The sequence below is a fragment of the Equus quagga genome, chromosome 6 (assembly GCF_021613505.1).
Source record: "Equus quagga isolate Etosha38 chromosome 6, UCLA_HA_Equagga_1.0, whole genome shotgun sequence".
NCBI classification, from domain to species: domain Eukaryota; kingdom Metazoa; phylum Chordata; class Mammalia; order Perissodactyla; family Equidae; genus Equus; species Equus quagga.
In genome coordinates, this window is record NC_060272.1 from 59,479,298 (window position 1) to 59,622,815 (window position 143,518).

At 40.5% G+C, this 143,518-nt stretch overlaps 2 protein-coding genes across 3 annotated transcripts; one reads left to right on the forward strand and one right to left on the reverse strand.

Annotated features, from left to right (window-relative positions):
- The first annotated feature begins 8,525 nt into the window (after positions 1 to 8,525).
- On the forward strand, positions 8,526 to 18,192 carry NUDT15 (nudix hydrolase 15). Of its 2 annotated transcripts, none has more exons than XM_046665045.1 (3): positions 8,526 to 8,683; positions 12,445 to 12,641; positions 17,312 to 18,192. In XM_046665045.1, the coding sequence occupies exons 1-3, from the start codon at positions 8,526 to 8,528 to the stop codon at positions 17,452 to 17,454; spliced, it is 498 nt and encodes a 165-aa protein (XP_046521001.1). In that variant the 3' UTR covers positions 17,455 to 18,192. The 2 variants fall into 2 exon arrangements, with proteins under 2 accessions (XP_046521001.1, XP_046521000.1); XM_046665044.1 differs by lacking the exon at positions 17,312 to 18,192 and adding an exon at positions 15,552 to 16,523.
- Positions 18,193 to 27,612: 9,420 nt separating this feature from the next.
- Positions 27,613 to 47,065, reverse strand: MED4 (mediator complex subunit 4). The gene is made up of 7 exons (XM_046665015.1): positions 46,920 to 47,065; positions 41,028 to 41,094; positions 35,929 to 36,099; positions 33,387 to 33,444; positions 31,789 to 31,875; positions 30,167 to 30,298; positions 27,613 to 28,314 (listed from the first exon to the last, which is right to left on the reverse strand). Exons 1-7 carry the CDS (start codon positions 47,042 to 47,044, stop codon positions 28,142 to 28,144), a joined length of 813 nt encoding a protein of 270 aa, XP_046520971.1. The 5' UTR covers positions 47,045 to 47,065; the 3' UTR covers positions 27,613 to 28,141.
- Positions 47,066 to 143,518: the final 96,453 nt, after the last annotated feature.

Genomic DNA, 143,518 nt, shown 5'->3' on the forward strand with positions numbered 1-143,518 from the left:
CTGGAGACATCCCAAGTGTCCACCAGATGGTGAATGGATACACAAATCGTGACATATCCACAAAATGGGACATATTTTGATCATGATGTTGAGTGAGAGTAAGATCAGGAAGCCTTTTCAGGGGACGTGCACCACAGCTGACTCTTGAGTGACACTCAAAGGAGCTAGAAGAGCATGTGATCTGAATAGAAACTAGTAGAGGTCTTGAGCAGATATATTAATGTCCATTTCTCATTCGTTAGCCCAGGCTTCATATATCTCAGCCCAACATTTTTTAATAACAGCTTCATTAAGATATAATTCACATATTATACAATGTATTTACTTTTAACAGTGCAATTTAATAGTGCTTAGTATATTCACAGAGTTGTGCAACAATCAATTTCAGAACATTTTCATGACCCCCAAAACCAGTCAGTACCCATTAGCAGTCACTCCCCAGTCCCCTGAAAGCTCCCCCAACCCTAGGTAACCAATACCTATTTTCTATTTCTAGGAACTTGCCTATTATGGACATTGCATACAAATGGAGTCATACAATACGTGGCTTTTTTGCATCTAGCTTCTTTCACTTAGCATAATGTTTTCAAGGGTCATCCAATGTTGTAAACACAGCCTAACATTTAATAGTTGCTACAAACTGGTTTCATAATTTTTTTTTTGACTGAAGGATGAGAATGTCATGTTGCAGAAAGGTGGATGCTTAGGGTGTGGCCTCTTGCTGGGGGACACCCTGGCCCTGGCTTGGGCCAGCAGATGCAGAAGCAGAGAGTGTAGGGCCCAGCAGATGGGTGCATGGTCCAGGCAGCTCAGATGCAGGTAAGCATACATGTCATGATGGCTTATGATGCCATCTGAGTGCACAAAGCCAGGGTCGGCATCCAGGAAGTGGGCCCGTGAATGGCCAGCCAATGCTACCTGTACCAATTGGCTCACCTGCTGGTTTTTCTCATTGGCCCCTTGGAAGCAAGTCCAACACCATGACCCAGACCTGGGGCTGCCGCTGGTTCATCAGTTGCACGATGGCCATGATGTCACCAGTCACCTGCTCTGCTGTGTGCCCATGGTTGTTGGCACTCACCCAGACCAACTGGTTTCATAATATTTTCTATTTCATTAATTAAATACATATATAGGTTAACATTTTGGGACAGTGAGATATTATTCTGTAATGGAATTGTACCTAATGTAATGTTATGCAACAAACCATCCCAAATCTTAGTGGTGTAAAACCACAACCATTTTATTATGCTAACAGTTTTGTGGGTCAGGCATTTGGACAAGGCACAGCAGGGACAATTCATCTCAATTTATAACGACTAAGGTGGCTCAAAAGGCTGGAGATCACTAGGATAGCTTCAAATAGGCCATATATCTGGAGCAGGCTCGGTGTTACAGGTGTGAGACCTATGCTGACTCGATAATAAAATGGCCCCATGGTTTAATTCTCTGTTGTCACCATCCTGAAGTTCTGAACGAGTTTTGAACAAAGGGCACCACATTTTCATTTACCACTGGGTCCCTCAAATGATGTAGTCAGTCCCCCAGTTCTGGTTGTCAGCCGGCTTCTGCAATTCTTAACTCCTGTCTGCTTGGGCTGAAATGTCAAAGATGGCTTCTTCACTCAGATATTGGTTGCCTGTGTTGGGATGGCTGGAAAAGCTGGGGATGGCCAAGCATCGTTCTCCCTCTCTCTAAGTGGCCTCTCTATGTGGCTAGCTTGGCTTCCTCACAACACAGCAGTTGAGGGGAAATCAGAGAGTTCACACGGTGCCCGACTTCCTCTAGAGTGAGTAGTCTAAGAGCCTGGGGAGAAAAAAACAAGGATTCTTATGACCTAACTGGGAAATCACAAAACTTCATTTCTATTACATTCTATTGCTAAACAAAGTTACTAAGGCCAGCCCAGATTGAAAGGAAGGGAAATTAATCTCCACTTCTCATTGGAGAGAGGAGTAAAGAATTTGGCTAACATTATCTTTAATATACAGCAGGCTAATATCTGTCTGATACATTCATTTTCAGGGGACAAAATTAGCATTTGTTATAGAAAGAATGCAAAGAGATAGGCCAATGTAATATACAGTTTTTAACATTCAAAATAGGATTATGAAGTAGGGCAATATGCTTGCAAGTCAGACCTTTATGTCTTCCTGAAGAATATGAAGGAGTCGGGCTAGAGCATAAATTATAGACTTTGAAGAATGGAGGGTGGCAAGCTTCCTCCTTCTGTCCCCCAGGGATAGTTGTAAATAGAGAGGAAAGAAGTGAGTGAAATGTCAGTTTCTCTTCTCTCTGATCTTCAGTCTGGAGGAGGAAGGTTCTGTAGACAAGTGAGGGCAATGTGGAAGGCACAGGAGGGTTCTTCGTCCTCCCCCAGCCTTGTCACACTTTCCACCGGAGGTTCTGAGAGGAGGTGCCTTCAAGAGTCCCCTGAACCAAACACACTTGGTAATGTGGTATGGTCAGGCAGAGGGGGGAGCGTAGCGACCCTTGGTTTCTGTGTGGACTCCAGATCTCTTGCCTGCCTGATCCTTGAGCATCATGTTGAGTCCATATGGATTCAAGGAAAATGTCTTCCAAAAGTGTTACAATATGGCACAAGCCACACACATCAACCTCATACATCTGGACATCTTAAGTAAAACTAAGGAGGAGAAAGCTGACTGAGAGGCCAGCTGTTTAAACCAAGACAGACTGAATGTGATTTAAAGTTCTGATTAAATTATTAGACTGGACTGTTTTGAGTCAGATTGAACATTTAATGAACTCTACATAGACTCATATCCTAACTAGTGACAAAGAGTTGGGGTGAAGGGGAGGAGGGGAGGGAGGGAGGGAAGGAGGGAAAAAAAGTCATTATTTTGGTACATCTGAATTGCAGTGTGAGTTATATTTGGGATTCTGCTACATTACGTACCATACCACATAAAACCACAAGGTGGGTTCTTGAGTCATATACAGTTTCAAATATCAAACACAGGGACAGGCTGGGAGGAAAGAGGAAAAAGAGACTGAGTTCAAGCCAGAGGCTTGGGTGTGGGATAAGAAGTAAGCACCTCCAATCGGCATGGAGCTGCCCAGAGCAGGTTGGGGTGAAGGAATGGATCCAGCTATAGTGATCTCTCTCTTCCAAATCAGCCTCCTGAGAAGGAGTTATGGGTGAAGGAAAGAGGAACTTGACAGCATTATCTTAACTCCATCATTCCATCTTATAACCTGACTGTATTAGTTAGATAATTTTTAGGAAAATAAAGAAGACCCTACTTGACAATTCATTCCTGGGAATATTCTCAGCTTTAGTGTTAATTGTGAAATAAGGTCAGATAACCTTCTGGCAAAAAGCTGACTCAATTATAATAAATAAATAGAAGAGATATGGAAATTAAATTAAACAGGCTGTCATTAAAATAAAGATGCATTGGAGCTGGACAAAACAGCCAGTTTGGAGGGAATTCCAACATCCCCCAGGCTGAGTGTGCAGTATTTCTGCGTGGATGGGAAGGAGGAGAAAGGTGGTTTCCTGATTAAGTCCTCGAATTGGGCAGAAGAGGGGCCCCGGTGCCCAGGTACCCTATTGCTCAGCTGGGAATCACTAAACTAGGAAGGAGATGTGGCAGTAAGAAGCTCTTTCAGGTTCTAAAGCTACAATAAGTACGGGTGCGCCCTGTTCAACTAGTTGGGAACCCTGCAGAAGGGAATTTTGATATGTGGATTCTCTAAATTAGAGTAAGTGACATCTAAATGGGTTGATTTACACTTGTCTTGTAGGATTCATAAACATCAGCTGGGTGCCTTTTTCCTTTCATAATCATTTGTATTTCATGTGATTTGTATTATCATGCCATCTCTTTACATATAGCATACTCAGGGGAAAATTGTTTTCTAGTTTGCTTAAATATATTGAAACTGTTTTGATACACTGATATGGAGGAGAAAAGCCTTTCATTCAAGTATTCATTTATAGGGCACTGAAGTGTAAGTCACTGTTCTGAGTATAGTGGACACTGAGATCAAAGACATCCTCCTGGACCTCAATGCTTCTCAGGCCAATGTTTTCCTCTTTTCCTGCCTCTATGCAAGGGTAGACACAAGACCATTCCAATTCTTCAAAGCAAGTTAAGACCAGGCTGTAACATATAATCAGACTTTATTAAAGGCTTCAGGATAGTAAAATGGAATTATAATTCAATAAAGGAAAACTTTAAACTGGCTACTAAATGTGACTGTCTCCTGAATGTCACAGGAGACAGTACTCTTACCTACCCACTCTTTTTAGCCCCTGACTTCCCACTACATCTTAGGAGGAGCTTACTCTCCTTAACAGGAATGCCTGAGACCAAGAACATCATCTCCAGAGCTCAGGCTCCCTGAATCCTCCCAGGCCCGGTGAGAGGAGGAACCGGCCTCCCCCTAGCTCCAGCTTCAGGTTAGCTTCCCAGGAAACATCATAATCTACAGAGAAACAACTCCACCCACAAGGGTGACAACTTCTGGTATTGTTAAGCAGGGCAATTTAGCTCTGCACTGTCTTGAACCTCTCCACTGCTGAACTGCATCTTGACTTCCTTTCTGCAAATCCACATGGCATTTTTCTTTTTTGGCTTTTTATTTTTAGTCATACTTACGGAGGTTTTATAGACATAGAGTAAAATTCACTCATTTTAATGTACAGTTCGATGAGTTTTGACAAACACATAGTCATGTTGCCACCACCACAATCAAGAGGCAGAGTAGTTTCCTCACCCCATCCCCCCGTCCTTTTGGAGTCACCCTCCTCACACACTCAGCCCCAGGCAAAGACTGAGCGGTTTTCTGAGTCCACAGTTTTGCCTGTTCCAGAATGCCATATAAATGGAATCATAGAGCACATAGCCTTTAATATCTGATTTCTGTCACTTGGCGTAATGCAGTTGAGAGTCACCCATGTTGTTGAGCGCATCAGAAGTTTGTCTTATTATTGCTGAGTAGTTTTCTACTGTATGAATGTACTACAGTTGATTTATCCACCCACCAGTTGAAGCATTTTTTTCCAGTTTTTGATGATTATGAACAAAGCCACTATAACATGTGCATACAGCTCTTTAAATGAACGTAAGTTTTCATCTGTCTTGGGTAAATATCTAAGAATAGGATTGCTGAGTTGCATAAGCGAACGCTTAACATTATACGCAACAATAAATTATTTTCCCGAGTGGTTGTACCATTTTGCATTCCTACCAACAATGTATGAGAATTCTAACTGGTCTAAATGGTCACCAGCACTACTTGCAATGCCAATTTTTGTGAGGTTTTTAAAATCTTATTCATTCTAATAGATGTATAGATGTACCCATGTGTGGTTTAAATTTTCATTTTCCTAATGACTCATCCTGTTGAGTGTCTTTCATGTGCTTATTTGCCATCCATATCTTTTTGGTGAAATGTCTCTTCAATTCTTTTGCCCATTTATTTATTGAGTTGTTTGCTTTATTACTGGATTTTGAGGATTCTTTGCATATTCTAGATCCAAGTCCTTTATCAGAAATGTGTTTTGCAAATATTTTCTCCCAAGTCTGTACTTTGTCTTTTCATTTTCTTAAATAGTTTCTGTCTTAGCCAGTTCTGGCTGCTGTACAAAATACCATAGACTGGGTGGCTTCAGCAACAGACGTTTATTGCTCACAGGTCTGGAGGCTGCAAGTCCAAATCAGGGCGCCGGCAGATTCGGTTCCTGGTGAGAGCCTCCTCCTGGCATGCAGAGGGCCGCCTTCTCACGACGTCCTCGCATGCTGGGGAGAGAGGCAGATCCCACTCTCTGGTTTCTTCTAATAAAGGCACTAATCCCACCATGAGGATCCCACATCATGACCTCCCTAAATCTAATTACCTCTTAAAGGCCCACCTTCAAACACACTGGGGGTTAGGGCTTAGACATGTGCGTTTTGGAGGGGATACCCTTCACTCCACAGCAGTATCTGTCAAAGAGAGTAAGTTCTTAATTTTGGTGAAGTCCAAATTATCAATTTCTCCTTTGTGGACCATACCTTTGGTGTCATATCTAAGAATCTATTCCTAACTCAAGATCACGAAGATTTTCTCTGTTTTCTTCTAGACAATTTATAATTTTAGGTGTTTTTATTTGGGTCTACAATCCATTTTGAGTTGTTATATATGGTGCTAGGTAGAGATCAAGCCTCTTTTTCATATATATATATATTATATATATGTATGTCAAATTGTTCCAGCACCATTTGTTTAAAAAACTCTCTTTTCTCCATTGAATTACCTTTGTAAATTTTCAAAAATTAATCACAAATGTGTAGGTCTATTTCTGGCTGCTCTAGCCTGTTTCAGTGATCTATGTGTATACGCTTTTAACAATATCACACTCTTTTGATTACAGTGGCTTTATCCTAAACCCTGAAATCAAGTGGTATGAATCCTCCAAATTTTCTTTTAAATTGTTTTGATTATTCTAGTCCTTTGCATTTCCAGATAAATTTTAGAATTAGCCTGTCAATTTCTACTTTAAAAAAAGGCTTCTGGTATTTTCATGGGGATTTCATTAAATTTATATAAATCAATTTGAAGAGAATTGACATCTTAACAATATGGAGTCTTCTGATCCATGATCATGGTATTTCTCTCCCTTTATTTAAATCTTCTTTAACTTCCCTCAGTAACATTTAATAGTTTTCAGTGTACAGATCTTACACATCTTTTGCTAATTTTATCCTTAAGTATTTTATATACCCTAAAATTCAATTTCTGATTGTTCATTACTAGTATATAACTGATTTTTTATATTGACCTTGAATCCTATGAACTTGCTAAACTCACTTATCTGTTCTAATAGCTTTTTCGTGGATTCGTTAGGATTGTCTGTGAATAAAGACTGTTACTTCTTCCTTTCCAATTTAACATTTATTGATTTTATTGGTTGCATTAGATAGAAGCTCCAGCAATACGATGACTAAAGGTGCTGAGAGTGGGTATCCTTGCTTCTCTCAAATTTTAGTCTTTCACCACTGTATTAGTTTGCTCGGGCTGCCATAACAAAGTGCCACAGACTAGGCAGCTTAAACAACAGAAATTTATTTCCTCACAATGCTGGTGTCTAGAAGTCTAGGATCAAGATTTCAGTGACTGGTTTTTTCTGAGGCCTCCCTTCTTGGCTTGCAGATGGCTGCCTTTTCCCAGTGTCTGCACATGGTCTTCCCTCTGTGTCTGTGTCCTAATGCCCCGTCTTTCAGGATATCACTCTAATGACCTCATTTTAACTTAATTACTTCTTTGTAGACCGTATCCTCAAATACAGTCACATTCTGAGGTGTTCAGGGTCAGGACTTGGACATATGAATTTTCTGAGGAGGGTGAGGGGTCACGATTCAGCCCATAACAATTAAACATGATGTCAGCTGTAGGTCTCTGTAGATGCCCCATGTCAGGCTGTTAAAATTCTTTTATTTCTACTGTGCTTAAACTTTTTTTTAATGGATGAGTGCTAAATTTTGCCGAATTTTATCTGCATCTATTAAGATGATTATCTGCTTCCTTTTCCATCTGTTAATATGATGAATTACACTGATTGTTTCAAATTTTAAGCCAATCCTGTACTTCTGGGACTAACACATTCAATCATGATACAGTATCCTTTTTATATGTTGCCAATTTTTACTTGGGAAAATATTACAGAATATCTTTGTGGTGCACAATGCACTGAAGTATTTGTTTGTGGGTGGAAGAGATGCTATAACAAAGCTTAATCAATCTTCATTTACTATAACATACACAACAAGCATATTACTTCCAAATATGTAGACAAGTAGACAGAAGAGTTCAAACAATTAAAAGTGATTGGAAGCAGGACTAGAGGGCACGGTTGTTCCTGTTGCAGTTTTTGTACCACCTGACTTTTTAAATTCGTTCGTTTTTAGTTTAATTCCAACTCTGATTCAGGTGGGATTTTCTGTTGGCGCGTGGTGTGCAAAACAACTGGAACAGTGTGTTTTTCCTCGGAATCGGTAACTAACTCCCACCAGAATTCATTGATCAGTCCTTATTCTTTCCCCATGACTTGTGAACACTTGTTATTTATTCTAGAATATTTCTACACTATCTGTCCTGGCCCTGGTACCACACCGATTTGAGCTACAGTGAGAATGAGTTTACAGTGGTGGAGAAGCTCATTCAAAGAAAAAAGAATAGGATGTGCAAAGGCAGAGAGGCTTATAAAAGCAAGTGGCTGGTAAATGCACGGCTGGGAGGAATCTGAGAGTAGATGATAACGACTGCTAGAAGCGCTACAGTAAGTGTCATTAGTTAAAAGAAACCCCATGACTCGCCCTCCTCCGGGAGGAAACATGACGCTTCCCAAGCTGAACCCCCAGGGGAGGCAGAGGCAGCACGCGCGGAGCTTCCTTCGAGACCAAGTGGCTCCCCCTTTGATTTCGGGCGCCCGCGCCGGCGCAGCCGGAGATTGGCGGGGGCCCGGGGCGGGGCGAACGCCACTTCCGGCTGCGGCCGCCGGGTCCTGGCGCGCGATGACGGCCAGCGCGGCAGCGCGGGGGCGGCGGCCTGGCGTCGGGGTGGGAGTGGTGGTGACTAGCAGCAGCCATCCTCGTTGTGTCCTCCTGGGCAAGAGGAAAGGGTCGTTTGGAGCCGGCACTTTCCAGCTTCCTGGGGGTCATTTGGAGTTCGGGTGAGCAGCCGCCCGGGGACAGCAGCGCACGCACGGACGGAGCTGCGCCGTGCATGCGTGCGTCCGGCCGTGCGTGCGCGGCGACGCTGCGTCGTTTCTTGCGCGCGCCTATGTTCTCCGCTCGGGCGCCTGCGCGGGGAGGGGCGCTGAGCTAGGTGAGGGTGGATGGTGGAAGTTCTCCGTTGTATGGGGCTGCTTTAGCTCGGGCCCGTCAGCTCTGCTCCTGCTTGGCCGCGGCTGGGCGTTGGTTTCTGAGATGTTTTTTACTTGGTATTTATGCATAAGAGATGTTAAGCGGGTGTTTATAATCCTCCAGCAGTCCAGTTTTGTCAGTTAAGACGTTTGCACGGTTTGCCTGTGGTTTAAACGTACACATAGGTTTGCTGTTTCCAGCTTGCGTGGGTGTGGTTGCACGTGAAACTCTTTAGGCCTCAGTTTCCCCATATTTAAAACGAGGAGGTTGGACGAAGTAGTGTGTAAGGTCCCTCTCTGCTTTGGCGTCTGTGATTTGGTGATGTATCAGACCGGCAGAGAAGGTTGCATGGTGGAGTCACTTGTACACAAGGGTGAAGAAAGCCTGGGGCTGTGCATTCTGAAGTGAGAAGGTTAAAGTCAACAGCAGATAAAGGGCATCTAGAGCGTTCAGACACTGCACATGTGTTTGCTTAAGTATAAAAAGTTTCAAACATACGTAAAAGTAGAGAAAATGGCCATTGAATCCTCGTGTACCCGTCGCTTAGCTTGTTCTCCGTTCTTTACTGCTCCTCTCCCCACAACAGACGTATATACACAGCTCTTGTTTTCTAGACTATTTGAAAGGAAAATTCAGATATCCTATTATACCACCCCTAAATAGTTAAGTATGTATCTTTAATAGGCATTAGAAAACATCCACAATACTATTTTCACACGTTAACAAAATTTTTTTTTTTTTTTTGCTGGGGACGATTTGTCCTGAGCTAACGTCTATTGCCAATCATACTATTTTTTTAATGTTAAATAATTTATTATGTATCATAGGATCTTCTAACTGAATAAAAATATATATTATAGAACTGCTTCCTGGATGATATAATTACACAAATTATTCTTCAAATCATTTGGATAATTTCCAAATAATTCATTGATTTTAGAGGGGTTCCCCCATGATTATTTGTTTCTTGTGACTGTTTCTAGGTGCATGATGCTCTGTTTCTTCCATAGTTTAACATAGGGAACAGCAACAACTTTGCCAACAAACTTCCTATTAAATTGGTAGTCATTAGGTTGCTTGTGAACTAATCACTATGGATTTTATCTTGACATAATCAATACTGGTTTGGGGGCTTTTTTTCAATCTTACTCTTTTTTTGCTTTAGGAAGATTGGCCCTGAGCTAACATCTGTGCCAGTCTTCCTCTATTTTGTATGTGGGTCGCTGCCACAGCATGGCTGATGAGTGGTGTAGGTCCTCACCTGGAATCCAAACTTGCCAACCCTAGGCACTGAACCTAACCGCTATGCCATGGGGCCAGCCCCCAAAATAATTCTTTAACAACATCTGACACTCAGTTTGTACTGTTTTCCCCAATTGTCTTGAAAATGTCTTTTTACTGTTTTTGAACCAATCGAGATCAAAGGAAGGGCACATATTGCCTGTGGTTGATAAATTTTTTCTAGTCTCGATCTAACAGTAACCCCCTCCTTTTTTTTCCCGTGCTGTGTTGAAGAATAGGGGTCATTTGAAGGCTATCTTATGTTTTGACTATATTCTTCTAATCCACCCATTTCTTATTAAGTGCTAGTTAGAAGTAGAGGCTTGATCCTAGTGCCTTTTAATCAGACTTTATAAAATATAGAATTCTTATGATCTTTTAGCACATGGAATTTTTTTAATGGTCTTCAGAATTTTAAAAGGCATCAATAAATTTATCATTTTTAGATAATTAAGATAAGCCATCAGTTAATAAACAATAAAATTTCTAGATTAAGAATCCAATTGCCCAGACCGGCTCACCATATTATACTTTTTTCAGTTATTGGTGGGCATTAGCCAAACTTATCACAAACTAAGCACTATTTAGAAAGTACAGTTACTAGAGCAATAGCTAGAGACAGCTGTCTTAACAATTAACACGAGAAAGTATTGGAGTTTTGACTCATATATAGAATAATAGCCAAAATTGAACTTGAATGAGCTTTTTCCTACGTGCTGGAGATTATGCTAAGCTCTTCACGGGTGTGCTTTCACTTTTTGTACCTGGTGTGCTGAGCAGGCTGCATTTGACGGGAAACAAAAGGAAATGGCTTTATAGGCTCCTTCCATTGTCTTCAAACAGGATTTGTCTTTCCCTTCTCTGTTGCCCTGTGACATTTCCTGCAAATTCTGTTGTTTCCCTGTCACGTGATTATAAAAATAAATCACATTTGGGTCATTATGATCCACTTCCAAGCATTTCCCTCTCGCCTGTAGTGGGGAAAGGAGGTGGGCCATTGAATTGCTCTTTCTCCACCTCCTCCTCTTCTCACTGTTTCTGCTCTCCTTCCTTCCCCAATGTGCTTTTCCATGACTAGTGCTGCTGTGACCCATCCATTGGTGCCCTCTGGGTGCGGGGTTCATCTGTGTGCTCTCTTTCTCAGAGTATGTTTGTCGGTTGTTTGGAAGACCTGCAAGGCTTTCTGCACTGCACAGTTCCCTTCCAAAGGTGGCTGACCTCCCTCCCCTAGCTCTTGCATTTAGCATAGCATCCTACTTTTTTTTTTCTGTAGGGTCCCCAGCAATCTCTTGTAGCATCTGCTTGGCCCAAAGGAAATTCACAATGGGAATATTGCTTTCACTGCTGCCCTTTTTCCTTGCACAGCCATCGTGGCTGCTCTAGCCAATCTCCTGTCTTCCAAATTCCCAAAGTGGGAATAAGCATCAGTCTCTGTATTCACATGCATCCCTAAACACCAAGCAACGCGTTTCAGACTTACCAAGAGCTCTCACCCTCCTACCAGCTCTGCTCTGATGCATCAGGGTAGACTTGTGAGTTTCCGCTCAGGGTGTCTTTAGCAGAAGAGTGACACATCAGTATCTCCTTCTTGGGGGTCACACCCCATCTCTATGACTAATTCCCTTGCAGGACTCCTTACTTGGTTTGGGGGCAGAGTTGGCCCCTCATCAGGAGGAAGGGAGTCATGTCTACTAGACTGAAAACTGACAACTTACCCTCCCCAACAAAGATCTCCTGTCTTTCTTATGAAGACTGGGGAGGGGAGGCTCAAAAGTCCACTTTGGCTTTCCTTAGCTGACCCTTGAGTTTAGATGGCATCTGTTTGCTCTCTTGCTATACTCTTTAGAATTCAGAGGCACTTATTGCCTATTGTCCTCAATTTTGAGGCTTAAACTAAACTTCTGAGACTACAGGAAAAGACATCATCCATTTCTTGATAGACTTGGAACTCAAACCTGGGTCGAGTTGACACCCAAGCCTGTGCTCTTAACTGATACGCTAAACTGCCTCCTGGTTGCAGTGTGCTCCCAGGCCTGTGAACTAGTGCAGAATTGGCCAAATGTTCATTTTTTTTGTTCAATCTGAAGTCCTTTTGGTCTTCAGATAACTAGGTACAGGATAAACAGAGTGTTGAAGACAGGGTTGTTGATTTATTGTTTTAAAACATGAGCCAATTACAGTTCTTTTTGCGTTATACTAGAAATTTCTAGCCAAGAAGTTCGTGGCAAAAAAAAAAGTTTACCTAAATAGAATTGAATATAATGAATGATGTGTTTCTGTTTTCCAGTGAAAGCTGGGAGGAATGTGCTCAAAGGGAAACCTGGGAAGAAGCAGCTCTTCATCTGAAAAATGTTCGCTTTGCCTCGGTTGTGAATTCTTTCGTTGAGGAAGAGAATTACCATTATGTCACTATACTAATGAAAGGAGAGGTGGATGTGACTCAGGATTCAGAACCAAAAAATGTAGAGCCTGAGAAAAATGAAAGTAAGGGAATTATATATAATATGCATTTTCTCTGAGGGGAGCATATCGTCTGAAGCAGTATTACATTATGTCACCACATGAAGAGGATTAGATTCTCTTCCTATAGAAATGTACATATACTTAAATCCTGGAGACAAAGGACACAGCAGAAAGAGAACTGGCTGTGGGGCCAGACCACCTGGCTTACGTCCTGGTGCTTCCACTTAGAGGTCTGTAACCCTGGGCAAGTTATTTACCATCTCTGGGCCTCTTTCCATCTGTGGTAATAGTAACCACCTCAGATGGGTTGATATAAGGATAATATGGGTTAACCCACATAAACAACCTAGTGAACACAGTAAGTACTCAGTGTAAATATTAGTTTTATTTTTAGTGTTTAATTTTGTTTCACACTTGGTTTTTAAAGAAAACATTTGATGAGCCTTCCTCAGTTTTCTCACCTGTACAAGAGAGGCAATAAATTCCTTTTTTAGAGAATGACTAATCTAACAAAACAATGACTGTTACCTTCCAGGTTGAATTGAGTGCTCCGAAAGCTTTAATGGCAGTAACTGCTATCATCTACTGCATGCTAAGCATTGTTTTAAGGGCTTTGCATGTATCATCTCTCTTCAAATTTCATAAAACTCCATGAGAAAAGGAACTAAAGAGAAAAATATCAAACTTGCTGAGTATATTATTTGCTATATGAGGGCTTATCCCAGTGATCTCGTGTGCTGGCCCTTCCCTCTCAACATTTAATTTCTCCTCCAATATGGAAGAGTCTTTTCATTTAACAAATACTTCTTGAGTACTGTGTGTCAGACACTGTTCCAGGCACTAAAGAATCAGTGGTGTATGGAACAAAGTCCCTGCCCTCCTGGACTTTACATTTTATTGGGGAGAAAGGCAACAAATTAGCAAATATTTTATGATAGCAATGGTAAGGAATAAGAATAAAAATAAGCTGTGTAAGGATAGTGGTACATGGGTGCTGTGGTCAGGGCAGGTTTCTGACAAGGGGACATATATGCAGAGGCCTGGAGGAAGTGATATTTCTAGAATGAATAAATCACATCTAGAGTGTTTTACAGATTGATTTGCTTGAATGAACAGAAGGGTGTGTTCCACCTGAAGGCCTGTTGAGTCATAAGAGATTTTTTATAAAATAAGTAACTACTTGGAAACATCTAAAATGAGCTAGTAAAATGTGAGCTGTTTTTACTCACAACACTCTGACACAAATGTGTGGGTTTTCTGCTCACACCAAATAGTTCTCCAACTCCCCAGACAGCAGCAGTGCCCTACAATCAGTTCAGTCCTGGAGTTAGCGTCAGATTCCAACACTTCAAGAGCTCAGTCCCACAAGACTGCCCCCACTTCAAACGCCAGTCTCAAGTCCTGGCCTCCTGTACTTCTGACCGCCAGGCTATCGGGGGTCCCCACAATCCCCTCCTCAGGTTCATCCATTTGCTAGAATGGCCCAGAGAACTCAGAAAAATACTATGTTACCAGTTTATTAGAAAGGATACAACTCAGGAGCAGCCAGTGGAAGAGATGCACAGGGCAAGGTATGGGGCAGGGTTATGGAGCTATCTCACTCTCTCCAGCCTGCCACCCTCCCAGCGCTTCGCTGTGTTCAACTCCAAAGTTCTCCGAACCCAGTTGTGTAGGGTTTTCATGGAGCTTCCTGTGTAATGGAGGTTCCCGTGATTGATTAAATCATTGTCCGCTGGCGATTAAGTCAATCTCCAGCCCCTCTCCCCTCCCCTAAGGTGGGGAGGTGGGGCTGAAAGTGCCAACCCTAAAAGTTCCAAGTTAGTGTTTCTGGTCACCCTGCCCCATCCTGAAGCTATCTAGGGGCCCCCCAGCCACCTGTTGTCATATTAGCATAAACTCAGGTGTGGTTAAAGAGGGCTTATTCTGGATAATAAAAGATGCTTCTCTCAGCCCTATCACTGGGGAAATTACCAAAGTTTTAGGAACTCTGCTGGGAAAGCAAGATAAAGACCAAATATATATGTCTTAGTTCACAATATCACAGAAAGAAACACCCAAAAATTATCCAAAGGCCTTCAGTTGTCCTAGGGTACAAATAAAATTATTCAGGCCTCAAGAAGTGGAAGGCAGAAGAGGTAGATAAGAACTGTGCCAGGTTCATTGGGGGAGTTTTCTACAAGTCTGTCCTGTCTCTCTCATCCCTAATTATCCAGAAAAAATGAGGACTAGGAGAGAGGAGAGCCCAGGACAATAACGATGGAAAAATCAATAGTTTTGACATTCCGAAGCTGGGGGGAGGAGCAGCTGATTGCTTGGCATTTTAATATTAAATTGAAGTTTAGATATGCATATTTCCATTTCAATACTTTTTGTAGGACTCAATTTACTTTTTTCTTTCCAAAGCAAAATATATTACATATAACTGAATTTTTTTTAATTTAGTTTTGAGATATAATTTATTCTGGTAATAAGCACAGATTGTTGTTATTTTAAAATAGAGCCCTAAACTTGAAAGGAATGAACACATCCTTATTTTTATCTTTTCTTCGGGCAAAAAAAATCTGAGGCTAGGTAAGACAAATATGATGAAATAGTTAAGTTTTTTGTACTTAGTCCCCTTCACAAGAAGCAAGGAATAGAGAAGGTGCTGAGGAGAAAAGAACAGAGTCACTGACTGGACCACGGGCTTTCACAGTCTCACTCGCCGAGCGGGCCCTTTGTTTCTTCAGAGCTCCTGCCCTGCCTAGTCTCTGGAGGGATTTGAGCTGGTGAACTCTGGCGCACATCACAACTTCTCATCTTGCTCTTCTGAGCTGCAGGCCTGTGTTTCTAGTTATCCCGTAATATTCACAAGGCACCTCACATTCAGCTCAGCAATTCAGCTTCAGACCGTACTTACTATTTTCCTTTACTGAACTTTGAATACATAAGGAGCAGAAATTTTGGCTTCTTCATCTTTGACTCGCCCCTGCCTGACACTGTGCCTGGCTCGTAATCAGTGTTCGGAAGATGTTGAAGGAAGGACGCTTCCAGGGAATGAATATACCAGCAAACCTCTTGCTGTGAGCTTCTCAAATGTGGTACCTACATTGGCCTGCTTTTCAATAACTTCTAAAAGGTCCTTATTCAGCTTTCTGAAGTTCTTCTAAAAGGTTATTACCCTACTTTATGAAGTTCTTTATTAGAGTTTTTGTTACTATATTATTGTATATATTGTTTTTACCTCCTGGAATATAGTAGTTTTGAGTAGTTTTTACATGCTTTGTGATTTTTTAATTCATTTATGTAACTTTTTTTGTTTGCCTACCTTCGCTCTGTTGACCCTCTGACGTTGCTAGTCATCTCACATCAAGCAGTGTGATTTTACAAAGCCCAAGGTTAAAGCCCCAAGTCAGATTTGATCAGAAACACTTGTTCCTCTCTATCTCTTAGAAACAGTGTAGCAGGAATTATTTTCACTTTTTTCCCAGTTGGAGCCCTTGCTGGTAACCACCTGCAGCCTGGCCAAGATGCAACGGCTCGGTGGGGCTTTGTTTTACTTATAGTATAGAGATGCCGTCTCTGTCCCATGTTCATCAGGTCCTGGATCTGGATAGCCTGCTTCAGTTTACTAGTTACTGCATCTTTCCTCCCACCATCTGATTATAATGAGGGGGATCATCCGGATGCTTCATATTCTAGGAGATGGGGGATAAACTTTACAGACAGCTCTTGAGATTCAGTTAATTCAGCATCTTGCAGCACACTGTTGGGCAATCTGTCTCTCTCTGTCTCTCTCTCTCTTTCTCACTCTCTCACTCTGTTAGCACATGGCAATAGTTGCTGATCACCCCTTCCTGAACTTGTTCCAATTTCATGGATTCTTTGTCCCCTGCCTTCCCAGAATGAAACTACATGCCTGTATTTTATAGGCAGAGAAATAATGGAAGAAACAGTCCTCACACATAGGTATTGATTATGTGTAATCATAAAGAAACATTTAGAACATGGAGTATATGTCTTAATATAGTATTTATATGTTCACCTGTCATGAGCATCTCAGCTTTCGTGTTGTTTACATTTAAATCATCCAAAAAAATACTATTGCCTAGAATATTTTTCTAGGATTTCATGTATTTTACAACTAATAGGCTGTTAAATCTTTCTTGTGTCAGTGGATTTTGTTTACATCACTTCCTCCATATTTGTCATTCTATCTAAAATATACCACAGCACAGAGAATATTTTTTATTCTCTGCACAGCTTCCATTACTTTTTTAAGAGATAGAGGTTAGCTTAGAAATTTTATAACCTACCTAGTTTTATAGGTGAGGAAACTGGTTTATTTTACTGTAGTGTAACCTGCTGTATATAAAGTTCTGTGTGTTTTGTTTAGCCAAATATTTAAATCAAAATTTAATGGTACTAAATCTGGGTTTTGCCACAAGGTTGCTGCTGTAAACTTGGCTTCATGTTCAAACAACAGCATGCGTTAAACCATCACTGTTCTCTTCTTAAGATCATTATTCTAAACGGTAATTCTGTTTATATAGCTGAGCTAATGCATAGCATCACTGTTGTGCTTTATTTTATTAACAGCAAATCATTTTTAAATTTATTTCATTTTTTTTAAGTATAGGTTAACTTGCCAAAATAAATATCCTTTGTTTCCTTTCAGCTAAATAAATGGACTTGGTGTCTTTCTGTTCTAGGTTGGGAGTGGGTTCCTTGGGAGGAATTTCCTCCCCTGGACCAACTTTTCTGGGCACTGCGTTGTTTAAAGGAACAAGGCTACGATCCATTTAAAGAAGACTTGAATCATCTGGTAGGATACAAAGGAAATCATCTCTGGTGAACAAGAAAATTCCCTGATTTCCCTAAAAAAAAAACAAAATAAGGTCTGGTTAGAGAATGAAAAATATTTACATTTCGGAACAACTCCACTTTATCTGAAAAGTTCCGTATGACTGCCAGTGTGTTTGCACTCTCTTAATATATCCACCACCTTTTCAGCTCGCACTTGTGAAAAATTTTCTGGGATTTTGTCATGAATTGTACTTCAGACTGAGAAAATGTGATAAATGGTGATACTGTGGTAATTCCGCTTTCTGTATTTCTCTGTGATATTGACTGCAGTTTGTCATTGGCAGCGTGCATGGAGTCGGGTGCAATAGACTGCCTTTGTGTTTCAGTTGAAACAAAGATCCTGACTGAAATGCTAACGCCTGTTGCCTGTTGCAGAATTTATCATGTTTGTTGGTTTTCCTCTTCTGTTTTATTTAAAACAAAAATTTTTCGGTAATATATTGTGACAGTCCTTGCAACTAGAGCGAACAGGACAGATCATTAGGGTATATTTTCCAGATTTCTGATCGAGAACCTAAACCAAGAAAAGTGAGACACACAGTCTCGGTTCTGTATCTCATCCTTAAGAGGCCATGTTGGGTTTCTTACCTAATCTCTATCAGATCCAGCTTCCTTATATGTAAAATGAGATTAGACTAGGGCACTGGTTCTCAAAGTGTGGTCTGAGGTTTTTTGTTATGGGTTTTTGTTATTTGTAAATGAATTAATAAAAGAGTTCTTGAAAGTTCTCAATTTTAATTCCTAGAGTCTGAAATGGAAACAGAGGAGTTGCCCTGGCTAAAGATGGGCACAAAGTCCAAGACTAGGAGGGAAGCTGAAAACTCCAAATGCCAGTTTACTAGTGGTGAGGAATAACGAGGAAGGCAAGTTATTGTATTGTAGGGAGAAATCACTACATAACATGTATGTGAAATGTACCTTAAAATGCGTTCTGTATTTTAAAAGATATATAATTATGTGGTTGTGCACATTTGAGAATACTTTTTTTTAGTTGTATTACTCTTATTTTTTTATTGAGGTACAACTCACGTATACTATTATATTAATTTCAGGTGTGCAACATAATGATTTGATATTTGTATATATTGCAAAATGACCGCCACAGTAAGTCTGCTTAACATCCATCACTTTTACAAGTATTCACAAAAGAATACTTTTAAGTTATGTTTTGTTGTTGAGAATAAAGTGTATCAAATCAGTAGAATTAGAAAAACTCAACTCACACAGTAAGAAGTTTCAATCAACAAGACATTGGGATGCAGAGAAAGAGGCTGTTTAGATAAGATATTCTTGCAACACCAAGAGAGGTAAGCCAGGAGCACAGCTGGAAGTCCAGCGAGTGGGAGCCATGGTCTGGCGAGGCCTGCCCTGGGGGAGCAGCTGGGGGGACTTTGGGAGGCACTTGATCAGAGGAAAATGTTGAAGATTATGAGGAAGGGCTTGAAACATCCACAGAAAGGGATGCCTGAAGGCTCCAAGTTTCAGAACTGCTGGGCACACACACGCCTGCCTTTTGTTTCTCCCTCTGCTGTGGGTGCCACCAGTGAACACAGACCAAGCGCTCTTGACTGCACATTGCTGCATGCGTCTGTCTTATCATCATTGCTACATAGAAGGAATCCTGGGCTGGGAGAGTTTTCATTTTCTTAATGGCTTTTGAATAGGCTGGGTTTATAAGTACTTATGGCAGCCCGCTGCCTTAAGAGTTGAATTCAAATGGAAGAGAAAGAATAGGTGGTCAACAGGCTCACTAATGAAGGATGCCACATTGGGCAAGGGGCAAGGAAATGGTCAGAATAGAGGAGTGTCGTAAGGTCCTGAGTGGTCATCCCCACACCCCAGCTACTACTGTGCATGGCTTTGCTTCCATGGGCCATCCCAGGTGAAGTGTGTGGGAGTCTGGCTGACTGACCCAAAGGTCTGGAAGTGTGGCAGCCAGGAGCCATAGTTTAAGAACTGGTGGTGAGAACCGTATAGAAACACGAGTAGCTTGGTAGCTAATTCTACCCACTAAGAGCTTGTCCTACTTGGCATCTAGCAAAACAGGCAAGCAATGAAGCCTATAAGTATTTATCAAGCAATCTGCTGTGCTAAATAAAAAAGGCTTTTTGAGTATCCTTAATGCCTAGCATAGCACATGGCATATTAGTAAGGGTCCATTAATATTTGAATCAATTTGAAAGATAAAATTAGGGAAATGAGATGATAGCAAATTAAAGTGATAGCATGTTTTTTAAAACGTTTTACATTTGACATATAGTATTTATATAGGATCTCAATAAATTATTACAAAATGAACACACCTAGGTAACCACCACCTAGATCAAGAAAGAACATTTTACAGCACTCGGAAAGTGCCCCCTCCCAAAGGTACACTATGACCACCATCTCATCATAGATGAGTTTATTTTGGAGTTAGCTACGTAGAAGAATCATACAGTATGCATTTTTGTGACTGGCATCTTTCAATTAACATCATTTTTGAGCTATTTATCCATGTTGTGTAGCTGTGGTTTATGAGTTTTCATTGTGTATAGTAGTCCATTGGTTAAATGTACCAAAATTTGTCTAGTCTAATGTTGATGGTCGTTTGGATTGTTTCCAGTGTGGAGTTATTCCAGATAAAGCTGCTGTGAGCTTGTGCACATGCTTTTTCTTTGCACGTGTGTCCTTATTTCTGTTGGATATAAACCTAGGAGTGAAAAGGCCGGGTCATAGAGTATATATATCTTTGCTAAGAAATTTAATGTGCTTAATTTACAAGGTGACTCTTCAGACTTTGCTGGGGGTATTATATAACATATGATATATAAATCTATTAAGTTTCTAGAGTATTAAAAAATATCCAAATCCTGAAATACGTTTATACCCAGGGGTTTGGGATGAGGGGTCGTAGAGCTATATATATAAATGCATAGTGAACATGTACACAGCAATTTGATTCCTTTGAGGTACATGTGAAATTTCTATTTGTTTTTCCAATTTATTGCCCTATCACTGCCCATAAGAAAGAATCTATCTATTCATTAGTCCTGTCTGTTTTTCTGCATGGCTTTATTTGTTGTTATGTTCTTTGTCTCTGTTGGTTTATAAGTGAAAAGCCATGGAGGGAAGAGGTGCTAAAATTCTTGGGTGGTGAATAGCAGTGACTCAGAAGGGTCCTTAAAAGCTTTAGGGCCCTGGTGCTCAAACTTGGTTCCTGTTCAGCTGGTAAGGAGCAGGTTCTTGAATCTGCCTCCCAGCAGCTACCCCAGTGATTCTGATACACACATAGCTTGTGGCCACACTTTGAGAAATGCCATTTTCAAGACAGTTTGAAGTGTAACTGATATGGCCATTGTACTTGGCACAAGTCTAACATCCTTAATATGGGGGATGCTTTTCCTAGAGGCAACTGTAGGCTACTGAAGCACGTTATTTTAGACTTTAGACACTTTGAATGGAATCCTATTGTAATAAATTTGACAAAATATCAACATTACTATTTACATTTCATCAAAATGAAACCCTATTGTTACACAGTAGAGAGAGGCACAGTACTGTCTTTGTGTACAGAAAGCCTACCCAGGTTAGGAAAAAAATGAGCAGAGGGGATTTTGAAAAAGCCCATTCTTATATTGATGCCTAAAGATGTTTTTGTACCAAACCTGCAGCTACTGTGTTTTTGATGACAGAGAAATGAGTAATGTTGGGTCAGTGACTTTATGGATAATTTGGTTGTGAGAAAATAAAGGCCCTTTGTCTGTGAACCATAATATTGGACCCATTTTCTTTTTTTCTTTCAGATAGCCTTTCTGTTCTCAAACTTGCACACAATGGCATCAAAGACAGGTCAGGCGAGCTCATTTTAATAAATGTACAGTGTAAGTGAGTCTCAGGCTTTTCCTTTCAGTACTCCAGGATCAAAGAACAAACTTTCCACTTTGGGAAAAACAGCAGTCCAAAAGCACGACATTTCTTGTTTTTGTTGAAAATGTATGCAAACTTTGGCTTACACTTCATGAGAGACCCATGTGTTTGACTATAACTTTTTTGTTGTAATATCTTGGATTAATCCTAATATCTTTAACCCTCCTATGTGTGTCTGTTTGTCTGAATACCCTCCGGTCCCTGCCACAACTCTAGGGAGCTGTTTTTTACCTTCTCTGGAGAAGGAAGGGTCTTGCAGTAAGTTTTGAATTTGGAACTCGGTTCCTTATGCTTTATTTCTTTATCCTTACCACTATCTGGATTTGTCTTATTCATTTGCTTATGTGCTTATTATCTGTCTCTCCCCTGCCCCTCTGCCTCAAAGTCCAGGAAGGCACGCTCTCCCTGTCTTATTCATTGCTGGATCCTCAGCACCTAGAAGGTGCTCAAACCTAGGAGAAAGGAAAGGAAAGAAAAGGACAGGAGAGAAGGGAGAAGGGGAGGGGAGAGAGCTATGGGGGGTCTAGACCACATTGGGAATGGCAAATATTCCTTCTCTCTGACTCCAGATCAGCCCAGGAAGCTTCCTCAATACAGCAACCAGCACCAGTCAATGGGAGATGATGTGTAATTGAAACCCATTTGTTACTGAACCAGGTTCATTTTTGCCCGCCTCCCAGAAAGCCAAACACTGAGACGATGAGATTGCAGCAGAGACAGAGTTTACTCACAAGGCAGCCATGCGAGGAAGTGAGAGCATGAGCCTCAAATTTGCTTCCCTGAAAATAGGGACTCAGGGATATTTATGGGGTAGGGGGCAAGGTGGTCTGAAATGTGGAGAGAGGTGATTGGAGGTGAGGAGAGATGAGGTAATTGATGATCTGCGCAAGTGTAGTCAGACTTCATTCCTCTTCATAGGACTCATGCTCACAAAATGGTGGTGTTACCATGATCTGAGGGTGGAGTTTTTAGCCTCTTGAGGTCAAAAGGTCACCTATCGGACATCTGTGTGGGCCCAGTTGATGAGTTGGTGGTCTCAACCTGCCTGAAGTGGACAAGGAGTTCTAATTCCTGAAGAACAGCTCACACACCCATTACCATGGTGACCCAGGTTCCAGAGAGATGTTATCTGTAGGACCCTAGTGGGAGTCAGATGGCATATCGCCTAAACAGCACAGTTAACAATGGGCGGGTTAAACAGCTAAAAGCTATACGCAGTAATTGCAAAAAGGAAAAACTTTAGTACCTAGATACTTAATCATCAATGGCTGTTTGCTGGTTTCACATTCCATATGACCTCTAATGCTAATATTCCTTGATTCTACCTATCAAAGGGAAGGCAGCTAAGACATTTAAAAGGGAAGTTTCAGCAAAAGATTTAGGGGACGGTATACCTTACGTAAGGAAAAGAAGTACCCACTTTGTGGCAACGAAATTCCTTTAAATTGCCGTAAATTCAATTGCTACAAAGAAAATAATTTTCCCATACAAACATTATGATTAGGGAAATACATCATGACCAAAGATTTGGTCTCATAAAAATTGCTGAAAAAACTGTTAAAATGGACATACAATAAAAATACTGGTTAATTGAAACATTGATTAACCAAGTTTAGTAAAATGGTCTTAAGTGTATTATATGTATTAGTTATACAAGGGACCTTAATATGCAAATGTATATACCAAATTCAATCTAAAATAAAAAACAAATATCTCACTAGGATAAACATTCATTAAACATTTAGTTAATAGAGTTTATACAGACTTTTGGCTAATGTTATAGGCTGAGTTGTGTCCCCCTGCGATATTGTGACTTATAAGAAATATGTATTTGGTCATTCAGATGACCAAAATATATTTCTCATATATGTTAGGTCTTTGTCCACAGTTCCTGGCTCACAGGTCCCAAAACCCTTGGAATTTCCTAAGAGTTGAAAGTGATAAACGTGTCTTTTGTTAGGTTAATGGGGTGGCTTTTGGGAAATCTCCTAAGGATGGGGGCTGGTTGCCAATGGAGCCAACCTTGTGTTTAGAGGGTTGGAACTTTCAGCCCCACCCCCAATCTCTGGGGAGGGGAGAAGTGTTCGAGGTTGAATCAATCACCAATAGCCAGTGATTTAACAATCAGCCTATGTAATGAAGCCTCTATGAAAACCCAAAAGGATGGGGTTCAGACAGCTTACGTGTTGGTCAACAAGTGGAGATTTGGGGAGAGTGGTGAGTCTGGAGAGGGCATGGAAGCTCCACACCCTTTTTCCATACCTTTCCCTATGTATCTCTTAGGATCTGGATGTTCCTGAGCTGTATCTTTTTATAATAGATTGGTAATCTAGTGAGTAAACAGTTTCCTGAGTTCTTTGAGCCCTTCTAGCAAATTAATTGAAACCATGGAGCGTGTTGTGGGAAGCTCTGATTTATAGCCAGTCAGTCAGAGGTACAGGTGACAACCTGGACGTGCGATTGACATCGTGAGTTGGAGAGGGGCATTGGAACCTCCAATCTATAGCTATTCGGTCAGAAGCACAGGTAATAACCTGGTCTTGTGATGGGCAGCTGATGTGGAAGGCGGTCTTGTGGGACTGAGCCCTTTACCTGTGGAATCTGATTCTGTCTCAGAGTGGATAGTGTTAGAATTGAGTTGAAGTCTTGGACACCCTTCTGGCATCCAAGAACTGCTTGTTGGTTGGGGTAACTACCATCCACATTGGAACTGGAACCAGTTTAACCCCAACAAAATTCATACGTTGAAGCCCTAAACCCTCAGTACCTCAGAGTGTGACTATAAAAGGCCTTTAAAGGGATAATTAAGTTAAAGTGAGGCCGTTAAGGTGAGCCCTATCCAAACTGACTGGTGTCCTTTTGAGAAGAGGAAATTTGGACACAGAGACATCAGGGCTGTGAGCAAAGAGAAAAGGCCATGTGAGGACACAGCGAGAAGGCAAGCCAAGACGACCTGCCAAACCTCCTGACACCTTGATCTTGGACATCTAGCCTCCATAAATATGTGAAAATAAATTTCTGTTGTTTGAGCCACAAGCGTATTATTTTGTTATGGTGGCCCCAGCAAACTAACAAATCTTACAGCTAAATCTCACAGCTTGAAGAACCGATGTTTGCTATCATGGGTTCCCACACATTCTTTCCATGCCGCCATCTTTGGATTGGAGCTTTGGCAACGTCAAAACCATCTTTAGTCCAAACTTTCCATTCCTTGGCATTTTAAAACAGGGTATAAGGGGACACTTTAATGTTGAAAAGAAAATAATTTTTTTTAACTCGAAAATTTTCAAACACACCAGAAGTAGAAAATAGTACAATGAACTTCCATATACCTACACCCAGATTCAACAAATACCAAGATTTTGCCTTATTTGCTTCAGCTATCTCTTTTCCAGCCCCTTCCTTTTCCTTGGCTGTAGTATCTATTTTTTTTTATTAGTCAGCCAATATTTTCTTATATTGACTGTGTAATACCTACTGTGGAATGACTTTATGTATATCAGCATACCATTAAAGTTAATTCACATTGATTAATACAAAAGTAAAGAAATTGAACTGAAATAAAATATTTATACTTTTAGAATTCCAAACTAGGATAGACCTTGCATGCCGTGTATTATTCAAGATACCAATCTAAAAAACAATTTTGTTCCTGGGAAATTGCAAAAGTTGGAAAACAAATGTTTTTCTACAGGGATCATGTTTCATTTAAATAATCAAAAAGTTGGAAAAATTGAAGTCAGTTCACTGAAAGGATTTGGAGATTACTAACAATTTAAAAATACAGCATGCAACAAAAAGAATAAATCATGTAGGAATAAACTTAACCAAAGAGGTGAAAGATCTGTACACTGAAAACTATAAAATATTGTTGAAATTGAAGACACAAAGAAATGGAAAGATATTCTGTGCTCTTGGATTGCAAGAATTAACATAGTTAAAATGTCCATACGTCCTAAAGCAATCTACAGATTCAGTGCAGTCCCTATCAAAGTTGCAACATTTTTCACAGAAATAGAACAAAGAATCCTAAAATTTATATGGAACAACAAAAGACCCTGAATAGCCAAAGTAATCCTGAGAGAAAAGAATAAAGCTGGAGGTATCACACTCCCTGATTTCAAAATATACTACAAAGCTATAGTAACCAAAGCAGCGTGGTACTGGCACAAAAACAGACACACAGATCAATGGAACACAATCAAGAGCCAAGAAATAAACCCACACATATATGGACAGCTAATTTTCAAGAAGGGAGCCAAGAACATACAATAGAGAAAGGAGAGTCTCTTCAAGAAATGCTATTGAGAAAACTGGACAGCCATATGCAACAGAATGAAACTGGACCACTATCTTACACCATACACAAAAATTAACTCAAAATAGATTAAAGACTTGAAGATAAGACCTGGAACCGTTAAGCTTCTAGAAGACAACATAGGCAGTATGCTCTTTGACATCAGTCTTAGCATATTTTCAAGTACCATGTCTGAGTGAGCAAGGGAGACAATAGAAAAAATAAACAAATGAGACTACACCAAACTAAAAAGCTTCTGCACAGCAAAGGAAACCATCAACAAGACAAAAAGACAACCTAACAACTGGGAGACTATATTTGCAAACCATGTATCTGATAAGGGGTTCATATCCAAAATATATAAAGAACTCACACATCTCAACAACAAAAAAACCAACAACCCAATTAAAAAATGGGCAAGAAATCTGAACAGACTTTTTTCCAAAGAAGATATACAGATGGGCAACAGGCACATGAAGAGTTGTTCAACATCACTATCAGGGAAATGCAGATAAAAACTACAATGAGATATCACCTCACGCCCATTAGAATGGCTATAATTAACAGGACAGAAAACAAGTGTTGGAGAGGATGCGGAGAGAAGGGAACCCTCGTACACGGCTGGTGGGAGTGCAAACTGGTGCAGCCACTGTGGAAAACAGTATGGAGGTTCCTCAAAAAATTAAAACTAGATCTACCACATGATCCAGCTATTCCACTGCTGGGTGTTTATCCAAAGAACCTGAAAACACAAATGCATAAAGATATATGCACCCCTATGGTCATCACAGCATTATTCACAATAGCCAAGACTTGGAAGCAACCTAGGTGCCCATCAAGGGACGAGTGGATAAAGATGTGGTACATGTACACAATGGACTACTACTCAGCCATAAGAAATGATGAAATCCGGACATTTGAGACAACCTGGATGGACCTTGAGGGTATTATGCTAAGTGAAATAAGTCAGAGGAAGAAAGTCAAATACCGTATGATCTCACTCCTAAATACAAGATAAAAATGACAAACACATAGAGATTGGATATTATCAGAGGGTAAGGGAGGAAGGTGAAAGGGGTGATTAGGCACACATGTGTGGTGACGGATTGTAATTACTCTTTGAGTGGTCAACAGGATGTAATCTACACAGAAATCAAAATACATAACAATGTACACCTGGAATTTAAATGTTATAAACCACTGTTACAGCAATTCAAAAAAAAAAAAGATGTTCAGATGATGACTCCTGACCGGGATCAGACACATTAAATCACATCCAAAAAAATACAGCAGCATCTCAGGAAATACACATTTTCTCCTTTTTTTTAACATATATATGTGGATTTTTTAAAAAGATGAATCTACACCAAAATGTTAATTAATATGATCTCTGGGTAGAATGCTACTAATTTTATTTTCTCCTTTGTGCTTTACTATATTTGCTAACATTCCACAATAGATGTTGTATTACTTTTGCAATCAGAAAAAAAAAATGTAAAAGGTACAACATTGTCTAAAACTGATAAATCAAAATGTAGCTGTATAAGCATATTATGTAAATGTGGAGGTTAACCACCAGAAGCTCAAAGTGGTTAAAAGTGATTCCTTCTGAGAACTGCAGGAAGAGGGATGGTGAAGGTAAGAGACAGTGTTTTCCATTCTAAAAGCTTTCATACAGTTTTCCTTAAGATCAGACACTACTATGGTAAGTTTTTTCAATTTTTTTAAAAAACTACTTCATTTTATTTCTCCTAAGAAGAATGGTAGCTTGGGTCTTTGAGAAACCTGCCAGTTGTGATTACTAATTCAGATGTGTGCATTACACCACGTTCATTCACACTCCAGAATTCTACTTAAGTACACGTAAAATGCAACTGGATTACAGAAATTTCCTGCCAACACTGAAGGTATATTTAAACAAAAAAATAAAGGCACAGAGAGTACAAACAAAAGTGACTTTATTTACAAAAATTACAATAATTACAAATAGTACAAATTGAGACAATTTCTCCTGTTTCTATGACAGAAGTTAACAGCCTTCACTTTCAAATGAGGGTTTTTATTATTTTGAGCTATGACGTACATTCAGTGAGCCGCTGCCTTTTTTTAATGCTTTTCTAAATAATTCCAGGAGGCCTATTAGTGATATGTACATGGTCATTTCCCTCCAATCTTACTTCCAGAACTACGTACAAATCCAACACAACTGGACAAGAACAGGGTGAGATGGCACCAAACTGAATAATCTTTTTTTCCAACAGTAAATTTTGATTTTTCTTTACATATTCACCTAGTGGTTTAGAACTGAAACTATGATTTTTGGCTTTAAAAAGAAAGTCCACTGTGATTTTAATGGGCTGCACAATTCCACTATAGCCAATATTACCTGGCTATTTTCAGAGGTTTGCCATCGTTTAAGAAACAGAATTCTACAGTACTCAATTCTGTATGCTTTTTATCTTATGTTTTTTTAATCAGAGTCACTGCTACTGCTCGAGGAGTCTGTTGACATAACCTCTACGTCATCTTCATTTTCTTTATTGTGCCCTGGAGGTTCCAACAGAAAGTCATTACTGTGATTGGGTGGTAGCATGTTCATCGACATCTCATTTGACTGCCATGGATACTGTGGAGCAAGGACATCTGGAGAAAGGAAAGAAGCACATATAAGAACTGTTCTACTAGTAATTCATTTACTTCTTAAGTACTCTTCCCTTCATGCAAATAATCTGAAGTAAATATTGTTTTAAGGCTAGAAATCAAAATACACATTTGGCCAAATTGAAGAAGATCAAATTTATTAAGGACAAGCATGATGTTTTAGTAACTAGAACCTGTGTTTCATTTTTTAAAAAACACACTTTCCTGTAAGTAACTATTCATATAGTCAGTTGATGCAATATTTCTTTTGCAAAACATAGTTACAAATCAGATGTTTCCTCTCTCTATATATATTATGTGTACATATAATATAACTAGGTCATATTACTCTGTATATTATAAACAGCTAATATATGGTATACTCAGTATTACAAGATTGAAGCCTCTTAAGCTTCAAATCCACCCTTCCTTGGACCCTGAAAACCTTCTCTTTGCCAGCAGCCATACTGTTAAGCTTTGTCAGTAGAGGGCACTGGAGGGACTCCACAGGGGGAACAGGCTTCTCTTCCTGGAGGCAGTGTTTTCCTTCTGACTGCTGTGGTGCCTGGCTGGTGTGCAGGATTTCAAGCGGTGCTCATCCCCTGGCAAGTTTCAGGGGCATCCCAGAGGGTGGTTTCCCAGTAAGTTGCACCATTACCCCAAAGGTGCCTTCCCAGCAAATCTCCCCGGGACCCTAGTGGATAATTTCCTGCTTGCCAGCTCTGGCCTGTCACACCTCATCTAACATCTCTCCCACACAATGGGCCACAGCTACTCCCTCTCCACCAAGGGCACCATGCTATGAACATCGGCCTTGGGATGGGGGTGGGGGGAGCCTCTTCTCAGGCGGTCCCTTCCCTGGGTACTCTGCCTTGGTCACAGATGCAGTAGCTGCTCCCCATATCTGTTATTACTGTATTTAAAAAAAACCAGTTCTCTTTAGTAGTTAGTATCTTGTTACTAGTTAATAATTCCTTCAGTTTTCCTTGTTCATATTGCTGGTGTGGTTTCTGCCTCCTGACTGGACCATGACTGGCATATGACAGGGCACAACCACAATGAGAAAAATGAGGAGATATCCAGGGAAACCAATACACAGCGAGTTCCCAGTTTGTACTTTAGACAGTTACAAAAATGATGCTTACAAAGTATTTTTAATAACACAGGAACATCCTTACAATAAAATGCTAAGGAAAAAATATTATCTAGAGCATGTTTTTAACAATGTAAAACAAATAGGGGAAAAAATGAAATAGGTAAAATATTGTGATTGCTCAAAAAAGGGTAATGTTTTTCCTTTTTTATGCCTTTTTTTTACTTTTTAAATGTTCTACCAAATCAAAACAAGTCACCTACAAAAGATAAAAGATGGGGAACATAAATAAATGTAAGAATGGCAAAAACCTACATGTAAATCTTGAGGGGGCTGGAGCTCAAAATTAACTGGGCTTCACAAGGCTGTTTTATTTAGTTATTAAAAAGCCCATAAACAGCTTTCTTATTTATTTTGTTAATCTGGGGGTTTTCCAGGAGTGTGTACTTCGTATTTTTTAAAAGTGATGTTTTTCTTATTCTGCTTATACACACTATGTTTCACAATTTTAAAAAAGTTATGTTGAGAGCTTAATAATAAGAGAGGCCTAATAATGCCCGAAAATGGCATGTTAACAAATGAGAGAGAGAAGTCAGTTTATTCTAATTTCATAACCTCCATCTAGAACAGTCTTTAAACTAGAGTAAGTAGGGAGCAGAGAACCTGGCTTATTTAAATTAGGTGGGTCTGGACCCTCAAAATTCCATCATCATGTCCAAAACAGCTTGGTCTACTGGAAAGCATCCTTCTAATGAACATTACCTGGCAATCTGCCTGCTGCAAGAGCGTCCCCTGGTAAATGACCATTCACACCATTAGTGGAAGGATTGTTCATTTGACCCAATAATCCACTTCTCATCTCTAAATCAGTTGGGTATGGTCTCCTTGGGTCCCCTAAAATATAAAGACTGCTTTTAATTCAATCATATACAAAATGAACATTAATACCTTCTCTGAAGTATTGATTTTCCTTGTTTCACTTTGAAAAACTCAAGCTACATTTTCACTTTTGGAATATGAAGGTCATCTTATCAACTGTTATTCAGAGCATAATATATTAAATTTTAAAATAGAGGCATTTGGGGCCAGCCCCGTGGCGGAGTGGTTAAGTTCACGTGCTCCGCTTCGGCGGCCCAGGGTTCGGATCCTGGGCGTGGACATGGCACCACTCATTCGGCCATGTTGAGGTGGCGTCCCACATGCCACAACTGGAAGGACCCACAACTAAAAAATATACAACTATGTACTGGGGGGATTGAGGGAGGAAAAAAAATACAGGCATCTTTATTTCTTCTCTGAATCTTCACAATAATACACTATTCTCTGTAAGAAAACAAATGAGAGAAGTCTGCCATTTTAGCAAACTTTCCAAATGACAAATTAAGAAAATTCTAACAATCTTGATTCTTCTAACTTACCTGTATTTTCTAGTAAGAAAATAACAATGATATATACTCTGAGGGAGAATACATACTCTGAGGGAGAAGAGATCATACATACTTTTTTATAAAACAGACAACACTAGAATGCTTATTGGAAAGATTGTCTAAATTAAAAGCTTTTTCTAACCAACCTCTTTGATCTTGTCATTTAAAGACCAATTCCTGTAACTCTCCAGTGGAGTTTTCAGGAGCCAATAATGTTCATTTCCAATCATGAAAGCATACTATTTAGTTTCGGGTTGATGAAAACTTGGCCAGGTCTGGACCAACTTTTTGGTAATATTTCTTACCAACTCCAGGTTACTTACTCCCAAAACTGTAGTTACCCTTAGTGTTTTCAGTATGATCAAAGACCACCATCAGGAGTCACTGAAGTTGAGATAACTGTCTCCCACTGCTCCCAGATTGCTGCTCTTGCTCAGGTCTCTGTCTTACAAATGCTTTACACACTATCAACATATGCTGCAGCTTGTTACTCTTTCTGTTGTTTAATTACTCCAGATCTTTCCAGTCCTGTGTGTTTGCCGCTGGGTGGTCAGTGCTTCATCTTTATCGCCTAACGATTGGGATTGTCTGTTTCCCAGGCTGGAACCCTTGGGGAAATCCTAATAGGGCTAAAAAGTTGACTTCTGGCCAGCCTGGGTTTTACAGGCATATAAATCTACAGCTTTAGAATCATCACATATTATCTTGTACTTTTAAAATTATTATTTTTTAAAAAGGAAAGAAACACAGTCTTTAGTGGCAGCAGCTTTGTAGAAAATCAAAGTGATAAAACCCATGGCCTATATTATTATTTATAGGACATTAAAGATATGAAATATGTAACAGATGTTTCTAAGGATAAATACATTCTCTATTTAAATCGTTTTTCCTATTTTTGTGTACAGTCACCTAAGAATTTTCAAAACCACATATATGTAAAAAGAGAAGTATTTTTACCTGGAACCCACGTCAGTGGGGCACACACAGCATTACTTGCGCTAATCCTATGTGCATACTTAATAATTTCTTCAGAGGAGATAGCACCTGAGAGTCAAGAGGAGAGTGTAACATTTTAGTCTAATAAACATTTAAGTTTATAAAGGCATACATCATACTTAAAATTATCTGAAATTAAGATAATCTGAGTTACCTGCCTTCCCTAATATACCCAATAATATGTATATGGTCAAACTTAAATCATATATATTTCCAAACCAAAGAACAAGACATTCAGAAAAATCAGCTGTCACAGTTAAGGTATCAAATTTGGGACACTAATGTGATAATGTTCAATAATCTCAGTTATTAACTACCATTAAATACTCTTCCTGAAAGCAACAGTGAACACAAATAGAACAGAACAGATTGTTTCATCTCCCAATGACATCAAGCTATTAAATCCGAGCAGTGGTTCACATGATACCATTCAACTGTTCACTCAATGTGACCCCAAGGCTATAAGTAGCCCTAAGGAGAAAGATGTCCACAATATATTCATTAGGTGAAAAAAAGTAAGCTGCTAAACAATATGTATAACATGACCTGGTTTTTATTTATTTATTTATTTATTTTTGAGGAAGATAAGCCCTGAGCTAACTACTGCCAGTCCTCCTCTTTTTTTGCTGAGGAAGACTGGCCCTGAGCTAACATCTGTGCCCATCTTCCTCTACTTTATACATGAGATGCCTACCACAGCATGGCGTGCCAAGCAGTGCCATGTCTGCACCTGGGATCTGAACTGGCGAAACCCGGGCCACCGAGAAGTGGAATGTGCGAACTTAACCGCTGTGCCACCAGGCCGGCCCCTGATTTTTATTTTAGAAGACATATACATATATGTATTTGTATTGTTCTTGTTATATATGTACTACAGAGCTAAAAAAAATCTGGAAGGACACCCACCAAACAAACATTAACAGTAGTTATCTGAAACAGGAAAAGAAGAGGAAAATTAGACAAGTCAGAGATGACTGAATGTAAACCATATCTACAAATCGTTAAAAGCAAGTAAACAAAGTTTTTGTTATAATTCTGAGTTTTAATATGCAAACTAAAAGGTCCAAAATGGAAGCCTTTTAAAGAGAGAAGCAGGACGGGCCAAGAAGGTGTGCCAGGCTTCTGCACCACTAAAGGGGCATATGTCCCAAAGCCACAGCTAGTTCTGACCTCACATTCTAGTCCCGTTCTAGCTGTTCAATGGACCTTCTCTTTGACTCTGTCCTATTTTTCAAGATCCAACTCAAATCCCACTTGCTTCCAGCCTATAGTTCTCTTCCCTTCTCCCAGCAATTTTATAAACTCACTGTCTTAATGGCACATTCGAGTACAAGTGCTGTAACTTGCTTCATATTATTACTTCTCATGACCTGAAGAAGGATGTGATACCTCCCTAACAATACCCAGCACAGTGCTAGAACACAGCAGGCACTTCACAATGAAAATGTGTTACAACCTTCCCAACAGCAGCAAATGGTTACCAATAACACTCTCACCAGTTTCTTGAAACCAAAACTTGGATTTTTCAGACAGTCACTCAGTATTCCCACAGTACTAACCTTTTCTTGCTTTTTCTATCGATTTGAGTTTTTCTTTTGCTTGGTAAACAGCTGTTGCCTAATTTAAACAACATTAAAAAAAAGAAATAGGGTTTATTCTTAACTATAACAAGCACAGATTTGGGCTTAATTCACAAAACCATTTATCCCATAGGAACAATATGCAAAATTTGGAAATCCCCACAATTTATTTATCATGTTCTGAAACACCCCTTGGGTGTCACTTACATCAGTCATAGTTAATCAAAGAAAGAAATATTATATTCATGAATCAGCCTCCATTCACAAATTAGTTAGAAACAAAGTATAAATTCAATTCTTTACTAAGACTTTTTCTTTATGTCTTCTATAATAAACATGCGGAAGAGATCCAGACCACGGACCACTCCCAAAGCATCCTATTCCTGCATCTAGTGAAGGATAAAATCTTTTTCTACTTTACAAGATAGATTCTGGGTTGACAGTCTTCTTCATTTATACATGACCATTACTCCATGCCCAGTGACTGTTCTAATGACTGCTATAACTGCCCCCATCCCCCTGCAAAGGAACACTGAAGGGGAAAATGAAGTTAACCCAGTATACGCAGCCTCAACTATAAAACAGTGGTTAAGAGTATGGAGCCAGAGAAATCTAGGTTTAAATTCCATCTATCTACTTTTTACCCTCCTTGGGCAAGGTAGTCCTTCATTTAAAATCTTGGCTTCTTCATCTGTGAAATGGAATAATGGTATTGACCTCATATGATTGTTAAGAAGATTGGGATAATACATGTAAAGTGCAGAACACAGGGGCCGGTGCACAAGTGCTCAATAAATGTTAGTTGCTATTATGTAAAACATAAATTTCAGTCTTTTTATAGTCCTGTGGTCACTGTTTTTAACTCAATGATTACATTTTTGGAAATCTAAAGAATAAAATCCAAAATGCAGAAGAAAAAAAGCTTTTGTGCAAGGATATTCATCAAAACATTATTTATAATAGAAAGCTGGAAAACTAAACAAAGATGATATAATTATATGAAAAACGCTTAAGTTTTAATAAATAGTAACAAAGTTAGTTAGTGTCCTGCTAATTACAACAAAGTAAAAAATGAATACATCTAAGACTGAAAGGAAATACACCAAAGCATAAATAGCGACAATCTTTGAGCAGTGGGACTAAAGACAATTTTTCCCTCTTCTTTCTACTTTTCTGTATTTTCTGAATATCTTTTGATAAGCAAGTATTATTTTATTAATAGAAAATATATTTTATTACATATTTTTGAAAAGCTTTTACTTGGGGTCATTTCTTCAGTCGGAGTGGTTAAGTTACCCTGAACCACTCAGGCTTCTAGTTAATGGAGCCCATGTGGACACATTTCTGAAGAGATTCATTAGGGATAAGGATGCCAGCAATGTCTGGTCCATATGACAATCAAACTCAGTTGTTTCTGCAATGCCACCATATAACAATTACATTAGTTACTGTTCAGTGAAATAACTGGGCAAATAATAGCCAATAAATTGCCTCTTTGAAACAGCAGCTAAGAACAAGAAAGGAATAACTAGAGTCCTTGCCATATATCACAATCTCACTTAGTTTAGGATGGAAGGCTGAACAAAATAATGTAAACTTTAATCAATTTATAAAATTGGTACATATTTGTATTGATTCAAAAATATTTTTTAAATTGAAGTAAAGATTTAGACTATTAATAACTGAAAACTTATATCAGGACAGGAAAAAGGTAAAACTTCCTATTTCTATTAATTCAATCCTGTGAAATCTTTAAATTAATAAAAATATGGTTCAAAAGTAAAGCAGACTGTTTGAAAACCATAACTAAAAAAGGGAAGGACAATGGCTTTTCATTTAACCAAAATGACAAGTTGTCCCTTTTAGATTTGGAAAGTTTTCTGCCACTTCAAAATAGACTGTCCCCAGTTTACAATGCTTTGACTTATGATTTTTCAACTTAACGATGGTGGGAAGGCAATATACACTCAGTAAAAACTGAACTTCGAAATCTGAATTTTGTTCTTTCCCGAGGCTAGCAATAGGTGGTGGTACAACCCTCTCTCGTGATGCTGAGCAGTGGAGGGAGCTGCGGCTCCCGGCCAGCCACAAGCTCATGAGGGTACACAGTCGATACGCTTACAACTGTTCTGCACCCATTCAACCATTCTGTTTTTCCTTTTCAGTACAGTATTCAATAAATTACATGAGATACTCCATACTTTATGATAAAATAGGCTTTGTGTTATGACTTTGCCCAAGTGTAGGCTAGTGTAAGTGTTCTGAGCATGTTTAAGGTAGGCGAGGCTAAGCTATGAGGTTTGGTAGGTTAGGTGCATTAAACACATTTTCAACTTAATATTTTCAACTTATGATGGGTTTACCAGGATGTAATCCCATCATTTTTTTCCAACTTCTGCTAGGTTTGTTGGTAGGTAACCCCATCATAAGTGGAGGAAGATCTGTACTGATAATAGATTTAATTTTCAGAAACAGATTAAACAATATTCTTTTTACCTTAAGAACCAGCCTGTTAACTTACCAGTATTTGTTCCGCTTCCTTTAGCTGTTTTTGTAGTTGCTGAATATCACTGTCTCTTTTCTCTACTTCTTTTTCTAAAACTTGCATTTCATGATGGATTTTTCCCTGATTAAGTGCCAATTTCATTAGTTCTTGAAATTCTCCATCTCTGTGAATTAACAACTCCAGGACCTGTCAGATAATAGTCGAATAAAGCAGATAATAACAGCATATTGAAAAACTACATTCCAATGAAACAAAGAATCCACATGCCAATTGGCTAAGCTACAAAATTTTAACACATTTAAAGTATTATTTCCAATCACTGTTAAGAATAAAAATAGCCTATGATTATTTTGGAAAACAGAATACTATCAAGATTTTCTACTTTTTCTACTTATAGGCTGTTCTTTCATACAAAACAAAACAAGACTTTCAGAACTAGCAATATGCCAAAATGTGCAGGTTCATTCATTTCCCAGGGAAGATAAAATTTTAAAGTTTATCTTTAAAAATATAATGTAATAGAGGTTCCCCCACAACTTGGTAATTGAGATGACTTTAGTTGGCACCAAGAACTTAAAAAAACTTTTACAAAACAATCCAATTTAAAAATGAGCAGAGGAAAGACATTTTTCCAAAGACATATAAATGGTCAAAGGTACATGAGAAAATGCTCAACACCACTAATCATCAGGGAAATGCAAATCAAAACCACAATTGGATACCACCTCACACCTGTTAGAATGGCTATCAAAAGGACAAGAGAGAACAATGTCAGTGAGGATGTGGAGAAAAGGTAACCCTTGTGCACTGTTGGTGGGAATATAAATTGGTGCAACCACCTCTGGAAGACAGTATGGAGGTTACTTTAAAAATTAAAAATAGAACTACCATATGATCCAGCAATTCCACTTCTGGGTATTTATCTGAAGGAAATAAAATCACTATCTCAAAGAGACATCTAGACCCCCATGTTCATTGCAGCGTTACTGCCAATAGCCAAGACATGGAAGCAACCTAAGTGTCCATCAATGGCTGAATGGGTAAAGAAAATATGTTTGACATACATATTACATACATGTACATATATAAGTATACATACATACATGCAATGGAATATTATTCAGCCATAAAAGAGAAGGAAATCTTGCCATTTGTGACAATATGGATGAACCCTGAGGGCATTATTCTAAGTGAAATAAGTCAGTCAGAGAAAGACAAATACTGCATGATCTCACTTATATGTGAAATCTAAAAAAGCCAAACTCATAGAAAAAGAGATCAAGTTGGTGGCTGCCAGAGGTGGAGGGTGAGAGGGCAAAATGGGTGAAAGTGACCGAAAGCTACAAACCCCTAGTTCTAAGACAAATAAGTTCTGAGGATGTAATGTACAGCATGGTGACTATAGTTAACCATGCTGTATTGCATATTTGAAAGTTGCTAAGAGAATAAATCTTAGCAACTTAAAAAAAGTCCTTAAAATATGTGCAGAGGAACTGAATAGACATTTTCCAATGACACACAAATTGTCAACAGGTACATCAAAAGGTGCTACTTTCCTTGCCATTATCTTAAAAGTTCTTAACACAAGAAAAAAAAATTTGTAACTTTGTGAGCTGATGGATGCTAACTAAACTTACTGTGGTAATCATTTCACAATATACACGTATATCAAATCATTATGTTGTACATCTTAAACTAATACAATGTTATGTGTCAATTATATCTCAATTAAACCAGAAAAAAATTAAAACAAAAAAAACCCTAAAGCACTACATAGCATGCAACGACATTTTATAACAAAATGCAGTTTTTTCAAAAGCCACAAAATTGTATGTAACCAACTATGATAGCAAATAAATGAATAAAATAAAACTATAATGTAAGGAAACTTGATAAATACAATTACAGTAAATGCTTCATTACGTGTCTCAGAACTGAACTGATCTAAGAAATACTATCTTTTATGATAAATATTTATACAAATGCTTAAAAAAACTTTTATACATTTGTGCTAATATGTTTTAGAAAAAATATAACTCACATTAAACCTGTGATTTCATGCACAATATTGCTTTAGGATGAAGATGGTTTAAAAAGGAGCAACTTCAAAAAATAGTAAATAAATTGGTGGTATGCAAATGTGGCAAAAACTGTGAAGGTTAAAAAGCATAAAATAGAAAGTCTGGGTTCAAATCTCTAGTCCTTCCTTACTAGGGATATAATAACAGCACCTTATCACATAAGGCTGTTGTGAGGATTTATGATATAATACACAGTAAGTACAGACAGGAAGAGCTCAATAAAGGCTGGTTGTTGTCACCACCTCACTGCACAATTAAGATGCAATCTTACCTAATACCCTTACTGGAATGTGCTAAGTAGGGAACACTACTTCAGAAAGAAAATGGTATCAAAATTCAAAATCAATTTTAAAACGATTAATAAAAATTTGTTAAAAAGTATAGACATGCCTCTTCAAGTTCCTTTGATCTTGAGTTCCTCTGATTTTTACACAACTTCTCCTGATTCAATAGACAAAAGACAGCTGCATCCTCCGTCCAGGTACTAAGAGTATTTGTTTTAAATAACAGAAAGCTTTTTCTGTAAAAGTATATTCTATTTAAAGGACCTGTAATTCCCATTCTTCTCAAGTCACAGGAGGAGAAGGTTACTTTTCCATTTTTATAAAAGCTATATTTAAAAAGTTATTAACCAAAGTGAGTAGAGTACACATTAGTGCCATGACAACTTTTTTTTTTAAAGATTGGCATGTGAGCTAACATCTGTTCCCAATCTTTTTTTTCCCTTTCTTCTTCTTCTCCCCATAGCCCCCCAGTACATAGCTGTATATTCTAGTTGTAGGTCCCCCTGGTTGTGCTATGTGGGACGCTGCCTCAAATGGCCTGATGAGTGGTGCCATGTCCGTGTCCAGGATCTGAACTGGTGAAACCCTGGGCCGCCGAAGTGGAGCGCGCGAACTTAACCACTGGGCCACGGGGCTGGCCCCTCCATGACAGCTTTTAAGAAGTTTACACAGTTTGACCTATTCTGTATAGTACCAGAGAGTAGTAACGATTCTTTTTAGGTTTTATTGTTGAGTAGAGAAAAAGTATTCAACTGCAGTCTCGGTTCTAGTTCCACTCATCCAGTAACCTCTAGCTCACTTATCCATCCTGGAGCTCAATCTCACAGGAGGTTACATGGAAGACCATTAAAGTCCCTTCTAACTCCAAAGTTCTACATACACGAAAATATGAATATTCAAACAAAATGGTGGCTAGAAAACTTTCAAATGGGCATATCCCACTAATATTTAAGTTTCCATGAAAATTATACAGAAATTCACACACTAAGTACAAGGTGTAAATCTAGTGGGGTGGCGACGATGATAACTAGCCTTTATCGAGCTCTTCCTGTGTGTACTTAACTGCATTATATCATAAATCCTCACAACAACCTTACGTGATAAAATACTGTTATGTTAAAGACAGAATTGCTAGTGCTGAAAAAGTATAAGAAAGGTTAGTGCTGATTACGCAGGTCTTAGTTATGGCCTGCTGAATAATCTGTGTGCCTGGCTCATAGCAAGCAGTTAGTAAGTGTCTAGGCAATAAAGTCAAACCTTGCATTTCACCTTTTGCTCATTTGTTAAACGTTCCTATTTAATTAGGTAGATATTTATTTATTTAGATTGGCCCTGAGCTAACATCTGTTGCCAATCTTTTTTTTTTCCCTTCTTCTCCCCAAAGCTCCCCAGTACATAGTTGTATATTCTCGTTGTGAGTGCCTCTGTTGTGCTATGTGGGACGCCGCCTCAGCGTGGCCTGATGAGCGGTGCCATGTCCACACCCAGGATCTGAACCGGGGAAACCCTGGGCCACCAAAGTGGAGTGCATGAACCCAACCACTTAGCCACGGGGCTGGCCCCCTACAGGTATTTATTAATAAAATATCTGAGGCTGGGATTCTTCTATTAACACATTTCTCTGTAGGCTCTTTCTTTTTCTAAAAACAAAATAAACAAAAAACAACCCTAATATCTCCAAAATTAGCATTTTTTTCAACTTGTAGCCTTATCTGATTCCCTCTCTCCTGAGCAGATTAATCCCTGAAGAAAACAAGTTCTTTGTCACTTCTCTATTGTGAGTTCATCAAATTTCTCTGCCCTCAAAACACATATTAGATAAACTTAGCTACAGACGGGGTGGAGGGAGAAGAGGTCTATTAAGACTGTCTCCTCTTCTGTCTCACATCTTTAAAAAGGTTAATCCTTCCCATCTGCTTTCTCTTCTAAAAAAATGTTTTTAATTGTGGTAAAAAAAAAACCCACATAATATAAAATTTACCCTCTTAACCTCTTTAAAAACTTTTTCAGAAAAAGAAAAATCTGTCCCCTGTAGAAAATCAGAAAGCACAGAAAGGCATAAAGAAAAGAAAAACAACTTGTAAACTCAAACCCACAAAACAACCTCTATTAACACTGTACGCTCTTTTATGTCCACTCATTTCTTTTTTTTTTAACTTTTTATTGAGATTATGATAGTTTACAACCTTGTGAGATTTCAGTTGTACATTACTGTTTGTCAGTCATGTTGTAGGTGCACCCCTTCATCCTTTGTGCCCACCCCCTACCCCCTCTTTCCCCTGGTAACCACTAATCTGTTCTCTTTGTCTACATGTTTAACTTCCACATATGAGTGGAGTCATAGAGAGATTGTCTTTCACTATCCGGCTTATTTCATGTCCACTCATTTTTAAGTTGAATTAGGGGAACCAAGCCCACAATAAAGGGCTAGTTTATGACAGCACTGACTTTTTTGATTCCAAATAATGTTCTAATCTCCATTTAACAAGACTTTGTTGGTTAATTCAAAAGACAAAAATAAATAAATGTGTAACTAGAACTATAAGAGAAAATAATAAAATACTGCTAAAATAAAAATACTGTATTATTATCTTATGTAAATGACGGAAAGAAAATATCAATTTAAAAGTTGCAATTAATAATTTAATAGGATTCGATCTTCCTGTTCTCACACAAAGTAAATACATAAGAGGAAAATTACAGAAATGATGGGGGTTTTTCGTTTTTAATTAAAAAAGAAACCAGTTACCTGGTTTTCCTCTCCAGCCTGTAACAACTTTTGGTTCCTTGAAATTGCCAGCATTTCTATAAGTTCTCTAGAAAAGAAAAACAAAAAATTAAAAGCCTTTGCAAAATAAATACAATTGAGGCTTTCTTAACTGATCTCTCACTGACTGGCCGGCTGGATTCAGGCACCCACAGCACGCCGAGGACTCACAGCTCCGGTCCCCAGCCCACCATGACCCTGGACTTCAGCTCTCACTGGCTGCACTGCACTCTCTCTAGGCCTCAGCTGTGCTTGTTATCAGACCCCCACTAGGGAAGTTTTACTTACTACTATAATTATAGAAATTAATATCCATTACATAAATACCAATGAAATATCATGAATAGAAAGAGGTGTTTCTGTAAAACCTAAGCTGAATAATTGGAAAGACTCAACAGACAACTGTGAAAAACCCAGGGAAAGTCATAAAAACCCAGCAAGAGTCTGCCCCCACTGCTTGAGCAGCATCTAAGTTTTCATTTTACTTTAAAGAAACCAAACTGTAGACAACGCATTATAGGTAGTTTACGCAAGAAAAACTCCTACATTTGGGGTCTGCAGGCCAAATAAAGCACATCTGCGGTTTTTGTAAATAAGGTTTTCTTGGAAGATAGCTTCGTCCCTTCATTTACATACTGTCTTTCCCCCCACAACAGCAGAGCTGAGTAGATGCAGCAGAGAACTTAGGGACTGCAAAAACTAAAAATAATTACCCTCTGGCCCTTTACAGAAAAAGTTCCCTGACCCCCATCTTATAGGAAAAGATTAGTGAAAATCTAAGTTTGTATGTCTTAAGGTAGAATAAAACAATTAAGGAATGGAAGAATGATTTTCTACTTTAATTGAATTTTTAAATTAACCAAACAGGTGTCAATTAAGAGGGATTCTTAGGCATAATAAAATTCTATCTTTCTAGAATGCTCATTTACTAGATATGCCAATTTTCCTATAAGAAAATTGGCATAAATATCAGGAAAAAAATGTATAGCAGGTAATAGGTATATATTAGTTTCCAACTTGTTGATAGATGGGACTTTCCAGAAATTATGCAGGAGGGGACGGCCCCACAATTAGCTACCTGACACTACTAGTTAGCCCCAGTGTTTGCACCTTCTCCCTGGCTGCCAGGCTATTTCTACCTTCATTTTTCCACCTTCCTCCCTGCTAGCTTCATACTATTTTTCTGGATGGCGCCAAGTGGACCCAACCTTCCTCACTACTACTTCCCCATACCATTATGTATGAATTAGCTAATTAATGAAAAAAGTGGATATGGGAATGGAAAGTCTTCATTCCCTCATTCATCAAGTATTTTCTGAGTGCCTATTATAAGTGAGGCACTTTCTAGATTCTGGGGCTGTAAAAATGAACAATGGCACTTAAATTCTAATAGAGGAGACAAGAATAACCAAGAAAATACATAAATAAAACCAGAGTGATAAGGGTTAGAAAGAAAATAAAGCAGAGTGTTATATTAGAGTGTCAGTGAGGCAATCAGGGAAGGCCTCTCTAAGGGAATATCTTTGAGGTAGGACATGAATTAAATGAGAGAAGCTAGCCAAGGGATCTGGGAAGAACACTCAGTAAAAAAATAGAGCTAGTTCAGGGGCCCAAGGATGGGTTTGAGGAAGTGTGGCCAGAAAGCAGCAGGCACTGGGGAGCAGGACACAAAGTGAGGACAAGGGGAGGGAAGGGAGGCCAGATGGCATAGGGCCTTGCAGGTCATGATAAAGGATTAGTATTTCATTCGAAGTGCAATGAGAAGCCTCTGGACCACTTTACACTGGGAAGTGACATGAGCTGGTTTATGTTCTTAAATAACTGCTGAGCGATCTGGAGGACAGACTGTTAGAGGGCTAGAAGGAGGATCAAGTCAGGTGGTTTCCACAGCGTTCCAGGCAAAAGATGACGCTGCTCTGACTAGCTCCTAGCCACTAGGATTGAGCCATGGAAATGGGAGAAACATGGAAAGATTTAGGATCTACTTTGGCAGTAGCGCTGACAGGACTTGCTGATGGATTAGACATTTTATGAAAATAGCATGTTATATCAACCTTTTTCAGTACCCCAGAGATGAGCTATAGACAGTTGAGAATCTCTGGTCTAAATAAAAGCTGGTTTCTGCGGGGAAGGGATGGTAGTGAGGGACTGGGAGTATGGTGGGAGATGTGAAATGAGCATTTTTCTGCCTTTCTTGCAAATCTGGGACTATAAATCCACAGGAAACCTTACAAAGGCTTGCCTTAGGCACCAGAGAACAGGGAGGGAGCAGTCTGTGAGACTCAGTGCTGTCCTGTAACAGTCTAGGACAGAGTGAAAACCCTGACAGAACCCCAGCGCCCACTCTCTGGTTACGGGTGTGGGAGAGAGAGCCCTGTCATGCCACAGAAGCAGCAGCTGTATTCCTGGCACAGCAAATTAGAGTCCATCTACATTCCCCCATAGAAATATAACTTACATAGGGGTTAATCCTATGTTATTAGTGGTACTACACTTCAGGTAAATGATAGGCAAACAGAATTAACAGGCTGGTGTGGAAGCCTCCAGACCCCTATCAACATCGCTTCTGTAGAACAATGAGTTCTGTAGAGTACAATCTATCTGTATGTTTCTATTTTTAAAATTCCTCCAAAGACTACCTCATTCTATCACATTTTACAAAGTAATAAATATACTGAAAGGCCATACACTCAGGTAACAGTAAAAAATACATCCCAAGTTGCAAACCCACTATTTTCTGAAGTCAAGAGATTACATTAGTGAGGAGTTTTTCTTTTCATTGTTCATACAAAATGCAAACAAGAGAAAAATTCCATTTAGAGGATAACACCAAACTTCACAGATCCCAGAACCAGTATATGTAGCCATGTTTGGGCACAAAAGGGGACTTTTGTGAAAGCCACTCACTGGAGCAGCCTCATTTTGTGGAAAAGTTCCAATGAGTCTTAAGTGACAAACCACAAAGTGACACCTCTTCCACTACCACCAACTATCCCCAGGATGGTAACAGAGATAAATTTCACTTACCTACTGTCGTATAGTCTTTAGAGATGAACAAATAAAATAAATAAAATGTGGCAGATAAGTCATGAGAAAACCAGAGAAAAAGAAAAATGAACTTCTAAGACAAGGGCTGTTACCACACGCTGCAGAGTACCTCAAGAAGGAAGCAGCCTATCACCAATTTGTCAACAGATTTAGTGAGGGGGACTACAAATTAATGAGAAATCAGTCTTTTTGGAACTCTCGGAGAAAGGGCAACAGAAAAACCATGCTTGTTTTAGAGGAAGTAAAAGAGAACTCAGTACCTCAACTGATCGCGTACAACTGGAAGGCTGAAGGAGAGAGTTTCAGAACCATTGAGGTTCTCGAGGAAAATTTAAATGATTCACCACTACTTTAGTAGGTAAATACATTTCATCAGACAGAAAATGCTATACTTGGTAATCAAGGAAAGAATCAAATATGGAGAGGCATAAATTGGTCAAATGTAGATACAAGAGAATTTCAATTTAGTTTCAAATTTAACATAACTGCTGAGATTACTTAATTATGCTATCTCAAGTGAACAGTACATGGATAGCAAGTGTATGTACTCCTACAGGTACCAACAGCATCAGGAAAACACAGCTCAGACACACAACCCAGGAGCCAAAAGATCCAGAGGCAAGATCTCAAGATGGATGTCTGCACTGTCTAACGTCAAAAGAAATTCTCAAAGACCATTACCCTGGATGAGTAGGCTCAGAAACACAACTCCTGAACTTGGTGATATGAAAGATATACTAGGGTTACTCAGCAAAAACAGACAAACCAAAAATGTTACAGCTTTGTTAACAGCTAACAAAGAATAAGAACTCACCGTGAACTAAATGAAACTTCAATTAGCCGTCCCAAAGAGTCATGTCACACAGAGCAGAGACACGAATAATTTAGCTGCAAAATTCATACCACGAACACTGTCTTGCTGGGGTCTTTTTACTAAAAAATCATGCTGGTATTCACTGGATAGGATTAATTAAAGATACAGACAAGTTCTCCACCACAAACTACAAAGCCAACAAAGACAAAGAAGGAAGCAAAGCACCACTTGCATTAACCTGCGTAAACATGTACACAGCGGCAACACACAAAGACAGGCGCCTTGTGCCTTTGAGTGTTGGCTGCTGGCTGGCTGAAAATTCCATGGGCCCTATTTATTGTCAGGCAGTATTTGAGACTAATACCATCTAAACAGTGGTTTACACACATAAAACTACTTAACTTCTGCTGTCCGTGCGTTTTTAGGTTTTTATTATGTCATTTACTATTGTGCTAACCTAGTAATCTGGTAAGTAATGCTTGCTATAGCAAGGACTAAATTCACAGCAAAGATAAATAAATGGTAATAAATTATTAGAAGGTCAGGGAATACAATATGTAACATTTATTCTAAAGCTGTCAAAGAATGTGGCTACAGAACAGGTAACATTTGAGCTGGATACTGCAGGATGAATGAATGATTCATCAAGTTGAAGGTGGCGTGGAAATGGCACTGAAGATGAGGAAGTACAGCTGGCTTTAGAATGAGGAGCATTCACACAGGCTGGCGGGAAGGGTCTGGGAGGGAGGAGGGGTGTGGCAGCAAATGAGGATAATAGGATGGATTAAGAGGAGATGCAGAAAGGCCTTATCGCACACTAAGCTAAAGAGTTTGGACTTAATTTCATTGAGTAATGGGAACCTACCAAATATTTTAAAGCAGAAAAGTGACACAAGATGCCTTTTAAAAAGATGGCTCTGGGGTTACCCCATGGCGTAGTGGTTACGTTCGGAGGGGTGGCCAGGGTTCACAGGTTAGGATCCCTGGCGAACATACACCACTGTCAACCATGCTGTGGCAGTGACCCACAAATAAAGTGGAGGAAGACTGGCACAAATGTTAGCTCAGGGCTAATCTTCCTCAGCAAAAGCAAAAAGAAAAAAGATAGCTCTGCTCTTGGACAATATGAAAGTATAAAGTGCAGAAGCATTAGTGCTAGTAAAACTGTTGAGGCTGCATTAATAAAAGTTATGAGAATGCAGATGGGAACGAGAGGTCAAATATGAGCAACATTTTAAAAGAAGCAAAGCAATTTTAACATGCAACTGAATGTGAAGGAGTTAAGGGAAGGCTCCAACTTGACAGACTGCCATGAAAGATGACAGAATAAGGAGAATGACATGTACCCCTGCCACACACGCCTCACTCCAGCCATCCCAAACTTGCAATTCCACCACCCAGTAGTGGTTGCTCATGTTTCCAGGCCCTTGCACATGCTGTTCCAACCACCTGCCGCCTAGGGAGTCTGATGAATTCATTCCTCCCGTGCAGTCCTTCCTCCAGGAAGCCCGCCCCAAGTACAACCGGGACAGGCGCCTGGTCCCCGGGCTCCCGGAGCCCGCAGGGCACGCCTCTGATAAAAACAGGCTCCGCGCCACAGCCACTGTTGACACCTCTGTCTCTCCCCCCTGCACCGGCTCCTCCAAGTCGGCAACCAGTCCCCCTCACTACCGACCGTCTCCCAGCGCTCGGCCTCCAGGGGGTGTTCCTTAAATGTCTGGGGAGTGTCGTGGACGAAAAGACTCACACCAGGCAACCTCTAAGATCCGCTCCGGTTCTGACAGTCTTGGAGTTCCGGCGTCACTGTCATTACTGAAATGTCCTCGAATGGGGAAAAACGCCATCTCGGAGTCCCGGAAGGTCGCAGACCCTCGGGCACTGTCTTTGGGACCGAACGCCACCGTCTCCCGAGCGCGGCCGTCCCCACCGGACCAGCGCCAACGCAGGGCCGGCGGTCCCAGGTCAGTCCTCCCGGCCCAGCCCCAGCCAGGCCCCTGGGCCGACAGCATTACCTCGACAAGACCTCCAGATCTTCCAGCGCGGACAGCAGCCGCTCTCGCGTGCTGTTCCCGCCCACCGCTGCCGAGCCGCCTCCCGGCCGCTCCTTCTCCTTCTCGCCACTCGAAGACGCCGCCATGCTTCCTACCGGCTGGCAGCCGGCGCCAGCGCAGCTGCGCGCTGGCGAGGAGAGGCGGGTTTGGGAGGCGGAAGGAGGGGCCACCGAGGCAGGGGAGGAGAGGCCGGGCCAGAGCGCCCCCCGTGCGCCTGGAGGTGCACTGCGGGAGCGGGCGCCATCTGCTGGCCCAGCGAGGGCTTCTCGGGTCCAAGCCTGAAGCCAGAGCCAAACCTGGGTCAGGTTCTCCCGCGCCTTCGGGTCTTCAAGCAGGAATGGGAGGCTTCTGCTCCACGGAATTTAAACATTTGAGGGAATTACATAATGACCTACCTCTCATGGCAGTTTCTTCGTGAAATGGGCTGGAGTCTTCTCAGTATTGACCTCTCTTTAGTCTGCATTCCCGTAACGCTATTCCCACCCTCCTGTTTGGCCTCTTCTAGAGGGTGTAAGCACCTTAGGACTGAAACCATGATCCATCTTTTGTTCTTCAGTTTTCCTTTATTGTGGTAAAATACACATAACATAAATTTACCTTGTTAACCACGTTTAAATATATAGTTCGGTGTCAGTACTTTTCTATTATTAAGCTACCATCACCATCCATCTTCATAACTCTTTTCATCTTGCAAAACTGAAACTGTACCATTAAACAACTCCCCATTCCCGCCTCCCCCAACCCTTGGCAACCACCATTCTACTTTCTGTCTGTATGAGTTTGACTACTTTAGGCACCTCATAAAAATGGAATCATACAGTATCTGTCTTTTTGTGACTGGCTTATTTCACTTAGCACAATTCCTCAAGGCTGACCCATGTTTTAGCATGTGTCAGAATTTTCTTCCTTTTTAAGGCTGAATAATATTGCATTGTATGTGTAGACCACATTTTGCTTATCCATTCATCTGTTGGTGGACCCTTGGGTCGCTTCCTCATTTTCATAATCCATCTTTATAATCCTATATCTCCCAATGAAATGTGTTGTCCAGTGCTCAACATGACTGCCGAATTGGATGAATCAATTTGGTATGTAAGTGGTAGTTAATGAAATTGATGTAGCACACATTCCAAATCAGAACTCAGTGTCAAAGCCAAAAATGCACCTTAGCCTACTTTTCCTGGGGAGAACAATATAGTAGGGGACTTTCCTTACGAGGAAAACCCAAAGTTACAGCAGTATTGGGAATGGCGGATTCTATGTTGGGCCAAGTTGGGCTATAAAAGATGAGTCGAAGAGATGTCACCTACAGACAACAGCTAGGAGTGGGGCAGAAGTACTTGTGGTCCCCTCATTCCAGCGTCCTGTGCCTCAGGTCCGTCCTTCTGCTGGGCACCTAGTATTGAGGATTCCGTCGGGAATGCATGCTGAATAAATTCATTCACAGCAACTGCTGCATAATCCAGAATGCTGATTTATTCACTTACAGTGAAAAATAATAGTGCCAAGCACAATTTTACTCATAGACAAACCTACACAAGAAGCCAAATTATCACCAGAATGTTGTTTGGTAAACCTGGATCAGAACAAACGAAGATAATAAAAAATTAATTAATGCAATCATGAGGATTTGTATCTCCATAATGTAGCGATATTTGTGTTATAGAGATTGGAATATTTGTGTTCACAGATCAGGGTACCTTCTCCCCTAGAGAGTGCAAAGACGCACAGAAACCTTTTATTTTCTAACCATCCCCCACTTCTGCTCCTGACCAACCCTTTCTATTAATACAGTCAATTCTCAGGCAACGGAATAAATTAGATGTAAGTTTTCTTAACTACAATTGCATTCTAAGCATGCCTCCCAGGAGCAATAGTCAATAATCTCTTATATTAAGTTTCCAAGGGACAAAACTCTTACACTCTGTGTGGGTTTTTTTCCCTCAGCTCTCACAGGTTCATCTTGGGATGTGATTCTGGTGGGGGGAGGGGGGAGATCATATTAGTGTAGCTTCCACACAAATATTCTGGCAGGATTCTAATCAATTTAAGACGACCAATTATCGGTCCTAGTTTACAGATGTTGAGGGTCAATGTGTGGGCACTATATGTGTGCTGCGAACTCCAGAACTCCTCAAATTTATTGCAAATCCATATGCACATCGAACGTTGTCTATAGACTGAGCATTATCCACAGATATACTCTTTTGCTAACTGTGCAGATCCAGGAGTGATAAACAAAATACGAACTATTTTATAATATATGTTAAAATTAAATTGGAATATTTTATATATATTTTATAGTTATTATAATAACTGAATTCATGGTAACTTTGAGTGTAAAGTATTTTCTCAATCTACAGATTCAAAAAGGATAAGTACCACCTTCTTGTGAAATTTTATGTATTTAACTTGCTAGGTACTGTTCTTTAAAAAAATGAAAACTCATTTAATTTTCGTAACAGTACCAGAAGTAAATACTGTTATTATGGCTACATTACAGATAATGAAGTTGGGAGGCAAAGAAGTTCAGAGACTTGCCTAAAGTTGTACAGCTGGTAAAGAGGCAAAGCTGGGATCTGAACCCAGAGTCTGGCTCCAAGGTCCGTGTTCTTAACCCCTGGTTATCTCGCCTTTCTTTTCAAAGAAAGAGGTGCCTTTGTGGACTGAAAAAGGGTTGGTTAGGGCTAGTCAAAAATACAAATAGTGTCAAATGCACAGTTTGGAATTCTGAGTAAAAAGCAACTATAAACCTTTGGGGTGGTGGTGTGGGCATCCCGCAAGAAACTCAGCCAGACCAGTCCCTAAGAGTCCGCAGACTAGGCGGCCACATACACCATGTGTGGTTTTTTAAAATTATTTTTTATTTTTGTCAAGCAATGTATATACATGGTTCAAAAGTCAAATAGTGCTCAAAAGCTAACAAAAACAAAAAAAGTTCTCAGTCACCACCTCCCCAACCCCCACATCCCGCCATATCCCTCTCCCTAGCAGCAGCCACTCTCAATATTTCTAACTGTTTCTTCTATGCGTTGCTTCCATGTTTTTAAATAATATGCATATACTCTATGTCTCTGTTCAACTTTTGAGAAATTTATTGCTTTCCTATTCTAATGAATGAGAATTTTCTCTCTCTTACATGTAGACTCCAATTTTATTTAAATCATTCCTCAGCGCTTACATTACTACACTATTATTTGCACATAACTATGTAATTATTATTCGTTTGAGATGCCTTACAGAGATCTCTGCAGAGATTTTTAAAAAACAGAATAGAGCCGAAAATTTCTAAACCATCAAAGTGCATTGCACTGCTTTGTGGAAACTGTTTTCAGTTACGTATTTATGTATGTGTGTACTGGGTCAAAGACAGCGTATGTTTTTTACTGTGGATCAAAAATGTTTGCAAGCATTGGAGAGTAAGGAGTAGAAAAACAACACGTGCTGCCTGAAGGGCCCTGAAGGGAGAGTCTGTATACCTTTTGCATTCCAGGGGCAGAAAATTACAGCAAACGTATACAAATAAAGTGGCCTGTTGACATGATTACCTGGGGTGAATAGCACAGAGGGAGGGTGTTATGGGCTAAACCATATACCCTCAAAATTCATATGTTGAAGCCCTAACCCCCAATACCTCCGTGTGTGACTGTATTTAGAGACAGGGCTTTTAAAGAAGTGATTAAGTTAAAATGAGGCCGTTAGACTCGACCTAATCAAATCTGACTGGTATTCTTATAAGAAGTGGAAATTTGAACACGCTGAGACGTGTGTATGCAGAGAAAAGACCATATGAGGACACAGTGAGAAGGTGGCCATCTGGAGGCCAAGGAGATAAACCTCAGAGGAAACCAAACCAACAGCTCGATCTTGAACTCTAGAACTGTGAGAAAACAAATACCTGTTGTTTAAGCCATCCAGTCTGTGGTATTCTGTTATGGCAGCCCCAGAAAACTAATACAGAGGGCTTGCAAGCCAATGCGTATTTGGAGATTTCTAAATACTGACTGGCATAGACCTTGGACTTCCCTGCCCCTGTCTTGACTTGTCTTACTCCCTTGGCAAGACCACACACTGGGCTAAATGCAGCTGTGCCTACTGCATGCCCGCACCGATGCAGCTGAAGTGGCTGGAGAAAAATACACAAGCTAGTCAACTGGTTGTACTTGAAATTCATGATGCCAAACCCCAAACTTCCAGTGGGCCCTTGACACTACTGGGCAATCAGAACAGGGACTGTGCATCCCTATTCAGACTTTCTCCACTGTTCTCAACATAATTTCACACCATTTCCTCGCTCTCCAAACCTCCAATAACTCCTTCTCCCCCTTCCCACTCTCAGCTTAAGACTTTGCTTTCTAATTCACTGAGAAAAGAGGAGAAGTCAGAAGAGAGGACTTCCATACACTGCTGGCACCGCGTCTGCCCACCTGTCGGCATTGCACCCACAGATCCACCAGCTACTGCACATGAACTGTGTCTGCTCCTGGACAGAATACATTCTCCCACCAGCTCTATTCCCTTCCAAGGGCATTGAACCAGCAGTTCACCCATCTCCCACTTTGTCAATTTTTCGTCCTCTACTTATCATCATATCTGCTGCTATTTCTCCTATTTTAAAATCTTCTCTCGACCCTAGTTTCCTCACTAGTGACTGCTCCACTTCTTTGCTCCCCTAAGCAGCAAAGCGCTTCCAAAGAATGGGATCTAAATATTTTGTTTCTAATTCCATTCCTTCCTCATGCTGATTTCAACTGGTTTTTCACCCTCACTTCCCCACCCAAGCTCAGCTTGCAAAGGTCATCGAAGGCCTCCACGCTCTAGATGCGACGGTCAGCGCTCACTATGTTTGCTCTCTCAGCAGCCCTAGAGACGTCAATCACCCCCTTCTCCTTGATAACTTTCTTCACTTGGTTTCTAGGATGCCAGATTCTCTTCCTTTATCTCTTTCCTCACTAGTCCGTCCTCTCAGTCTCTCTGGTTGCTTCCTCCTCTCAACCCTGATCTCTAAACAAGAGAGTGTTTTAGGGCCACTTCTTAGTCTTCATTTCTGTCTACACTCACTTTGGGTCATCTCACCAAGTTTAGGGGCTTTAAATACTATCTATAAACTGACTCCCAAATTTATGTTTCCTACCCAGACCTGTCCTCTGAATTCAAACTTGTAAACCAACTCCTGCTAGATACTTCTGCTTGAGTGTCTAAAAGATAGAAGTAAAACCAAATTCCTCATCGACACCTCCCACCCACCCACAGCACACTGCCTGCAGCCTCCCCCAACTCAGTTGACGGCAACTTCTTCATTTCCATTCTTGAAGCAAAAAATATGGGGTTATCCTTGACTTTTCTGCTTGTTTCTCATACACCACGTCCAACCCATCAGGAAATCAAGATAGTTCTGCCTTCAGACATGCCCAGAACTTGCCCACTCCTCACTTTTCCGCATCTAATTGCAGATTCACATCTCCATCATCTCTCACCTGCATTTACTGAAACTGCCTTCTAACTGTTTTCTCTGCTTCTCCCCTGACATCTGCAGAGTATTCCCAACACAGTGGTCAGTGATCCTCTTTAAAACTCAAGTTAGATCGTGTTATTCCTCTGCTCAAAGCACTGCAGAGGCTCCCCATTCCACTCAGAGTAAAAACCAAATCTCATGAGCTATGAGGCCTGACGTAATCTGGCCTGGCATGACTTCTCTGACCTTTCTTTCTTCACCTCCCTTGGTTCCCACCATTCTGGTCCTCAGGCACACCAGAACACTCCTGTCTTAAGGCCCTCGTTGCACTGCCCATTCTCCCTGCCTTCATCCATTGGCCCCTGACAGTCACATAGCTAACCTCTCACTTCCTGCACAAATCTCCCTTTCTCAAGGAGGCCCACCCCAGCCACCCTATTTACTGCTGCAACCTGACCCCCACTTTCCATCACCTTTACGCTGCTCTACTTTTTTCCATAGCACTTACCATTTTCTAACATTCCATATAATTTAGTTGATGTGTGTTTTGCTAATTGTCTCTCCCACTAGAATGTAAGCTCCATGAAGGCAGAATTTCTTGTCTCTTCTGCTTGATGATATGGCTTCATTGCCAGAACACTCTCTGACACAGAGTGGGCACCAGGAACTATGATTAGATTTGCTGTTGACTGAGGTGCTTAAATCACCAAAAACACTGAAGACAAACTGTACTTTATAGTTTTGCCTGTAAAAGGTAAAACTACATTATCAATATTTTCTGTCCATATTCTCCTTGAGGATTCTCAAAAGCAGCTCTAAATATCTATAACATCCTCAAATAAAAGTGGAATATTCTGCAGTGTGGTGGTGCATACTGTCCCGGGTACTTTGCAACTCAAGAAACACTAGTTCATCCAGGCCTCTTCTGTACTGAAGCTCTTTTCCCCAGCCAGTTCACAAAGTAAGTCTGAAGGCTCGTGTTCCACGTTAAACTCACCAAGGGTGGAGTGGAAAGTCAGACTCAGGCATTTCTCTCCCAGAAGTCAGGCAGTGAGAGAAGGCGAACAGGCTCACTACACTCATTAACTCTCTTCCCCAAGAAGCAAAATCCTTGAGACGTATCTCAAAGCATGGGCCTCAGAGACTCTAATCCCGGGTAAAAAATAACACTCAATTCAGGATCAAGCTCTGACGTCAAATGTCACACTGTTTATGGTTTCTGAAACCATGCCTCACCTCTCAAAAAGCTACTGAGGGGGAAAGGTAGGTTTCCAACAAGTGGCTGAGCTTTCAGGCAGCAACTTCAATTTTTAAATCAATTACAAAGCCTCAAAATGTGCCATTTTAACCACTTTTAATAAGCCAAGTTATCTCTGGTAAACACAGCTGGGGCTGCCCTCAGGAAGACAAGTTTCCTAGTCTGAACAACGCCCCTTATCTGCTTCACTCTCCTGCCCCAGTTACACTGTGACGCCTCCGTCAGAAGAAACCTATTCTCCTCATTTCAAAAACACAACACACACACACAAAACCTCCCACTGTCCAGAACTGCTCAATGTTAATTAAAGTGGAAAGTGTGGCATTTGTCTTTAACGCCCTACATTCTTGTGCCTTAAGAATGAAAAACAGTCTAGGTTAAACGTCTCATTCTCTTTAAATATCTGTGCTGTGGTTTCAATAGAAAGGTTTTCTAGAATTAACATACTTTCTAAAACTAACGTCTCATCTTCTCCCTGAAGTTCTCATGAAAAACTGACCACTTCTCAGTAACTCAAAAGAAAGGTGGGCATTATCATTGGCCTCCTCTGATAGGTTCATTTATTCTTTCTTTTTTTTTGGTTTAATCTACTCAACAGGCTTTTTAAAATTTTTTATTTTATTCTATTTTTTAAAGTTATTTTATTGGGGTCATATTGGTTTATAACATTGTGAAATTTCTGGTGTACATTATTATATATCAGTTTCTGTATAAACTGCACCTTGCTCACTCTCAATAGTCTAGTTTTTATGTGTCACCATACATATGTGCTCCTTTACCCCTTCACCCCCCCCCCCCCCCCCCCGCCATCCCCTTCCCTTCTGGTAACCACCAATCTGTTCTCCTTATCCATGTGTTTATCTTCCACATATGACTGGAATCATATGGTGTTTATCTTTCTCTGTTTGACTTATTTTGCTTAACATAATACCCTGAAGCTCCATCCATGTTTTTGCAAATGGGATGATTTTGTGTTTTTTACAGCTGAGTAGTATTCCATTGTGTGTGTGTATATATATATAAAAATCACATCTTCTTCATCCATTCATCAGTTGATGGACACTTGTGTTGCTTCCATGTCTTGGCTATTGTGAATAGTGCTGCAATGAACATAGGGGTGCATAAGTCTCTTTGAATTGTTGACTTCAAGTTCTTTGGATAAATACCCAGTAGTGGGTTAGCTGGATGGTATGGTATTTCTATTTTTAATGTTTTGAGAAATCTTCTTGCTGGTTTCCATTGTGGCTGTGCCAGTTTGTATTCCCACCAGCAGTGTACGAGGGTTCCCTTTCTCCACGTCCTCTCCAACATTTGTTATTTCTTGTCTTGTTAATTATAGCCATTCCGACAGGTGTAAGGTGATATCTCATTGTACTTTTGATTTGCATTTCCCTAAGTTGGTGATATTGAACATCTTTTCATATGCCTGTTGGCCATCTGTATATCTTCTTTGGAAAAATCTCTGTTCATATCCTCTGCCCTTTATTTATTTATTTATTTTTTTATTTTTTTTGGTGAGAAAGATTCGCTCTGAGCTAACATCTGTTGCCAATCTCCCTCTTTTTTTGCTTGAGGAAAATTAGTCCTTAGCTAATATCTGTGCCAATCTTCCTCTATTTTGTACATAGGTCACCACCACAGCATGGCTTGATGAGTGATGTAGGTCCTCACCTGGGATCTGAACCTGTGAACTTGGGCCACCAAAGTGGAGCATGCCGTGATTAACTACTATGCCACAGGGCTGGCCAGCTCTGCCCATTTTTTGATCAGGTTCTTTGTTTTTTTGTTGTTGAGTTGTTTGAGTTCTTCATATATTTTGGAAATTAATCTCTTGTCAGATATATGATTTACAAAAATTTTCTCCCAGTTGGTGGGTTGTTTTTTTTGTATTTCTCATAGCTTCCTTTGCCTTGCAGAAGCTTTTTAGTCTGATGTAGTTCCATTTGTTTATTTTTTCTTTTGTTTCTCTTTCCCGAGTAGACATGGTATTCAAAAAGATACTGCTGGGGCCAGCTCCATGACATAGTGGTTAAGTTCGGCATGCTCTGCTTCAGGAACCAGGTTTGCAGGTTCTGATCCCAGGCATGGATCTACACCACTCATCAGCCATTCTGTGGCAGTGACCCACATATAAAGTGGAGGAAAATTGGCACAGATATTGGTTCAGGCCTAGTCTTCCTCAGAAACAAACAAACAAACAAACAAACGGATACTGCTAAGACCAATGTCAGAGTGCACTGCCTATATTTTCTTCTAGGAGTTTTATGGTTTCAGGTCTTATATTCAATTCTTTAATCCATTCTGAGTATGGTGTAAGATAATGGTCTACCTTCATTCTTTTGCATATGGCTGTCCAGTTGTCCCTATACCATTTCTTGAAGACACTGTCCTTTCTCCTTTGTCAAAGATTAGCTGTCCATAGATGTGTGGTTTTATTTCTGGGCTTTCAATTCTTTTGTTTTTTAATTAATTAATTTGTTTGGTTTTTGAGGAAGATTAGCCCTGAGCTAACATCTGCTGCCAATCCTCCTCTTTTTGCTGAGGAAGACTGGCCCTGAGCTAACATCCATGCCCATCTTCCTCCACTTTATATGTGGGACACCTGCCACAGCATGGCTTGACAAGCGGTGTGTAGGTCCATACCTGGGATCTGAACCAGCGAACGCTGGGCCGCCAAAGCCGAATGTGCAAACTTAACTGCTGCACCACCGGGCTGGCCCTTGAGCTTTCAATTCTGTTCCACTGATCTCTGTGTCTGTTTTTCTGCCAGTACCATGCCGTTTTGATCACTATGGCTTTGTAGTATATTTTGAAGTCAGGGATTGTGATGCCTCCAGCTTTGTTCTTTTTTCTCAAGATTGCTTCAGCTATTCGGGTTCTTTTGTTGTTTCATACAAATTTTAGAATTCTTTGTCCTATTTCCACAAAGAAGGTCATCAAGATTCTGATCAGGATTGCACTGAATCTGTAGATTGCTTTGGATAATATGGACATTTTCACTACGCTTATTCTTCCAATCCATGAGCATGGAATGTCTTTCCATTTCTTTATATCTTCTTCAACTTCTTTCAACAATAGTTGATAATTCAACAATAATCATAGTTTTCAGTATAGGTCTATAGTTATAGTATAGGTTTTTCACCTCCTTGGTTAAATTTATTCCTAAATATTTTATTCTTTTTGTTGGGATTGTATTCTTGAGCTCTCTTTCTGCTAGTTCATTATTAATGTATAGAAATGCAACTGATTTTTGTAAGTTGATTTTGTACCCTGTAACTTTGCTGTAGTTCATGATTATTTCTAATAGTTTTCTTGTAGATTCTTTAGGGTTTTCTATATATAGAATCATGTCATTTGCAGACAGTGAGAGTTTTACTTCTTCTTTTCCAATTTGGATTCCTTTTAATTCTTTTTCTTGCCTAATTGCTCTGGCCAAAACCTCCAGTACCATGTTGAATACGAGTGGTGAAAGTGTGCACTTTTGTCTTGTTCCTGTTCTCAGAGGGATGGCTTTCAGTTTTTCACCATTAAGTATGGGGTTGGCTGTGGGTTTGTCATATATGGCTTTTAGTATATTGAGGCACTTTCCTTCTATACCCATTTTATTGAGAGTTTTTATCATAAATGGATGTTGGACCTTGTCAAATGCTTTCTCTGCATCCATTGACATGATCATGGGATTTTTTATTCCTTATTTTGCTAATGTGGTGTATCAGATTGATTGATTTGCAGATGTTGAACCATCTCTGGTATAAATCCCACTTTATCATGGTGTATGATCATTTTAATGAAATGCTATATTCGATTTGCTAATATTTTTTCAACAAACACTTATTAAGCTCTTTTTATGTAGCAGAGACCACACTAAATGCCAGGCCTATGGGGTGAACAAGACAACAGCAATCATGGAAGACTTCCTAGAGGAGGTGAAAGCAGAAACTCTTAAGAAGGTAGGAGTTGGCTGGACTAAGTGTTGGAGATGGAGCAGGAAGATTGGCAGGGATAGAAGCAGGAAGAACTAGAATAAGGAATTAATGTCAAAAGGACAATGATTAAAATATCTCACCAACTATTGGTGGACCTCCAAAAAGATATGTCCACATCCCAAAACCTGTAAATGTGACCTTATTTGGAGAAAGAGTTTTTGGAGAATTAACTAAGGATCTTGAGATGAGATGACTCTGGATTATCCAAGTGGGCCCTAAATCCAATGACAAATGTCTTTGTATGAGACACATAGAGGAGAGACACACTAAGAAGAGGAGAAGGCCACGTGAAGACAGAGACACAGATTGGAGTTATACAGCCACAAAGAATGCCTACAGTCACCAGAAGCTGGGAGAGCCAAAGAAGGATTCTTCCCTAGGGCCTTCAAGGGAGCTTGGCCAACACCTTGATTTTGGCCTTCTGGCCTCCAGAACTATGAGAGAATAAGTTGTTTTTAGCCACCCAGTCTGTGCTAATTTATTACAGCAGCCCTATGAAACTAATACAAGATGGAAGAAGTCTAGTCTGCAGAAGTAAAAATTCTAAATTCAATTCTAAAGAAATACAGGTTCACTTCTTCTCAGTACATAAAACAAATTGCTAAGTGTTTCTTAGGTAGCTGAATAGGTTAATAAACTAAATGCACTTATATTGACATAAATTTGTACATCATGAGCTAAAGCAATTAAAAACACTCTGAGCTCATAACTAGAAGCCCTGGTTATAGAATAAAAGTTGAAAGAGATTTCAGAGGTCAACTGGTCTATCCTGACCCCAGCCTATGATTAAGCTCTTTCTGGTAGAGGGAAGTTGGCCGCCTCACACATTAGCCAATTCCATTTATATTGAGCCCAAATGTGCCTGTAGCTAATTTTCACACATTGGGCCCAAACTCTATCATAAGCAAAACATTTAATCTGTCTTTCACAAAGCAGACTATCAAGTGCTTCTTTCTTTCTTTTTTTTTCTTTGTGCTCAATGTGAACTGTATTTATAGAATTCACAAGGAAAATAACAGTTATATTTTCAAACATACATTTCAAATCTCAGTCTTAGACTTCAAAATAAAACCTGAACAATTATTTTTTTGAAAAGGGCCTAAATGTTGTGCTGGATATTTATATATAGCTTTTTTTCCTGTTTTATTGTGATATATTTGACATATCACATTGTATATGTTCAAGGTGTATAAATATTTGATACATGTATATATTTTGAAATGATTACCACAGTAAATTTAGTTAACATCCATCACTCAAGTTTTACTTTTAACTATGATTTATTAAAATGTTCTTTCTTATTATAAAAGTAATTATAAAAAATACATAAAACAAAAAAAGAAACATATATTCATCTTTAAAAATCTAAAAAGTGCAAAGAAGAAAAGTAAATCACAAAAGACCATGAATAGCCAAAGCAATCTGGAGAAAAAGAAAAAGGCTGGAAGCATCACATTTCCCGATTTCAAACCATATTACAAAGCTGTAGTCACCAAAACAGTATGATGTTGGCATAAAAACAGATACATAGATGAATGGAACAGAATAGAGAGCCCAGAAACAAACCCACATCTTTAAGGTTAATTAATTTATGACAAAGGAGCCAAAAATAAACAATGGGGAAAGGACAATCTCTTCAATAAATGGTCTTGGGAAAACAGAACAGCCACATGCGTAAGAATGAAACTCGACCACTATCTTATACCATACACAAAAATTAACTCAAAATGGATTAAAGACTTGAATGTAAGACTTGAAACCATAAAATTCCTAGAAGGAAACATAAGTGGTAAGCTCCTTGACAATGGTCTTGGCAATTAGTTTTTGAATCTGACTCCAAAAGTAAAGCCAACAAGAGCAAAAATAACCAGGTGAGACTACATCGAACTAAAAAGCTTCTACATGGCAAAGGAAATCATCAACAAAACAAAAAGGCAACCTACTGAATGGGAGAAAATATTTGCAAATCATGTACTATCTGAGAAGGGGTCGATATCCAAAGTATGTAAAGAACTCATACAACTCAATAGCAAAAAACACAAAGAATCCAATTAAAAAATGGTGAAGGATCTGAATAGCCTTTTTTCCAAAGAAGACATACAGACAACCAACAGGTACATGAAAAGATGCTCAACATCACGAATCATCAAGGAAATACAAATCAAACTACAATGAGATATCACCTCACACCGGTTAGAATGGCTATTATCACAAAGACAAGAGATAACAAGTGTTGGTGAAGATGTGGAGAAAAGGGAACCCTTGTGTACTGTTGGTGGGAATGTGAACTGCTGTAGCCACTATGGAAAACAGTATGGAGACTCCTCAAAAAATTGAAAGTAGAACTACCATACAACCCAGCTATTCCACTGCTGGATATTTATCCAGAGAAAATGAAAACACTAATTTGAAAAGATGTATGCATCCTCATGTTCACTGCAGCATTATTTTCAATAGCCAAGATATAGAAACACCATGAAGTGTCCATCAGTGGACGAATGGATAAAGAAGATGTGGTATATATATACAATAGAATATTATTCAGCCATAAAAAAGAATGAAATCTTGCCATTTGAGAAAACATGAAAGGACCTCGGGGACAATATGAAATACATGGAATGAAAGGGCTTTAAGTGAAATAAGTCAAACAGAAAAAGACAAATACCATATGATCTCAGTTACATGTGGAACTAAAAAACAAGAACAACAAATCAAGCTCATGGCTACAGAGAACAGATTGGTGTTTGCCGGGGACAGGGGGTAGAAGAAATGGGTGAAGGTAGTCAAAAGGTACAAACTTCCAGAAATAAAGCAATTAAGTTGGGGATATAATGTACAGCCTGGTGACTATAGTTAATACTACTGTATTGCATATTTGAAAGTTGCTAAGAGAGTAGATCTTAAAAGTCCTCATCACAAGAAAATAAAATTTTTATGTAACTATGTATGGTGACAGATGTTAACTAGACCTATTGTGATGATCATCTTGCAATATATACAAATATTGAATCATTATGTTGTACAGCAGAAATTAGTATAATGTTATATGTCAATTACACCTCATAACCAAAAGCAAAAACAGCAAAAAGAAATATATGTTCATCTTTTAAAATCTAAAAAATATAAAGAAGAAAAGAAAATTATGTGTCATCCCACCGTTGAGATACACGTTGTTAACATTTTGCTATATTTCCTTCCCAACTTTTTTTTTTAAACCAACCATCCCTAGTTCCTTTAGTAGCCCCTCTTTTCAAAGGTTTTCCAGATCTTTCACCACTCTGATTGTCATCTATTTCTCTCTTTCTAGTTGGTCCTTCATAAAAAGTGACAACTCAAAGTGAAGATGATGTTCCAGATGCAATTTGTCTAGGGCTGAATAAAAGGGAACTTCTCTCGTGCTCTTGAGAATCACCATAGTAAAGTTAAAAGATCAGGGCCTTTGTACTATGATAGGCCTGGGTTCAAGTCCTGATCCCATTGATTTACGGTTTCTGCATTTCAGGGTCTCCATCTATAAAATGGGGATAGTCATACTTCTTTGAAAGTTTCTTGGAAGGCATAAAAGAATGTCTACAAAGTGCTTGCAATATTATATGTAAAATATTATAATAAATTATAATAACAGCTAATGTCTATTGAGCCAGGTGCTGCTTGATACTTTATAGATACATTTACTATTCCTGTTTACAAACAAAGACACTGGGGCCCAGGAAGTCTGGGTAACCTAGCCCAGCTCACACATCCTGGGAGGTCGCAGCACCCAGGTGGTCTGAATTCCGAGCCTGTGTTCTTCACTACACCATGTTGTACAACTAACATTATAATTGCCCTACTGCTGTTAAGCCATGCAATGACAAGGAAGAATCTTAAATGCATACTGCTAAGTGAAAAAAGCTAGTCTGAAAAAACTAAATGCTGTATGATTCCATTTTATATTACATTCTGAAAAAGGCAAAATTATAGAGAAGGAAAACAGATCTGTGATTGCCAGGGGCTCAGGAAGAAGGGACGCTTGAAAAGATGAAGTACAGAGGATTTTTTTTAGGCTGGTGAAACTATTCAGTATGATATTTTAACGGTAGATACATGACACAATGCATTTGTAAAAACTCATAGAACTTTACAGTACAATCAGTGAATCTTAATATAGGCAAATTTTAAAACTCATTTAGGAGGTTGGGAGATCCCAGGATGAAATGTAGAATGTGGCAAAAGAATCTAACTATATTATAAAACAACCTCACTGAAGGAAGTGAGTATAAAATGTGCTGACCTCAGTAATTTCCAACTGTAAGACTAAAGGCAAAATAAATGGTACATAAACACTATAGTCTAGTTGGTAAAGTTGTTTCTCAAGGGAGTACAGGTTAGCAATTCTGAAACCACTCTACACATGTATTGGAATTGAACAATGAAGTAAATAGATGGCAGATGTGGGAGTCGGGTTTCTCATTGTTGGAGTAGGAGGTTACAGAGAAGCAAGATGAGAAGGCTAGAATGATCCTTGTGGTAACAGATTAGAATTGGATACATCAGTATGAACCCATGTTTACTCAACAGAGATACAGATGGTTAAAATAGAAATATTTATGTGAGTGTGTGTATACACTAGTTAGTATACACACATATCTTTCCTTGGTCTGTCAGCTAAGAAGGCCTAGAAGCAATGGCCCCTGCCCTCTGATAGCAACAAGCACACTAGGGTCTAGATTGTGGTTTTTAGTTTCCAATACCATTCTTCATTAAAAGAAACTAGGGCTCCTTGGAGAAATGGCTGCATCTAGCACTGGGACAGGAAATATGTAAGATGAGCCTGAAGCCTCTTAGAGTGCCAGCAAGCAAGGAAGTGCTGAAAAAGAAAAGAGAAGAAAAACTTACAATGAGGTGGGTATGTTGAAGAGTCACGGGAGCCAACTGAAAGAGTCCCACGGTGAGAGCTGGGACAATCTGAGTAACAAGATAAGTAAGATAGTATTGGGTTATAGCCTAAAATATAAAATAAATATCCATTAGTCCATAATGATGTAAATAAATGATTGGATAAGTAAACAAATTGGGGAGAATAGACAAATCTCCCAAGCAGAATTCCAAGTAATTTATGCAGATATTCCACCCTCAAGGAGGTAGGGTGTAACTCCCCACTCCTTAAGTATATGCTGCTCATAGAAATTTGCTTTCAAAGAGTACAGTATGGAAAGGGGTAGGGGGAGTAACCTTACAGTGGAGAAACCTGACAAACACAACCTCAGCCAGGTGACCAAGGTCAACATCATCAGTGATAAGTCCTGTTGATAGCAAGAACCCTTGATAGAATGTGATAAGAATGGCACTTTACCTCTGTGATCTTCCTACAAACCCAAAACGTCATCAGACAAATCCCAACTGAGGGACATTCTACAAAATGGCTGACTCCTCAAAAATGTCAAGATCATCTAAGCCAAGAAAAGTCCGAGAAAATGTCACAGTCAAGAGGAGCCTGAGGAGGCATGACAACCAAATATAAGGTGGTATCCTTGATGGATTCTGGAACAGAAAAAGAATGCTAGGCAAAAACTAAGGAACTCTGAATAAAATATGGGCTTTAGTTAATAATAACATATCAAAATTTGTTTATTGATTGTGACAAATGTGCCTTACTGATATAAGATAATAATAGAGGAAACTGACGTGGAGTGGATCAGAATTCTCTCTACTATTTCCACAATTTTTTCTGTAAATCCAAAACAATTCTAAAATAAAAGTTTATTTTTAAAATTCTTGATGTTTTTCAGATGGAGAAGGCCATTTTATGAGAGGCTAATTTAATGCGACCCAGAAGCCACCATAAGACCATATATCCGGACTTCTGATGATCTGACCTCATTTAAGGATAGAGTTTAAGGTAGCTGGAAGAGAGAATGAATTGCAAACACTCTGAATGTCCTTTCCTGCTTTTCTTATCTGGTGTTTGCTGAATGAATTTCATGTAATTCTTTTTTTTTTTAAAGTTTGGCACCTGGACTACCATCTGTTGCCAATCTTTTTGTTTTTTTTCCTTCTTCTCTCCAAAGCCCCCCAGTACATAGTTGTAAATTCTAGTTGTAGGTCTTTCTGGTTCTGCTATGTGGGACGCTGCCTCAGCATGACTTGAGCAGTGCTAGGTCCACGCCCAGGATCCAAACAGACGAAATTCTGGGTCTCCGAAGCGGGAGGCAGTGAAATTAACCACTTGGCCACCAGGTGGCCCCAAAATTGATGTAATTCTAATCTGAAGCAAAGATATGTGATATTTCAGTTAGCCCCAATAGTCTTGACGCTTTCAAGAACCTCCTGGGATGCAGCAGACATCAATCAATAAATCAATGCTGCTGGGGTACGGCCAATTAACCAAATACAAATCCACCTAATTATCCCATCACGCAGTCACACTTTCTCATTTGATGCACAAGGAATCCATGATGGACTTTGTCAAATTGATGAACTTCAGATACAACGATTTTTTTATTCTTCTCCATATAACATCCCTAAACAGCAACAACAACAAGAAAAGTTTTGAGGACAAAGGAACATTTTTTTACACAGTATAATGTTCATTTTGCACAGAATAATATTCGTTTAAATTTGTCCTCAAGATGTCAGCTGTATCTTTTTAACTTCATATAACCAGTACTGACAACATAGTAAGTGTTCAGTATTTTATTGAAGTTGTTTGACTTACCTAACATCTTAATGTGAAGATCAGTTTTACATTCATTTTAATTTTCGCTTTCTCCCACATCAAAATATTTGTCTTGGCTATTTAGAGGGAGATTTCCCAGAAAAAGTTTCCTTTTTGGCTGTTAGTTTACTTCCTGTCTCTAAGTCTGCAGAGACAATCCAGAAAAGATTAGCTATAATCTTCACGCTGCCAGTTTGTTTTTCATTTCCTCGCGTTTCAAGTTCTGTTCATTTTCGTGCATTAGCCTCTCGTCTGATAGACAGATGCTTGACAAATGTTTACTGATTTGACTTAATTTAGAGAAACACCTTATGAGCTAAACAATATAGTTCAGTTGGCAAAATTGACCTCAGCTTGCCTTAGCTCTGAGTGCTTATCACAATCAGAAAGAACTGCATGACCCTGCATGCACATGAGTCACCGTATCCCCCAAAAGCACAGAGATAAACATCCAAGTGCCAGGAAATGAAGAACTGAATCCACCTCAAAACCACCAAAGTCCCAGCCCATTTAGCCTTCTTGATAGAACTACATCATCATTATTTCCCATTTTTCCCATTTACTTTCAAATACATCCAAACTCATGTTATCTGATTCTGATCCTGGATAGAAGATTTCTACCCTTAGAAGCACAAGGATGCGTTTACTGCTAAATGTTTGAGGGAGAGCAATGAGGTTAAAGGAGGTTTCTTGGCGCTCACCAGGGCAGAACACTGGCTTCTTTGTCTTCTCAGATTCTCTGGGGCTCAGCCATTGCCTCTTCTTGGATAACTCGGTGCTCTTCCACATGCTGGGCGGCGGCCAGGTCGGGTCCTCAAACCTCCCCACAAGTTATTCCCTTCGGGCAGCCCCAAGCCAGCTGTGAGCACAGTGACTCCCTGTCCTCAGCAGTCAGGCTTCCAGAAAGTGGCCTGCTCATTTTGTGAATCTAACACCTGATATAAAATTTCTCATTACAGACACGAAATTCTCTCTCCTAGGAGATCTGAAACTGCAAGCTGCTCTGTGTTAAAGATCTTTTCTTTTCATTGGAAAGCCCTTGCCAAATGTTGGCCACATTTCACTCCATCTGACCCATGTTTTTTTATCTCTTCTCAACCAGACAAATGCATAATGCCTCATTTGTTGGATGACCAGGCAATCCATTTCCAAGATCGACGTGTACACAATGCTCCTGCCGGGCCAATGTGCTGTGCAAAGTGCCCCAAAGGTATTTCTCAGGTTCTGGCAGGACTGCCCGAAGTTCCTCAACAAAAGCCTCAAAGGCGATTTAGAGTTAGATCATTCGATTTTAGCAGCATCAGTGGTTCTCTGAGTCTTCAGACACCAAACGCACAGTGCGTTTAACTCTGGATTTAGATGTGAAGTGGTGGAATTAAGGAAGACAAACGTCGCTTGGCAAGTGACCATTCTGGCAGATGCATATTTAAATCTCTTTGCAAAACTGTGCCTTTTTGGCTTGTTTGTGTCCTAAGGTGTTAGTCAGTCAACTTTACGTCCCCAGCACGAGTGAAGAGCCTGGCCTGTGTCTGTGCATCAAGGACAGCGAGGTGGGGAGAAGTCCAGGGATTGTAAAGCTCTAATTAGGTCTCTTCCTTATTCCAAATAATACTTGATATACATGCAGTCTCTGTTTGGAATGCACCCCAGGGACCTGGGTTGGCTCGGGATAGCCCCAGGCAACAGGGAAGAAAAAAGGCCTCTGAGGTCCAGACAGCCCTGGGCTGTCAGGATAAGGGGTCGAGGTCAGCAACCAATGGTGGTGGGGGGGGATGAGGGATCCTGGAGGAGTCTGCACAACAGGAACGGACAACAGCAGAGGCCTGTGTCAGGGATAGTTGTCATACATTTGGCTAGACTGTCTTCTTTTTGTACTTCTCTCAGAAAACAGTATAGCAGTAAAAAACTGAAGAGGGGTCAGAGAGAAAAAAGTCTTATGCCAACTCTGGGCACAGCCTTCCTGTTCATTCATTCATTCACCAAATTATTGAGCAACTATGATCTACTGTTCTACATTCTGATGATACAGCAGAGGATGAGCCAAACAAATTCCCTGCCCTCCTAGAGTTTACCTTCTGGTGGGAAGGTAGAGAGTTAACAGACAAGCATATCAGAACATTTTGGTTTAGATGTTATGGTTTAGATGGTTTAAATGTTATGAAGGAGTGGGAGCCATTTTACATAGGGTGGCCAGGGAAGGCCTCTCTGAGGAAAGTGATGTTTCAGCTAAGAAGTAAAGGATGAAAAGGAGGATCTTAGTGTGCGAGGATCTAGGGAATAGAGTTAGGGACCAGAACATGAGGCTAGAGCATGAAGAGTCTTCGAAGGGTGTTAAAATATCTGTACTTTATCATGAAGGCAATGGGAAATCTCTGAAGGGTATGGAAAATGGATTGGGAGTAGGGGAAGGTGGTGGTAGGAAAAGTCATCGTACTAATTCAGGTGAGAGATGATAGCAATTTGGCCAAAATAGTAGATGGAGCAAAGTTGACTGATTATAGCTACATTTTTCCACAGCCTAAAGAGATTACCTGAAGCCAACCCTCTCTCTCAGCAAATTAAGTCAAAATATGCAGAGAAAAGCTGAAAAGGCCATGATGGGCTGTGAAAGCCAAATTTACAAAGGCGTAAATCCCAAGAATATGTAGACACTATGAGGAAGAGGAAAGATATGCAGAGTGCAGGGAAAGAAAAGGGTATTAGGAAGAGAGTGTGCGCCCTGTGGGAGAGGGAGGGGAGCCAGTGGCAGTCTCTAGGGCCAGCCCAGTTCCTGGCAACTTTCTAGGTTCGGTTCCCACAAGGTTTACCTTCCTTGTGTGTTCTATGCCTGGATTCTGATGATCCCTGTCTCCCTTATTGCTCCACATAAGGGAGCCTCGCCCCCTCCACACACAAGCTAGCTTGATTGAGTTTTGTTTTTTGCAACTTAAAAAAATCTGGATAAAATAGTAATTATGTTATGCAAACTAATTCTTCAGGAAACTAATTAAAACAGAATGCAAATTGATGTAATTATAATGAGCAATACAACTTCTGAGTGATCATAGACGCCCAGGTCCATGGACCAACTTCTTTTCAATATGGTGAGCCCAACCACAAACAAAAAGTGGCTTGGAGAGCACAGATGCAGAACAAAACGTATTGAATGGCCACAACGTTTCATAGCCCCGGTTCTCTCCAACTCCTTCTCCAGGGGGTGGTGCTGAATCACCAGAAACCACTTCTGAGGCCAGAGAGTGCAGATGCAGGGGCAGTTACTCCAGGAAACATGAGGCAAAAAGAAACCAGGGAGAGAAGCTGACTCTTGGTCAAGAAGCACTCCAGCATATCCTGGAGAATTCAGGTCAAACAGCAAGGGGGGAGTGAAGGGTTGACAGAAACCCAAGATGATCAATCACATTGGACATCAGGAGGATGGGGCAGAATGGGATAAGGCCCAAAGAGAGGTGGCAGTTGGAAGTTCAGTTTGGTTTGTGTAGTACAAGAAAATTAAGCAAGCTATCATGTTCCAGGCTTTGTTCTGGGGGAAAAAAGATGAATATCTGGTCCATATTCTTAGGGACTTATGGTCCGGTGAGAGACACAGACATCTATGCGGATGACACACTGTGGTGAAGAGACAGGTAAAGACAGGTGCTTTGAGTTTACGAAGAGCGTTTAGATCAATCTGAGGCTTCACGATCCGACAGCTGAGCTCAGTGTAAAGGCGGAGCCATACTTACGCAGGGAAGCTCAGGAAGAGCAACATTTCGAGTGGATTTTGGAGGAGCTGAAGCCCCATGAGCAGGCCGTATTATTAGCATGTAAAGTGAGAGGTAGGAATGGCCTAGAAGAGGCTGGAGAGATAAAGAGAAGCCATATCAAAAGAGGCATTTTCATTTCCAAAATAAAAGTCTTGGAGTTTTAAAACTAAGTCACAGTAAAAGTTTTACTCAATAAAGAGTATATCCGAGTTGCAAAAATTTGTGCATCCAACATCATATCTTCCAAATAAAAAGTTATAAATATAAGAAAACTTTAACAGAACGTCATTCTAATATAGCTATTGATAAGTAGCTTTTTGAATTCCAAATATCACATTAAAAAATAATATATTGATGGATATAGTCAACAAACTCAATTTAATAGAAACATGTTAGGATGTGGACACTATAGATCGTGAATATAGACTTTTTGTAAACTAGAAACAGAAAACACACATTCTCTCCTATTTTGATTGAGCATCGACTAATGTTGATCATATGTTTAGCCACAAAGAAAATCTTAAGAAAATATCCTAAATAGAGATTTTATAAGATATATTCTCCAATTGGACTCAAGCTAGAAATCAGCAATAAAATTGGAATTGGTTTTATAAAAAGTCACTGAAAGATTTTTTAGTAAAAGGGTGACACAACCCTGCAGCAAATGGGTTGGAGATGAGTTTAGCGAGTCAGGAGGAGAGAAGCTAGTTAAGGAGATATTGCTCCAGTCCAGGAGATCTTGCCACAAGTCCAAGAAAACAATAATAATGTCTTGTGTGAACCAAGGCAGGAGTAGTGGGGAATGAAAGGAGTAGACAATTTCAGAAATATTTAGTAGAAAGAGTAACAAGAACTGGCTGACTGAATCTAGGAGAGAGAGAGAAATAGAGATGATGGGTGGTAGAGAAGAGTTAAATGATTAGATTAAGTGGTGGCTTGGTGGAGGCAGTGTCATTAAGTGAGGTGAGGAATAGACAAGAAGTGGCAGGTCTTAGGGGAAACGGGAAGTTCAACTTTGGGCTAATTGGACTCGAGCAACACAGCCTGTAGTCCAATTTATGGAGAGAAATAAAAGTGTATAAATTGCCATTACCAGCCAGATTCTCCTTCTTTGTAGAAGAAATTTAGAACTTAGGCCATGAAAGGTGAGAGAGCATCAGGGTTCCTCCTCTCTCTGGTGCCCAGTAGGGGCAAGAGTGCCTTATCAAAAGTATTTAGGGGCCGGCCCAGTGGCGCAGTGGTTAAGTTTCCACCTTCTGCTTTGGTGGCCCAGGTTTGCTTGCTGGTTTGGATGCCGGGTGCTGACTGATGCACCGCTTACCAAGCCATGCTGTGGCAGGTGTCCCACATAGAAAAAAAAGTAGAGGAAGATGGGCACGGATGTTAGCTCAGAGCCAATCTTCCTCAGCATAAAGAGGAGGATTGGCAGCAGATGTTAGCTCAGGGCTAATCTTCCTCAAAAAAAAAAGTATTTAATAGAACTCCCACCTCATACACCCAGGGTTGACCTGGGAACAATTAAGATAAGTTTAGGAGAATGCTTCAGATGGGACCATAAACATCCAATCCAGCTGGAAAGACAAGACTAGGGACAACAAGTGCCACAAATGTCTGCTAACGCAACAGTAAATCAGGAAATGGGACGGGACTGTGGTGAAACCAGGAGAACGGCCTTGCTTTTAATGAGTCATGGGGAGACTTGAAAGTCTTTTAGGTGCTGAGAGGGATCACAAACAATGGGCCACAGACAGGAATAAGCTTCCAGGGGTGGAAGGATCAGGACCCAGAGCGGTGTGCAGGGTGGAGGAGGGAGGGAGACGGGTCTGCAGCCTGCACAGGAGTTAATGCTCAATAAGGGAGACAAAGGGCCATGTGGCAAAGATGGTATCAGTAAGCCACAGTTACTTCATGGGCTCTTAGGTAAATTAAAGTCATTCAAATTAATTTTGGCCTGTGAATTTTCCTGAGAGCTTCTCTACACTTCTATGGATAATTGATATCCAAGTCTGATGAGATGCAGGAGAGACTTTTATCCAATAAAGACACAAAGAGAAAGCCTTGCGTTTTGCTTTCACATTTGAGGATTAAAGGACTCTGATTACTTGAGGGGGCTTAGTAAGTGTTGACAACAGTGATTTAGAAAAGCCTTAGGCGTCAAATGGTGATGCAGCACAAGCCTTGTCGGAGAGCGCATTTCACGTGCTCTGCAGGCACCGGGGACAGATGGCACAGATGAGAAAGAGGCAGACCCGCTTGGTCTCTGAGGGTTCTCAAGCAGACATCATGACCTCTTTCATCTGTGGTTTTCTAGTCTGTAAAATGGGAATTGCAATTTCTTCATTTATTCAACAAGCGTTTTATGTGTGTCTACTGTGCCCCAGGCACAGTTCCACCTGCCTTATAGAGTTATTTTGAGAATTACATGAAAGAACGTAAGTGAAAGTGCTTAGGATAGTGTCTAGAATCAATTAGGTGTGAATCGTATTCACTTTTCTATCCAAGAGGATTTTTTTTTTTTTCCTGGAACAAGATGGGCATTTGAGCCATTATTGGATCAGGCCAAGAATGGACCAAGATGCTCAGAGAGTTTGTTGCAAATGTTAGAGTGTTTGCAGAGGGAAAGAATTGACTGAATCAGGCGTTCAAGAATGAAAAGACCTTTAATTTAATGATACATTTTTAAAGCAGGAGGACGAAGGGCAAAATGTTGCCCTTGGGAAAGTGAACAGGCCTAAGTCAAGGTTATTCTGGGAAGTCTGCAGAGGGTGCAATGAAGCAGCAGCGGTGTTCCAAGTTAAGACCCTTTGGAAATACCAATGTCCTACTGGGTCTAGAACATTAAGAAAGAACTACAAGGTAGCTGGCTTCATCAACCTGTTCAGAGTTAAGATGCATGACAAAATAATCGTTCTTCTGAGACATCTTTAACTGTAAACACCGCAATGCACCCACCGAAGCCTGGAGAGGAAATTTGCAATTCAGAATAAATATTTTGAATTGACTGGATAAGGGCCCTGATAATTCAGATATTAGCATTTTCCAGTACTCCAAGCAATTCATTTTTAAAAGGAAAAGAAGAAAAGCTGACTCAAGCTGGAAAACATGTTTTCTCCCAGTATTACTTTTGATTCTGAAGTAAGTTGGTTCATTATCAAAGGGTGTGGCATTTTCCACTTCCCTTTTTATAAACTGAACCTTAGCCCAGACCCTGAAGAGCCTAATGCGATTGGTCAGAAGTCACAATGGAATGGGATATGCCTGATCCCCAAAGAACAAGGGGAAGATCAAGGCCGTTTACATGTGCCTCTCAGTGCTGGGAAAGGCAATAACATGACTTTTTACAGTGTGCGATAAGTATAATCGCTTATCTATTTTTCAGTCTTTTCCAATAGACTATAAGCTCCTCGAGGGCAGGGACTACGTACTATTAATCATTGTAACCCCAACTGCTTGAAAAGCCCCTTATAGGAGAGGCTTAGTAAATGCTTTATAGTAAGTGGATAGAATAGAGGGAGGGATGGATGGATGGATGGATCCTGGGTTCCTGGCCTTAAGGGAAAATGGCTATAACAAGTCAGGAAATGGTGTTCGAGTGAAGGGAGGACAAAATAAACTAATTGGCTTGTACCCAGAAAAGTCACTGAGAAGGAATATAATTTTAGAGTCTTTGGGAAGAAGAAAACTTGCATCGGTTTTTAACATAATTTCTCCTAATCCATCCTCCCAGGAGTCTTGTCTGTACCTCCAGTAGAGAAAGCTGCTATTGGATAGATAAGGCTACCTGTGGAGCCCAAGAACAAGTAAGAGCTCCAGACTTTCTGAGAAGGACATAAGGCCTGTCTACCTCATTCCTGTCTGTGGGGTAGTAACCCGGAGAGGCAAGGGCTCCATCTGCCTGAAGGAGAATGGGTTGTGGGTTTCTTGGGCCACCGAACAGTCATCGTGATGACAACCTCATAATGGTCTCTTCCTGGGGCCACCCCCATGGCCCAGTGGTTAAGTTCATGTGCTCCTCTTTGGTGGCCCAGGCTTTGCTGCTCCAGATCCTGGGCACGGCCCTCCATACTGCTCATCAAGCCACGCTGTGGCAGCATCTCACATAGAAGAACTAGAATGACCTACAACTAGGATATACAACTATGCACTGGGGCTTTGGGGAGAAAAAAGAAAAAAAAAAAGAGGAGGATTGGCAACAGATGTTAGCTCAAAGCCAGTCTTCCTCACCAAAAACAAAAAAAAGGCCACTTCCCATCATGCATGGACTATAGGGGAGTGAAAGGTAGAGGAGCTTTGGAAGTGGAGTCAGTGTGGACTTGTTTGCAGACTTTAGAGTGGCAGTGGTGAGTTCCAGGGGAGTGTATTCGGTAGCAAGAGATTTTGTCAGGTCAGCAGCCATAAGGCCCCCCACAGTCCAAATCCTTCACCCCCAGGGCATCTTAGACTGAGACTGACAACACAGAACAGTAAGAGAACAGCAAGCCATCAACCCCTCCAGTGAAAGCCGCTGCAGACCTGCAAGCAGCCAGGAGACAGCGGCCCCCAGGGACAGCTCACTGGTCTGTAGAGCAGCTGGGAACGGAAAGAGCTGGGCATGGAGGAGACTGCAGGCCCCCTCCCTGAGCAACGCTGACCCAAGGGCCTCTGAGAGGAGGTTGTGCCATGAGAGTGATCATCAGAAAACCTCTCTGCCATTCTACTGGCCTGTGGAACTTGGGAATATCAATAGGCTCTCAACTAACTGCATGGAAAACAGCCCTGGGGCTCACTTGTTTCAGGGTACCCCTGGTACATGATTTACACAGATGCCTGAAATTCCAGGCTTCTAATTCGTACATGGGCCAAGGTGAGTATGTTGGAGGGGAGGGGCCAAACATACTGTACAAAAGGAAAGCTTGATTTGTAGAAGATTATTCCACCACGGTTGCCTCTCTTAAGGAGGCAGCCGAACGTGGGGTTTAGGAGTGTGGACTTGGGAGCCACATGCTAGGGCTTCAATCCAGGCCTAGTTTCTTTCAACTCTGCCACCTTGAGCCAGTCTCTTTCCCTCCTAAGTCTCTGCTTCTTCCTCTGTACAAGGGCCTAATAAAAGCCTACGTCACAGAGTTGTTAAGGAGACTAATACAAGTAATCCAAGCAAATGCTGACACACATTAAATACTCAATAAATATTAGCACACATTTAAAATATGACTTGAATTATAAAATTTGAGTCATATCACATTTCTCCAAACATACACAAGATTCCTCCTTAATTGCCCATAGATAGTGGTTTGTTATAGAATAGCGATTAGAGAGGCTGAACTGGGACACAAATCAGAAACGTAGATTATGACACACTCTTTCTTTCTAAGATACTCAAAAATCACTATTGAGCCTCTGAAGTTTTTATGGAACATTGTTTGGAAACCATTGCATTATTGGACCAAAAATAAAAGCTCTATGTCCTAAACTGTTTATGATGGTGTCAAGTACTTTACATCTGGCCCACTCATGCTAGAATAACCATAGGTAACTTTTAAAGTTGACTCCATTGAGGGCATTCCTTCTAACATTTGGTGCCTATGCAAATAGGTATGATCCTGATCCTATTTGAAGGGTATATGATTGACACTGCCAAGGAAAATAGTTAGCAGGAGACACTAGGTTAGAGGAAATAAAAATCCATTATTTAGGGTTACCATGAATAGACACAGAAGCTTTGAAAACATATATAATAGAACGTTAGTAAGATACCGAGTAAAAAATTTAAGTGCCTGTGAATTTCATATAAAAATACAAAGTTTTAACAAAGGACACAAAAAGATAAAGTAATGAGCAGGTTAGAAAACAAAGACTAAGAAATAAGCAACCACCACAAATTTGCACAGAGCTGTAAGAAAAACTGGCCAGTGTTTCTATCGAGTCAGGTTGCTTACGTCATTTGAAACTACAACATGAACTATAACTCTACTTCTGTGAAAAGAAAAAAAAGGCTTTGAAGGGTAGATCGCCAGGCAAAGATGACTAGAACTTAAATCTGAGTATCACTGATTTTTAAGCTTTGTGTTTTTAAAATATTACCTCTGGGGGTGGAAGTTGAGGGAAACGCCCTGGGGAAAAGTAATCGCAGGGCTTTGGGAGTTTTTCCTTCACATCTATCCTCCCCTTGGGTCCCTTCTCCTCTCCATACCTCACCTTCGTCTCCCCCACGTAGCAAAGCATTAGGAGGTGAATTTCATGTATTTAATTATATGAAATAATTACATGAATTACCTGTTTTGCCTGGAAGCAAAAAGACGATGGACAAGGCTATAATCAACTGGTAATGCTACGACAGCAACTCATTAAGTCAGCCCAGCATACGTGCACAGAGATTTGCTGTTTCCAAATAAGGACTAATAAAGTTAATATCTTATATACTTAATAATATAGACTCTGTATTATTATGCTGGAAGACAATTAGGCTTAATTGGTAAGCCCTCGTGTACGTAGCCTGTCGCTTTCATATATGCAAATTATACCTTTATGGCTTAGATCTTCTCACTTTCGGTCCACACAACAGTACCATCGTGGCAAAGCAGGGTTGGGGTGAGGAGAACCTAGGCCAGAAAGAGCTGACAGAGCAGAGGACACATGAAAACAGGCCCTGCTTTCCTGGCATTTGGAGGTCTTGGTTTAGAGTGAAAGAAGAGAAAACACTAAAGGTTACTAATGGGAAAGTGGCTCATGTTGAGACAGAAAGGGACAGGATGGGGGTGGAGAAGAGATTTTAAAAATAGGAGGGGGTTCTGGTGAGGTAGGTTGACCTGTTTTTTGACGGAAGAGGAACCTTGAAAACACTTAAGCAGGTTCCTTTGGATATTTTCAAGGGTAATTGAAATTTTTCGTGTTCTCGTCTCCCACCTTCTGCCGCTCCCTCAAAACATTTTCAGTACCCAAAATTCCTTAGATGGGGACTAAAGTTTTTTATTCCACAATTAGAGACAAAGCTTAATAAGCAAACCGACTGGCAGAAGTAATGTGAAACTCTTTCTTGCTAAAATGTTAATGGCTGACACTGGATCCTTTGCTATTTTGATAGGAAGAGGAAGTAAGAGAAGGGGAGGGCCTGGCAGGAGAAGTCTTCCCAGGGAAGGAAAGGAAGCATATTAAAGGATAACAACAGAAACAAGTAATATTTATTGAGTACCCATGTGCCACATTCTGCTCTGAGTGCTTTATGTGAATTAACTCACTCAATCCCCACAGCATTTTGTCTGGGGTAGGCACTGTTACTAATCCCCACTTTACAGATGAGGAAACTGAGTCACAGAGAGGTTAGGTAACCGGTCCAGGGTCACAGGAGTAGGGCCAAGGTCTGAATTCTGGCATTTCTGGCCCTCGAGTCCATTCTTTTGACCATAGCCGAAAGAAAATTGCCTCAGAGAGAAGATGGCCCACAGAACTTCCCTGCATGGATGCTGTTGCCTGAAGCCAGGCTGCCTGCTTCCGAGGGCTCAACACAGGAATCAGTCCTGGGCAGAAGCGTCTTATCTTGCCGCGCGCTGTGTCTCTGCTACTTAAAGCGACACCAGTGCTGGAGAGGTTATTGCATTCAGTCCTGTGGAACATTTTATACCTTCTGGGTCCCATGTGTGTCCTGCTTTGCTGCCTGAACTAGCGATCCTGTTGCAGTTATTTAAGCTCTCTGTGCCTCTGAGTCCACATTTGGAAACTGGGTTGTTTCCACTTGTCAGCTCCCTGACTCAGAGGAATGCCGACGGCTAATGGGCTGATACGTGCAAAGTGCTTAGAGGACTAACTGAACTTTTAGAGAACAGCGTGACTTGGCAGTGGGATTTAAACCGACAGAAGCGGTAGAATATTCTCCCAGGAGCTTCTTTAGATGTTCATGGTTCAGCCGCTACGGCTGCCAGAATTCTTCTCTAGACTTTTAAACTGTGCAGCTCGAATGGAAGAAGCCTGTCTGGTAGACCTGGGAGAGGCCCACATAGTCTGGGATCCTTCAAATTAGGTAGAGATAAGAACTCCTAATTCTAAATAAGAATCTTCAAGCCAGGACTTTGAAAGCCATTGCTTATCAAATAAAGATAAAAAGACCTGGACCCACTCCAAGGAAACTTTTAATCTAATAACAAACACCATACCTTAGCATTCAATTCAAATGATAGTGATCTAATTGACACCACCAAGGGCAGAGCAGATTGCAAAGCTTTTAAAAATATAATGATTTACAAAGAGATGTGGGTAAGAAGTTGCCCAAGACAAAGAGAGTGAGGCAAGAAGGAGTCTCAGCTGCGGCTCTGATTAAGGGCGAACGTGCACAAAAAGAAGTATGAAGCGAGGTTTTTTTTTTTTAAAGAAAAATGTGTTTGATTAATCCACACTGTCTATTGGGACTTTCCTCCAGTTTTTTAAAGCATAGAAATATTAGTTACCACCCCATGTCTTCAAATAAAACAAATGAAAGCAGAAGGGTGATCACAATATTTTTAATAGATGCATTTATCAACTCGATGATTTTGCCTTCTATTCATGTCTTCTCAAGGATAGAAGCATATTTGGGGGCAGGCATGCGTCTCCAGACCTGAGAAAGGAAGCAATCATTATCAGCTAATAAATAAACATGACCAGTGGGAACCAAGTTGGAAGTTCAGGAGCAGAAATAGGGCAGATTAAAATAGTTTAGAGGGGCCAGCCTGAGGGCATAGTGGTTAAGTTCGCTGCTCTGCTTCAGTGGCCCAGGGTTCTGGGGTTCAGATCCTGGGTGCGGACCTACACACGGTTCATCAAGCCATGCTGTGGTGGCATCCCACATACAAAATAGAGGAAGATTGGCACAGATGTTAGCTCAAGGCCAATCTTCCTCACCAACAAAAAGGTTTACAAAAAGAGTTTGCGAGTGACGAAAGGAAATCATATGACATGAGCAGACAGTAGATGGTCATGACCACAAGATATGAAAGAACTACAAATCCAAAACAAGGAAAATGAGAGACAGTTTTTCAGAGTGCTATCACGATTCAAACTGTTTCAAATAAAAGCTATGACAAATTTCAGAAAAATTTAGATGTAAGAGATTGGGTTTTAAGATGCTAAGCCTCCTTTTTGGCAGCGTTTTCTCATATTTGCAGACTCTTCTCTGTAAGCACTCAAGGCCCTATCTGTTCCTCACCAAAGGGAAAATAGTGATGCCGACTGCCTGGTGTGACAGCAGGCAAGGCACGGTCTTCCCGGGAGTGTTTGCCGATGAGAGCTTCACCTCCACAAGGGCAGGAACTTTCAGTGGACAGCAGGTGGGAAAGGTTTGAGAACCTTCCCGATGCCCCTTCTCCAAACTCTCACCGAAGGCACTTTCTGCATTTGCGTCTGTCTTCCTTGGTCCCATTTACGAGGCTGGTTATCTATTTTACAAACACGTCTTCGCGTGGTCTTTGCCCGGATTGAAAAAGATTCCTTTCACTAAAGAACAATGGGATTTGTGTAAAGACAAGGTCATTTAGGTGAAACCGTGCTGTGATATTTTGCTGTGTCCAATCTACGTTAAGGTCGTTGAAGGCTGACTATCGAAAGCATCAGGGAGACCGGTAGTCATTCAATTGTCCCATTTCGCTGAGGAACGTTCATTGCCTTTGCTGTGAGAACTGGGGCGTAGGGGCTGGTGCTCCAAGTCTCTGTGCCACAGCTTGTTTACACAGACGTAAAGGATAGCTTCCTCGCCCACATTCTGCGGGCCACCCCACCCTGCACTGGACTCAATAGGAGGAAGGGTGGAGTAGGCACACAGAGTTTTGACAGTGCTCCAGGTCTTTGCACCCCAAATATTTACTGAGACAGGCAGGTAATTCTTTAGAGAGGCTCAGCCTAACCTACAAGAGCTGGCAGAGGGGCAGGAGAAGAAAGAAGTGCTCCTTCTGTTTGGTAAAGGTGTGCTCAGGGCGCCTATAATAAATGTGAAAGCAGCAATACAGAAATACAGGGTGGTCCCGGACCCTCTTCAAACTGACACCCCATTGCAAACTCAGCTTCAGGGCCACCGGCCTGTGCCGCTCCCACCCAGGCATTCCTGGGTCTACAGGCAGCTGCTTCCTGCTGGGAATAGTCTCTTCTCCTCCTCTCAGGTCTACCTTTGCTTCTTGAATTCCTCTCCAGCCCTCTCCACATCCCACTTCCTGTGTTAAGCCTCTCCCAGTTGTCCCAGCCCACAGTAATCACTTTGTTCTTTGGCCTCCTACACCACTCGCCTAGCACTTGGTAATTTCTGTGGCGTTTGTCTGTTTATCCGTTCAGCTCCCCACCCCCACCACAGGACTTTGCACATTAACAGTCAACCGTCACTCCCTGCCTATAAAGCATGGTCTATATATAAGAGAGTTGCTTAGGCACGTCGGCCTCAAGTTCACATTTGCGTAATTTTTAACCCCGAGTGAAACATTTTCCACAGTTAACGTTTTTGAAATGTAGCAAATACTTAACATGTAATCGTTTTCACATATTACAGATTTTATTAGGAGGTATAAGGAACAGCCCTGGGCAGATCTGGGGTAAAAGAAAGAACAATTAAGTGAGGAGACTGAGAGCAGTAAAGAATGGGTTCACACAGTCCTCAATACATACTGGTGTGACCAGCTGGGCCCGTTTACCTGGGACGTTGCTGGTTTTAGCACTGAAAGTCCTGTGTCCTGGGCAATCCTCAGGCTCAGGCAAACCAGCACAACTGGTCACCTACCAGGTGGCCAGTGAGTAGTTTTGACAAACAGCAAATGCAAGTTTTAAATAATGGACTGAGCCCTCTTTTTCTTCTCTCTCCTCAAATCCTGGTGCCACAAGCGTCTCCCAGGACACTTCACTCTCCAATGACAAGTGGAGGAGCAGGTACTAACGTCCTATCTCCAAGAAGGAGCCCTGGGTTCTTTGACTCTCTCCACTGCAGAAGCAATCTCAGGCCTGGGAGGACAAACGGTCAAGGGAAAAAGCTTTAAGCAGAGTTCTCACAAAACAGAAACTAAAAGGAATATTCAGGACAGGAAGCAGTGACCTTGATGGCATTATTCCCAAAGGGAAGGTCAAAGGCGGAGCTGGAGGAAGGCACATGTCCAGGGTCCCTGGGAAGTCCAGCCCACACTGAGGCCCGCTCAGTGCGTTGCCAGAGCATCTGTTTTGATAATGTTCCCATGCAGTCAACCCAACTGTGACAATTCGAGTGGACAGATTAACAAGAAAGCTAGACTCTGTGGCTCTGAACACATCTGAATGGTGTAGCGTGTAGCAGAATGTAGTCATACATTCTGAACACCAAAAATCGCCTCTACCACAGAGTCGATGCAATTTGAAAACCAAAATGGACCTGGAAGAAGGATAACAACACAATCATTAATAAGGGTACACACTGAAATCAATTTGAGCTCTGTAGTTTGTGTAATGGTGGGGATTTTTTCCCACAATAAAATGATAACAAAGTTAAGAATTTTAATCTGCGTAAGGTTTAACCGGGTAAACCAGACAATAAAAGCATAATTGGGAAATGAGAATGTTACTGCCTGTCTATCACTCAAGATTAGGATGGAGTTGATTTCTTTAAGTAAATATTTCTGTGACCAAAATGCTCCCATGTCCCCTGGTCCCAGTGCAGTTAAGGCAACTCGGCCAGGAGCTGAAATTGAGGGTACACGGTGCACGGATTCGATCTCACCACCAGAGGGTATTCTCTTCTCTTCCGGATTGCTGGCAAGTTTATGTAACCATAAACTAACCCTAAACCAGCCCCAGCTAAAAATGGGCCAGGTCAGATCACAGCAAAATGGATTCATTTAAAATACTTACACAAATTCCCTCTTGCCCTCCCATTTTAGAGTGCTCAGTTTCCTTCAGTTGAGAGAACCATGCTGGCTGCCAGCCAACCTACACAAACTGTAGAAAACAAATTACACCCCTACCGCCGGTCAAAACAAGAGACATTAGCCCAGGTGGCTATTTCTGATTATCCCCGGTGGAGCACAAATTTTCAGTAAGCGAGAACGCAGAGGGCTGGAAAGGGAGAGTAGAGGGGATTTGGGGGTAGAGATGCCTCCTGCTTAAATTTTGATCCAAACTGATTTACAACTGAAAAAGGTCCACGTCGCATTAGAGACCAGAAAGCCCAGGAAAGTTACCAGAGAGATTTTGACAACTTCCAAAGTCAGCCAGGGAGTCTGTCCCAGCCCATTCGGATACCAAGTTTAGAAAGCAAGGCCCTGGAAAGCTGCCCCAGGGAGATGCCCAAGGGAGTCAGTTTGAATCCGGCCAAATGCTAACTCTTGAAAAAGGAAGACTTTGTCCCCTCGGGCTCGCTCAGTGCCAGGAGCTCTGTCAGGGAGAAAGGCTGTGAAGTTGGGAAATATGGGATATTAGGTCATCTGCCTGAATGAAGGCAACACAAATCCACACTTCATCAACAAATAGTTTCCTTTTTTTAAAAAATGACCAAAAGTTATACTTGTTCCTTGCTAAAACTTCAAACAATACAGAGATTAAAGCAAAAAGTGAAAGACTTTCCTCCCACAGCCAGCCCACTCCCCTCAACCCCACTCCCCAGAAATACTCGCTGTTGATAATTTGCTCATTCAGGGCTTCCAATTTCCATGAATGATTAAAAAATTGATCAGGCTATCTGCCTAGCTCTCCATTTATTCATCCTATGCATCTCGCTATTGCTCATTCGGTTTGGTTTTGTTTTCATAAATAATGAGATCCTAAAATATAAATTCTTCTACTTGAGTTGTTCATTCAGTATATCATTGAATTTTTTCCAAGTCTAACTCATTCTTTTTAATAGTGACACAGCGTTCCATTGTACAGATATCCCATAATTTTATTTACCCCATGCCCTGTTGGTGGACATTCATGTTGTTTCCAGTTTCTTTTTCCGTTACAAAAATGTTATAATAAAATTCTTAAGTAAAAGAAATAGTTATTGAGCTAGCCCTAATGGCCTGATTGTTGAAATCCAGCACTCTCACCACTTGGGCAGCTTGTGTTAGTTTCCCAGTTGCAGAACCACACCACCCATCTATCAGTGGCCATGCTGTGGTGGCAGCTTATGTAGAAGAACTAGAAGGACTTACAAGTGGAATATACAATCAGGCACTGGGGCTTTGGGGAGAAAAAAAAAAAAAGAGGAAGATTGGCAACAGATGTTAGCTGAGGGCAAAATTTTCCCTACAAAAGAAGAAGAAATAATTATTAATGAATATGTTATGTTAGGGATCAGGCACTGTGCTAAGCCCTCTACAGGATATTAAGATGAATAAAATACATTTTTTGCCTACTTGGAGTTTACTCTCTAACGGGAGAGAACTATAAACATTTAACTGACGTAAGAAAAAAATGACTTAAATACTAAGTAGTTGGACAAATAACATATTCAAATAAACATCATGTTCCCTGTGCAGGGAGCAGAGAGAAAGGAGCTATCCAAGTCGGACAGTGGAGATTAGGGAAGGTTTCATGACTTGACTTCATCTACACAGAGACTTGCTTTAGTACGTCTGATGGAGGAAAGGTGAGGTGGAAGCTTGTGCTCTTAAAGTCATTCTGTTCACCATGCACCGGGGTAAAGGTCCCTACGATTTTTGCTCTCTGAATTTCCTTTAACAAATAGAATTTCAGAAAGGTCTGGGAATGCTCTGTCCTCCTTCTAAGCTTGTTCTGCTGGGGTTAGTCTACAACTTTGTCTGATAACCTGAAAACACACTACCAATATTCAACCTGGTACTGCTTTTTGCTCTATCCGAATATTTTCTGGATAAAGGCGTGATCTCCAGTTCAAGTACGTCATAGCTGTTGAATTATTCTTGTCACAACTGGTGTGACCGCCCAGAGAAAGACATTTTGTCAGTACGCTAAATCCAACAGTCTGTTTTTAAGAGAGAACATACGAAATAACTCGCCAGTGATAACAAATCTCTGTAAGTCAGAACCTTCCCAGTAATCATGTAAACATGCTGAAAGGAGGGTTTTTATTTTTAAGCAATCTTAATTAGCAGGTCTTTTTCTTATTAACGTCTTCAAAGTGCTTTGAGCTCCTCCCAGATGAAAGGTACTGGGTGAGTACAAATTATTATTATGCTCACAAAATACACAGACGAAATGCAGGAAACGTGCAAATGGTTTAACTCCATAGCCTGCAATGCCCTTGAGACACTTTGATCTGCCAATATAGCCATCAATTATTCTACATCCCTTACTCTCAAAATGCATGCATCAAAGCATTCTCATGCACACCCTTGTAAATCCAGCTGTTTATTCCAAAATAGTTCCTCTTAATTAACCCTTGTTTCCTTTCTCCTTTGTGGGTAGCTGCTGATTCAGCTTTTCTTCTGCTGAGGAGAAGTCGTAGGCAACCATGGCGTTGGAATGGAAAATAACTCCATTTTTTCTCTACAAAGATGGCCATGACATAAAAGATGTCTATTGATAAAGATTCTTTGATAACCTGGGAAAATGCATATGATACAATAAGTGAAAAAAGCATGCTACAAAAATTATAGAATATTATCGCAACTGTTAATACTAATAATTGCTAACATGAGTTGAATACAACCATGAAGGACACTGACCTGAATGCTTTACCTATGTCAGTCATATACTTTAATCTTCACTATGTGGTGAGTCCTCTCATCTCTTTTAAAGATAAAGACGCTGAGGCTCAGACAGGCTAAGTGATGGGGTTCTGTCTGGCACTGTCTGGCTCCAAGGCTCATTCGCTTAGAGAGGGTCATACTGCCTTTTAACAGTGATTGTCCCAAGGGGGAGAATTTGGGGATGATTTTTTTCTCCAACATTTTTATACTTACAGATTTTTAAGAAGAAACACAACTAACATACTAACTACGTGAAATAATCAAATGAAAATAAAGGGGTTAAGTTGCCCTTTCATTTCTGGGCATGGTGACTTGGGATATATATATAGCTAACATGTCATTAAGCTCAGCATTCTCTGGGTCTCTGCTTCCTTATCTTTAAAAGAAGAGAATCGAACTAACAGATCTCAGAGGCACCTTTCAGTTCTAATGTTACTTGAGTCCTTTCATTTCTGATTATGCTTCAGAGATGACACTTTTCGTGAACAGTAATTAAAGTCTAGTTCCCTAAATTTCCTCAAAAAGCTCTGTTAAGTGCCAAAGGAAGAACCATAGAGCTGAGTGTTAAAGGAACCCAGTTTGCAATTCATTTTTGAACATCAGAGAAGAATAAAGACTACTTTTGCTAATAATGAATATTGAATAAGGATTAATGAATGTAAAATTATTATATAATTATTAAATTATAATTGTGAATCAAGAACAAGCATATTTTTCTCATCTAATTCTGGAGTAAAAAGACAACAAGTTGCACTGGAAATCAGGACCAGGTCTTTTTCTGACCAGAGTTTAGTTTGGACATGTCTGGAATGCAGGAGTGAGAAGCCCTTTGAAACAACGCAGAGAGTGGGCGTTTCCAACTGAGAGGAGGATTTGATCTTTTCTTGGAAAATAAGTACCTATACTACAAAGGAAGCTTGCCCATGCCCTAGAAGGACGAGTTCCTCCACGGGAAGCATGTGGCACCAACCATGAAGAGAGGACAGAATCATCTGTAATGCTATAAATATTAAGATGTCTTGGAAGCATGAAGAATTTTTATTTCTGGCCACCGAGCATTACATTTATTTATTATTTCTGGTTCTGAGAGTAGCCTGGTCATTGTTTGGACCTTTTTCATGTCCAGCATTGCATTTTTCAACAGAGGGAAATGTAATGATTCAGCACATAGTAGATTTTCAATAAATATCAGCTCAATGAAGAAAACATATGAATAATTCAGCTTTGATTAGAATAGTTTTTTAAGGTAGGGCTTAGGTACAGTACCTTTTCCTTGATGAATATCTAGAATTCCATCTTCCACAGAACCTAAAATCTTCATATGAACCACCATTTTTTTAAAAACTTTCCATACCACGTGGATCAACAGTTCAAATATAACAAATAAAATCATGATAAAGTTAACAATATAATAATTTAAAATTTCAGTCTGGCAAAAACAACAAAAACATGCACACATAATAAGAAACAATGGGTAAAGGTGTTAAAAAGGTAGAAACTTCTAGTTATAAAATAACTCATGGGGATGTAATGTACAATATGATGACTATAGGTAATAATATTGCAATGCATATTTGAAAGTTGCTAAGAGAGTAGATCTTAAAAGTCCTCATCACAGGAAAACAAAATTTCTATAACTATGTATGGTAATGGATTTAACTAGACATTGTGGTGATCATTTCTCAATGTATACAAATATCAAATCATTATGTTTACACTTGAAGCTAATATAAGGCTATATGTCAATTGTACCTTAATAAAAAATAACAGAGACTAAGAGATTAAAAAATAAATTGAGATTAACAACAAACAGATAAGAAAAGGTTTGCAATTTGTATTGAGATAAAAAGCTAGTCTACCAATGTATAAAGAGTTCCTAGCAATCAGTAAGAAAAGGACCAACAGCCCAATAGAAAAAAGAGCAAAGAAAATGAACTGAGAATTCACAGAAAAAAAAAAAATATATGGCTCTTAAACCTAAGAAAAGATGCTCAACTTAACTCATAATTCAAGAAATGCCAGATACAACTATTTTAAGTCTTTCTGTCTTACCTATCAGATTGGCTAAAATCTACAAATTTGATAACACATTCTGCAGTCAAGACCTTGGGAAGGAAAGCCTTTGCACTGTGGGTTGAAGAGTAAACTGGTACAAACTCTGTGGAGGGCCATTTGGCAATATCTATCAAAATCACAGATACACATGGCCCAAGGCAGATTTACCAGGGAACTAATGAAGCATAAGCTTCAGGGCCCATCACTCACACAGGCCCCTTTTGAAGCCCTGGGAAGAGTGCCAACAATTTTTCAACATGTTATGTTCTTTTTCAAAATTTTGCAAAATAAGGTATTTTACTCACGATTGATTAAGACCACAGTTCTCTTTCCACTTAGGCTTCCTCTCCATCACACTTCCCCTTGTGAAGTGTGGCACTGGAGTGGCATCAGGAACTTTTGGGATCAGGGTGAAAGGAAGTTGACTTGGAGATACATTAATTTGGATTTAGTAATATATACTTACATGGTGTGCGGTCACTTACATTATAGCCAGGCTATTGCCATGTGTTCTGGTATAGGAATGGTTTCCACCACACACTTGACCAATCGCCTGCCATTCTGATTAGAAGTCGCAGGACCAGAAGTCACATTGAAACATGAACATGCTGAACATATGAACATATGAAATAAGAACATAGTCTTACGGTGCCTAATACCAGAATTGTGCAGGTGGTGGGAAAGAAACAAAGCTTGAAATATATGGAGCCAGAAGCCAATCTGTGGAAAATTGTTTTAATAATCAGCTATGTAAAATTACAAGCAGAATGTTTAGTTTTTAACAGATATCTGGTCAAAATGGACACCAAATCAGGATATACTTGATAATGTGGCAGTTATAAATGCACAATATATTTATAACTTTTTAATGGGAATCATGTAAAATAGAATTTATCAGAATTTCTGGATTGTAGGGCACAAAAGTTATAGCAGCACTGCAAATAGCAAGCATGTTTGTGTGAAACTGAATGCTTTATGCATTCCAAATGTCAAAAATAAAAAATAAGAATTTCAATCAATCAAGCTAAAGAAGAGCCTGAGTTATTGTTCTGCTTTCTTTCTTTAAAGTGATATTACAGGGGCTGGCCCTGTGGCTGGGTGGTTGGGTTCATGCGCTCTGCTTCGGCAGCCCAGGGTTTCGACGATTTGGATCCTGGGTGTGGACATGGCACCGCTCATCAGGCCATGCTGAGGCGGCGTCCCACATGCCACAACTAGAAGGACCCACAACTAAAATACACAACTATGTGCTGGGGGGCTTTGGGGAGAAAAAGGAAAAATAAAATCTTTAAAGTGATATTACAAAATTGTGGCCATATGAAGGGGTAATCAAAGTGTGTGAAGCCAAAAAAGATAAAGAAAAAAGCATTATAGAGATACTTCAGGTCATTAGTAAAAATATTTTTCAGAATATTCATGGTATTTTTTAGCTTTTTAAAATTAGTAATCTATTGTGATTTCCTTTCATATTCTATTACATATTCCTTTTCGTACCTACTTTGAATTGGATAATTTTGTATTCTTTTTCTTAATGAAAGCCCATAAAGTTACACTATTCAGGCTCCATACAACCTGAATCAAGCTTTGTAATTACCCAATGCCCTAGAAAATCTCAAATATGGGAATTGATCTTGGAGTTGTTCTTGCAGCTATGTGAAATGATGTGCGTACAAGGTTATTCAGTCCTAAATTGTAATAGGAAAAGGTTGAACTCAGTGGATTGAACAGATTATGGGTACACTCACACAATGGAATACTATACAGCTTTAAAAAGTGAGGACACAGTCTATGTTCTGAGTCAGAAAGGACTACAAGATATATTGTTCAGTGAATAAACCATGATATAAAACAATATGTACAGTAGACTACTTTATATTTTAAAAATAAGCAGGAAGAATAGGAATGTGTATTAATATTTGTTCATTTTTGCACAAGGGATTTTGAAAATGAATAAAAGTGATTGCAGGAGGGAGCACTGAACGGGGTGGAGGCAGAGGTGGGAATGAGATTGTTCACTGCATATCCTTACAGAAGAGATGTACATTCACTATTCAAAAACTAAATTGAAAAATACTGGCCTTCCTTTTGACAACACTCATGGGTGGGGAGTGGTGTTTCCAGACTCTTTTTGACACTTTTTTGAAATGATAATTTAGTTGCTCGTTAGCTATGGGCCTTATATACATAGTTATTCATTTCAGCATTATTTACATAGTCAGCCTTCAATCAAAAGAATTTTGAAAATAATCTGCGTGAACTTAACATAATAGTACAAAAAGATTGCATAACACCAATGAAAATATTTAATTATAGGAAAATTTAACAATTTCTGCACTTCAAAAGAAATAAAGGTAAACAATCTTGGGATTTATTATCTTTAATATTTCATTCTTACAGAACAAAAGGAAACTCTTAAAACTACTCAACAAATAATGAGCAATGAATATCAATTAGGTGGCCAAAAAGGAAAAAAATACTAAACTTAGGGAGCCAGCCTGGTGGTGCAGCAGTTAAGTTCGCACGTTCCGATTCTCGGTGGCCCAGGGTTTGCTCGTTCTGATCCCCCGTGCGGACACGGCACCACTTGGCAAAAAGCCATGCTGTGGTAGGCGTCCCACATATAAAGTAGAGGAAGATGGGTATGGATGTTAGCTCAGGGCCAGTCTTCCTCAGCAAAAAGGGGAGGATTGGCAGTAGTTAGCTCAGGGCTGATCTTCCTCAAAAAAAACAATACTAAACTTGGAAATCATCATTAGCTTCACCCTCTGCTATACCCTCAAATCCAATATATTGCAAGGTGCTGTCAATTTTACTTCCTAAGTATCTTTGCCATTGTCACTGTTATCATTCTAGTCCAAGCCATCGTTTTCTCTCATCAAGACTAGCCCCATACTCAGTAAGTAGCCTCCTTGCACTTTCTTGCTGTCCCTCATTGCATTCTCTACACACGGAGAGCGTATTTAAAAGACTAATCTAATTATATCCCAAATACGCACACTCTTAAGACCCTTCACTCACCTTCCATTGCTTATAAGATAAAGTTCAAAATCTTTTAGGGCTCCTTCTCATTTGGGAGGCTTTAAACACTGGCATACCCTCCGCCTATCATGCTTACCCCATCCCCACTCAACCCTCCACTCTTGTGACCTAGCCAACTCCTACTCACCCTTCAGATCTTGCCTAAAAGCTCACTTTCTCAGGGAGACCTCCCAGACCAGGCCAGGACCCCCATTACAAATTCGTGAAGCGCCCATGCAGATCCTTCATGGAGCTTAGTACAGGCATCATTCTAATTCACTATGTGAAAAGTGGGAGCGGGTAGAGACTGCCTCTCCCAGGGACTCCACCAGGGCAGGGGCTGTCCTGTGTACCTCCATATCCCCAGCACCCAGCACGATGTCTGACATTGGGATGACACTTAAATATTTGTTGAACAAATAAATGAACATTGCTAAAAATAAAGATATAGAACTTAGAACAATCAGATACCCATTTAGCTCATCAAACTTCAAAAATTAAAAAGGAAGGCAAGTGTCTACCTTTCATTAGCAGGTCCAGCACCCTTCTACCTTTTAAAAAAAAATAGTGGTAAAAAACATGTAACATAAAATTTACCATTGTAACCATTTTTAAGTGCATAGTCCAGTAGTCTTAAGTATACTCGGATTATTGTGCAACAATATTTTGAAATTTTTCAGCTTGCAACGCTGAAACTCTATGCCCATTAAACAACAGCTCCTCAGTTCTCCCTCCCCTCCTGGCCTCTGGCACCCAGCATTCTACTTTCTGTTTCTATGAATTTGACTACTTTAGATACTTCATATAGGTAGAATCATACGGTATTTGTCTTTCTGTGACTAATTTATTTCACTTAATGTAATGTCCTCAAGATTCATCCATGTTGTAGCATGTAACAGAATTTTCTTCCTTTTTAAGGCTGAATAATATTCCATTGTATGTATAAACCATATTTTGCTTACCCATTCCTCCATCAATCAATATTTGGATTGCTTCCACCTCTTGGCTATTGTGAATAATGTTGCTATGAATATAGGTGTGCAAATACCTCTTTGAGACCCTGATTTCAATTCTTTTGGATATACACTCAGAAGTGGGATTGCTGAATATCTTTTTTTTAGGTGAAATTTTTTTTTAGGTGAAATTCACATACTATCAAATTAACCATTTTCAGGTGAACAATTCAGTGGCATTTAGCATGTTCACAATGTGGTACAACCACCGTCTATCCAGCTGCAAAACATTTTCATCGCTCCAAAAATAGGTCCCTACACGTTAAGCAGTTATTCCCCATTTTCTCTTCCCCCAGCCTATAGGAACCAACAGTCTGCTGTCTGTCTCTACAGACTTACCGGTTCCAGATACTTCATATAAATGGAATCACACAATGTGTGGTCTTTGGTGATTGGCTTCTTTCACTTAATATAATATTTTCAAGTCTCAACCACATTGTATCAATACCTCAATTGAAACCAATTGCATCAATTTCAAGGTTTATCCAGGTTGTATCAATACTCCATTCCTTTCGGTGGTAGAATACTGTTCCACTAGAAGGATATGCCACCTTTTGATTAGCTCACTCATCTGTTGCTTGTTTGGGTTGTTTTCACCTTTTGGCTACTGTGAATGGTGTTGCTATGATCACCTACCTTTTTGACAGGCGTGTAAATTGGTACTCAACGGACTGAACACCAAGCCTGCTGCGCCCTCATCCAGAGATGGTATCCGGCAGGGACACTCCAGTATGGCACACTGGCTGGGACTGACTGGTTGGTGCTTCTGCCATTGGTGGTTAAACATTTTGACTAATTATGAGTAGATTACCATAAATTCAACATGGGGGGCCATGTTCTGCTCCCCATAAACCCACAAGGGATTGAGATAAAGATGGGCACTTAACCAAGAGCAGCCAAATATAATGTGTCCAAGTGACCGATGGCGTAGCCTGCAGTAAAAATTCAATCTAAATAGGCGTGATGACTATTAGCTGAGCTGATCAGATTGCTTCTGTGGGGAAAGTGAATCGAAAATATGAAAAGAAGTTGAGGAGTTGGTAATAGAAGCAGAAGATGAAACAGACCAGTTGTTTAATGGTGGATCTTTAGGGCACAGCTTCCTGGGCTGTGACTGCTGATGGATGACAAGCTGACAAGCTGGTCCCCAGAGCTCCCCTACATCCTGAATGACCTTCAGTTGCAGCCTATGTGGCTCAGCCAGTTCTTATTTACTGTGTGAAGTTACACGAGGCCTGGCTTCATGGCCTGGATGCCTACCCTGAATATTTCTACAACCGTCATTCCTACAAACTTCCCAATGACTGAGGTAACCTGAGTGAATCCTTGCAGCCAAAGAAGCTTAAGGAGAAAACCTCTGACAAGAAGTTAGTTTGTAGATATTGAGCTTTATAATCATTCATACTTTTTGATTCAGTAATTTCTCTCTGGAACCTCAGTCTAAAACAATAATCCCAATGTCAGGAAAGCTATATGCACAAAGAAGTTAATCTTGATTTTAGTTTAATGCAAGAAATTGGAAATATGTTTCCAAATATAGGAGAATAACAAAAAAAAAGTTACCTAAATTAGATTAAATATTTATTTATTCGGAATTATATATATGAAGAGTTTTATATTAACATTGGCATATTATTATATTATAATCTTAACTGGAAAAAAGCAAGAACTATATGTTCATGTGAAAAATATTCATAGAAAGAAACAGCAAAATATGAATACTGATTATCTTTGGGTGATTTTTTTCCCTATATTTAAAACTTTTTAATAAAGCATGTATGTGTTGTCTTTATAATGGAAAATTGCCTTAAAAAAATAAAAGCAGAATATAGCATGGCTTTTAGATGGAAATTAATCATCCTAAAGTGATACTTAGAAAAGAGGGAGGGACAAGGGCTTCAGTGTGAGTAGAAAACTAAAAGAGAAAGACCATGGAGCCTTGAAGGATTCAGGCTCCAGCATATTCCTGGAGGAAGCAGATGGGACTCTGACTTTCCAGAAGGTACAGGATATTGCTTTTTGTGGCAAGGACAAAGAACGGTTGGGGTAGCTGAGAACAACACCACCCTGACAAGTCTAAGCTCTTAATAGCCAAGAAGGTCCAAGACACAGCTTATTAGAAAAAGCTCCTGCCAGATGGCAGTTCCAAATGGCCAGACTTGTAATTTTTCCACACGGGGTCAGAAACATCTGCCCTTGATGCAGTGTTGTAGCAAGGCTACAAGAGTGGCAGGCTATGGGAACTATCTGAATATTTATTTTATATGAATGTTATTTACTTTTCAAACATGCTGCTAAGGAGTGTCCCTCAGCTGCTGAGCAAGCATTTATTGTTTACACAATGGCAGAATGCGCCAAAAGCTTAGCGTTGTGACCTATTTTAAAAATAAAATATCTTGAAATAATTTAAAAAGAAAAAAGGCCAGCCCCGGTGGCCTAGTGGTTACATTCAGCACGTTCCACTTCAGCAGATCCTGTTTAGTTCCCAGGCACGGACCCTGCACCACTCATCTGTCAGTGGCCATGGTGCAGCAACGGCTCACTTACAAAAAGAGGAAGATTGGCAACAGATTTTAGCTCAGGGAGAATCTTCCTCAGCAAAAAAGAAAAAATCAGCAGCAATGGTAGGAGGAAGAGATTGAGCAGTTAACTAATTAATTAAACACATATTTATTACATGTTTACTATGTCCAGGCACTATTGTGAGCTCTTAGGGGAAACATTCCCGCCCCCATGGTGTACACATTCTATGATGTGGGGTTGCAAGGTGAGGAGACGGGGATACAGTAAATAAAAGGAGTAAGTAAATTATAGATCATGTTAGACAGCTCTGGAGAAAATAAAACGGTGAAGAAGTTAAGGAGAGTCAGTTGTCAGCTTCTTAGAGTTCAAATAAGGTGATTAGAAAAGATGGCACAAGGATATTTGAGCAAAGATATGAAGTAGATGAGGATCAGAGCTCAAGAAAAGCATTTCAGGCAAAGGGAACAGCAGATGCAAAAGTTCTGGGGCAGGATGGTGTCTGGCCTGTTCAAAGAATGGCAAGGAGGTCAATGTGGCCAGAAGCAGAGTAAGCAAGGGGAGGGGATCAAGGGAGGGAGAGTTACGGGGGAGGGCCAGGTCACATATAGTCTTGAAGGCCATTGTAAGGAGAACAAAGAGGACAAATGCGTCAGGAGATGCTGATTCGCTGTGGAAGGTGATAAAGACGGATGTGGCAAAGATCACTCCAAGATCTCTAATCTCTAACCCAAGTGAGTGGAAGCAGGCAGTGTCATTAATGGAGACAGGGAACACAAGAGGAGGGGCAGATTTGTGCCAGGGAGGGCATGAGAGGAGAGAAAGGGGAGAATCATGAGTTTATTTGGAAGATTGCTCTTTTGAGGCGCCAGTGGGGCCCCAGAAGTTAGAGCTGGTATCTCAGGAAACAGGACGGGATGGAGATGCAATCGGTGGATTACCAGCAGAGAGAGGACAGCTCAAGTTACGGGAGTGAATGAGTGGGTGACCAATAATGCAAATAAATGGTTGTTGAATCAACCTAGTGAAACCACTCAGGGAGTGCGTTGGTTAGGTTCTCGTGCCATGCAAGGAACAGATACGTGACCTAGGATTTTGAGGTTATCCTGAAGCTGCACAGGAAGCTAGAAGACATTCTTAAATAGCAGTAGGACTCACGGAGTCTGAAAGCTCATCAGAATACAGCGCAGTTCTTGTGACCAGGCTGCATGTTCGTCACAGATGAACCCAGCCCAGACCTCTTTGTAGTCACTGAGCTACTCTCTGCCCCTGTTTCTACTGCTCCTGCTATAGTGTCTCTCTCTCGTGCTCCCTCTCTCACTCTTGCTCACTGTCCACACTCCTCAGGAGAAATGATCTAATTTATTTGGGTAGTTATCACCCATCATAGAGAAGCTTGGGCTGGAGCCCTTGAACCCAGGCAGCTCTTAGGCCAACCCATAGATGCTGCCTTTGGATCAGGTGCCCCTCCCTTGTCCAGGCAGGTGTGACCAAGCAACACATGATACCAGGCCTGGAAAGAAGGATTAGGGAATCATCAAATAGGGGTTGTGCCATGGCAGGTGCTCTGGGGCATTCCAGGGCTAACACAACTAGAAGTCTTCACCATCAAGAAGAACAGAAGAGAGTCTTAAGGAGACAGTGTTCACAAGGATCAAATGCAGCAGAGAGATGTAATAATTAATAGCAGCTATAATATTTTGAGAGCTTACTATGTATCAAATGCTACACTAAGTGCTTTACATAATTCTCCTCCTTAATTTTTCGAGTAGTCCTGTGACATATCCTAATGCCAGTCTAATGCCATTTTGAAGAAAGTGAGGCCCAGACAAATTAAATAACTTACCCATTACATCTGGTGAGTAGTGAAGCTGAAATTCAAAGCAAAGTCTGTCAATATCCAGAGACCAGTTTATTGATTTATTCTCCAACATTATTTATTGATTGTGTATTTTGCACCATGCAAACTCGTGGAGCTTACATTCATGAGAGGAAGACAGGCACAAATAAGTAAACAAAAAAAATATAATTTCAAATAGCAATAACGGCCACATGAAATAAAACAATATGTTAGGAAAAAACAAAACAATATGTTAGACTATGAACTGATTGAAGATGGATGGGGTCACTGTTCTAGAAAAGATGGGCAGAGGAAGCCTCCCTGAGGAGGTGACCTTTGCGGTAAGACTTGAGTGATGAGATGGAACCAGCCATACAAAGATCTGGGGAAATACTCCAGGAAGAAAGGATAGCAAGTGCAAGAGCCAGGCAGGCATGACTCCGGGGTTCAAAGAAAAAGAATGAGGCAGGAGTTGGGGAGAGAAGAAGAACTGCTTAGAAAAGTAGGCAGGAGTCAAATCAAGTAGGTCTTAAGGAAGTCTGGATTCTATTCTAATCACAAAAGACATCACTGGAGAGTTTTAATTGAGGAGGTGATACGACATGGTTTAAGTTTTTAAAAGAAAGGTTTGGTACTGTGTGCAAAATAGAAAGAGGGAAGAATCTAGAGCAGAAGTCTAGGTAAGGGGTGGGGTAGCATTGGAGAGAACGAGGAGTGAGTGGATGGGGAGCTGTCATCATTTGTTGATTCATTAGCAGGGGGGATGAAGAAAAGAGGAGTCAAGAATTGCTCATTTTGATAAGAGCGATAATAGTGTTATAAATACGTACAAAATACCTTTATGTTTTAGAGATACAAACTGAAGAATTTCAGAGTTAAATGTCACAATAACTGTACTTTACTTTAAAATACATCAGCATAAACAAATAGGTGAAACAAGCATGGTAGATGATGGACGTATCCATATTCATTAGACTATTTGCTTTACTCTTCGGTATGTTTGAGTTTTCATAACAAAAGTTTTTAAAGAAATGACTTTAGGTTTTTAGTCTGGGCAATGAGAGGAAGCCATCTGCTGAAACAGAAACAGTGTGGTAGGAGCAGGTTGGAGGGTGGGGAGAATCAAGAGGTTTGTCCAAGTTTAATTTGAAATGCCCATTATACATCCAAGTGGAGATATTATGGGCATTGAGATGTGTAAGTCTACAGCTCAGGGAAAGTTCATGGCTAGTGTGGCAGAGACTGCTAGATCCCTACCTGATAGCCACTCTCTTCTTCTTCCTTAGTAAGAGAACCCTGATATTTAGCTAGGTATAGTGCTATCTGAAATAAAGACTACTTTTCCCAGCCTTCCTTGCTGCTGGGTGTGGCTTTATGACTAAGTGCTGGACAATGAGATGTAAGTGAAAGTTTTGCGAAGAAACTGGACAGGTTACTTAAAGGGAATTGATTCCACTGGGAACTGAACCCTTTCGTCCTCCCTTTTTTCTTGTATCTGCAGTCTGGAATGTGGATGATATGGCTGGCACTCCAGCAGCTATCTTGAAAAAATGAGATGCCCTTGAGGATGGAAGCCAAGGACTAGAATAACAAAGCAGATAAAGAGAAGTTCCCTGGGTCTCTGATAACTATCAAGCCACCATACAAGTCCTAGTCAGCTTTCCTTCAAATTTCTCATATATTGAGGTAAAAAAAAAAAAACTTTTATTTTATTTAAGCCACTATTATTTGGGGTTGTTCTGATACACTCAACCTAAACTAATCTTAGTGACTATAACTAGAGATGTAGATTTGAGAACCAATATCATATAGATGGTATTTAAAACAATGGGTTCAGTGAGCTTACTAAGTAGAGATTGTAGAGAGGAGAAAGCCTGCGATTAAGCCCTGGAATCAACCAAGATTTAGAAGTCAGCCATAGAAGATGGGACCAGAAAAGAAGACTGAAAGGGAAGAGTAAAATAAATGGAAAATCAGGAGAGTGTGACGCGAACAGAGGCCTAACGCAGAAATTATTTTTGGAAGGAAAGAGGAGTGAACTATATCAAATACTACTGGGAAGTGAAGATGAAGACAGAGAATTGATCATTAGATTTAACAAAATAAAAGTCATGAATGACCTAGGTAAGAGTCATTTCAGTGGAGTGATGAAGACAAGCCCTACCGGGGCAAATGGAAGAGAACTGGAGGTAAAAAAGGAGAAAGCAAATACAGATATCTGTTTTGAGATGCTTTACTATGAAGAGGAGCAGAGAAGAGGTAATGGGGTCAAAGGAGAGTTTACGATGAGCAATACTAAGACAGGTTTGCAGACTGATGGGAGTGGTCCAATAACAGGGAGAAACTGATAACGCAGGAAAAGGTGAATAATCGCAGAAATAAAATGCTTGAAAAGGAAGACTAGATAGAGACCAAAGTCTACCAGGAGGGTTGCCTCTGACAGACACCGACCTATGGGAGAGCAGTTCCCAGGAAAAATGATGGAGGCAAAATCCAATTATGTGAGGTTCAGGAGCAAATACAGGGTTAAAAATGACACAAGTAAAATGACATTAGTGTTTGCCTTTGGGTAATATAGGATTTGGGATTATTTTTTTTCTGGTCTTCTTCATGCATTTCTGTGACTTGCAAATTTTCTAGAAGGAGTTCTTACTGCTATCATAATTAGAAAAAAACTTGAAAAAAGTGAAAGACAAGTGCAGTCAGCGAGTGCATTCATTTTCATCTGTCTTGGAACTAGGCCCACCCTTCGGAATAGAGGAAATATAGCAAGAGCAGCTAGACGCAGATGTGACCCTGCAGGAAGGCCTTGTTCATGATGAAACCATTTCTTCTTTTTTAATCCCTAGTCCCCTCTTTATTGGGAGCTACCAACCCAATGTGCTCCAGATAAAGGAGGAAGTCTAATCTAGCAGGCAGAACACAATGGCTACAGTCATTGTAGTGTTTCAGGATTGTGACTGCCCCAGGCAGATTCCTGGTGCTCACTGGGGGGACAGAGGCTAGGAATAGGACATCCCAAGCAGGTGAGGCTTGGAAGTCTAGGTAGATAGGCAGTGAGCAATAGAAATGTCTTCCTGCAGGCAGCCACGCAACTCAAGTTCAAGAGCAGAACTGGTGGAGCCGGAGGTGGGCTTGGAAGATCAAAGCTAAGCCCCAGTAGGGCCCATCATGGAACTACATTTAACAGAGGCCTGACATTCACGAAGGGGCTCTGAGCTGGTCATTGCCAAGTGAAGTTTCATACACATTACAGAGATGCACCAAGAGGATTGAAGGAAGACAGCTCTCATCATACAGCGTGAACATGCCTCCCATCACCACGCCATTCATCTGTCACGCACTATGAATTATGATATTTATAATCCCGCAATTACCTTATGAGCAGCACAATTACATTGCATTGGTTTTTTGTTTGTTTTAAAAGCACTGAATTTTTCAATGGACATATTTAAAATACACTAAATTTAAAGCGAACCCTGTTTTAGTATTTCTTTATTTTTTTAATGAATAGACTACTTTTTAGAACAGTTCTAGATTTACAGAAAAATTGAACAGATAGTCCAGTTCTTATATCCTTCCCTCCCCCACTCCTACACACAGTTTCTCTCATTATTAACACTTTGTGTTAGTGAGGTGTATTTGCACAATTTTGTTATAATTGATGAACTAGCACTGATACATGATTATTAACTGAAGTCCATAACTTACATTAAGATTCACTCTTTGTACATATCCTGGGTCTTGACAAATGCATAGGCCACACCTCCACAATTACAGTATCATACAGACTAGTTTTGTTGCTCTAAAACTCCCCTGTGTTTTACCTATTCAGCCCTCAACCCTCTCCCTGGACCCTTGGCAACCACTGATCTTTTTACTGTCTCCATAGTTTTGCCCTTCCCAGGACGTCATACAGTTGGAATCACACAGCGTGTAGCCTTTTCAGATTGGCTTCTTTCACTTAGTAATAGGCATTTAAGTTTCCTCCATGTCTTTCTGTGGCTTGATGGCTCCTTTCTTTTTACTGCTGAGTAATATTCCCTTGTCTGGATGTCCCACAGTTTATCTATCCATTCATCTAATGGAGGGTACCTTGGTTGCTTCCAAGTTTTGGCAATTAAAAACAAAACTGTTGCAAACATCCATGGGCAGGTTTTTGTGTGAACACAAGTTTTCAATCCATGTAGGTGAAATCAAGGAGTGCAAATGCTGGATCATATGGTAAGAGTATGTTTAATTTTGTAAGAAACCACCAAAGTGTCTTGCAAAGTGGCTGTACCAGCCTACATCCCCACCAGCAACGAAGGGGAGCTTCTGTGGCTCCACATCCTCTCCAGCATTTGGTGTTGCCAGTGTTTTGGATCTTAGCTATTCTAATAGGTGCGTAGTGGTATATCTTGTTTCAATTTGGGATTTCCTAATGACATATGATGTTAAGCATCTTTTCATACGAGTGTTTGCCATGTATATCTTCTTTGATGAGGTGTCTGTTCAAATCTTTTGCCCGTTTTTTGAGTTGTTTGTTTTCTTATTTTGAGTTTTAAGAGTTTTTTGTATATTTTGGACACAAGTCCTCTATCACACGTGTGTTTTGCAAATATTTTGTCTTGGTCTGTGTCTTGCTTTTTCATTCTTTTAGCATTTATTTAATATACTAAAAGCCTCAAAAATTGCAAGTGACTCAGGCCTTTCTTCACTTCCGAGGAAGCAGAGATGAGGTTGGTTATCCAGATAAGAATTTCTGGACCTGTGTGGCCATGAGATGTGTGGGACTCTTAGCCTCTCAGACTAGCAGTCACTGGGGAGCAAGTTAAGAAAAAAGAGATAATAATATCATATGACAAACACTGGGCATTTTACATACATTATTTCACAGCTATCTTATGAAGTAGATCAGGTCATTTATATGGGAAGAAATCTATCGAGTCTACCAAGAATCAAACAAGTTAAGCAAACCGTCCAGGGTCTCATGTCTATTACATGGTGGCTTTGGGACTCAAATAACCACATGACACCACAGGACCAGATGGAAGGCTAACCTATCTCAGGGTAGGTCTCACGAGGGACGGACCACAGAGTAAACCACTGCATCCAGAGGTGCTGAAGCTGAGGCTCACTCTGGGCCAGTGTTGAGATCTAAGGGGCTCCCATCTGAGGGGGAGAACTGCTCACATAAGATGGATCCAGAGGGTCTGTTTGGTTTGAAGCAGGATCTCAATGAGCAGCTGGGGATATAGGAAGCAGGGTCTGATCCTTGAGGGAGAAGAAATGCAGAAATGAATAGAGAATTAAGGCTCCAGACAAGTACACTGGGGCCCAGTACAAGGCTGCAAACAGAGCTGGGAGACTGGAGCCAAAGGAAGACAGCCCAGGCACAAGCTATGCACAGCAATATCGTGGGCATTCTAGAGATCCTAGAGGGAAGGGGATGAGGGTTGTCGGGCCATCACAGGGTCATGGAACAAGGCCACTTTGTACCACGGGTTGATGGGTCTGAGCCTGTCTTCTCAGGGACAAGCTCAGGGTCTGTATATGGCTAAGGTTTCAAGTTAAACATCCTCAGAGCCTACCTTTGAGGGAGCGTTAAGGAAACACCAAGGAAGGCAGAAACCCCAAGTGATGCTCAAGCTCTAGGCTAGCATTTGGGGAGGAAAGCTGAGAGCTCAGTTATCAGAAGAGAGCACCGCAGGCTGTCCGATGCCTGTTCTCAGTGCTGAGCAGATCCTGAAACTCCTGTGACCTCAGGACTCATCCCAGGGCTGAGCCTAAAGGCGGGGCCACGTGGGCCCCACTGCAGAAATGAGGGCGTGGCCAAGACAGCACACCTGTGCGAGGCTGGTGGCTGGGACACTGTGGGAAGAAGACTCGGGCAACAGACTCTACAGACCAATCAAATTCTACAAACCGAAAGCCCAGCTCCTTCAGGATTCGGGTCCTGAAAGCAACACATAAACCGAAGTTTTGTAAATTGATACTTAAAGGGACCTAAGGGGATTTTTTGTTTAAAAGGAATAATACGGTGAATTCTTTTTATAATGTGAATTATGACCCCCTAATTATTATTATTATTATTATTGAAAATCTGTGTATTGAAAATCCGGTTTCGATCCATTGGATTTTCTTAAATAGCGCACCCTTTTAATCTGATTTCTTTCTATTAGAGAGTAATATATACATATACATAACTGATATTTCTGAAAAAGCAATAGATGTTACTAGTACTTCTTGATTCTAGCAAGGTTTAAATTTTAATCCCTACAATATATTCGTTAAACTAAAAACTATGGTCTAAACCAGTAGCTCCCAAACCTGACTGCACACAGAATTAAACTGAGAGTTTTAGAGAACACAGATTTCAGGCCCCGCCTCTTGAGTTTCCGATTCAATGGAAAACACAGGAAGGCACCAGGCACTCCCCAATGGGAGTTTATGGCTTAGAATCCTTTGTGCAGCCACAGAGATTGAGAGCAGATTAACCCATAGCTGATTTTATTGCTACTGTCCCAGGCTCTCCCTCCCCCAGTGCCAATGAGAAAGAGATTTCCAGCTTACATTAAACATAGTGATTCCACAATGTGGGGCTACTGGTCTAATGAGATGGTCTCCAGAGCCAAGGAGTGGGCAACTGCTCTGCAGCCGGATGTGCGGGCAGACCCTGGTCACAGCAGGTCCTTTGGCTCCCAGTGTAGACCTGTAGGTACGAGGCAGAGTGTGTCACTGTGCCCAAGGGGCTGTGAATTTTACCTGTAATTTTAGCAGGGGAGTTTGTATCCACTCATTTCATACCTAAAAATGATTAGAAGAAAACGGAACACGCTCCTGTGGTTAGCAGAATAACGTTCCCCCACCCCTAATGATGTCCGTGTCCTGTTTCCCGAAACTGTGGATATGTTAGGTTGTGTGGGAAAAACAAGTGGTTGCTAATCAGCTGACTTGGAGATGGGGAGATTATCTGGATTATCTGGGTGGGTCCAGTGTAATCACAAGGGCCCTTAAAAATAGAAAAGGGAGGGAGGAGAGAGAGCCTAAGAGATAACAGCGTGAGAAGGACTCCACATTGCTAGAGAAATGAAGCCACAAGCCAATGAATGTGAGTGTCCTCTAGAAGCTGGAAAAAGCAAGAAACTGAGATAGAAAGAGCACAGCTCTGCTGACACCTTGATTTTAGCTCGGTGAGACCCGAGTCAGACCTCTAACCTCTAGAACTGGACAACAATAAATGTGTGTTGTTTTAAGCCACTAAATTTGTGGTAATTTTTTTACAGCAGGAATAGGAAATTAATATAACACCCATGACCAAGTTCTCAAAATTTTTTTTCCTTTAAAATGCAAGAAAAAAAAAACTAGAACTTAAAATCTGACAGCCTGTCACTTCTCCTTTTTATTATTGCAAGGCCCTGCAAGCCATCTCTAATATTTTACTGTTTTTCTCTTGGAAGATTCTGTATCTAAGATAACCAGGCTTATTTATTGGGCCAAGTTTTGAACATAGTATGATGAGATTGTTGTAAGATCCAGGATCCATATTTTTAAAACCTCCCTTGGTGTCTCCAGGTTTGAAAATCACTGGTCTAAAATTTAAATTCTAGACCACATAATTACGAGTGGCTGCATGCCTGGAGAATGAGCACAGTGGATTATTATTAACCTAGGAGGACATAACAAATGTGGGGTCCACAGAGACTGGGTCTGGTGATGTAACATTTCATCAGCGACCTGAATAATGGAATGGTGAGCATGCTCATTAGCTACGAATGTGGTACCACAATGGAAAACAGGCGGAGGAGGGCATTTTAATTAACTAATGAGGGTTGTTAGGATGGGGAGAATATTGATTCAAAGGACAGGTGACAGCAGGGTGAGGAAGTGCCGGAGGAGTTGCTGGGAACTGAATGAAGTTCAGTGACGGTGAGGGCAAACGCAGAATAATGCATGTTCTGTAGAAGGGAAGGAAACAGCACAATAACAGGCGGGGCGGGGGAAGACTGCAAAATCAGAGAAAGATCCTGAGGTAAGTCTGATCACGGAGTTGGGCGGGCGCTGGGGGGTGGTGCAGGAAGGCCACTTGGCCTGGGCCTCACATTCACATGGGCCCTGAAATTTAGAATTCTGGCATCATTTTGGCATCTGATAAAGGTGTTCATTTGTTCGTGTAAACCTGTAAAGCTCACCACGGTTTTGTAATCCCATTTTTGCAACTTTTCCTTTTTTAATGCACTGGGAGCCTCAAAAACGGAACGTGGCCTGGATGTCTCAGTTCGAGAGTCCTGACTGGAGATCACGGTGGAACACAAGATTTAATGGGTACTGCAGTTGGTGAAGCAAGCATCACTGTGCAGCCACAGGGTGTTTGTGGGAGGATTCACAACGAGCAGCGAGGGCCTCTAGCAAGCAAGGCTGGGGGAATTCGAATCCAGGGAGGAAAGGAGATTTACTTTGTTCCTGAAGAAACTATTAATAGGTACTTTGTTGTTTTCTGCCCCCCCCCCCCCCCCCGAGTTACACAAGCACAGAATCCAAGATGTCGGGTAGTCCTATGAGGCTTGCCACGAAAAACAGCAGCCCCCCAGGCCCTCCTCACCGTTTTCCACACTCTTACCTCTTTCGGATGATTCTTTTGGTATTTACCTCCAGGTCTCTAAATTAAGGCGCTTCAAATACTATTCCTTGTTTTTCAGAGTCAACCGTTATCTGGTTTGTCCCCACAATAGAAGGCAATGATTTGGTGTCCTTCCGCCGGGTGCTCCCACCAGACCTCATTCTTCTGCATCCCCATTTCTTCCAAGCCAGTTGTGTTGTAATCTTGGTCAGGTGAATATTCATTGTTTGCGTTGTTGAGACTGTAAAACACCCTTCACAGCTAGACTAGAGTAAATTATAACTCCTCCTTTCCTGCACACCTCTTTGTTGTCCTTGGAGCTAATAACTGTCTTGGTTTTCATTTGCTCCATTTTCTGTGTATTTGTATCTGCCATTTGTCTACATCTGCTCCCGAGACATTCAGAATCTTTGGATGTTCTAAGCATCTCCCAATCTCTCCCAAAGCCTTCCAACGTGCTGCAACCTGGACCTGAGGCACAGCTCTCGTCTTGGGACCTCCCTTCACTGTCATCCCAGTGATTGTCTTGCCTCCCTCCTGGGTGAACTCTGGTCCCCTTTTTCTTGATTTGCTCCATGTTTTGACGCATATTCTGGAGACTTCCTGAGGCAGGGGAATGAAATGTAAAGTTTTGAGATCTTGCATGTGTGAAAATGTTCTTAATCTACCCTGACACTTGAAATAACAGCAATCGTTTGGGCAGGGTATAGAATTCTAAATTAGAAATAATTTTCCTTGAGAAATTTGAAGGCCGTCACCATCTGGCCTCCAGGGTTGCTGTGGAGAAGTCTGAAACCATTCGGACTCATCATCCTTCATGTAAGACCTCGTTTCCCAGCCTCTTTGTAAGCTTGCAGTATCTTCTCTTTGTCCTCTTTGTTCTGAGATTTCATGCTGGCCTGCCTTGGGGTGGGTGTATTTTCAATCCTTGTGCCTGCATTTGGTGGTCCTTTTATTCCAGAAACACATGCTCCTCTGTTGTGGGAAATATTTTGGAATTATGTCTTTAATGACTTCCTGTCCTCTGGTTTCTCTGTTTTTCCTCTTTGAAAATCCTATTTTCATATATTAGATCTCCTGTTCTGGGCTCCTCATCGTTCTTATCTTTCCTTTCGTTTGTCCATTTTGCTCTAATTTCAGGGAGATTTACTCTTCTTTATTCTCTAACCCTTTTATTGAATTTTCACTTTTATTGTCATATTTCTAATTTCCAAGAGGTCTGATTTGTCCTCTGAATGCTGCTTTTTCTAGTTTGATGGTTATGTATCTCAGCCCCGAGAATATTAATCAGAGGGTTTTGGACATTTTCTTGAACGTGCATGGTCTCTCTTTCCTCCAATTCCTTTTTTCTGTTCATTTTGTTCTCTGTACTTCATGTGAGAGGTTTCCCTCAATGGCTAGTACTCCTTGATCGTCTGCTCCTCTTTAAGAATGGGGGTTGAGAAGCTGAGTGGAAGGTCTGCATCCATAGGGGCTTGTTGACCAGAGACTGCACTAGGTATTCTGGCTGGGCTGTGTGGTTGGAGGGCCCCCACATTAGTACCTTTAAGTTTGTCCTCTTTGGGAGACCAAATTCTCCAGAGAGGACTCTTTCAGGCTCATGCCTGGAGGATAGAATTCTGGCTACAGGCATCGTGGGAGCCCAGTGGGGAAAGAGCTGTGGTCTCCATTTATTCGCTTAACCCCTCTGTTTTCGGTACGTCACCCACTTCTCAACTCTGCACCATGTCCTCCAGTCTAGACACCTTCTGTTCTAGTCGCTCTGCAGTGGGGGGGGGGGGGGGGGGTGGGCACAGGCCGGGCTGTGTGGAGTGCGGAGTAGGTCTGGGAGTCTAACCGATTCCTAAATAGGCTTGGAACCGCTCCTTCTGGTTTTAGCGTGTCCACCTCTTTGCCACAGGTATCTGGTGCTGCCAATTCCAGAGCCTTTAGGGATTCTGCTCAATTTCTCAAATTTCCCCAGTGCTGGCCTAGGATTCAATGTTCCCATGTCTGCTGCATCATTGGTCACATTTCTTATTTTCCAGCTGTTAAAATTTTGTTGCTATGGGGAGTTAAAAAAAAAACTTTTTGTTGCTATTTTTCCTTCCCTTTAAAAAAATTCACTTACAGGGCCAGCCCTGTGGCTAAGTTCACACGCTCCGCTTTGGAAGCCCAGGGTTTTGCCAGTTCAGATCCTGGGTGGAGACCTAGCACCACTCATCAGGCCATGCTGAGGCGGCGTCCCACACAGCACAAGCAGAGGCACTCACAACTGCAATATACACCTATTTACTGGGGGGCTTTGGGAAAAAGAAGGAAAAATTTTAAAAAAATAATAATGATTTTAAAAGTTATCTTCCTTGTTAAAAAAATTCATTTACCATCATTTTAGTGAGATTTCAGGAAAAGAGAAAAGAAGAGATGTGTGCATGCTGAATCCTCTCTGTTTACCCGGAAGGTTTACTTCTCACATTTACCTTTTTCTATTATTTCATTTTTTTAATCCATGTTTGCTTACTAGTTATTATTCATTGTTTTCCTTTCCAAGTTACGACAATTTAGTTGCTTTTTTCAAAGCAGCTGTAAGAGGATAGCGCATAGGAACAATGAAATAATCATCAGCCTTTTTAAGGCTTTGCGAGCTTCCCCAGTGCTGATCTGTGTAGTAGGGGCATGTACATGCATGTGTATTTGCCAAGAGACAGCCGCAGCCTACCTGGGGGAGATCATATACCCACAAATGATGACGCAAGACCGGGAAATAGCAATACCCCTCCAAGAAGGAGATAAAGTTGGTCAAAATGAGTCATGGTCAGGAGTGTGAAATTTCCCCAGTCGTTACTTCTGCCTGGAGAAGAATTTCCAAGTTGCTTAAATACTTGACTTATCCCGCTCATGAAGAATTCTCTGAAGCAGCCGTCTCCAAATTGTTTGATTGACCTTCTTATAAGAAAAACGTTTTTAACACACTCTCAAATAGGTAAATTTATTTACTTGCAAATTATACATGTCTTACTCTATCAATATTATCCATGGTATTAATACACATACAAGTAGAGATTTTTAAAGGATGCAATAGAAAATAAATAGAATTAGAAGTTCTAATATTTTCCTTCAGCACCCCAGCAAATCACCTTGCACATCACAGAACTCTCAAGCAGGCTGAGTATCAGAGCACCTGCGAAGGTTTTTCAAAGTCCTGCTCCAGGCCTACCTGGCATATGAATCAGAACTTCTGAGGGTGGGACCCTGGCAAGGGCATTTTGAAAAAGTTTCCCCACTGAGTCCCATGTGCACCTCTGGTTAAGAAATACAACTCCAAAGATTTCAAAATTAGAGCCCTTGAAAAAGAATAAATAGTAGTCAAATGGCTACCCAAGTGCAAAAAGCAGGCTAATGATACTGGGAGATTCTGAGCTTGATTAAATATCTGGAATGTCACGTACCTCAAAAAATTCTGTCTCCTTCCCACAACTCCATATTTTTCTTCCTCTATATCTGTCCTTTCTCTTTACTTCTTAGGATAACTTTAACTTTTCTGTTATAACAAATAGGTATTCAATGTAGAAAATATAGATAAGCAAAAAGAAGAAAATAAAAGCTCATCTATAATTCTACCATTCCAAGAAAACACTTAAAGTTTTTATTTATAGCCTTCCAGATATTTATGGCAACACATGCTTAAAATGGGATCATAGGGGCCAGCCCGGTGGCGCAGGGGTTAAGTGCACACATTCCGCTTCAGCGGCCGAGGGTTGGCTAGTTCGGATCCCGCGTGCGGACAAGGCACCACTTGGCAAGCCATGCTGTGGCAGGCATCCCACATAGAAAGTAGAGGAAGATAGGCATGGATGTGAGCTCAGGGCCAGTCTTCCTCAGCAAAAAGAGGAGGATTGGCAGCAGATGTTAGCTCAGGACTAATCTTCCTCAAAAAGTAAGGGGGGGAGGATCATACTGTACATGCTCTTTTAAACATTTTCACTCGGTAATTTTTTTTTTTCCAGGACAACAAGAATGAAAGCTCCAACAGAGCAGTGGACAGTGGTGGGACAGCTGATCCGCGTGCACAGAGCAGGTAGTCAGAAGCCCCCTGAGTGCAGCTGAACAGCTGGGTCCTCCAACTAATATTCTCTCCCTTCCCCTTCTGATCCTTCCTTATTTTGCGTCTCTTGTTCTGATTGCTTTCTACATGCCCTTTCTCTTTTCTTTTACTTTCTCCCCTCATCTCTCTTCACTAAAGCAACCGAGCAAGGCTTTCAGGACAAGGGTTAATATCTGACAGAATGAAACTTCCCGATAATTTGACAAGGGATGCCTAACCAGGAAGCTGAAGAGACAGCTGCACCCTTCTCTGCAAAGAGGATCTTCTGAGCAAGCCCAGGCAAGAGCCCTCTGTTCTTGATGACTATCTGTTATTTCCACTTGGGAGCCCAAATTAAAGTTGCTTATTTGCCTTAGAAGCAAAGTTCAGCCAGAGGCAGCCTGGGGTGCCCAGGTTGTCCGAGAAGAGCCATTTGAGGGAAATTGCATTTCTGGAATTGAAACCAAGGGAGGTGGAACTGCAGTCGACACAAGGCAAGGACTGAGAAGGAGGCAGGGATGACAATCCAGAACAAACCAGCCACAGCACTGCCACTTGGAGAATAATCAGTTTCCCCAGTGGTGTTATAAAACCGGTTGCAAAAAACCAGTTCCTCTTGCTTTAGGTGGCAAGGATCTTCCGAGTGCTGGTTACCCTCTCACAGCTTTTCAACCTGCTGCCAAAGAAATTTCCATCTGTAGTTATTAATCCACTGGTATTGAGGAAAGTTCCTGAACTTTGAAAGCTTGTTTGGGCTGGTATGAAAGAAAATAAGCACTTTCCACCACAGCAGAGCCAAACTGTGCTTTCTAGAGGCTGTGGAAAATTGTTTTCATTAAACGCAAATCATTGCCCCCCAAACCAATGTTCTTGGGGATGAAATTGTCTTTGGCTCCATTAACTCTGAGAGGCTACATTAGCCAGTTCTCTAACGGCACTCTGCTATGGAAGGTTCTAGAAAATGAATAGAAAGTGAATCACTTTCCACTCGCACCCCCAGTACCAACCCCCCACCCCAGCAGCAGCTTACCCCTTATCAGTTGGAAAGGGGGTGGGGTGGGGGATGTAGCATGACTGTGCTTATACTATGAAGATGCTGGGGTGGGGTTGGGGGGACAGCAATTAAATGCTGCAACTGGGGTGTTAGTCACAGTGGGTGGGACTCTCCCTGTCATCCTGCAGAAGCAGAGCCAGAGAAGCTGATGATAGCTGAAGAGAGGGAGGGCCCCCCAAGCAACCTCTCTCTTTTCCCAGCAACAGCTGCTTCATAAGCAGCACTTAGCATATGTACAAGGTCGTAAAAGAGGTGAGAAACAGGGAAACAGTATTTTGACACAAACTTGTCCAGAGAAGATCTCTTATAGGAAGAACATCTCTGGCCTATAGCAGAATTGAAACTAAAAAAAAAAAATTTTTTTTTTTCTTCTTTGAGAAAGACTGGAAAATTCTTTGCTTCCTCCAGGGAAACAAATCTTTACTTGAGGTGGCACCTGAAATTTCACCATTAATGATACAGTCCTTTGTGTATTGCAGGCAACCTGGCATCTAAGAGACCTATATAAAAATGCAGATACGTCATATAAGGCCAGCCAGCGATTCTCACTGAAATCAGAATCCTTCAGAAGACCTTTGCATGCAGACTGCTGGCGTACACACACATACTCCATCCCCTGAGCCCTACTGCAACCTCGACCTTTAGTCACTAGGTGGGTCTCCAGTTCTCTGATGTGTTAGTCATCACAGGCTGATATAGCAAAATACCATGGACTGGGTGACTTAAACAACTAACATTTAATTCTATAGTTCTGAAGGGTGGAAGTCCAAGATCCAGGTGCCAGGAGCTTCGGCTTCTGGTGAGAGCCCTTTCTGGCTTTCAAATGACCACCTTCTTGCTGTATCCTCATACAACCTTTCCTTGGTGCATGCACGGGAAGAGAGCAGCATCTCTCAGCCTTCCTCCTCCTGTAAAGACACTTTTCCCATCAAGAAGGTCCCATCCTCACGACCTCATCTACACCTAATTACATCCCAAAGGCCCCATGTCCAAATACCATCACACTGGGGTTAGGGCTGCAACATACGAATTTGAGGAGGGGACACAAACCTTCAGACCATAACATCTGGCTTCTGACAGGACCTTGGCGTAGTTAACTTTAGATCTTACTTTCGCAGGTTAGAAATTGATTTCCACTGTGGATGATGATTTGATTGCCTCAATCAGAACTGACCCTCTATCGTTAAGGAAGAAATCAATGGAAAATTGGAAATAGTTTTTTTTTTTAATTTTGACACTTCAAAGGGGAGTATATAGAAGAGTCAACACTGTCACTTTCCTCCCCTGAATCCGCGGCCCCCTCCAGTATCCTGTCTCTTTCTTTTCTCCCTACTTTCTCTATTGGTACATTCCCTTTCTTCTCCTCCTCTTTAAGAAGGAAACATATTAGGAATGTGGGTTGTGTTTGTGTTACCCTTACTTAATCATTTCGTACTTTCTTTACATAACATGGGCTTAATATTTTACTTCGGGATGTGGTTATTTCAGTGTGTTGACCTTCTTTACTTGATGCATCAGTGGCTGTGATGGGAAAAAAGGTCCTTACACCTGTCTCATGACCTTAAGAGTGGAGGAATCATTCATCAGGTGCTGAGGCCACAGGACCACTTAGAAAGTGTGAGAGGGGAGTAGGGGGTGAGCTGGGAGTTTGAAAAAACAAGACCAAGGACAAGATTTCCCTACCTCCCAGATTTGCAAAGAACAAACTTCTGTTATGCTAAAGTCAGTCCTAGTCAATAATCCACTGTGAGGAAGCAGCAACCAAAGATCCCACGGGTTGCTCTGACTTGTACCTTACCTAAGATTTCTCTTGAGTGGGTATGTACATGGAGCCCAGAGACACTCCATAGGGTTGGGACAACACAACGTGCCTCTCCTACCTGTTGGCCTCCTTTTCCCCATCTCATTACATATAGGGGAAATCAGATTGAAATTAACACCGAGGACCCCACAAAAGTTAAAGCAGAAACTATAGGGTCGTGTAGGCAGAGTATGTGGACAGAAGAAGGCAGAAAGCCATTCCAGTTTGTCCTGGTGTTTAGGAGTACCTTGGATGATTAAGTTACTTTATTTTCAAGGCTTCACTGGCCAAGCCCTCTTCTCCTCTATGTGGGGGTGCTGCCATGAACTATCCAATACGCTGCCTGTCGCACCCCTCCCAGCTCCACTCAGCAGCTCAGCCCTCTATTCTGTGGAGAAGGTGCAGTGCAGAATGAGAGAACTGCCTGGCCACTCAGCTGCCTAGACCAACAAGGCTGTTGTGTGCTGGTCCCAGACCATTTCCGGAGACCAACATATGACAGAGCCACAACCTCCGGCCCCTCTGTCAGCTATCTGCAGTTCCTCCTTTTTCTTTTCTTCTCCTAACCTCATAAACAACGATCGTTGAAGGTCCCACTATCTACAGATTCTGAGCCAAGATTGGCTTTGGTTAAGAGGAAATTCTCCGTTTTCTACAACAGTGGACAAAGGGTTTTATTTTATGAGTAGGAACTTTGCTTTCTCTAATATGGATTATTTAATGTATTTTTACTGTTCCTGCTTTTGTTCTCTATAATTATAGTTCACAGCAAAATTGATGTTACCCAAGAAATAGACAAGGAACTTCTTGGTAAAGGAAGTAACCGAGGAGTTGAAAGCAGAGGCCCAAAAAGTAGTTCAGTTCTGCATTCGATTCCTTCCCTCATTTGTATGACCTCCCCCTCTAGAAAAAAAGAACAATAGGAACAACAAAATCAACAAATTGTGTAACTCTGTTTCCCAACTTTCCTAAGAACATTCATGTTCCCTGTGCCACCCTTATGACACACACAATTCTTCACGGGAAACGTAAGCAAACATAGAAATCTGTTGTTACAAGCAGGTAGCTGTAGGCATCTGCTGTCACCTCCCAAAGACAGGAAGAGCCCTCCTTTTTTTTGTTTTTTGTTTTTTTTGCTCAGGAAGATTCACCCTGAGCTAACACGCATTATCAATCTTCCTCTTTTTTTGCTTGAGGAAGATTAGCCCTGAGCTCACATCTGTGCCAATCCTCCTCTATTGTTTTATATGTGTGACACCTACACAGCATCGTTGGTAACTGGAGTAGGTCTGTGCCCAGGATCTGAACCCATGAACCCAGGCTGCTGAAGCAGATCATGTGGAACTTTAACCATTTGTCCACGGGGCCAGGCCCAGGAAGAGCTCTCTTTTGTCTAAATGGCAGGTCCTAACCCTTCCCACTTTCTCCTCAGTAAGTTAATGTCTAAAGGTGGTATTTGGAAACAGTGGAGGAAAAGATGGATGATCCAATACATGATATTGAGGCACCCATATAACCATGTGGAAAAAAATGCATATGAAGCAAAGATTTAAACGTAAAAATGAAAACATAAAAGTACTAGGGGAGGGCTGGCCCAATGGCGAAGCAGCTATGTTCGCACGTTCCGCTTTGGCGGCCCGGGGTTCACTGGTTTGGATCCTGGTTGCAGACATGGCACCACTTGGCAAGCCATGCTGTGGCAGGCATCCCACATATAAAGCAGAGGAAGATGGGCACAGATGTTAGCTCAGGGCCAGCCTTCCTCAGCAAAAAGAGGAGGATTGACAGCAGATGTTAGCTCACGGCTAATCTTCCTTGAAAAAAAAAAAAGGTTTTTAAACGTGCTAGGGGAAAAGAATAGGTTAAAATTTTTAATAGATTTTTAAAGTAGTTTTTGGAGTGAGGAAGTACTACGTAAAACCAAGAAGTCATAAAAGATACAACTGTGTAAAACTGGCAGATTCATCTATACAAAAAATTTTCATAAATGCATGGGAAAAACACCAAAAACAAAGCCAAAAGACAAATGACAAATGGGAGAAAGTGTTTGCACACTTACCACAAAAGAATCATTTCCTTCAGACAAAAAGATCTCATAAAATTTAATAAGAAAAATACCAAAAACCCAATAGAAGAAATAGAAACAGATTACAAGCAGACAGTTTACAAAAAAAGATATGGAAATGGCTCGAAGTCATATAAAAAGATGTTCAGCCTCTCTCAAAATAAAAGGAAAGGAAATTGAAATTACACTGACATATCGTTTTTTTCCTATCAGACAAAGAGCAAAAAGTTTGATAACATACTTTCTGGGCAGGGCTATGAGGAAACAAGCTTGCTACCCATTGCTAATGAGAGTATAAATTGGTACAATCTCAACAGAAGAGAATCTAACATCATTCAACACCATTTGACCTTTGACTAGCAATTCTACTTGTAGGAATTGATCCTACAGATATATCCACACATATGCAAAACGAAGTATGTTCAAGGTCATTCACAACAGCTGTCTACGTGTAAATGGATTACCAAGCAGCGGTAAAAGGTAATAAGGAAGTTCTGTATGTACTGGTATGGAACCAACTCTAAGACGTTTTATTGAATGAAGAAAAGCAGTTTCAGAGTGGTGTGTGTATGTGCGCACGTTTAAAAATATTCTAAGAATTTATTTAAGAATTTCCAGAAAGTACACCAAAAACTCCATTAATATTGGTTTTGGAAGGCAATTAGACAGCTGGGGGACAGAAGTGGGAGGGAGACTTTTTTTAAAGATTGGCATCTGGGCTAACAACTGTTGCACATTTTTTTTTCCTGCTTTATCTCCCCAAATCCCCGCTGTACATAGTTGTATATCTTAGTTGCCAGTCCCTCTAGTTGTGGGATGTGGAACACCACCTCAATGTGGCCTGACAAGCGGTGCCATGTCCGTGCCCAGGATCCAAACCCTGGGCCGCCAAAGAGGAGCAAGCGAACTTAACCACTTGGCCATGGAGCCGGCCCCGACTTTTTGCTAGATATTCTTTTGTCCCTTCTGAATTTTGAACCAGGTAAATTTGTTACCTTCTCAAAAATAAAATAAAATATTATAATGAAAATAAATAAAGAAGAGATAATCCATGAGCTTGAATGAACTTCAACAAAGGTGAATAGGATAGTGAATTTTGTGTTATGTGAATTTCATCTCAACTTAAAAAAAAATGAGCATGATCCCAACAGAGAAATAAAGACCAAGCCTGTTCTTCCTCCAGCCTTCCTCCGTCCTGAGGCATACTACCCCCATGTGCTGTAAAGGGTTAACAACTAACTCCCCAGAAAAAAATCCTGATTTGTAGCATTTGCCAATTTCTGTGGTATAAATAGACCCACCACTGAATATAGAATTAGATCAAGTTTGCTCTTGTGAGCCAGCACAATCCAGCTCCAGTACACCCTGCGCATCTACCCAGTAGATGAAACCAGAACCTCAGGAAACAACCTTGATTCCTAGACCTTTCCTGTCCCCTCTCCTTACTACCCAATTGTATCTTCAGTAACCATTCCACTCCTCCCCCATTGAGTAGAAGCCTCATAGTTTAGGAATGGATTCTATCCCCAGTGGGTGGGTCCTAATTGTCCAACCGACAAACACGTTGCTACCCATTGGTGTGCAAAGATATTTATCCCTTGGGACAGCCAGATGGACCCTGGGTGGTCTGGAGCCCAAGCTGCTTGCTTTGAGCCATTCCACTCTGCCAGCCATACAAGCATTATTTGCCAAAAAGGTTAGGAGGCCCTGGCCTAAGCCAATCATAGCCAACCATTCCCCTCACTGCTGACTGACTCAAGACGTCAAAACTAAGTAAGCCTATTAGTGCACGGCATTCCTCAGTCCAAACATGGATTCGTGACCCAATTCAGGTCAATGATTGCGCCAGGAGGGTTGCTGGTGGTATCTAAAAAATCTCCGACTCTTCAGAGAGTGACAGGAAGAGATGCTCTCTCTCTTCCTCATGCAGATGAGGCCTAGAACTACTGCAGCCATCTTGTCAAGCAGCCAGAGCACGGAGCCGTCAAAGGAGGGAGGGCCACGCAGACAGCCAGAGCCAAAGCACCGCCCCCTATTTCTGGTTTTCCTGCACTGTAAACAATAAATTCATCATTTAAGACGCTTTGATTTGGATTTTCTGTTTCTTCTACTGAATGCATCTTAAGCAACATATTTTTAACCCTCTTGTGCTGGTTTATTTTGTGTCAACATGGCTAGGCTATCATACCCAGTTAGTCAACCAGACACAAGTCTCTGTGTTGCCATGAAGGTATTTTGTAGATGCGATCAACATCTACTTAAACTGACTACTAGGAAAGGAGATCATCTCTGATAATCTAGGTGGGTTTCATCTAATCAGTTGCAAAGCCTTAAGCGCAAAACTGAAGTTTCCTTGAGGGAGAAGAAATTCCACCTGTGAACAGAAGAGTCAGCCCTTGCCCAAGAGTTTCCACCGTGCTCTTCCTGATGGCCTGCCCTACAGATTTCAGACTTGCCTAGACAGCACTACAGTCTCATTAGCCAACCTCTTGTGATAAATACCTCACCCTCTCTCCCATGTATATGTAAAATCTCCTGGTTCTGTTTCTCTGGCAGAACTTTGAATGATACACTTATTCTCCTTTATAGTACTTACCTCAATTTGGGATTATATACTTTGCATTTATTTAAATGTTTGTCAATAGTCCTAGTTAGGCTGTAGGCTTAATGCACGTAGGTAAGTAGTTTCTAAAGGAGAATAGCTGGTCAAAGGTTTGCACATTTGGAAGATGAAAAATATTGTTAAATTACCTTCTCTAGAGGTTGTACCAATTTATACTCTTACTAGCCTATAGACTTTATGTCTTTGTATTACTATGTGTTTTCAGTACATAGTAGGTGCTCAGTAAAGATGAACAGATGGAATTCTAGGAGGAGAAACATGAATTAAGGCAGAAAGACACAAAGGTATGCTAGATCAGGGAGTCCAGTCAGAACAACATATCTATCTGGCTGTCCAAACTTAATGCCATTCAACTTTTGAATCACATAAGTGGCTCTTTTTGTTCTGTTTCCATGCTGACCCAAACTTTTCTGATAGTTTGGGTTCCTCTATGGCCTGTCTACAGGGAATGGTCTCTGGTCAGGCCCACCTGGCCAGCCAGCTCTCCCAAAACCAGCATCCCACTCAAATACCTGTGTTCTTTTTCACTCTGGGGGTTAGGCAAGACAGTCTGACCCAGATGGGGGAGGAAAGAGCAATCACATTTGTGTCTAATTTACAGCTCTAATTAAGGGGAGAAAAGAAAAAGAGCATGAAAAGAAATTGTCCAGGAGTTGGAAAAGTGTTAAAGCACTCACATATCTATGGGCATGGCACCCTGTGAGTCAGCCTGTGCAGCTAAGCTGATCTCACACCAGCTCTGCTGGGAAGACAGTGCAAGCGCTTGTCCTGCATGTTCCCGAAAAGACTTAAGGCAGGCATTAATGGCCATACTCCTTGACTAGTGATAAAACCAAAGTGGTAAAAGGAAGAGGTTTGTCCAGGATCACACAAATTTTATCTAGAAGTCCAGAGACCAAACCTTGGCTTTCTCAGTCTGAGTACAAAGCTCTTGCCAAAGAACCAAACTGAAGACGAGACAGGAAGGGCATTTGCTCCAGACAGATTGCCAAGTCCAAAAGGCTTGAGGATGGTCTTCGATTAGATGGGAGTTCTGCAATCTGTAACTCAGTTTTTATGCTTTTGTAATTTCCTTATTTCAGTTTCTTGACTTCCTTTAGATTTTTTATTTATAATAGAGAGTGTACCAAACTGTAAAAGAAGAAAACTTTATTTTTAAGGTGATATCTTTTCTTTATTTCATTACTTTTTAAACTGATATACAATTGACATATATTAGTTTCAGGTGTTTGACAGAATGATTCAATATTTGTATAAAAAGAGAGGAAAACTTTAGATTTCAGTCATAATAGAATAGCTTATATTGAACCAATTGTCCCACTGAAAACAACTGTTAGCAGTTGGACAAAATACAGAAGCATTCGAGGGCACTGGAGAGTAACCACTGCAAATGACCCTAAGAGAAGCGAGGCACATCACGGTGAGCTCCATACTCACCCTGGCCCAATTCAAAGGGCAGAGAGTAGAGTAAGTGGCAGTTAATCCATTACTCTACTGGGCCAAGGAGACAGATCGGAGTTCAAAGCTGCCAAAGTGGCTGGGACTTGGGTGGTAAAATCCTGGAGAGGAGGGAATTGCAGAGAAGTGAAGCCAGAAGGCTACATGCGATCTCCCCTTGCGTGTTTGCCAGCTCCCAAGCTGAGCAAGCATGGCAGAAACTGCAAGACAGCCAACAGGAAGCAGCAGCTGGGAGGCTAAAGTGCTGTGCAAAGGTTTCGCAAAGCGTGATACTGAAGAGTTAGTGGTTGGAGCGCAAGGCCCACCAAGGTGGAGTAACAACCCCGAAACTTCCAACTGAGACCCTAGAAAGACCACAGCCTGGTTACGAAAGCAAAACCAAAACAGACCCACCTCAACAAAGTCTGAAACCAGCCCTTGAGAGGATCGAGGCGATTAGCCTGCACTGTCTGCCTCCTTTTCAGAAGGAACATAAAGTAGTGCAGACCCTCTAAAAACTAATAGCTAGTGAGCTAAAATAGGAGAAAAAGGGAATAATAAAAATACTTGATTCTTCCCCCCCAAAAAAACAAAAAGGGAGAAATAAAGGAATAAAGAATAGAAATAAAAACAAATAACAGTAGATAGAAACATAAACATTTTAATAATCACATTAAATGTTGATAGATTATTACTCCAATTAAAAGGCCAAATTTGTTTTTGGATAAAAAAGCAAAATCCACATGCTGTTTATAAAAGACTCAACTTAAATATAAGGACACAAAATTTTAAGGAAAAAAGAATGGAAAAAATATGTCACACAAATGCTAACCAAAAGAAAGCTGATGTAGCTATATTAATAAGAGACAATATGGACTATAGGGGAGGAATATTTCTAGAGGTAAAAAGTCACATGTCATAATGGGGAAATGGTCAGTTATCAGTAAGATAAAACAGTCTAAATTTATATATACCAAAGAATTTATAATGTAAAAATAATTTGTAAAAAATGCAGCATAGTTTTGATATATATTAAGCAAAGTTGACAGAACCAAAAGGAGAAATAAACAAATCCACAATCATTATTGGAGATTTTAAACCTCTTTCAATAGCTAATAGAACAAGCAGAGAAAAAAATCATAAGGCTATAGAAGCTTTAAACAGCACAGGTAACCAGATTGACCTAACCAACATGTATAGAACATTACACTTAATAACTGCAGCATACATGTTGTTTTCAAGAGCACATGAACACTTATCAAAATGGACCATGTGCTAGACCATAAAGTGTCAAAAAATTTCAAAGGATTGTAATCGTACAAAGTGTGCTCTCTGACTGCAGTGGAATCAAACTGGAAATCAATAACAGGAAGCTAACTAGAAACCCCCAAACGTTTGGAAATCCCAGTGAAACTAGAAAATATTTTAAACCAAATAATAATGAAAATATGACATATCAAAACATTTGGGGGCCAGCCCTGGTGGCCTAGTGGTTAAGTTCAGCATGCTCCACTTTGGCAGCCTGGGTTCAGTTCCCGGGCATGGACCTGCATCACTCTGTTAGTGGGCATGCTGTGTTGGTGGCCCACATACTAAAAAAAATAGACGAAGATTGGTACAGATGTTAGCACAGGGCAAATCTTCCTCAGTAAAGAAAAAAAAATTGGCATACAGATAAGGCAGAGCTAGAAGGGAAATTTATAGCTTTAAATGTATATATTTGAGAAGATGAAAGCAAAAATCCCCATGATCTAAGCTTCTATCTTAAGAAGCTAGAAAAAGAATAGCAAATTAAATACAAAAGAATTAGAAGGGGGGCAATAATAAAGATGAGAGTAGAACTCTTTGAAATAGGAAACAAATACGCAATAAAGAAAGTCTACAACTTCTGGGGCCAGCCCAGTGGCACAGCGGTTAAGTGTGCACATTCTGCTTCAGCAGCCCGAGTTCGCCGATTCGGATGCTGGGTGCGGACATGGCACTGCGTGGCAAGCCATGCTGTGGTAGGCATCCCACATCTAAAGTAGAGGAAAATGGGGACGGATGTTAGCTCAGGGCCAGTCTTCCTCAGGAAAAAAAAAAAAAGAGGAGGATTGGCAGATGTTAGCTCAGGGCTAATCTTCCACACAAAAAAAAGAAAGTCTACAACTTCTAAAAGGGACTTGAGGTACCTACCTTTGTTTCTCGTTAAATGTTTGTTTTAGTTCTTCCTCTCAATCTGTTTACTTTTTATTTCCTTTTCTTATTTTATTGCACCAGCTAGGACTTTCAGGATGTTGTTGAATAGGAGTGATGAGAGAGCACATCTTTGCCCTTTTCCCAATCTTAAGGGAAAATATAGGGTTTCTCACAATTAAGTAGAATGTTAGATGTAGGTTTATCAAGTTGATAAAATTCTTCTCTATTTCTAGTTTCCTGAGAGTTTTTTTTTTATCATGAATAGGTGTTGGATTTTGTCAAATGCTTTTTCTGCATCAATTAATATGATTTTTCTTCTTTCATCTATTGATGTGGTATATTACACTGACTGATTTTCAAATGTTGAACCAGCCTTGCATATCTGGAATAAATTCAACTTGGTCACCATGTATAATCCTTTTTATACATTGTTGGATTTGATTTGCTAATATTTTGTTGAGGATTTTTGCAGCTACGTTCATGAGAAATATTGGTCTGTGGTTTTCTTCCTCAAAATGTCTTTATCTGGTTTTGTTATTAGGTATTAGGGTAAAGCTGGCCTCATAGAACAAGTTAGGAAGTACAGGTTTGTTTTTAAAAGTTTCCTTGAGAGACAGATGGTGGTGATTGTTCTACAACATTATGAATCTATTTAATACCACTGAGCTGTAGGCTTAAAAATGGTAAGGATGAGGGTGGGCCCAGTGGCTAGTGGTTAGGCTCATGCACACTGCTTTGGTGATTCCAAGTTCACTGGTTCAGATCCCAGGCACGGACCCATGCACCACTTCTCAAGCCATGCTATGGCAGGCATCCCACATATAAAATGGAGGAAGATGGGCACAGATGTTAGCTCAGGGCCAATCTTCCTCAGCAAAAAGAGGATTAGTGGCAGATGTTAGCTCAGGGCTAATCTTCCTCAAAAAAAAAAAAAGTTAGGATGGTAAATTTTATGTTATGTATATTTTACAACAATAAAAAAAGTTTGTTTATGTTTCCTTGAACTTTGGCTATATTAAGAGGCGATCTATGTGAGACCGGACGGGCCTTTGTTGAGAGATCCAGGAAGCTCTGGAAGAAATGGAGCTGAAAGCCAGGCAAAGACCTGGGAGCCAAGAATTGTAGGGAGTGGCTATAGTTGTTTGCTCCCCTGCTAGGTTAAAATCTACTTGGGAAGGTTATAGACACATTTATGAATATTAAATTAATAATGGAAGATAGTACATTGACCAAAAAACACTTTAGAGACAGTATGCTGTGTAGGATTTGAGAAAGGGAGGTCTGGAAGTCTTTTTCTTCTTCTAAACTAAGTGTACTCTTTCTTTAACTCTTCTCCCAGCTGGATGGCTAAGCATGAGGGGCGAGGGTATGTGAAACACTGCCACAATTACATGCAAAGATTCAGCATTTTACACTCAGGGAAAAGGTAAACACACCACATTAAAACCCTATTAGTTTAAGTTCCTATAATTCAAAGGCACATTATTCTATCCAAGGTTGACAAAGCATACTTTTGTAATGTGGACACAGAGACCGCTAATCAAGTTAATGGTGTAGGCAAAATTGTGTTGGAGGGAGAAACAGAGGAAGGAATGACTTGGACTTACTTAAAAAGAACAAACACTTCAAGCTTGCTAACCATTATGGTAAAGCCTCATTAAGTTGAACTTTACTAGTTCGGCATTTATGCCAAAATTCAGTGCTAGTGCTGAATTTTACCTTCACTAAATATAATCTTTCTTCAAGATAAAAGGCATTTTAAAGGCTTTCCTTCTCTGATTTCTCAAAATGCCATTAAACATAGATCAGTTAAATTTTTACAGAATATTCTTATTTCACAGAATATCGTCTATTTTAAGACACTATCAATTACAGTTCACCATTAAAACACTATTTTAATACATAAACTGTTTTTAAGACCCATTCTAATTTTAGAAATAGTAAACCTGAAAAATATCCTTCTTAGAATTAAAGAAATTTCATAGCCCATTCTTCCTTCCTGAGCCTCAGACCCTTATAAGCCAACTGCCTGCTGGACACAACCCCCTCTATTTCAATCCCCCTGAAATTCAATCTATCCTCCCATCAACCCCACCCCCCCCCACCCAAATCTGCTCCCATTTCTATTTCCATTATCAAACCAATCACCAAGTTCCGTTTGTTGTACCTCCTAGGCGTGCTTTGACCCCATCCACTTCCTTTTATCCCCACTGCTCCCATCCTTGCTCACACTGCCAGCCTCTCTGTCCTGGAAGACTGCAACCTCCCAACTGATTCCTTCTTCAAATCTTCTTAATGCTTTCCCAAGACCCTTAGAATAAAATACCAAATCTTTACTGTGGGATCCGAGGCCCTTTGCAATGAGAACCCGTGCTTTGTTCTCCAGCATCGCCTCGCTCCACTTGCTTCCTTGTTCTACAAACTCCAGCCACACTGACCTCCTTGAGTTCCTCAAGCATTCATGGAAGGCTCCAAACCACTACTGATCCCCCACTCTTCCCTTTTGTCTAGCTTATATACATATCCTTCAGGCCTCAGCTAAAATGTCCCTTCCTCAAGGAGGCCTTCCCTGACCCCCAGCTCCCCCCACCCCTATTAGACTAGGTCCCTCTGTTCTGTGCTCCCACAGCACAGTGTTCCTTCATTTTCATAACACACATCATGCTAGTAATCATTTGTCCAAATCCGTCCTCCCCAATAGAGTACAAGCTGTGTTCCTGCACTGAGTTTAATGACGGGCACACAGTAAACTCTCCTTAGAATTTTGCTACATGTATTAAAGAATAATATCATTAAAGAATATATGTTATTAAAGAATAAACATTCACATCTATGCTACCTAAGAGCATGGTATCTGGAATCAGACTGCTGGGTTCATATCCCAACTTCCCCAGCTATTAGCAAAGGGACAAGTTACTTAACATTTTTATGTCTCAACTCTTGCTTTATAAATGGGTCCAACAATGCTATTTACTTCTCACAACCTGGGGCAGCTGTGAGGACTGAATAAATTAGTGTGTAAAGCACTTAGGACAAGTCTGGCACATAGTAAACACTCAGTAAACATTAGTCATTATTATGATCTCATTTATGTAGCCCAACAATCCTAGAAGAAATATAGTCAGTAAACTGGTGGGTACATAAGAGTCTCCAGAATTTGAGGAAAAGGTCACTGTCTTGAGATGCAACTACCACAATTCAACATAAAAAAGCATAAAGTCAGCCCTCAACTGGAGTAGTCCTTCCGTCACAATGGATTGGATATAAGCTGCTGCAGATAAAGCGTTGGGAGCCCTCCAAATGAATCAAGGTAGCAGGATGCATCTCCAGGCCCAGACTCCAAGATTAAACGAGATAATGCACATTAAGTGCACTTAGAAAATCATAAAGCATGATATAAATGTTTGTGGTTGTGATTACTGTTATTAGTAGTGGAGTAATTCTATTACCCAATCAACGGTATTGTAATCTGATGGTCTGAAGCAACACAATTGCTTGTAATCACAAGGGCAGAGGAACTGAAGAAGTGACAAGGAAGAAGTTGGTCCAGCACAATCCAATCAAGAGGGATGCTCATGTGAGACAAGAGAGATTTTAAAATTCATGGAACAAAGTTTCTCCCGACACCTTGCAAATACCTTGGTTCTGCTTGTCCATGCTTATCAGGCAAGTGCTTTTCCTTGATCAGTTTTGCAGGTACCAGGAAAAGAAACACCTTGGATACAAATCACTATAAAGTTCATTCATTCAGTCATCAAATACGTGTTGAGCCCCTAGTATATGGCAGGTACCATAGAGTGATAAGTTAGTAGTAAGTAGTTCCTACCCTCACATTAAAGTCCAGAGGGGAGACAGACAAACAAGTAACCACACAAATAAAAACATGACTGCATCTTGTGCTAAGTGCTCTATTAGACTAGAGGGTGAAGAAAGGCTTTTCTGATACTTTAACTGGAGCTAGGAGTTAACCAGACAATGGAATGAAGGGAAAGCTGTCAGGCAGAAGGTAGTAAAAAGCTTGGGGTGCTTGAGAGTCTGAAAGGCCAATACAGATTGGAAGGGATCAAGGGAAAGAAGGACCACATGAAATGAGCCTGGAGAAGTAGCAGGGACCAGTTCAAAAGGGCCTTAGAGGCCACTCGGAGGCAGTTTGGATTTATTTTGAGTAGAAACTATAGAGATAAGATTGGACATGATGAGCTTTGTGCTTTAAAAAGATCCTTCTGATTGCTATGTAAAGAATGGATTCGAGGGGGCATTAAAGTGGAAATGGAGAGACCAGGTAGGAGAATTTTGCAATAGTCCAGTCAAGGGATTATGGTAACTTGGACTAGAGTGGTGGCAGTAGACAGAGAGGACAGGCTTGTGATGTGTTTAGGACATAGGATTGCTAGGATTTGGTGATAGATTGGATGCAGGGGAGGAGTTTAAAGGAGCAGTTCCAGGATTCCAGCTTGAGCAATTGGGTTGAAGAGTTCCCGTCCATTCAGGAAAACGAACGAAGGTGAAGGAGGAATAGATTCAACGTGGCTCTGGGTGGGAATGTAGATGTTTCAGAATGAAGAAGAGATCAGTTGGAATATGCTATCTTTGAGAAGCATGTGAGATCTCCCAGAGGAAATGTCAAGCGGCCATTTCGATAAATGGCAATGAAGCTTAGTAGAGAGGTCTGGACTTTCCCGGACATTTGGGGTCACTGGTGTATATAAAGAATTTGAAGCCTCAGGATTAAGGAGGTCACCTAGGTAGAAAATGCAGAAAAGAAGCAAAGAGAACTACCAGTTTCAGGCTTCAGATTCCCACAACCTATCAACTCTGGATGGGTTAACAAGATGGAGTTTCTGAATCCGAACAACTTGATAACTGTTTTTTCATCCACAGTGACTCCAGGATGGTAGCCTGCCAAAACAAGCAGCAGCCCACTCCATCTATGACAACTCTATTCTAAAGCACAACAGATATTATTTTTCCCATTTTACAGAGGAAAAAGTGAAGACTATGAAAGTTTAAGCCGTTTGGTTAAACTCGCAGAATCAGTGAGTGACGGACAGGACTCAGACTAAATTCAGGGCATGTAATTGCCTTTAAGAACTCTTTCCACCCTTCAAGCACAGATCCCTACAGTCAGCACAAACTTCTGAAAGTAAGTTTGTGAGCCTGGCAAGAAGACCATAGAACAAAGAGAGCTATTAGGCAAAATTAAATTATAACCCTGTGGGAAGAAAAGATCGTCATGAACTCAGGAAGTTAATAAAGGGTCTATGCGTGTGTGGACTGTGAAGGACAAAAAAGGATTAGGGTAGGTGAAAGGGAGAAGAAGGAAGCTCTCAGATTTAAGGACATCATGAACCAAGATGCAGAGCAAACCAGAGCTACAAAAGAGCTGATGGCCAAAGGGTTTCATTTCACACGTCAACTCTAATAGATCGGTGGTGGCTCAGTGCACGGGGATTACCAAGACTTTCAAGGGCAGGGGATAAGGATGTGGGGGTGGAGCATTACAGTTACCTTTCCCAGACCAGAGGATCTGTGTGGGTGACTGGGGAAAAACTTATTTGGATAGCTAAACAGATTATTTCAGTCTGGAAAGCCAGGCTACAGTAGTTGAATTCAGTTTAACAGTCCACAAAGAGCCTTTATAGATTATTGAAGAGGGAGGAAATATCATGAAATCTTCAGGAAAATTAATATGTTGTTGATGGTGTGCTACATAAGGTAAAGAAGGAAACGACTCGAATCCCAGAGGAAAACTAGGACACCGTTAGCTTGATGTAAGTCAGTGGCTTTTCAAATCTTCCTTAGCAGGGAATTCTTTCTAAAAATTAAATCTTATACAAAATCCCAACATAAAAAGCAGAAAAAAGATTAGGATAATTTATTTTACAGCTTTAAACATATAACATATGCTTATAATAATGTCAACCAAAAAATAAAGGAAGTTGATTAAATAAACACAAAAGTTTTTACTCTGGGATGAGGAAGGAGAGTTGCATCTTGCATTACCTTTAGCATCCGAACATCTAATTTATTTCTGATTTTTGTTTTGGTCTTACAGCAGCAAGAGAATCTTAATACACATTGGTTCACACAGATAAGTACTTGTATATGGTAATCTTTGTTTTGTATTTTACAATTTGCATGCAGTCACAGGGTACTCGTCAATTAAACTAATCCAGATAGTGATGTTGTAGGATTTTTTTTCCTTAACAGAAATATGAATAGCAAGAAACCTCCGAAGCAAATAAGCACGTAGCCCTCTATAGTGTGAGATGATCGCGATGGGCCAAGATATAGGCTATTTGCTACTGTGCAATCACTGTAGTATGAGAAGAGCAAGTTCACGAAAGAAACTCTTCAGTCTGGCCAGGCTGACTCAAGTGGCTTTGAAGACCGATCGAGTGCAGTGCGCCTGTGCATGGCAGTGGATGAGTTGGCAGTTGTATGTAAGCAGATGTGCACAGTCCAGAAGTGCAAAAAGAGCAGTGTACAGTTCCAGCTTTCCCAATATCGAAGACATTAGGCTTTGAATTTGTGTTTGAATCTGCTGGTGTCACAATTCTTTATTTTACTTGGATTACCCCCAAAAAGAGAAACTAGGTGGCGAGGAGGAGAGGAAGAGGTGCTAGGTCTGAGATTTTTTTCTAGCTATAGAAGAGTTTTTGTAATGGGCTTGGATTAACACAGATCATTTACAAACCACATGAGCGAATTCCGTTTTTTAACACAAATATATACCATATTACATGCCCCATGGTTGAAGGAACTTTGTATTTAACAGGGAATTTTAAAAGTGCTAATAATTCCCTTCCTTAGATCAAAGGCTATTGTAAGTCATTTATAGTCCAGAAATTTCAGGACCATAAGGAGCAAAGACACTATTGGGTATAAGGTGTCATTTACCTTGAACCATATTTAGAGCATGTCTTCCAATATTATCGGGGTTTGCTTGTTTGTTTTTATCTGTTGGACAGGAAAGGAATCTTCTAGAGTAGGAAAAACTCTTTACAGGTACTGGGATATCAACTTGATATTCCACTTTTTAAAGTTACAAAATTAAAAACCTGCTTTTCCTGGAGTTTAAATTAGCCATCTTTTTATGCAAATTAACAATTATTCTCTCATTTTGATTAACATTTGATTCGCTCATGTTAAAGAAACAATTAAATTAAACAATGAATACAAACTTGGATAATTAAATCCCCTTAAACATTTTAAACTGTATTTATAAATTTAATAGAGTCAATTTTTTATTTTAAACATTTAAATGCCTGCAGAGCAAATTTATAACCTAGTGAGTACTTCCCCAAGTACTTAAATAACTCTTATAAATCTAATGCATTAAATGCATAAATATGACAAATTAAATTCTCTTAAACATTCCAATTACTTGGAAAAAAGAAGAATGTTAATACTGAAAGAAATGGGGACATTGGAAAGAGCAGGTGGTGTGAGAGAGGGGTGCTGATTTGAGGCCTTAACGATGTGCCTTCAGAAATTGGTACTAAGAGGTCTGGAACTGTGGTTCTCTGAAATCAGCATCACAGGAGGCCCTCAACACACACATGCCCAAAGGCCACTCTAGTCCTACTCAGTCTCAACTGCTGTGAGTACTATGAAAAGGCTCCCTGATTCCTAACGTTGCCCGAGTTTCCCCAGACTTCCCACTCCCCACCTCAACCCCACATCTTACACCCTTAGCCTGCTCGTGGATCACTGGCTGGAGTGCAAGGAAAAGCTGCTTCCAGAGATGCAGGTTTGATACTCATCGCCTAGTGTCTTCCTTCTAAGCAGCTCCATGGAGCCAGTGTGTAGAGAGAGAGCATCAAGGCTGGCAGGACTCCCCTAGTGAGGGGACAGAAAGAAGAGAAGCCTAGGAAAGAAATTATGGATTCTATATCTAACTATGTCTTGGACAAAATAAAGTCATAAAACTTACCTTTTGCAATTATCACATATGAGAAACTAAGGTCTGGGTTCCTATTCCCCTCCTCCCCCAAATATGTATATATATATTTATTATCAAATGCCTTAAAATAGAAATATGGTGTTAAAAATCTACGTTTGAATTCTGACAAGAATGGAGCGAGGGTTTCACCAGTAGCCTAATATAAATACAGCTTCATTGCAGGGTTCAGGGAGAGACTTTTTCAAAGGATTCTCTACCCTGAGTGACAAAAAACTCAATGAATCAGGCCACCCCATGGCTGAGAGGTTAAGTTCGCTTGCTCTGCTTCAGTGGCCCAGAGTTTCGCTGGTTTGGATCCTGGGTGTGGACACGGCACTGCTCATCGGGCCACACTGAGGTGGTGTCCCACATGCCATAACTAGAAGGACCCACAGCTAAAATATACAACTATGTACTGGGGGGATTTGGGGAGAAAAAGAAAAAAATATTCAGTGAATCTTTTTTCTTCTTTTTCTTTTTTTTTAACAGGGGCTGCTGTATGCCCAGAACTGAGTGGGGCACTGTGGAGGTTATAGAAGAAATTCAAGTGATATTCATTTCCTCCAGACTGTACAGTTTAGCTGAGGAGATGAGACTAGCCCATATATAACAATAAGAACAACATGAGACCACGTACAATCAAATGGTAGGTAGAGTGTAGCAATTTGCATATAGGAGGGAGAAGAAAAGTTTGTGGAGATGGTTGGAGAAGGCAGTTGGGGCTCTACAGAGGTGCAAAGACATCAGCTGACGCTCACAGAGTGGGTAGGACACATAGCCCAACCCAGATGCAGAGGCCTCTGGGTACCTTGAAGGAAAGGCCTAGTAGAGAAATACTGAAAATTATGGGTAAGCTGACCACATTTTCCATAAAAATATCAGGACACATGGTTTGACACATGGTCTAACAACAGGAAAGAATATTATTAATTGGGACTGTCCCAGAAAATCTGGAACGTATGGTCACCCTATTTACGGGCCAGGAAAATCCTAACGACAAGAGGGAGAGGACCAACCCCAGGTAGACAAGACGCGGCCACACCATCCGAGAAGCGGCTGACCTGTAATTCCCCACAGGCATCAGAGTTAACGTTCTTCGTTAAGGTTTTTGCTAAGCTTTTCAGAGAAAAGGTCAGTGCCTGAACAATAAAAGCCAAGCTGGAGAATTTATATTCAGATTTCTTAAACTGCATTCTTTAATATTCTCTCAATTCTCTCAAATAATTTTTGTGGTAGGCAGGGTATAAATAATGAATGCAGAAATATTTCTTCCAGCTGGGGTAATAAAACAAATTCCATTTTAAATTTTCCAAAGTTTCCTTCCCTATAAGAAAAAGGGAACATCCCTAACCCGTGAAGTTCCCAGGCGGGTTGTCAGAGCCCTCATTCACATTGAAAAATATCTTTTAAACTACCAAGATTGTTATACGTAGTGTTGCCCTTTGCTTCCCTGATATCTCGCTGTTTTAATAGCTGGCTGTCTGAAATAAAATACATGACAGAAACTTCCTTATCCAGTTTTGCAATTTAATAATCTTAGCAATTATTGGAAAAGAGACAGTGTTAAGGGCTTTAACTCAGGTCTTGGCAGGTTAATACATCTTCTGTTTCACCTTTCAGCCTATCCCAGAGCTCAGAGACCACTTGCCAATTCATTCACAGTACTAGCAAGGAAACACACATTTTTCTCCTTTTATGGTCAGTGAATACATTGACCGATGATGTGGTAAACAGTGCTGAAGCACAACAAAGTCGCACATTGGAGCTGCATTTTTCCTGTGCCTCTAAAACAAAATCTGAAATGCATCTTAAAATATATCATTAATATTTCTGATAAAAGCAAAACAACATGTTTTTAATGAGAGTTCCTGGGTTACTAGACTTATCTCCTTTTTTTTGGTTTTTTGGGTTTTTTTTTTTTTTGCAATCTTCCACCATTATTTCAGGCCTTGAAAAACTTGGGTACATTTAAAGACAGAGCTTGACTTTCATTAGCCAGTGTTGCTAAAAAAGGAGAAACACCTGAACACACACTAGAAAGTGCATGTTTTGCAACCATTAAAATCAAAAATTGTATTCAGCCTTAAAAGGGAATGAAATTCGGACACATACTACAACATGGATGAACTCTGAAGACATTATGCCAAATGAAATACACCAGATGCAAAAGGACAAATACTGCATGATTCCGCTTACGTAATGAAGGACCTAGTGTAGTCAGTTTCATAGAGACCGAAAGTAGAATGGTAGTTGCAAGGGGCTGGGGTGAGAAGGGAAGGAGGAGTTATTGTTTAATGGGTACAGAGTTTCAGTTTGGGAAGATGAAAAGAGTTCTAGAGATAGATAGTGGTGATGGTTGCACGACAATGTGAATGTATTTAATGTCACTGATCTGTACACTTAAAAATGGTTAAGAAGTCAATTTTAGATTATGTATATTTTTCCAAAAACTTTTTAAATTAAAAATTTAATTATGAATAAAATTCTAGATATTCATATCACCGTTATCTATCTGGATAAAAACTCTCCATCCCAATCCCTAAGTCTAGGTCCAAAGCTGACAGGTGACTATCCATGGCCTTTGGAGAATTTAGTCAAACCCTAAGTACTCAATAAATTCAGGTGGTGACAACAGTGGGACAGCTATTTTCCTTGTTCCCTTGTATAAGTAAATGTCAATACATTTTAACATCATTTTAATATAATAATAATAGCTAAATTTCTTGGGTGTTTATTATATACTAAGTACCGGTCTAAGTATTAAAATCCTAACAACAACCCTAGGAGATTTTATATATGAGGAAACTAGTCTCAGAGAGATTATTTATCCTCCATCACCAGCTGCTAAGTGGTAGTTCTGGGGTGTTAATCCCACAGTCTGGCTCCGGGGCCCATGCTTTAAAGCATTAATCTAATGTTAGACTTTGGGAAAACAAAGGAGTCTAGTGTAAGCACTACTATTTTCATATGTGAATCTCTTTGCTCAATCTTTCATTTCGTCAGTAAGCGTTTATTAAGCACTTACTGTGTTCCAGGTAATGTGCCAAGTACTAGAGATTAATCAACTAAGAGGACACGGTCTTACAGTCTCAGAAAGAGAGAAAGAGGAGTGAAAGGTACGCAAGAAAGTGTGATAAAGAATACTGTGAGGAGGAGCTCAGCAATACCTGGAGGGGCACTTTGCCTATTTTTTCCCTTTCTATGCTCCAAGAAATATTTCAACTCTTTAATTTCACTGATATGACCTGTAAATAGATCAAACTACAGAGAAAAGTAAAACAAGTATCAGAAGGTACTTGAGGACACAAGATACAAGAGCATAGAAAGCACTCTAGGTGGTGTACATCAACTCTAAAAAGACCATCTAGAAAGGCTAGGTTAAAAGGTGGAGAAGAGTAACTGGGATTAAGGGAAAAAGTAATAAAAGGACCAAAGTAAGCACTAGACAAAGCCATCCCTGGTGGTCCAGTGGTTAAGATTTGACACTCTCACCTCCACAGCCCAGGCTCGTCTCCCAGTCAGAGAACCAGCCCCCTGTCGGTTGGTTGTAATACTGTGGCAGTGGCTGCATGTTCTTCAATGCTGAAAGCTATGCCACCGGTATTTCAAAGACCAGCAGGGTCTCCCATCATGGACAGGTTTCAGTGCAGCTCTTGGACTAGGAAGCAGGACCTCGCCACCCACTTCCGAAAAAATTGGCCACGAAAACCCTGTGAATCACAGCAGAGCATTGTCTGATAGAGCGCCCTTGCAAAAAGACAGGGCATTAACAGCAACAAAAGCAATATTTAGAGTATACAGTAGGATAAACTACAAAAGAATTCAAGAATATATGCTTTCTCTCTTTTTTTGGAGGAAGATTAGCCCTGAGCTAACATCTGCTGTCAATCCTCCTCTTTTTGCTGTGGAAGGCTGGCCCTGAGCTAACATGCATGCCCATCTTCCTCTACTTTATATGTGGGACGCCTGCCACAGCATGGCTTAGTCAAGCGCTGTTTTTGTCCACACCCAGGATTGGAACCGGCGAACCCCAGGCCGCCAAAGTGGAATGTGAAGACTTTACCTCTGTGCCACCTAGCTGGCCCTGGATATATGCTTTATTGTAAAGGATCCTACAATCTAACAAAGACGAAAGGCACATATAAGAAACACAATTTTCGAGCAATAATTCATAAAGGCAAGTCAACATAATGTAAAAGATATATAGGTGTTAATCAGGGACCAGGCAGAGGAATAAAAACAATAAGATCCCCCAGAGGTTAGGGGTCCAATTTGGGCATAAAGGAGGGAGAATGTTGGTGAAGAGGAGCGAGAGCATTGCAAACTGGGACAGCCAACAGCAAAGCCCAGGAGATTGGAACGAAGTGAGCCCGTTAAGCCTCGCGCAAGAACTTGAAGAAGAAGCGAGCAGGGAGGGTGGCTGTCCTAGAAAGGGCTATTCACAGATGACTGAAGGAATTCAGGGGAATGAGAAGTACTTACAAGTTCGTGGAAGAATGCCTAAAGATATACTTCCAAAGCTGTACAAATTTTAATTTTGCTAGTTGTAGAAAGGGGAATCACAGGAATTGTATGTATCCAGCTAGCCAAAGGCTGAACTTCAAACCGGTCAAGTATTCACCTTATTAAAATGTAATCAACAGAAGGCTCAAAGCTGTGGTACAGCCCTCGCTCTTAGCTGAACGAGATGGTGGGTAACTGACTAGAGCTAAGTCTGGACGCAGTGTGGGAAAGGGGCGAGAGCACGATCCCACCAAAATGGAAAGTCTGCCCTGCAAAGGCTAATAGTAGCTCTCACACATTGCACACGTCATGGTGCACCAGACCCTATTCTAAGGGCTCTCTGAGGGTTCACCTCCAGGAGGTAGAAAGAGGTGCTGCCGTCACCAGGGCCCAGGTCCTTAACCACTAGGCCACACCAACTTTCTACTGCTTTTCAAATGATTGTCTGTTCCTGGAACGGAGTGGCAGTGAGTTGCATATGTTTGTGCATATGACAAACATTTTCCAACTATAATCTATGCAGCCTCAAGAATCTGTTTTATTTTTAATAAAGTCACAATGAATTTACTTATAGCCTGCTACATACTGTGAAGGATTTGAGACCAAAAGAAACAACAGATTTATAGGAAGTGGATTGTGAATTAAGTAGATTCTATATGTGATATCATAAAAAAGTGTTCTTCTGAATTTTGAAAATGATTCACAGAGAAGTTAATGGACTGGATAGAGTTTATTCCCCAGACCTCTGTTTGTTTACAGCTCTAGAGACTTAGGACCAGCCAAGTCTTTCTTGGGAATCATGACATATGCTCATCTGGGAACTCAGCAGGTATCAATTCACAACCCAATCTGTTCCCTGAAAGATAATGAATGACTTTGCAATATCAGGCATCAAAGAATAAATATTCATTTTCTGACACTCTGACGAGAAAATAAATTTAAAATGTCAGTCGCATTTCATCATAACTAGATGAAAATGTGTTTCGTTCCTGTTAGTTAACCTGTTAAATAAAGAAGCTACCAGACGCACAAACACGCTGAAAATGAAGACTAAAAGCAACAATGGTTGCAGGACGGTAAACCCAACGCCATTCCCTAGGAATGACCAGTAGTGCTGGTGTGTAGTGTTTGAGCTCAGCTTTTCCGCTCCTTCCTGACGCAATTGCTTGTGACCTTGCTGTCTGCTATGGACTGAGTTGTGTCTCCCTCACATTCACATGAAGTTCGTACCCTCGTCCCTGTGACCCCTCAGAAGGTGACTGTATTTGAAGACGGGGTCTTTGAAGAAGTAATCAAATTGAAATGAGGTCATTAGGGTGAGTCTTAATCCAATATGAATCATTATAGAAGAGGAAGTTATTATAGGAATTATAAGAAGAGGAAATTCGGACACGGACGCAGTTTGATAACATGAAGACAACAGGGAGCAGATGGCTATCTACAAGTCAAGGAGAAAGACCTTTTAAGACACCAATCCTGCTGACATCTTGGTCTTGGACTTCTAGCCTCCAGAATTGTGAGAAAATAAAATTCTGTTCTTTTAAGCCACCCAGTCTGTGGTACTTTGTTTTGGCAGCCTTAGCAAACTGATGCCCTGTACCTTCCACCAGAATGTCAGCTCGGCGAGGGCTGGCCTGTATCCAGGGGTCTTATCTTCCCTTGTATCCCTAGTACATATTATGGGTTTGGTGCATAGTAGATGCTTAATAAACGTTGTTGAATGAATAGCTGACTGCAGCTGGATGTCTTGGCCCATTTTACTGGAGTACAGGGATGTGACCATGACCAAAAATGATCAAAAGGAACTTTCTCTCTTTATCAAAAAATAGCTTTATATGCAGATTTTAAAAATGATGCCCATTGACTGTGAAAAATAGCAGAATAAAGAAGGAAAAAACAATCACTTAAAACCCTGCCACTTAGAGCTAACTACTCTAAATTTTGACGCTTTCCAGTCTTTTTTTCCATACACATACATATTTTAACATAGTAGATTAATACTCTGGGCAGGCCCCATGGCCGAGTGTTTAAGTTCGGGTGCTCCGCTTTGGTGGCCCGGGGGTTTCGAGGGTTTGGATCCTGGGCGCGGACATGGCACCACTCGTCAGGCCACATTGAGACGGTGTCCCACATGCCACAACTAGAAGGACCTGCAACTAAGATATACAACTATGTACCAGAGGGATTTGGGGAGATAAAGCAGAAAAAAAAAAAAAGATTGGCAACAGTTGTTAGCTCAGGTGCCAATCTTTAAAAAAAAAAAAAGAAGACCACTCTATTACTTACCATATGTCATATTTTCTTCACATCATTAAAAATTCCTCATAAACATTTTAAATACCTATAAAATTTGTAATATCTTGTGCATCTTTCATAATTGAAATCCTCATCATTAGACATTCATGTTTCTAATTTTTCTATCATAATCAGCATTGCAGAAGCATTTATCCACTTTTCTGAATTCTTTAAAGGATAGCATCTTAGTTCTACAATTATTGATTCAAAGAGTATGGGCATTTGAATCAATTGTTAAGGCTTGGATACACATTTTTCTACTGCTTTTTGAAAAAGGTAAGCCAATTTACACTCCCACAAGCAGCCCATGAGATTTTCCAACTCTCTTTACCCTTAAGTATGATATTTACAAATCTTGTTAATAAATATGATCAGATAAAATGGCGTCTGAGTGTCATTTAAATTTTCATCCTTTGAATATTAATGAAGTTTTCCATTTTCCTCCATGCATTAGCCATTTATAATTTTGCCTTTTGAATTGTCTGTGTGCATTTTGAAAGCGGCTTTTCTGAACGCTTTTTAGAAAGTAGTTTTCTAACTAGGCCCCTACTTCAATACTGCCTGCCCTTCAACAGAGGCCTCCGCTCTGAGTTGATTAGACTGCAGTCCTAGAGCTGTCCCAGAACCTCATCACGAGCTGCTGCGCAGTCACGAAGTCCTCACTTCTCTGAATAGATAGAGAAACTTGTTCCAATCACTCATCTCCTACTAACAAAATTTTGATACATCAAGCGCATGTGGATATATTTAATTTAGCTATCTAAGTCTGAAATCAGTTTTCTTTGTGGAATGAAAAGAAAGTTCTCACTTCAAAAAAAAACATACAATGGAACTTTTGTGAGGAAAGCAGATAGCTCTCGACTTCCGATGTAATTTTGGCATAAAAGTGCCTATTTCTCCACTGCATTTATTAAATTCAGGACACAGAGGAAATTAAAAATACAAATATTTTCCAAATGGTTTATTCTAAAATTCACATCTATAGTAAAATAAATGGTTGTGCCTTAAATAAAACTTGGAGGTCTTCTAATCAAATACCTATATGTTCAGATGGGGAAAACTTCAACAGAAACATTGGTTAAAGGGGTGTTTAGGGGCAGAGCTCATTTTAGAGAGAGAAATAGACTAGGACTAAAATTAGAAATTGTAGGGATATTGATGATACTGGACAGGTTATTGAACTGAATTGTTTACTCTGCTTCCCTTCCGTGTCCTCAATTAGCTAATCCTCACCCATCCTTGCTCTTTGTCTCACAGTCATGGTGGAACGGGTGTCCTAGGCTTTTCCAAGGAAACCCTGCCCCTGCCTTCTCTTCATCCTCTCCCCTCACACCTCCGAAATCAACTGTCTCTTCTCGCTCTTGTGTTGTCATCTTTCCCTCTCCATCTGTTCCTCAAATTAAAAATACGTTCGACTTTCCTTTTCCTAAAAAAAGCTTCATTCTAGGCTTTCTTAGCTAACGTTACCCTATTTGTCCCCTTTTCAAACTCCTTGAAATGTACGCTTTGTTTCTCTTTTTCCTCCAACTTCCTTCCCACACACATAGACTACAGTGGCTGCCCTCTGACTCTATACCCATGTCCACTTAGGTTTGCCTGTTCTTGACCTTCACACATGGACTCATACAGTGTGTACTCTTTTGGGTCTGACTTTCTTTATGAATTTATTATTTTTTTTATTGTGGTAAAATATGCAAAACATAAAATTTACCACTTTAACCATTTTAAGTATACAGTTCGGTGGTGCTAAGTACATTCATGTTGTCGTGCAACCATCACCACCATCCATCTCCAGAACCTTTTCATCTTCGCAAACTGAAACTCTATACCCGTTAAACAATAACGCCTCATTTTCTCCACCACTCCGGTCCCCGGTAACCTCTATTATACTTTCCGTCTCTATGAATTTGCCTATTCTAGGTACCTTATATAAGTGTTTATTGTGAATAGAACAGTATGAACACTGATATACAAGTATCTGTTTGAGTCTCTGTATGCAATTCTTTTGAATCTATACCTAGGAACGAAGTTGCTGGATCATATGGTAATTCTATGCTTAACTTATTGAGGAATTGTCAAACTGTTTTCCACATAAGCTACACCATTTTACATTCCCACCAGCAATGCCTTTCTCCACATCCTTGCGGAAACATTTGTTTTTTGCTAACAGCCATCCTAATGAGTGTGAAGTGGTATCTCGTGGTTTTGATTCATGCATTTTTTCTTAAAATGCTCTCTGTCCTTGGTTCCTGCCTTTATATCGCTTCTTTGTTTATTTTTCATTCTCCTCCGTTGACTCTTCCTTCTCTCGGTTCCTTTGATATGGATTTCTCTGGCTTCCTCCCCAGGCTCTCCTGCTTTCTTTGCACAGTCCTTGAGGATTTCATCCACTCCCATTATGGAAGTATCACATCCATGCTGGTAACTCACAAATCTGTGTCTCTCTGGTCAAGACCTCTCTCTGAGCATAGTATTTGCCTTTAAACTTTCACCTTTTCAAAATAAAAGAGTGTGAAGTCTGAAACTTGGTTAAAATTATGGACATTATTAACGGTTTTTGTTGCCATTGAATGGGATTGGGGAGTGAGAAAGAAAGAGAAGTCTTTCATATTTAAAAAAAATTATGGTAAAAAACATATAACATAAAATTTACCATCATAACCATTTAAAAAAATACACTTTTTTTTTTTAGAGCAGTATTAGGGTCACAGCAAAATGAGTGGAAAGTACAGACATTTCCCATATATCCCACATATGCGTGGCTTCCCCCATTTCAAAATCCCCCACCAGACTGCTACATTTGTTACAATCAATGACCTGATACATCATCACCCAGAGTCCCTAGTTTACCTTAGGATTCACTAGTGGTGTTGTGCATTCCATAGGTTTGGACAAATGTACAATGACATGTATCCATCTTTATAGTATTGTTACCAATTTTACCTCACTCCAGTAGGACTCTGATCCACATTCCAGTAGGACACTGATCCACATTCAGAGGCGCACTGGGGAGGGGCCCATGGTGGACTTCATACCCACAATTCACCCCTCCCTCAGAGGGTTCTTTCCTGTTCTGTGTCACGGATTTGAAATGAAGTCAAAGATGACTGTTCAACAGCACAAGCTTTATTCAATGGTCAAAGAATGGAGAAGCGGGAACTAAGTTCACAGATCAACTTCTCAGCTCTCAGGGTGATCAAGCAGCTTTTAAAAGGGGTCTAGGTAATGAAGGGGAGGAATATTTGGGGAAATGGGCAGGCTTTTCTGGGAAGTAAGGGTGCCACCTCTTTTCTTTCCTTATGTGGTTATACCCTGCCATGGCCACGGCAGTTGTAAACTGCCACCGCGTTGGTGAGCAAGTTCTATAATATGGTGATATATTACAATGAGCACATAATGAGCTGTGGGGTCTATGTCAGGTCAAATTGGACAGCCATGTTGCCTTCAACCAGTTTAGGCTGGCCTTGACCACATGTCCCAGCCATCTGCTCCTTCCTCTCACTGTGGTTTTCTGTAAACTGAAGATAACGTGTTAGGCTGTTCTGAGCAGAGTTGTGGTTAATGTCTTATGGGGTCAGTGGGCCGGGTAACAGTATCATACCAAGTAGTTCCACTGCCCTAAAAGTCCTCTGTGCTCTCCATATTCATCCCTCTTTTCCTCCCAACCCCTGGCAACCACTGATCTTTTTACTGTCTCCATAGTTTTGCCTTTTCTAGAATGTCATATAGTTGGAATCATATAATATGTAGCCCTTTCAGATTGGCTTCTTTCACTTAGTAATATGCATTTCAGTTTCCTCCATGTCTTTTCATGGCTTGATAGCACATTTCTTGTTATCACTGAACAGTTTTCCATTGTCTGATTGTCTGGATGTACCACAATTTATATGTCCATTTACCTACTGAAGGACATCTTGGTTGCTTCCACATTTTGGCAATTATGAATAAAGCTGCTATAATCATCTGTATTCAGGTTTTTGTGTGAACATAAGTTTTCAACTTATTTGGGTAAAATCACAGAGTGCAATTGTTGAATCGTATGGTAAGAGAATGTGTAATTTTGCAAGAAACTGCCAAACTGTCTTCCAAAGTGGTTGTACCATTTTGCATTCCCACCAGCAATGAATGAGAGTTCCTATGGCTCCACATCCTTGCCAGCATTTGGTGCTGTTAGCTGGATTTCATTAAAATTTAAAAACTTCTGCTCTGCAAAAGATGCTATCAAGAGAATTAGAAGAAAAACCACAGATTAGGAGAAAATATTTGCAAAAGGTATATCTGATAAAGGACTGTTATCCAAAATGTACAAAGAACTCTTACAACTCAACAATAAGAAAGAAAGTAAACAACCCAATTAAAAAAGGGGCAAAAGACCTGAACAGACATCTCACCAAGATATACAGATAGCAAATACACATATGACAAGATGCTCCACATCATGTGTCACGAGGGAATTGCAAGTTTAAACAATGAGATACCACTATACATTTATTAAGAGGGCCAAAATCTATCCTATTTTTAAGTGTATAGTTCAGTAATAAGTATATTCACATTGTTGTGCAACCTCTCTCTAGAATTCTTTTCATCTTGCAAAACTGAAACTATATACTCATTCAACAATAACTCTGCAGTCCTTCCTCCCCCAAGCCCCTGGCAACCAGCATCTTGCTTTCTGTTTCCGTGAATTTGACTACTTTAGTAACCTCTTATAAGTAGAATCATACTGTATTTTTCTTTCTGAGTCTGGCTTATTTCCCTTAGCATAATGTCTTCGTGGTTCATCTGTATTATAACATGTGACAGCATTTCCCACTCTGTAAAACTTTACAAAAGTATTAATGTTCAATTAGGTAGTATATGCTGTGCTGGTTGTTTGCCCCCCTCTCCCACTCACCCATTCCCCATCCTTCTTTCTCTGCTCTGAGTCCCGCGAGGCTAACCTCTACGGACTGCCTCACCTTTGCCCTCTGGTTCCTGGTTGGGTTTGGCTAATGGAAAGCACCATCAGGAGACTGGAGGGCATGAGGTATCTACTTATTCCCCCACACAGCACACCTTTCCTGCCCCAGCACTGTGCAGGCCATGGCTGCTCTTCATTCTCTTGCTCAGCACTGACTCACTCAGGGCTCGCTTAACACCGTTCTTCCTCCCCACCCCACGCCCCTGGCTCCCTCAGGCCTGGGGCTAGGAACAACCTCCTGCTGTTCTAAGTCGCTGTATGCTCCACCATCCCTTTTTTTGTTACTTTATCCTCACCCGTCCCTTGGTAAACAGTCTCTTTATTAAAGTCTCCTCATTAAACCCTTTTGAGTACGCCATCTGTTCATATGATTCCTGCTGTGATCCTGAGTCAGACACATGCAGCTAAAAAAAAATTAATGGAGTAGAAGGCTAAGAAGTGAAATGTAAAAATCTGTGTCTATCCCCATAGCCCTTGACTCCCTTCCATTCCACCTACAATTGCTGTTTTGTTTGTTGTTGTTTTTTGGGGGAGGGAGGGTTGGATTGACCTTGACCTCACCTCTTGGGTGAGCCCTAATTGATCTCAGACGATCACATTAAAGTCTTCTTCCTTGCCAGTAACTGGTTCAGCAATTGAGGCCTAAGCCATCAGTGCAGGGTATTTCCCTGTCCCGGGGGTTGGGCTGAGAATGGGCTCGTGAGTCACTGCTATGATCCAGCTCCTGCCAATGAGATGGAAGGCGAAATTTGCTGGGGGGTTTCCTCTTAAGAGAACCAAGCTCGGAGGTGAGGCCCCAAACTACTGGAACCAGTTTGAGGAGTCAGCAGAGGAGGCTGAGGCAGGAGAATCGGGAAACAGAGTTGGGCCACTGGATTAAGTGACCCCTAAACCCAACTGGCCTCTACACTTCCAATTACGTAATCTGACGGATTTCGTGACTTTCTGTTTACTTGCAACAAAAGCATCCTAACCAATACTTGGATATACTGTAAAACACACATACCCAAATGGAATCATATCATAGACATTGTACTACAAATGGCTTTTTCCACTAAATCATATATCCTGAACATCTTTCCAGCCAAGCACATTTAGCTCTGCTTCTTTATTTTAAATACTGCATAGCCTTTTGTTGAAGGGAAACCTCACAGTTTATTTATCCTTTCCCCTACTGAGGAACAATTGAGTTGTTTGCAGTTTTTACCTATTACAGTGACACAAGGACATATATGTTGGTGTGTCTATATTAATATGTACATAGTATAAATTGCTACTGGAATTGCTTGGTCAATAAATCTGAGAATTTAAAATGTTCATAAATACTGCTGTATTGCGTTCCAAAAGGTTACATCAATTTACATTCCTACTAAGAATATGTGGGCATACTTATTTCTTCACACCCTTGCCAATCAAACCTTTGGTAAGCAGATGAAAATTAATATCATCAGTGTACTAATATCATTATTTCTGAGTGAGGTCAAAGTGATTTTATGGTTCCTTTTTTTTTTTTTTTGCAAACTATTCATGTCCTTTGCCCACTTTTCTATTTAATTTTATTTTTCTTATTGATTTGGAGTCGCTCTTTGTATATATTTTTAAAATAGCTATTTATTAGAGGTGTTATAAATTTTGTCCCCTGCTTTTGTTAATTATTTTAGTTGTTTATGGTGTTTTTTTCATGAGAAAGTTTTATGCACACTAATATATTGATGTTTTCCTTTATCATTTTAGGATGTTGTTTTATGCTTAGAGTTCTTCTCTCACTCCAAGATTATTGTTTAAATCCACTAATGATTTTTTCCAGTCATTTTATGAGTTCTCTTTTACATTTAAATCTCTGATCCAAGTGAAAAATTGTTGCTCTATACAAATCTATGCTCTTCAATTTTTTGGTTACAATGAGCATATATTAGTATAATTTTTTAAAAATATGGTCAGTAGCTAGTATAGTGCAGATATATCTTTCTATGAAAATCTTGACCAAAATAAAAACCAATAACAGATGTAATTTGAAAAACATCAATATGGTAAAAGAACGAAACTAGGCTCCCCATATTGTGCTTTGAAATTTGAAAGATCACCGTATGTGAGCCTCTCTCTGCTATGTCCAAACTGCTCTTCCCTGTGTACACACTGTTCAGCACATGAGGACAGCTGGCTTGTGACTGGTAGCCACTCCTCCTCAGGTGTGATATCCATTCAAAGAAAAAAAAGAAGACGTCAAGAGAAAGAGTCATAGAGTAAGACGAAAGTAATTGGTGGGAAGCAGAATCAGCATTTACCGCCAGGCAGCAATAACTCCTCTTGAAACATCTGGACTGGACTGCCCAATAGTACAAGTCATTTCTCAACTCCCACCCCATAAAAATTCTTCAAACTCCCCAACCCCTCAGGTCCATAGTCCCAAAGTGGCTCCACTGTGTGCAAAGTTTAAGAGCATGGGTGGAGCCAGACTGTTTGGTTCATGCTGGACTCTGCCACTAACCAGCCTTGGCACATTGCTTAAACATCTTGGGCCTCAGTATTCTCATCTGCAAAATGGGGATAGTAGTAATACTTCCTTGTGTAGACGTCCTGTGGATGGATCACCTAGGTTAATACATGTAATGCACTTAGCACAGTGCCTGGAATATAATAGTGCCCAATAAATATTAGCTATTATCTTTATCAGGGTCTAATTAAGTCTGAGACACAAGTCCATTGTAGAAGTCCTAGGAAGTATCAGAGAGTTCGGAATTATAGGATATTCCAATATTCCTGTCATCTGACGGGTGTGCAAAGATCATGCAACCTCTACCTTTCTACTTTGCTAAGCCGTATGTGGACAATTAGTTTCTTATTTTAATTAACTACTAATTGTAAAGTACAATATACATGCATTTTGAGGCTTACTGTTATGAAAGTGGTTCTTATTCACCCGACTTAAGACATGCTGTTTTCTCTCCAACTGACTCAGTGCTCTACTCACTATGGTTGTGCAATAAAATGAAAGAAAGTTATTGAATCATTTCAAACCTGCTTGTCGATGCTAAGATCCCACTGTGTAATGGCAACAAAAAAAAAATCTTAGCCACAGAGTAAGGCAATGCACTGTAATGGAGAGGAAAGGAAAAGTGTCTTACTTGGTAAAATGTGCAACCAAGGTGCATTTTGTGAGAACAATTCTCCCCAAAACTCTATGAAGTAAGTACTTTATAAAGTTGTCCTATGAAGTTCCCCTCTTACAGAGGAGCCAACTAGAACTGTGCAAGATTACATTACTGGCAGGGACCACTACGGCTCATTTTAGAAAACTACCTCCCACATCTCTGTAAAGGTAAAAGTGCTTTCTTTTTGGCAAAAACATACATTAATGCGATTAAAATGCATTACTTTATTATTTTGTCCCTTTCTTTGTGTAGTATGTTCTGTCTCTGTCTGGTGCTCTCTATTATGGCTGAACTCTGGCTCATTTCTTACAGTTCACTAAGTTTTACTTAGATATATTTATCTTGCTATTTGGATTATCTACTAGAACACTTGTTTCAATGATCATACTTTTTGTTTTCAAGATCACCAATTGATTTTTTTAAGGAAAAAACTCCTTGCTGTTATGGCTGCAATCTCCTCTCATATCTCTGAGGTTGTTGATTACAATAAATTTAAAATCTGATGTGCTGTAGTAACTGTTTCCTTGCTTACAACTGTTTCCTTTCCATGCTTATATTTATTAGGTTTGATGCCTGTCTTTCATGGTGCAGGTCTTCCTCACAAGCCTGGTGATTCTTGATTTGCTGCTTGTCTTTGTGTTACAGCATCTGTGTCTGTGGGAGCTGGTTCTGTTCCCCGGAGGTTGTCTCTGGTCATTCTGGATGGGCCAGGGCACTGAAGGGAGCCCTCCCCTCCTCTCCCATTCTTCCGGCAGTTCACTAGTCTCTGGAGCAATGTTTCTCAACCTTTTTCGCATTATTGTCCTCCTAAGAAGCCTTCCTAGACACTTCTTTCCCTCATCACTGCCTAAACCCAGGGAAATTTTAGTACCACACGCATGCTGTATATTTGTTTATTTCCTGTGGTCCTTTGTAGGCCCACAGACTGTTGCAATATCCAAGGCTTTTTGCTTCCCCTCCCCCCATCCTCCACCCAAAAAACAATTTTTGCTCCAGTGGGAGAGATATTGTCCACCCCCCAGCCAAAAACACACGCTCTGAAGAATGTCCCTGCCTTTCTGCACCGAGCATCCTGGAGGAAAACGCCCTTACTGCCTTCTGCTTAGCAAGCAGTTGCCCAGAGAACTCTCCTGCTCCTCCATCCAACGCTCTGAGCTTAGAACAACACTCCCTGAGCCACTCTGAGCCTACCACAAAAGTCTCTGCCGCACTGGGTTTCTTGTTGTTCCTTTTTTAATTAACAGACTTTATTTTTCAGAGCAGTTTCAGGTTCACAGCAAAACCGAGCAGGAAGTTCTTAGTTCCCACATACTCCCTCCTCACCCCACATACAGCCTCCCCCACCGTCAACATCCGCAGCAGTGGGCATCGCTTACAATCCGTGCTAGGTTTTTTCGCTTTTTTTTTTAAAGATTGGCACCTGAGCTATCATCTGTTGCCAATCTTCTTTTTTTTTTTCTTCTTCTTCTTCTTCTCCCCAAAGCCCCCCAGTACATAGTTGTATATTCTAGTTGCAGGTCCTTCTGGTTGTGCTATGTGGAACTCGGCCTCAGTGTGGCTTGATGAGCAGTGCTAGGTGGGTGCCCAGAATCTCAACTGGAGAAACCCTGACCTCACGAACTTTTAACCACTGGGCCACTGGCAGGCCCCTGCATTAGGTTTTTTTTTTTTTAAAGATTTTATTTTTTTCCTTTTTCTCCCCAAAGCCCCCCGGTACATAGTTGTATATTCTTCGTTGTGGGTCCTTCTAGTTGTGGCATGTGGGACGCTGCCTCAGCGTGGTTTGATGAGCAGTGTCATGTCCGCGCCCAGGATTCGAACCAATGAAACACTGGGCCGCCTGCAGCGGAGCGCGTGAACTTAACCACTCGGCCATGGGGCCAGCCTCCCCTGCACTAGGTTTTAAACTGAGGTTTGCTCTGCTAATCTAATGATACAAGCTTTCAATATTTCTGGACTTCTTAAAAAACTCAGATCTACTGATAGCATCTTTTGTTATTTTCAGTTAACAGTATGAATTCCTCTTCGTCTTTATATTTTTCGTAATTTTGAGGAACTAGGGCAGGTGGGGAAGGAGGCCTGTCTTCACAGTCCTCCACCTCAAGTCAATCTCCTAGGGAGAGAGTTCTCCTCGGGTTTAAAAAAAACGGTGGGTGAGAGGGTGGGAGTGAACTTCCACAGACTGTTATTTTAAGTTGTATCAGCAGTCCTCCAACTGACAGCACAATAATTTTTCTACATTCTAAAAGGCAAGCAAATTTATCCTTAACTAAATACTCAACATTTTAAACAAATAGTTTATATTAGCCTATGTACAATAAAGCAGCATGGTTCTATTTTTATGAGTTCTTTCTTTAAGGTACTATGTTTATGCTTGTTGGAGCTTGTATATATTTAAATTTATCTGGTATATTAAAACTATTTATCAGTACTATATGTTTAAGCAAGTTTGTAGAAAGACGACCACAAAGGCCAGTAAATTCAATTTCTATTGCTCTATATTCACTTTTAATCTGTCAGTATATATATATACATATTGCATAGTTCTAATATTTTATATGTACTATTTTTGTGCTGTTTCGTTACTCAGTATGTGTGTGTGTGTGTTGACTTATATTTACAAGTCTACGAAGTTGGCACTTTTACTGCTCATATAACTATTAAACAGGATGGAATCATCATGTTTACGGACATCTTCTTAGTATTAAGAATTGAGAATATTTTTATATTGTATCAAAGAGTATGAATACTATCAACCAGCTTTCAGAAAACTTAAACCAATTTACAACGCACCTTCAGTCCTGCCAAATATTGGGTTCAAAATTTTTCATTCTTTTGGAAGTTTTCAAATTGGCTTTTTTTCTTTTTTCACATTTGTGGCTGCAATTTTCCCACTTAATGACTTCCCATCTGTATTCTCGCATGCATAAAAGTGTTTGTGGCAGATTGTATTTTCCTAATTTGTCTGTGACAACCAAACCATCCCAGACCTTTGACACTCCTGCCATTGAGAGATGAGATCTGTGCTCTTCCTCTTGATTTTGAGTGGTTTTGTGACTCTGGCAGAAGTGACACTGTGCAACCTTGAAGGCTAGGTTATAATATGCAATACAGCTTCTGCTTGGGTTCAAAAGAATTGTATCAAGGGGCCAGCCCTGTCATGTAGTGGTTAAGTTCTGCGCTCTCTGCTTAGGCTGCCTGGGTTCATGGATTCGGATCCCAGGCAGGGGCCTACATCACTCGTCTGCCATGCTGTGGCAGTGACCCACATATAAAACAGAGGAAGATTGGCACAGATGTTAGTTCAGGGTGAATCTTCCTCAGCAAAAAAAAAAAAAAAAAAACGTGTATCAAAATATGCACTTGCTCTTTGAACAAAGCCACCTTGCTGTGAGAAAGGCCAAGCAGCTATGAAGAGGCCCACATGCAGCAGTATGAGGGCCTCAACCCACAGTCCTGGCTGAGCTCAGTGCAAAGCCGGCACCAACTTGCTAGCCACGTGAGTGAGTCATCTTGACTCACTAGTGCTAAAACTAGCTACCCCTGCTAATGCTGTAGGGAGGCAGAGATAAAGCATCCCTGCTGAGCTCTGCTCAAATTAAAGATTTATGACCAGAATAAATAATTGTTTTAAACCACAACATTTTGGGCTGCTTTGTTACCCAAAAATAGATAACTGATACAGTATACATCTCTC

Bases quoted from the DNA above. Each gene is read 5' to 3' on its own strand.
- NUDT15 (XM_046665044.1), top strand. From the start codon at position 8,526: ATGACGGCCAGCGCGGCAGCGCGGGGGCGGCGGCCTGGCGTCGGGGTG. The intron at 8,684-12,444 runs GTGAGCAGCCGC...TCTGTTTTCCAG, and splicing joins GGGGGTCATTTGGAGTTCGG to TGAAAGCTGGGAGGAATGTG. The intron at 12,642-15,551 runs GTAAGGGAATTA...TGAATACATAAG, and splicing joins AGAGCCTGAGAAAAATGAAA to GAGCAGAAATTTTGGCTTCT.
- MED4 (XM_046665015.1), bottom strand. From the start codon at position 47,044: ATGGCGGCGTCTTCGAGTGGCGAGAAGGAGAAGGAGCGGCCGGGAGGC. The intron at 36,100-41,027 runs GTAACTGGTTTC...ATTATCTGACAG, and splicing joins AGGCTGGAGAGGAAAACCAG to GTCCTGGAGTTGTTAATTCA. The intron at 30,299-31,788 runs GTAAAAATACTT...TTTATATTTTAG, and splicing joins CCCACTGACGTGGGTTCCAG to GGGACCCAAGGAGACCATAC.